At 45.2% G+C, this 144,179-nt stretch overlaps 1 protein-coding gene across 3 annotated transcripts; it reads left to right on the top strand.

The window, feature by feature from the left end:
• The first annotated feature begins 4,347 nt into the window (after positions 1-4,347).
• OCSTAMP (osteoclast stimulatory transmembrane protein) lies at positions 4,348-118,729 on the top strand. 3 transcript variants are annotated; one of them, XM_086929023.1, is made up of 3 exons: positions 4,348-4,427; positions 111,669-112,695; positions 118,297-118,729. In XM_086929023.1, the coding sequence occupies exons 1-3, from the start codon at positions 4,381-4,383 to the stop codon at positions 118,624-118,626; spliced, it is 1,404 nt and encodes a 467-aa protein (XP_086785149.1). In that variant the 5' UTR covers positions 4,348-4,380; the 3' UTR covers positions 118,627-118,729. The 3 variants fall into 3 exon arrangements, with proteins under 3 accessions (XP_086785149.1, XP_086785151.1, XP_086785150.1); XM_086929025.1 differs by lacking the exon at positions 4,348-4,427 and adding an exon at positions 34,852-35,136; XM_086929024.1 differs by lacking the exon at positions 4,348-4,427 and adding an exon at positions 35,094-35,415.
• Positions 118,730-144,179: the final 25,450 nt, after the last annotated feature.

A 144,179-nucleotide genomic window follows, 5' to 3' on the forward strand; every position in this document is an offset into this window, starting at 1 on the left:
CTCCTCAACCAATAAGTAATTTCTTACAACCACGTTAAGGTAAAAAGGCAAATAAGGATCACTGTAAAAATCTATACAAACTAGTGTTATTCACATTTTATTGTTTGGAATATCTGAAGCTTAAAAGTAAATATTGCCTGGTGAATACCTGCAGATCTACAGGTTTTTCAATACAAATTTTGTGGGGCTGACTAGAAACTTTTTGTATTGAAAAATCAATAAAAGTTGGATACTGGATGCATTCTTAAGACTCCTGAGAATTGAATCTCACTTCTTCATCATTGTTATACTTGTTAACATTGGAGTGCCTGAATATGGGCTGGAAACAAAACAATATTGTTGTGGTGTACATTTAATACATGACTATAATGTCGGCTGAATTTGATGAAAACTTTTTCTAGGTATACTGGAAATCCCTTTCTGTTTTTCAGAGTCTATCGTGAGGTGACTGCAGGGTGTGTCTCCTTCATGGATCCTCAAGCTTCCCTTATTGGGGCAAATTTGCCCCTGAAGAGCCCACAGTTTGAAGATCATTGAAAAGTATACTGACAAAGTGAATCATAAGTGCCCCTCTAACGGACTATTTCTAAAGTCCCTGAAATTACATGTGATAATTACCTTCCACCACATTTACCAATACTGGGTGTGCAGGTAACTCTATGGGTACCAAGATACCAGGAATGAAATGCGGAACTCTGATGTTGCCAGAATATATAGAAAAATACGGCAGAAATAAGCAATTTTAGGTCCAATTCCTCTGGTAATTCTCCATTGTTCACCATTGTTCCCACAGAAAAGTGTGGTCGCTTTCAGCAGCCGAAGTTACCATTGTTTGGTGATTTGATTCCAAATTTTTTAATACCTATGTAGCTGGTACCTCCAAAGAAATGTGTGAAAGGGGCTTTAAACAGGGTAAGCCAAGTATAGATCATTTTTTAGCAAGCAGGAGTGATAGAATTGATATATTCAACTCAGAGCTACACTTCCACCCAAAGGCAAAGCTGCTCTTAATCAATCAATCAATCAATCAGACATTTGTAGAGCGCAGCACTACTCACCCGTGAGGGTCTCAAGGCGCTGGGGGGGGGGGGGGGGGGGGAAGCAGCTACTGCTTGAACAAGCAGGTCTTGAGGAGTCTCCTGAAGGTCAGCAGGTCCTGGGTCTTTCGCAGCTGTGTGGGGAGGGTGTTCCATGTCTTGGCCGCGAGGTAGGAGAAGGATCTGCCGCCGCCGGTTCTCCTGTTAATGCGTGGGACGGTGGCGAGGGCGAGGTCGGCAGAACGAAGCTGGCAGTTCGGGGTATAGAAGGTGAGACGTTTGTTGAGGAATGCTAATCCGGCGTTGTGGAGTGCTTTGTGGACGTGGGTGAGGAACTTGAAGGTGATCCTCTTGTTGACAGGGAGCCAGTGCAGGTCTTTCAGGTGGGCAGTGATGTGGGTGTGGTGGGGTATGTTGAGGATGAGGTGTGCAGAGGCGTTCTGTATGGGTTGGAGTCTCTTTTGGAGTTTGACCATGGTCCCTGCGTAGAGGGCGTTTGCGTAGTCCAGTCTGCTACTGAGGAGGGCCTGTGTCACTGTCCTTCTGGTTCCGGTGGGGATCCATCTGTAGATCTTGCGCAGCATGCAAAGGGTGTTGAAGCAGGAGCAGGAGACGGTGTTGACTTGCTGGGTCATTTAGAGCGAAGAGTCCAGGATGAACCCCAGGTTGCATGCGTGGTTGGCGGGTGCGGGTGCTGTTCCCAGGGAGGCTGGCCACCAGGAGTCAATCCAGGTGGAGGGGGTGGTCCGAGGATGAGGACTTCTGTCTTGTCCAAGTTAAGTTTCAGGCGGCTGGTCTGCTTCCAGCTGGCGATGGCCTTCATTCCTTTGTGAAGGTTGGTTTTGAGGGTGGCTGGGGTTTTGGTGAGTGAGAGGATCAGTTGAGTGTCGTTGGCATACTAGACGATGTTGAGGTTGTGCGAGCGGACGATGTTGGCGAGCGGTGCCATGTAGACGTTGAACAGGATGGCGCTGAAGGATGATCCTTGGGGCACCCCGCAGATGATCTTGGTGGATTTGGAATGGAATGGGGCAGGCGGACACTCTGGGTTCTGTCGGTGAGCAAGGAGGTGATCCAGTCCAGGGATTTGCTGTGTATTCTTGCATCATGTAGGCATGTGCGTAGGATGCGCTGGCAGACGGTGTTGAAGGCGGCCGAGCGGTCCAGGAGAATGAGGGCAGTGGTTTTGCCATTGTCCAGTAGGGTCCTGATGTCGTCTGTAGCAGCGATGAGGGTGGTTTCAGTGCTTTGATTGCTGCGGAATACGGATTGGGACGGGTCCAGGATGTTGTTCTCCTCAAGGAAAGGGGTTAGTTGCCTGTTGACGATCTTTTCGATGACTTTCACGGGGAATGGTAGCAGGGAGATGGGTCGGAAGTTCTTGAGGTCTTTTGGGTCCGCTGTGGGCTTTTTGAGTAGGGCGTTGATCTTGGCATGCTTCCAGCTTTCCGGGAAGGTGGCTGTCTCGAAGAAGTGTGGATGAATGTGATCTTGTGGTGAAAGAAGGTGGCTAGGGAGTCGCATAGGTCTTGCAACGGCGGGACGTCGTTGGAGCTGGAGCTGGGGTTGAGAGCTCCTTCACGATGTTGAAGAGCTCTTTGTTGCTGTGTGCGTTGCTGTCAATGCGTTATTTGAAGGAGGTCCTTTTGGTGGCTCGGATGCGTTGGTGGTGCTTGCGGCCGGCATTCTTTTGGGCGTGTGGTTGTCCGGTGTCTGTTCATGGCGCCACTTTTTCTCGAGTCTTTGGCAGGTCCGCTTGGATTCCTGGAGGTCATGGTGAACCAGCTGGCCTTCCTGTCTGTGCGTCTGTTTGAGGGTTTTATAATCGGAGCGAGAGTGTTGGCGCAGTCTTTGATTCATTTCCTGAGGTTGCTGGCTGCTGCGTCGGTGCTAGGGCTGTCTCTTACAGCAGGTATCGGCAATTCCAATATGTATCATCCATGAAACCTATTGTCCTTGCCATAATTCTTCCCTACATGGAGGCGCACATATGCTGTCAAGATGTTTCTGCAGGAGAAGGAAAAATTATTCAAAGAGGGCCACCATATATGTGTGGCAACACAGGGTGACTTTGGTTTTTCTTTTGCTTTGAGAAAGATCATTGCAAGATGGCCGCCATGGATGTGCAGGTAAGCCTCTCAGCCATCTTTGAATATTTTTTCTTAAGCTAAAAGCACCTTCATTCAAACATGGTCCCTGTGCACATTCACTTAAACTGTGTGGCCTTCACTCTGCTTTATGTGTAGTTTAGTGTTCCAATATACCTGATGGCCTGATTTGAATGGAAAATTCAAAAGAATAAATTAGGTTTTGTGCATTGGAGAGATAAGTTAACCAAAAAAGCGGGGAGTAAGAGTGGAAGGTGTTGGTGGAAAGTATGGTGCTGAATCCCAAAAGCAAGCTGCTCGGCATCAGTGTGCAGCTGCCATGCCTTAGCAGAAATAAATACAAAAGAATGTTAAAAAACGGGTTTAGGTTAGGAAAGGACAAACCAACAGGTCCTTGCACAAGTAATATAGCAACAAAATATATAATAAATAACGAAAAAGGGGTGCGAATGGGGCTTGGAAAAATGGACGAATGTTGATGGGGACCGGTTTTGTGACGAGAGAGAGAGAGAGAGAGAAAGAGACGGAGAAAGAGAGAGAGTGGAGAGAGAGTGAGAGAGAGAGAGAGAGAGAGAAGGAGTGAGGGTAAAATGTTGCAACCCCATTGAGCGCTGAAACAAAATGAACAACATATCCCCTTACATCAGCAGTGGAAGGATAGAAACCGTCCGATCTGAATAGTTACAAAGAAAATATGCTTCTGGAGTTGGAAAAACACAAGAATAGGGAGGAAAGCCACAAAGTATTTATGAAGGGCATGAAATTAATAAAAAGCCATCCAATCATAAGCAAGTGGCTGACCCAAACCTCACTATGTATTGTAAAAAATAGATCTTCATCAACAGCCAGCTGAAGCTATCTCTGGGTCTAGACTTAAAAACTACACTGATGGTAAATGTTACTCACAGTCTGATTTGAAGTTTTGTGATTTAGTCTAAATTAGCAGCTGCTGCCGACAAGGACCAAATATGGAACTGGAAAATATTGACTTCTTCCTTTTCTGTCATCTAAAAATGACCAATGAACCCTGACACTGACAATAGTAACCTCAGCTTCTCCTTTTCAGTTCCGCCCACTCTCGTAAAACTATGACAGGGTGGAGCAAGCGCCAAGACCAATTGAAAATGGGAAGCATTTTTTTTGAGGGGGAGCTTATGTTCTGTTAATCGTCTGAGCTCGTCATTTTGCTATGCACTGCCTGACGGTTTTACACAAAAGTATTCCTTACTTCGAGAATGAAGGTCTGTCGCTCTAGAAATGGCTCTCCAACAAAGACCAACTGGTACGTAATATTTGAAATATATATGCAACTTGTAATTTACTTTTTGAACTACACCTGGAACTTCTGTTCTACAAATTGCCTTTGAGGTTACAAGTCATGCTTTTGTCTTAAAATGCCAGAAAATCGGAGATTTAATCTTGGTTTTCTCACCTCATCAAATTGAGTAATCCTCTGAAAATCGATTATTCGCATGTTTCTCAGTTCGTTGTGGAACGAGAGTAAGGTGACTGTCGATGCAAAATCACCATGGGACTGTGTACAAAATGTAACATTTACTCTCTATTACAGTAGAGTGCATTGTTTCTGAAATCAGAAGAACTTTAAATACAGTCAGTTTCAGTTCAGTTTCAAATCACGTTTATTTGGACCATTGGTCCACATACAATACATACTTGTTAAAAATACCTTTAAAAAACACTTCATTAAACACGCTAAAATACATCTCAGTCAGAGACAGAACCAGCGTAATGTGTTTTCTAACTGTGTTCATTATAATTCCGTACTTATTTTCGGGATATTAGGAAGGGTGCAACTTTGGACTTGGTGGGAAAATATTGAGGATTGACAGTTGCACCTATGTACTAGAGGACTCTTGAACTAGCCATACAACAGGACTTGAAACTCCTTGTTGAACCCCAGGCGTAGGGCCCGATTTACAGAATGAACTTAAGACTCAATCCTAAACTTACTACTGTTTTGGTATTCACGGATTGCACTTACTACTTTTGGTATTCACAGAATGAACTTACTACTTTTGGTATTCACAGAATGAACTTACTACTTTTGGCATTCACAGAAGGCACTTACTACTTTTGGTATTCACAGAATGAACTTACTCATTTCGGTATTCACAGAAGTTAGGACTCCTAACTTTACTACTACTAAATTGAGAAAAATCGTAATTTTAGGACTTTCGGTATTCACAGAAGGCATTTAGGAGTCCTAAAGTTAGGAGTCCTAACTTTACTACTACTAAATTGAGAAAAATCCTAATTTTAAGACTTTCGGTATTCTCAGAAGGCATTTAGGAGTCCTAAAGTTAGGAGTCCTAACTTCTGTGAATACCAAAATGAGTAAGTTCATTCTGTGAATACCAAAAGTAGTAAGTGCATTCTGTGAATGCCAAAAGTAGTAAGTTCATTCTGTGAATACCAAAAGTAGTAAGTGCAATCTGTGAATACCAAAACAGTAGTAAGTTTAGGATTGAGTCTTAAATTCATTCTGTGAATCGGGCCCATAGTGTCATATAGAAAAATGTGTAAAAGTACATACACCCAGTCCCCTAGTACCAGCTAGTGCATCCCCCCCACCAAAAAAGTGTTAAAATTGCCAAAGTAGACAATGCTGCTGGAAAATGGCATTTACACCCATTTTGCGCAAGTTTTTGTGTGCTTTTTCTTTTTCCCATCAGCTGAGCACTGGTGGTAAATGTGATTTGAAAAGAAGAGCGGGTACAATTTGTACCCAAGTCAAAAAATATGGTTTTACTGTAAAGGTGCAAAAATTGTTTACTTTTTTTGCATAACCACCAGGTCCTAACTGATATTCATCTATATACATTAGTCAGTCGCAGGACACAGGAGTACAAAGGCAGGCACAAAACAGAAGAGTGGTGCGCCTGTAGCACATGTAAGTAGAGCTGTGGTGTAAGAATTCCACTTGGGGTGTTGATGTCACAGGAAGTGACATTGCGTGATATACGGCACAATGAGGAATTTTTGGATAGATGTAAGTGGGAGTATGGGAACAGGCTAAATTCAGTAGGCTTGTGTGCAAAGAGTGAATGAGCTGGAGCAGGTGTCGATGCATGGAAAGTGGCAGCTCGACTGGGTACTGGGGAGGAGCCAAACGATGGATCTTGTTGTATGTAGGCTGGTCATGGGGTGAATGAGTATTGTGGAAGGATGGCCTGATGCTCTCAAAGGGTTTTGTTACTAGGTGAGGTGGATACACGACTGTGAAAGTTCCTTCCTTCCTTCCTTCCTTCCTTCCTTCCTTCCTTCCTTCCTTCCTTCCTTCCTTCCTTCCTTCCTTCCTTCCTTCCTTCCTTCCTTCCTTCCTTCCTTCCTTCCTTCCTTCCTTCCTTTCCTCCCTCCCTCCCTCCCTCCCTCCCTTCCTTCCTTCCTTCCTTCCTTCCTTCCTTCCTTCCTTCCTTCCTTCCTTCCTTCCTTCCTTCCTTCCTTCCTTCCTTCCTTCCTTCCTTCCTTCCTTCCTTCCTTCCTTTCCTCCCTCCTTCCCTCTCCCTCCCTTTTTGCCCCTCTCCCTTCCTTCCTTCCTTCCCTCTCTCGCTTCCTCCGTTCCTTCCTTTCCTCCCTCCTTCCCTCTCACTCCCTTTTTGCCCCTCTCCCTTCCTTCCTTCCTTCCCTGCCTCTCTTCCTTCCTTCTTTCCCTCTCTCCCTCTCTCCCTCCATTCCTCCCTCTCTCCCTTCCTTCTCTCTCTGCCTTCCTTCCCTCTCCCTTCCTTCCCTCACCCTTCCCCCTTTCTTCCATCTCTCCTTTCCTCTCTTCCTTCCCTCTCTCTCTCCCTTCCTTCCTCCTTTCCTTCCCTTTCCTCTCTCCCCTCGAAGATTTTAACTTGTGATGCATCAGCTGGATAAAACCCATCATTGCTTGTCTTTTTCTGTGTAGTATGATTTGTGTATATTGGACTAATAACCTCTCAGAGCAAACCTTCAAACACCAGAATGAAAAGAAAGAAACCTGAATTGATTCAATGGTGCTGAACCTATTTTTGGAGACGGGGTACTGACGCGTAGCGTAACAACACATTCATTGCTGCTGCCAGAATAATGGCTCCTTTATTGCTCATTTAACATCTGAACTCCTTCAAGGTTTATTTTGGTGCTACAGCACCTCCTGCGGCCGTCGTTATTGTGCCACTGAACTGCATAAGCACTTCAATCAGTGATTATTTTAGATAGTTGTTCCATGCAGCCATATGCCTCTTCCTCACCCTTCTCAATCTGTCATTAGCCCTTCTCCCTCTGTCACTCTCCCAGCCAGGGGTGTGGCAACCGTTGGTGCAGCAGGTGCAGAGACACCAGGGCTCAGAGTCCTGAGGGGCCAATTGAACCCTGATAATTGCTGTATTTACTTCCCCCAAAGCTGTCCAAGGAGTCGTTTTCCTTGTTTGCACAAGAGCCAATGGCCTCTGTGCTATGTTACTGCTCCCAGCCCTTCCTTCACTTCCTACCCGTCTCCGCCTTCTCCCCCAGTGGCGGCCGGCATGGCTCACGGGTGGTGGCGTGGGGGGAGCACAATGTAAAATGTTTTTTAAAAAAATGAACACTCACCTTGTCTCCAGGCCCGCGTCTCTGCTCTTGCTCTCCCCCGTCGGACTCAGTCATAAAGTACATTTTTGACTGACTGACTGACTGACTGACTCCGTCGGACTCGAGGAACAGGGAGCACAGCCAGACTCCCATGACCAATCACAATGCTAGGAACAGGCAGCACAGCCTGGCTCCCCTGACCAATCACAATGCTGCAATGCACCTCAACCCACCAGTTCCTCAATAAACCCAGAAACGGAGGTGAAAAGGGCACACTTTATTAACATTTGACAAACACAAGATTTTGGGGGACATTTACAAGAAAATGCCAGAGCACGGTGTTATGACAAATTTTGAAACGCGGCACTCCAACAGTTATAAAAACGCAGGGATGCGCCATATTCACAAAAATACGACACACCCCTGTGTTTCCCCTAGTGCTATAAAGGCTGCCAAGCTCCAGAGCAGGTACCCTGCCACCATGCTGCAAATGTATCTGCACTGCAGATGTGAACGTTTATGTGCAGGAAGAGACACCTTCCTGCACATAAACAATCAATATTGGTGATTTGCTCTTTTTATGTGTGTTGCAGAATGGAGAACACATAGAAAGGGCAAAAATCAAAGAGAAATTAATCATTTCTACTCGTATCGCCATCCTAAGACCAGGTATTACCTGGCCTTATTTTCTGATGCTGTCCCTGCTTTGTAAATCAGGGGCAGGGTCAAAAAGCAGTGGGTGTTGTGGTGGCATACCCACAGCAATTCCCAATGCCCACCCCTTTGCTACCGCCGGCTGCAGCGGAAAGGGCACATTTACAAGGTAGAGTTAAGTGGCTTAGCACCACCTTGTAAATATAGGTAATGGCCCAACGCCACCAGAGCGCCAAAAAAAGTATTGTTCCGGTGGTGTGAGGGGCTTGTATATATGCCCCTATTATCTTAAATCATCACAAGAGAAATCAGTCATTAATATGTGCTATACATCCTGCATTAAGACAGCCGTAATTCAATCATAAGTCATAAAGCAGAAATTCCAGTCCTAAGCTAATTTGCCATACCATAACTCATATTCCACTGTACCACCCGGCACAAGTTCAGGTCTGTGCACTGGATATGAAGGCCCTTCGGGTTGAATGCTGCAACTTCTAGGATTCCCTTGCTACCGTTTTGTGACATCCAAGACCGCTTACCGACCATGCCCGGCAGTGGCGTAACAAAACTTGAAGTGGCCACCCTGCATAGTGCATAGAGTGGCTCCCTTCCAGATTTACTCAGGAGCTCTCAGGCCAGTGTATTGTGCTGAGGGGGCCCCCAGGAGCTCGCTCCCCCTACACTGTAGGGGTTGTAACTTGTAGGCTCCTTTGAGACACCACAGATGCCTGGGCTGCAACTGCTGTGTCTGCTTTGCAACTATAACTTTTGACCATTGCTCCTCAGTTTCCTTGCTGACAGCATCCCAAGGACACCATTCTGGCAAATCTTGAACATCCAGCTTCCTAACGCCGCCTGTGTTGGTGATGCATGTTAACAGCGCTGCTTCTACCATTCTGCCCTCTCGCATGTTTTGGAACTGATTCTCGCTGTTCTGCTCGTGTGGGTGGGGCAGAACCTTTGGTCAGCGATTGACATTTGACCTGACACCCTCTCTTTTGACCTCACAGGAGGTTACCCTATCCTCCTGGATGTTGGCTCCTTTAAAAAAATCTACCAATGCCATATGCACTTTTTTCCATGCTGCTGTGCTGCTATCCATCCCAGGCTCAGGCAGAAAGAGGGACAGGAGGATAGGGAGGGCGTGTCTGCTGTGCTAAGATTTGACAGTACTATCTGGTACAAGTTCAAGTCCGTACACTGGATGTGAAGGCCCATCGGGTTACTCACCACACCTACTAGACTTCCCCCTTCTACACCGGAAGCTGCTTCCTACTGTGTCCACCTTGCAACTATCTTTTGTGGTTCTTACCTTTGCCCCTCAGTGTTTCTGCCAGCAAGCACCCCTAGGACCGGCATATGGCAACTCTTTAACATCCGGCTGCCTACCAGCTGCCCTCATGTGCTGGTGACAGAAGTTAATGGTGCTGCATCTGCCACGCTGCTGGTGGTTTTTGATCCATTGGCAGCATCCCCATAACTGCTGGTCTCTCATTAGGAGCATTCCACTAGCTTAAGAGCACCTGAAATGTTCAGAAGGAGCTTGTCAATGCCTACCAGCAAAAGGTGCACCCCATCCTTTAAGTAATAGCCCGTACCTTCAGGTTGATGAACCCATGTCATACAAATTCCCAACCCACGCCCCTGCAGAATAGGCTCATGGAGATGTTGAGCTTCCTTCTGGATCTTTCAATTGCCCTGTGGTTTTCTCAGCCTCTCCATTAGAAACAGGCTATGATCTCAGAACACAGAATGTCCGCGGGTCGCGAAAGCCTAGCAGCCTCAGTTATGTGCCTTTTCATAGCCTCCGCCTACCTAATGTTATAAGGTCATTCCCCCCAAATGAATACTTGTGGAGTTTAGCCTCTCTCTTGTTTCAGAGCCTTATTCAATCTTGGCAGCAGCTGTGCTCATTTCATCCAAGACTTTCTCAGCCATATAATTCTTGTGTTTCCTCAGCTACATCCCTTTCTAATGCTTCTGCGACCCTTACCAGCATTGGTCCCTCGACATCTACATGTGACCCAGCAGTCCAAACATCTGCTTATGTTCTGTGACCCCTTTGGAAAGAGAATGACGCTTGATGGACCTTGGCCACGATTTTATCTAGACTAGACTTTGGCAACTCTCTCTACTTAGGCGCCAATGAGTCCAGTATCCGGCGTCTGCAGAGAATACAGAATGCAGCAGCCTGTGATCTTCTGGCGCTCCCGAAATCTTGCTCAGTGTCCAAGCTTCTACCTAAACTACATTGGCTGCCAGTAGAAAAAAAAATTCAGTTTAAAACGGTGGGTGTTGCTCATAAAATTCTGACTCAACAAGCCCCGCCGGTGTTGGCAGATCTGCTAGCTTTCTATGTCCCTCTGCGCACCCTATGTTCAGGTGACCAAGGTTTGGCTGTACTCCCCGAGCCTTAAGAGCCAGAGCTGGAGGCCGCTCCTTTAGAACTCTTGCGGCCAGACTCTGGAACTCTCCCCCAGTCTCCATCAGAGGGTTCCAGAATCACCTAGCTTTTCGCAAAGCCATAAAGTCCTGGCTTTTTCCTGCGTAATTCCTCTTCAGCTTCTATATGTTCTTGGGTTGCGCTGGGACGCCCTGTTACTGGGGCAGCCATGCGCGTTACACATCTCTTATAATAATAATAATAATAAATCATTTCAGGCCTAATATAAGGGTTTAGTGCTGTAAATTGCTATGTACCTCTTTAGGAAAGTTCTGCCATGGTGTATGAACAAGGGGGAAACCCGCTCGGAGGTCTTAGTTGAACATACTCCCGAATCAGGCATTCTGGGTAATGCTCTGTTGCTGGTATGCAATCAATGTGTGTTGCCTCTGTCTAGCCTTAGTCTCTTTTTGTTCGTTTGAGCCTTAGTTTCATGTGACCCTCCCTATAGCTTAGTTATGCAGGCATGGACAGGATGGATCCACCTCCATTGTTGAGGGAGCTACTACCTGGCTGAGCCTGTAAACAACAAAGAATTCTACTGTGAAGGCATCCTTGAGGAACACTGTTTTGGATGTGTTGCTGCATACAGCATGGAGAGTCTGCTGCAGAGCTATTAGTTTGTCAAAGTCAATGGGAAGCCTGTCATCCCTAGTGGTAGCCTGCAAGCACCCCCACCCTTTCGTGGCTACCCTTTAGTAGAGGTGCTGGTCAGGTCGTTCCCTGTTTGGAGTTACGTGATGTATGCTACAGCTGCCAAGTGCGCCGGTGCCCATGCTTTACCCTTCCCTTCAGTAAAGGTTTACAGGATAAACTCCTCTGCAGCGACAGTTACCCACTTGTCTCCGAGTATCATTTCGCACATTACCCTCTGGAAAACCTCCATGTACTTAACAATATTTGCTGCTTGTCTTGGGTGCCAGTGCCCTGTCCACCAGTATTTCTAGGTCAGATCTTCAAGGCCCCACAGCTCACTTGGAAAGCGGTGTCATCTTCTGGTCCAACTGTGGGGCCAAATTAAGCATGGGCGGAAAATCGGTTCCGCTCGCGGATTTTGAGGATTTTCGGTAAATTCGCAATCCGCGAACGCTCGCGAATTTACCGAAAATCCGCAAATTCGCACGCAGCGGATTTTTTTTTCTTGGTGATACAATTTTGCGGCGTGCGGTGTAAGTTCGCAATTGCGAACATGTAGGTGCGGCGGGCAGCAACAATCTCGCACTCGCGAAATTACAAAAATTGCAATTCTTCACAAGAAATCTACTAGCAAGCAGCATAGACCTTCTGAAAATGATGATTTTTATCAGAATAACTCCTCAGGTTGACATTTGCCTGCACTTTTTTGGATTTGAGGCCTTTTGATTTTCTTTGGATAACTTTTGGATTAGAAATCAACTTTCTCATATAAGCTTGTTTGGGACATTACAGTTGCTGTAATGCTGTTCTGCAGAAAAACGAGTTTTGCAATAGTGAAAGCATTCAGCAGGTTCAAAAGTTCAAACTCATCATTAGTAACCATTCCCTGTAGTGCTTCCTGACAAGGGCCCCTCCAGAGTTCAGTTGCTAGTTGCAACAATTGTATGACCCTGCTCTGACCCTCACAGCAGGCTCATAGAATAGCTACAAGTAGGCCACAAAGGTCCTGGAAAAAAAATTGCACTGCAACAGAAAGCAAATTACAGATAAGGAAGCAGGTGCCAGACTGGATTTTAAAGCAGTGACACATTAATAAATCAACCGCAAATTAATTCATGTCAGTTGAAGCAGGCAGGTGTGCTTGCTTTTTCCCCCCATAATCTACAGTGATGATGAACCAGAGGGTGGCATTGATGTACCAGAGGGTGGCATGGGTGAAACAGAGGGTGGCAGGGGTGAAACAGAGGGTGCTGGGAACCTGTGATGATGAACTAGACGTAGAAACAACATAATCGTGACCGTTGTGAGCCGACATGTAAGTTCGCAATTGCGAACTGGTACAAAACCCTCGCGAACTGGCAGAAATCCTTGCGAACTGGCAGAAATCCTTGCGAACACAAAAAAAAATCTGCAAATTCGCGAGAATTCGCGGATTTTGCGGATTGCGAGTTCGCAAATTCGCAGAATTCGTGAACGCCAGATTCGCAAAATTCGCCCATGCTTAGGCCAAATGTCAAAACCTAGAGCACTGTATTCAAGAGAAGGCATCAACAATGGTGTTATGCCTGGTGCATGCCTAGCACTCATGGCTACATTTGTGCTTAGCTGGCAGTTACTAGATGCCACAGCAGGCCAAGGACCCTGAGGCAGAACACAGACCCATAGTTAACCAGTTGCAACAACGTGTGGTTATTCAACCATGAGCCACTTGCTTGTTTGCTAGCCTGTCTTGCCACAATGAGAATGTGACTACTTTGGAGAACAGCTGCATTAGTGTTATGTTCTTTGTGACCTCTTTCTTTTGCCATTTTACAAGCCACTGTGCTGTGCACCTTGCCTGACCCATTATCACTCCAAACCCTTCGCCCCCACTAGCGTCTGTGATCAGATGTAAGTGTGCTGTTGTCAACCAATGTCTCCCTGCAGATCAATATGCTATTAAAATCCAACAGGAAGGCTAGTCACTGCTTTGCGAAAGCTCTGCAGGCTTTTCAGCAGTGCAAAAAAGGAAAAATGATAATAACAATGTTATTATAATTGTATTTTTCCATGCTTCAGCCAGTTTTGGGTTGGGGCTTGACAGTTGTCACAGCAGCGGCATAGCGTAGGTGTAGTATGGCCATAGCGAAGCGTAATTTGTGCCCCCAATTTTGCGCCTGAAGAATTTTGTGCCTGGGGCAACCACCCCTGTGGCCCCACCCTTGCTATACCACTGTATTACAGCCAGCAGGGAAGGAGTGGTTGGTGCAGTTAAGTGCGCATGACGGTTTGGCCGGCTGTCTTGGGCAGGTTAAACTGTCATGCACACTTAGCATGTTCTATATCCAGCTGTATTGCACAGCCTGGGTGGAGAACATTCCCAGGCTCCCATTCCATATCCGAGCGCCAAACCAGGCTGCTCAGAACAATCAACCGGTCCATTGGGGCTGAGGGGCCACGCCTCTCCCCCTTTTGCCCCTCAGGAACAGTGTTGTGAGGCTGAACTAGGGTCAGTTTGACAGACACTGTTCACTTTCAGTTGAGGCAGCTAGGAGACAGACATGCTCTAAATGTGTAGGCTCCTGGCTGCCTGAGCTGAACTTTGCTGGGCGGAGGAAGTCATAGATCTTGTGGGTGTGACTTCCTCAGCTTAGCAAAGGTCCCTGAGGGGTAGTGTTACTGGTTGCCTCACACAAAGGGCACTTTCGTTTTAAGCCCTGAAGCGCCCAGGGTCGAGTGTCAATCAGTGACACTTCATCCCAGAGGGCGGTAGGATCAGCAGTCTCACTGACCCCATCCCACTCTGTCGTGACGTTCGGACTGCTGCCTTCCCTCATTGACTGATCTTAGTCCCAAGCCTCCCGGAACCTCAGAGGCAGAGCTGGCTGCAGGTAAGTGTGGCTTAGTGATTAGAGCGACAGACCCTGATGCAGAGATCTAGCCCGGGACCAGGTTTCAATTCCCCGCCTCGGCGGGTTATGGGCTCCAAATTCCACGGACCTGATAATTCTTGCCTCAGTGCCTATTCCAATCATGGAGTCCCACTCTGCAACTCTGGGCAATAGCTTACTTAATCTCCACAATGGCCCCCACAACGCTAAGGATGCCTAGCCTCCACCTTGGGGGTGCCCAGGAGTGGATGCCTCACAGGGAAAGCCAGGATGGGTTCCACAGCGGTATTCATAAAAGCGCCTTGAGACCCTTGCGGGTGAGTAGTGCGCTATACAAGTATCAATTTACAATTTTGTTTCTTTTAATTTAACGTTTGGTGCATGAGTACATATATGTATGAACGTTTGGTAAAGAGTGTAGTGAATGGATGTTTTTGTGTGTGTGCACGCATGTGTGTTAATGCATGGCTGTGAGTGTTATGGGTGCATGTGTGTGCCCCGTCCACCCTCCTCCATCCAAAACTTACCGGCTGCCACTGGGAGTCTCGGAGCCTGTGTGCTTCTGGTTCACAGAGGTGGCGGCCGGCCGGCTGGTAGGTAAGTGATATTTTGTTTTCTTTTTTTAATCCTCCCTCTCCCCGCAACACCACTACTGCAGTGGAGCAGCCTCCACTGAGTCTCACTATGGTTTATACACTACTACAAAGTTCTCTCTCTCTGGGACAAACAGATCCTCAGGTACTCATGGTGCCACTGCATGCTTATTATAGAGACTTTGGCAACTTCCTGTTTGCACAGGCCAAACAAAAGTGTGGCCATCTAACATTATCACCCCATGGTTCTAACCCACAAATGCCATCACTCATCACATTTCTTTTAAAAAGAGTATACCTGGAATACCATATACTGAGGCTATCCGTAGCTAGAACTTCTTATATACCCATATGAATATGAGAAGCAGGATGTTTGTGTTGCCAGGTGAGAGCTGCCTTCCGCACATTTAGGTTTCATGGGGCATGAAGAAGTGAGCAGTGGTTAGGAATGGTGATAAGAACAATAATAAAAAGGTTCGCCCATGTTCAGGTCAGGGAATCTGGGGAAGCCATGTCCATAGTGTTCAGCCATGGCCATAAAGTTCCCCCAGGTTCTTTGTTTTTTGTATCTCTAAACCTGTGACCTATGATGACTTTTGATGTCTGGTAATCTTGCTTCATCCATTCTCTGCATATGGAAAATGCTGTCTCCATTCACTTTCAGTACCCCTGTCACAACAGACAGTTTTGACACTTTGCCCAGCCACCAGACTGACACTGCACATCATAAATTATCTGTTGTAGTTGATACCAGTTACATACGTGTTGTGATATTTGGCTTTGGAACTGTATAGTATTCCCCGAAGGCAGAAATGTCTCATGTAGCATAATTAAGCTACACAGAAACCTAGCACCACCTGATCAACATTTCTGGGGTGTATAATGTTTGGCCTGAATGGTGACTGCTATTACATACGTTTCTTTTTTTCATAATGTTTTAATTGATTTCAAGAGAAAGAGGCGCATAGTAAATCACAACAGTAGTACAATGTCACGTAGAAGAACATTGAGTAAATATCGGTGTACATGGCCATGCTGTTGAATATGTAGAGTCAGGACCGCTAAATGGAGGTTCAACTGCGGATGTGGCTAGGGCCCATAAAAAGGAGGATATTACACTGCTCGTTTAAGCGATGCAACCACCCGCTGGACACTGGGTGCTGAAGAGTACACTGTGAGCAGATCCAGTGTGTATGTGTGATCAAACAACAAAAGGAAAGAACAATACAGAACAGTGTTTCTCCACCTTAAACCAGAGGTAGTGCATATTACCAGTAACCGTGCAATGAACATAAGAGTGTGTAAGAGCTGACGAGCTGTGCAAGGCGGGGTGACTAAGGGCCATATGTATGAACACATTTTCCCATAGACACAGAATGGGTAAAACCCTTTGATACATCTGGCCCTCAGTGGCATAACGAAATTGCATGAAGCATGACAAAACTGCATAGAGGGGGCTCCCCGTGCTCTGGAACCAGTCAGGAGCTCTCAGGCCCACCTATGCACAGTGCTGGAGAGGCCCCCCTGGAGCTCGGGCCCCCCGCACCGTGGAGGCTGCGAGAGATATTCTTATGCCACTGGGGTGACTCACGCCTAACATGTATGGTGCATTTATGACATTAGGGTCAGCAGGAACGACTCATGGGGGGAGTGGAGCCCATGTGAGGTGATGCGGAAGTGGAATGCTGGGTATGGCAGAGAGCTGTTGCATCCGAGGCATGGGAGATCTGGGACTCCTCGGTTATTGACAACAAATAGTCATATAGAAGTTGCAATATGCCCTCAGTTCTGAACGTTGGGGCTGAAGGAAGGCATACAGCTCGCTGGTAGAATCACAGTATACTTAGTTGTTAGGCCAGTCTTTGGCCATAGGTGGGCATCCTTTACCCACAGTGTAATGCAATGTCATGCTTGGCTAAGAGGAGGGACATTGCAATGAAGCGTCGGATGCTTTTCGGGATATCCAGCACGTAGCCCAGCAGGGTCAAGAGCAAATTCAGGTTTGGGTCAATATGGAGTCATCATGGCCGACTGGGAAAGACCCCACTCCAGTAATGTGCAATGTACCTGCATGTCCATCACATGTGTATAAAGACTGCTCCTGTGACGTGGCATTTCAGGCAGTCGGGCTGTATCCTGTAATTAAATCTATGTTAATCATTGTGAGTAATATAAGCTTGCCATAGAAATTTGAAGTGTATTCGTTTATGACGATGATTGGCTGACACCAATCGAGTTTGTGCACAGCAGGCAGCCCACATCTTGCCCATCCGTGGGTGTCCCAGTTCTTCCTCCAAGGAACCCCTGAGCCTAACATCCTGAGAAGGGAGCATGGCTATGCTTTCGTGATTTAATTTCGATACCAGTTGCCTCCTGCCACTGTCGTTTATCACCAGAGTCAAGGAAGGGAATTTGTCCTGTGCTAGTGGTTATGTTGGAATATTTGCTCGCAGTGCACTGTGCACTCGGTGCATTTTAAATAACAGATGATAATGGTGGCCGTGTTGAAGCGGGCATCTGTAGCATGCATAAGAGTGTGGCCATACAGGAAGAGATCCCTAAAGTGTGAAGACCATAGCGTGACATGGTGATTTTACCCAGGGTTTCACAGGTGATGAGGGTCCAGGGGTTGTCTGACAATATTAGTGAGGGTGAGTAGACCATGGAGTCTCACAATATTCGCTGGAGCTTTCATCAATGGTCAGCATGTGATGGGCAGGGTTTGGATGTCATTAGGATCTAGAGGGATCTCACCGGGAGGATAGAGGCCAAAGGTGTCAGTGCAGCCTGCACTATTTCAGGTTTGGTATAAGGAAGCCTGGCATTCTCATGATACCAATGGTGTGCATACTGGCACTGCGCTACCAGATAGAAGAGGTGCAAATATGGCACTCCAAATTCACCTGGCTCATATAGGAGTACCAGTGTATCCCATCTGGCGCAGTGTCGCCTACCAGCCCAAACGAGCCGAAGGAGTAGGCCATATAGCCATATAGCACAAAAAAGAATGAGTTTGTGAGTGGGATGAAGATATTCCGAAAGAGGTAAAGAAATCGGAGGAGCACCACCATTTTTATGATCGCAATTTGTCCAGCCATTGATAGTAGTAGGGGAATCCATCATGCCACCTGCATATTTATTGTGTCAATTGCTGGGCCATAGTTGAGGCGCACCACCTGCTCCTTATTCTGATGCGGAAAAATGTCTAAGGGCCAGATGTAGGTCACCAAATACTGGTCGGTAATGGGCGATTCCGGCCGTTACCGACCGGTATTTTGTGATTGAGATGTAGGGGGCCTTAAATTTACCGATTCGGTATATTTACAGAATCTGTAAATTTACCGATTCTGTAAATTACGGAATCTGTAAATTTACCGAATCTCAAATTTGTGATGTAGGTGGCACTGAAAACAGTGCCACCGGTCCTTAAGAATTCGTCATTTACCATGACATACTATGTCATGGTAAATAGCGAATTCCTGTGTACATGCACATCTGTGCATGTACACCTGTGCCATGTGGCACACATACATGCCCTAAGGGCATGTATGTGTGCCACATGGCACACAAGCCAGAATCAGGGGTGCAACAGGGTGTCAAAGTGACACCCTGTCCCCCTTGCAAATTCTGTATTATTACCGAATCGGTATTTACCGATTCGGTAATTGACATTGATTCCTATGGGCCTCAAGGCCCATAGGAATCAATGGCAATTACAGAATCGGTAAATACCGATTCATTAATTACCGACTCATACCGATTCGGTAATTAATTTGGTAAAATTACCTACATCCCGATTGCCAGTTCTTAAATACCGAATCGGTATTATTCGGTATTTAAGAATCGGTAATCTGAGATTACCTACATCAGGCCCTTAATACTTAACCGGGCCATCGCACCAGTTCAGAGGGAATTCACAGCGAGAAGGCGTGGTGATTTCAGTAACTGTAATATTTTGCATTTTGACCAATTGATCTGCAGGCCAGAGTGGCCTCCAAAGCGGACCACTTCTCGAAGAACCGGGGCTAAGTTGTCTGCTGGGAGCTGTACAAACAGCAGCACATCATCGGCATAGAGTGATATGAGAAGGGGGCCCACTTTAACCCCTTGCATGCTGCCGCGATTCCGCGCCTGTGCGGCAAAATCACGAGTGGGCGGGTTCATGAAGGCCCCCAGCCGTCATCAGCACACGAGCACCGTAGTGCATGACGGATGGGGGACGTCATCAGCATGCAAGGGGTTAAACTGCAAGTTGCAGTGAATATGATCTTGTAGGAGGTGTCAGACTAGAGGGTCCAAAGCTATTATAAAAAGCAATGGAGACCGGGGACAACCCTGCTTCTTTCCATGCCTGGCAGGTAAGGGGAGGGTCAGGGAGCCATTGCCTTTACGGCTAGTGTGTAAGAGATTACTCAGTGAGTAGAACCCGCAGGGAATACATAATTTATGATGGGTAGCATGAAGAAATGGCCAATCCAGGGAATCAAATGACTTCTCAGCGTCCAGTAAGCATATCCTGGCCGGGATATCGGGGGAAATCTTATTAAGCACAGAGCTGGCACGCAGATTTGAAGATGTGGGTCAGAGTGGAATGAAATCTGATTGTGTGGGTGGTAATATTTGTTCCATTAGGAGGGATAGACAATTGGAGAGCACCTTGGCCAGTATCTTTTTGTCAAAGTTTAGGAACAATAAGGGTCTATGTGGTCTGCAGTATTGCAGATCTTTACCAAGTTTGAGAAGCAATGTTATTGCAGCTTCCTGCATGGCTGGAGAGCGAATGCTGGTCTCTAGGGACTCAGCATACACGGACAATAGTCTTGGTACCAGGAGATTTTCAATTGTTTATAGAATTCCCAGGCGAATCCATCCAGGCCAGGTGCCTGGGAGCCATCCAGGGAGTCTATGGCTTGAACGATTTCCTCGCTGGAGATAGGCTCAATGAGGAATTGTTGCTGACTGGTAGGCAGCCACACTATGGCCACCTCCTTCAAATAAGTCATCTGGGCTGTCAAATCCCCAGAGAGTCGAGTGGCATAGAGGCATGTGTAGTAGTAAAATATAGACAACAGAACAGCCTCATTAGGGGTCACTTTCAATCCACCATCAGAGTATAGCTCGGTAATGTACGAGGAGCCCCTCAGGGGTGCAAAAGATTAGCCAACATTCATCCTGGGAGCTCACCCTCCCCATACATGTGGGCTCTGGCATATCTCCCCAGAAGGAGAATGTCGCATTTAGCTAGCACATTTAAGCAACTATGGATCATCGTGTCGCTGGTTGGTTACTGAGTCCAGCTCAGTCAGTTCCCTCTCAATGCATGCCAGACCCTCACACGTGTTGTGTAGCACTCCAGAATGCTTACAGAAGCAGATACCCCTAATGTAAGCTTTAAATGCCTTCCAATAGGGTGGCTTGCATGTCCACCAAGCCGTCATTAAGTTGGAAATTAAGGCACCACCGCCATCTGCAGTTCAGTGTGGAAGAGCACATCCTGTAGCGCCAATGTAGGGAAAATGCCACTGCCTCTCCAACCACTGCCAAATGGGGCCTCCACGGTGACACGCAATGGCGCATGATCTGAGTGGGTGCGAGTTAAATGTTCGACTGTGCCAGCCACAGGCACAAAGTCACAGACACGATACAATAATCATTGTGGAACCATGTACTGTGAGGGAGGATTTGTGGGTATATTCAAGTGGCAATGCACCTATCAGATGCAGGGCATGCCTAAGTGCATGTGTCACACATGTTGTGCACTATAAAAAGTGATTGTGGTTTGCCAGCCAGGGAGAGGGCTATGGAATCTAGAGATGCATCCATCAACAGGTTGACATCTCCACCAAGAAGTATATGGTCAGAATCCAGTCACCCAATCTGGGTGTGTAATGTCTGGAAAAACCCCAGTGAGTCTACATAAGGGCCATATATATTTCCCAACAATATGGAATGTCCTGACAGAGCCCCTGTGACTGGGGCGTATCTGCTGTGTTCGTCTAGGATAGAACCTGAGGAACAAAGCAGCAGATTCTTGTTAATTTGAATGTATACATCCCGGGAATATGTACTGTAACAGGAGTAGGAGCGATGTGGGCCCAATGTTTATGCAAATGTATGTGAACTCCCAGGAGGAAGGGGCGTTTCTTGTAGCAAGGCAATCTGCATGCCGTGGCATGTTAAATACTGCAAAGCTTGTTTATCTTTCTGCGGGGTATTCAGGCCTCTGATGTTCCAAGTGATTTCAACTGGTCGCAGCTCAAACGATCTTGTGGTTACCATTGGACAGCTTGAGTGTTTCAGTGTAAAAGTGTGTGTAGAGAATACTAATAAAAATTAGCAACTGTGAAGAAACAACAAGGAAAAGTTCAAAACGGACCTTTTCCCCCACACACCCGGCCACAACTAGCCCGGCGAATCCCCAACAATCATTTCCATGAATATGCAAAAGGAAATCAATGATCATAACAATGTATACCAATGGGGGTGGCAACGCCACAGCAGTAGCCCAGTTGTAGTCAGATCCATGTAGACATTTAGTAGACTGACACCCTGGAAATGGAATGTGTAGTAAAGTATAGGGCATGCGGTTAATCTGGGTGCAGGGACCGGAAGGAATTGTCCACAGGACCATTGGTAGGGGGCACATCAGAGTCAATCAGTGGGGGGAGGAGATTACCTTGAGGGAAAAAGGTCTGCACTTGAAATTTGAGTGCGTATCTGGGGGGGACCTGTCAGGAGTGGACCTCAGTGAGGATGTATGGTCTTTTGGGTATTGTTTGCAAACGTTTTGCGCTGCTGCTGGGGTATTAAAGAAGTAAACCATTCCATGCACATCCACCCTGATACATGCAGGAAATAGCATCCCGTATTGGGGGCCCATTTTCTGCAGGGAAGACTTGACATCGGCGAATTTCTGGCAGGCGTCATGCACCACCATGGTGAAGTTAGAATACAGAGAAATCGTGGAGCCCTGCCTCTGCAGTGGACCATTTTCATGGGGCAAGCACAGGGCCACATCGTGGTCCCGAAAGTTAAGCAGTCTGGCAATGATCGGTCTCGGAGGGTGGCCTGGGGTGGGACGGGTACCCAGGGAGCAGTTGGCACATTTGACAACAGATGTGGATGTGAAGTGAAGCATATCGGTCAGCAATTTCTCAACAAACAGATCCAGAAGACTGGTTTTGGCAGATGGGGCTTCCCCCATAATGCTCAGATTATTGCTTCGACCCCACACCTCCAGGTCTTCGTTCTTAATGGTCAAAGATTTCAATATTTTTTCTAGTCTCTCCAACTGCTTGATGGTTTGTGCATCTCCGTCCTCGAGACCAGAGACCGCTTCTCCACTCCATTTAGCCTGGTGTTTTCAGCTTTCAAGTTGTCCGCCCTTGGTGTCAGGTGCCCAGTGAGTGCATCAAACTGACCCAAAAGCCTCCCCCGAGGTCTGCCATTATGGCATCTGCGCCAGTTAGCTGGTCAGGTTACGGACCGTACACAGCCCCCTTTTCAGCCATGAGTGCTGAGTCAGAAGAGTCTGTTTGTTTAGGCTTGTCGAAGGTTAGTTTTCTTTGTTTCGGGTCCCCACGTTCCATTTCTGGGGAGAGGTGTAGGGGGAAGTGCCACACAGGAGCGCATCACCCCAGCAGACCATTGCGGACAGCCTTCTCAAGTTGTCAGTGTAGGAGCTAGGGTGTAAGGTGTTGATGTTGGGTATGAAAAGGTAGGTTGCATATGGGGGTTCACACCCCGGGTTTGGCAAGCACAGGGGTAGAATAGAGCAATAGAGTCCAGCAGGTGTTGCATGCAGCAAGAACACATAGGTATCCCAGGTTCCAGCCAGGTGTAAGTGATTGCTGCTGATGTGTAATCTGCACTGGTCCCTCAAGACTCAAATGTAGTTTGTGTCCGATGCAGGGCAGGGAGGTATGGGCCAGAAGGGCCTCTGGCTATGCTGATTGGGGCGAAGGTATGACATGCAGTAGCATGGAACAGAATAGGATGTGTCGGATTATCCCAGTGTGGTAGACATGGTCCTATCTTCAGGGGCGTATTGGCAATGCAGGCATTCGGGCAACGGCCGAAGGGCCGGTGTCTCTGTGCCCTCTGTGGGCCGTTTTTTTTCTCCCCTTTCCCAGGAACACAGTGAAGCTGCATTCATTTCTATGTCTCTGTCTTCGTGCCCTCTGTGGACTAGGAAAGGGGAGGGAAAAAAAACGGCCCACGGAGGGCACGGAGACAGAGACAGATAAATGAATGCAGCTTCACTATGCGGCCGCAGCGATTATCTGCTGTTGCCTCTCCTTCACCCCCTGCCCTGCAAAGCAATCATGCTGAGGTTTGCTGGGGAGGGGGTGATTGTTTGCAAAAATCGGTCTCCCTGGGGGCTAGGTGTTGCTCAGGCCTTTGAGCCATTTTCACCTCGGCCCCCCTGGGGCCCACGCAGCACATGAACAGTGTTAGTTTTAACACCTCACCCACAGCCCTTCACATTCAGGGCATAGTGGGCGAGGAAGAATGGGTCTCGCTGTGGGGGCCAGGTGATCTTTGCAACTTGCACCATCTTCACCTCAACCTCCCATTGGCTACCATGGATGACCCAGCAGCTGTGTTTTGTGCTCCCCTGCCAGGACATTGCCCTGAGGCCTGGAGGTCTGGGGAGGGCTGATTAATTTACTAATTGCAGGGGCCTTACTGCTATTCATGTGCTCCTGAGCTGAAGGTCTGGGGAGGGCTGAGTAGGTTAGTAATAGCAGGGGCTCTGCTGCTTATTAGGTGCTCCTTCCCTGGAGGGCTCGAATAATTTTGTGACAGAAAGGGGCCTTGCTGTTTTTTTAGTTGCTCAGCATGTAGGCCATTGTCACATTGGCCCTGAGTCCTGCGCAAGAACAGTATCCTCTCACTTTCATTCCTTGTCTGAGCCAAACATCTTAAGTATTTTGGGGGCCCTGGGCCAAACATATTTTTGGGCCCCTGTTCGGAACAGATTTGAATTTATAATCCAATTTCTGCTCTTTGATGGCCTCTTTCAGATGGTCAATGGACAGTGCACTACCATACTTGTCCAAATTCTTAATGTATTTACATCTAATATCCAAGGACATTGACATGTATTTTCAATATTACAACACAGTAAAAGCTCACTAAAATTACTGAAAATAATCTCAGTGACATCCTCCCATTTCTCATATGTGATGGCCTGTTTGATCTCAAAGACATTTTTTTTATGGATGTTGCATAAAACAAACACATTGTTCTGCAAAATCTCTGTAATAGGTTCTTACTCATCGCCCATTTTAAAAATACATTTGAAAAAATGGTATTTAAAACAATCTGTTTAAGGAGTATGCATGGTCATTAGGGCAAGATTCTTGAGTAATCCTCAGTCTCCCCATGGCCAAGACTTAAAGGCAGCAACACTTTTTTCGTCAGTGCCCGGGCCAAATTGTGATCCCAATCCGACCCTGCCTATCTTCACTGCTTTGCTAATTTCACAGCAGTCTGGAAGCACCGGGTCCAGGCCCCTGGCTCCAATGCCAGGTTGTTAGAAATGGGATCCCTGGCTGGCCAGGGCTTGCGCCAAAGTCAGTCAGAGACCACCACTCCTAAGTCAGGGCAAGGGAGTTACACGCCAAGATAACCCCTGCTCACCCTCTAGGTAACGTGGCGCGAGCAGCAAGGCTAAACTTGGAGGCGATATGAGTTAAGTATTTGCGCACGCACCCCAGCAACAACACCCAAGGCCCACCACAAAGGAAACTCCACACAAGGTTATATATAAAAATAGCCTTTGTATTACACCAAAACACATTAGATAAAACACACACTTTACAATGTGCCAGAGGCAAGGGCAGAATTTGCAGGGGATATTTACAAGACAGGGCCACCTGGACCACTGTCAGGAATCAGCACTTTTAGAAGTTAGCACTTTTAGCACATAGAATTAAAACTGTAGTACAAAAATAACATATAGCACACAACCAGTCACTACTAGTACCAGGTGAGCACCACCTATGCAATCCTCACTATCCTAGGAGATCACACAAGGAACCTGGGCCTCGCTAGTACCACCTGTACTAGCAAGAAGGAAACCACCCAAGTATCGCTATACCTGTAGGGGTCTAAGGAAGGAAACACATGATGCATCACAATACATTCAGCGGTGTAAAAGGACAAAGCACATGACGCATAAAAATACCTTCAGAGGTGCAAGGAACAGCAAACACAATAGCGCAAAATCCACATTAGCCACCACCTGTGGCAGTCCCTGTGTCCCAATGTCAGGGCCTAAACGTGGCAGCTGCCCACGAAGTGCTGGGCAGCTGTGTTAAGGTGCTGGGGCCAACGTTGGAGCCTCGCAGGCTCTGAATAAACAAAATGTCCCCCTGAGCCTCTCTGGGCTCTAAGCATGAATGTGGCACCTTTGAGCCTCGCTGGGCTCTGGAATTAAGAATCGCCCCCTCGAGCCTCATGGCTCGCAACCAGAAAATGCCCCTGAGCCTCGCAGCCTCTGAACACCGGAGGGGGGGGGGGCGCGGGCACCGACAATGTGCCCCGACAAGGTAGAGCCTCTCCGGCTCTAAACAACTGCCCCCTGAGCCTCTCTGGGCTCGTTCATCAAACAAATGCTGCCTCTTCGATGGAGCCCCCCTCCTGGGGACTCGAAGCAGCTCTGGCCCCCAAGAGCCTCTGGGCTCGAACAGAATGCAGCCTGAGCCTCTCCGGCTCTGAAGTAGTGCCCCTGCCGTCGGAGTCCTTCCCTGGGACTCGGAAAGGAAATGCCCCCTGAGCCTCCCCTTGCCCGTGACACTCACCGTGCTCTCAGGCGGAGGCTCCTCGGTTCCTCTGGCTCTGCTCCCGTCGGGTGGGGAACTCCTCCCTTTCGTGCTCCGCCCGGGGCACACGTCCAGGCTCCTCGGCGGGACACCCCGGGGCTCTCTCTCTCTCCCTCAGGAGCCCCGGAGGAGACGGCCACTTCCTGCTTCTTGCTGTGGGGGCGGGACTTCCGCTCCTTCTTCCTGGCGCCGCGCAGTGATTGGCCGACGGGCGCTAGCACTTCCGGGTCGTCGCGGGCAGCGCGGCGGCCCGTTTCAGGCACTGCAGGCGGGGGATCAACTTACCGAGGGGTGGGCTCCCTCGAGGCAAATCCGTAAATAGCGGCAAGGTCACTCGACAATAAGCGAGGTGGGCACTCGCCAGGGCAGCAACACAGCACGCAGGCAAAAGATGCCGGGTGGGCACCGGCAAAAGCACCCAGAGCGCTCCCAAGAGCTAAATGAAATTTAAAGCGCTCCCTGCGCTAAAATGGCAAATAAAGCGCTATTAAGCGCTGGGTCACAACAAAGCGCTCTCAAGCGCCAAAAGGCAATCCAAAGCGCTCCCAGGCGCTAGGGGCCAACAAGCCCAGCAAAAGTCCTTCTAGGCAGGTAGGGGGGCAAGGCTGGGCCCAGAGCCAGCTCACTGGGTCTACAGGCAGGGAGACAATCCAAGTGGCGGTCCTCTGGCCCAGCGACAGCAGCAACAGCCCCCTCAGGATCCTGGAAGAGAACAACATCTGTGGGGACACAGCCCCATTTTCATACACCTAAATCCTTTGTTTGGAGGTGCAGGGTGGGGGAGAAACCAGTCGCAGCTGATTTGGGAGTACCCTTAATGGCCCAACCACCCCTTTCTTTCACTGGCAAGGCTAGGGTCATCAGTCACACCACAGGGGGGCGGAGCCAGCATTGTGTGGGGAAAACCCAGCCCATCCAGGACACAGCTACACTCCTCCCACACATCACTCATGCTAATCTCACACTCACCACCGGGCAGACCCACCCAGCCTTCCTGGAGCCAGGCTCACCAGCCTGCTCCAGCCAATCACACGACAGACATATTTTACTCTAATATGCCAAGTCCTAGAAGTGGCACTTCTACATATGACACACTCATGCAACACACACCATTGCGAAGCATTCACTCTCACGAGTTCACACATATCAGATTCGAACCTGTACACCCCACGCATCAGGAACTACCAGGGACACATACATTGCCCATGCATTCCTATGGGAGGGCAGGCCTATCTCATCACATGCACTCAGAGTGCGCACGCACTTTCCACTGGGACACAGTGAAAGTGCGCATAACCCAAAAAACACCATCACCAGGTCACTATTACAAGCAAAAAGTCTAGGGGTGAACCTGCCATAAGGGCCAAGTCCAACACAACCCCCTTCCAGCCAAAACGCAGGGGAGAACAATCACCACCGTGATGGACTTCCCTGCTTCGGGCGATAGAACACGGACGCGGGCCCGCAACTGCAGGGACACCCTCCTGTTCTATGCCACGGTGAACCCATGGGACTCCTTCTCAAACCACTGTCTGGACCAACTGGGCTACCCCACTGGTACTCCCAAGCTGTCCGCGGCCAGGACCAGGCCCTGGGCCACCCAGGTGCCACCGGTCCTTGCCTATTCACAGAGTGGGGGGTAGTAACCCCTGGTACATAGTAGCCATTCTCCACTCTTCCTGTCTGCAAGACAGGACTAGACTGCCACTGGTTCTCCAGCCTAGGGCCTACAACCTCAGGTGGACCAGGAGTCTCGGGGAAGGCTCTCCTCCCCCTACCTCTTCTTCTAGGGTTCCTCCTACTCCTGCGAGGGGTACCCTTACAACACCACTCCAACCCAGGGCTTATCCACTCAGGTTGTACCGGGGTCAGAGGTGGGCTCTCCCACCCTCTGCACCCCCTTCCAGAGGTCTGCCCTCTCCCAACTGGAGAGGTTCCTCTGGAAGAAGAACCGGTCAGGACACTGGTTACAGTTGTCCTACCCTTCAGGTCAGGCTGAACCTGAACCTGGCCTCCCAACCTCCGGTCTAAAACCTTTGGTGGAACAATTGCCTGGCACTCCAGGACTTCTGGGGACTCACACGCAATCCCCCTGAGGCTGACACATGACCCATGTGTCGTGTGACTGTCTGTCTGGCGCAGATCTCCCGTCCCCTGTCCACCTGACAGTGTGCAGAGATCCCCCAGCACAGAAGTGGCGCCACCCGGGTCCCCCCAAGAAGATCTAGCCCAACTGGCTAGTCCCTGGTCCACTGGTGCATCCACTGGGAAACTCATCCCCCAATCACTCCTCACTTCGGACCTCTGTGCACTCCCTCCTGGAGTAGCACTGCCGGACACTGGAACCCCTGGAGCTCTAGTTACAGACGCTCCAGGTTCCCTAGACACTAGGAGATCCTCCTCAAGTGTACTAACCGGACAGCATAGGTCCCTAACCTGGTGTTCCCTCAAGAAACCATCCAAGTCCTGAGGCAGGGCTTCGGGCGTCTGGGGACCCTCGGTCTCCCACTGACTCCTGCTCCACTGAGCCAGGTAGTCAGCCCCTCCACCTCTCTCACTATACTGGGACCTAGCTGGGCTACACTGAGCCTCTTCCACCACGCTGGGCTGGAAGATACCTATACCACTACTGTTGGACTCACTCACTAGGGACTCTAAAGAACCTCTAGCACTCTCCCAGCGGTCTGCTTCATCTGCAAGCTCACATGCGTCAGACAATCCACACCCCACCAGGTGTGTGCGCAACCCTGGAGAACAACAACTGAGCAGGTGCTCTTTGACAATCAGATCAAACAAGACATCAAAATCATCTTTCGTGTGAACCTTTATCCAATCAAACAGTGTATCACAACATTCATCCTCAAACTCCACCCAAGACTGGTGAGACAGTTTCCTACTGTCCCTGAACTTCACCCTTAACTCCTCCTCTGGGGAAACAGGTACCAGACTGGGGGAACTGGGACTGGGATTTCCTACACTGAGATTTAAATAGCTGCCACCACTGGACTCAACCCTCCCCGGGGAATCCAGACAATCAACACTGCGCGCAGGGGATAGTCTACCCTCCAGAGCTACTTTGCCTCTGGTGGAGGCCCTCTCAGCCTCCTCTATCCTTTCCTGCGCTAAGACCCTCTCAGTCTCTAGCTGTTGCTTCTTAACCTCCAGCTGTTGCTTTCTAACGCCCAGCTGTGCCATAGCCTGGGCATGCTCTAACTTGAGCTTCTCTAAAGCCAGCTGGTGCTCCCTTTCTCTCCTCCTATCTTCCAGCTCCTCTGGAGACAGGGAAAGGGATGAGGAGCTGCCTCCTACGCTGGACCCAGCAAGGGACTCCCTATCTATGGGGTCCTCACTATCTGCTGGCGTCCCTGTGCTATCATTTTCTTCCTCCTCCTCTCTTCAGGGCTCCCCACAGACCCACCACCCTCATGGTGTGAGACCCGGGCCCTTTCCTCACTGCGCTCAAGATCCCACTGACCCTTTTGCCATAGGATCAGGCTGCTCCTAAGTTCGGACTGAGTGTCTGACTCATCCACCCCTATGTCTCTCTCTTCACAGAACCTTACCAACTCTTCCATACTGTATCCAAACAGATCACAGAAATCAAAAGCAGGCTCCATTCTGGCGGACGTTCTAGAGAAGAGATTACACAGGGAACCTAGGGGTCTGAGCTTAACACAGGAGTACACAATTCACAAAGGTTCAGCAAGTTCCCTCTCCCAGAGAACTCACACTCACTTGCCTAGTGCCACACACCATTCATTCACACACAACCCCCCCCTCGGACTGGTAAGGCAGTTTCTACCACCCCTGATTCCTCAACCTGACCACATGTGACACAGGTACCAAACTCTGGGCGCGGGGCAGGGGAATAAATGTACTTGACACAATTGCACAATGATACCTTTAGGAGCACCTTCACACAGCTGCCCAGCACTTCGTGGGCAGCTGCCACGTTTAGGCCCTGACATTGGGACACAGGGACTGCCACAGGTGGTGGCTAATGTGGATTTTGCGCTATTGTGTTTGCTGTTCCTTGCACCTCTGAAGGTATTTTTATGCGTCATGTGCTTTGTCCTTTTACACCGCTGAATGCATTGTGATGCATCATGTGTTTCCTTCCTTAGACCCCTACAGGGATAGCGATACTTAGGTGGTTTCCTTCTTGCTAGTACAGGTGGTACTAGCGAGGCCCAGGTTCCTTGTGTGATCTCCTAGGATAGTGAGGATTGCATAGGTGGTGCTCACCTGGTACCAGTAGTGACTGGTTGTGTGCTATATGTTATTTTTGTACTACAGTTTTAATTCTATGTGCTAAAAGTGCTAACTTCTAAAAGTGCTGCTTCCTGACAGTGGTCCAGGTGGCCCTGTCTTGCAAATATCCCCTGTAAATTCTGCCCGTGCCTCTGGCACATTGTAAAGTGTGTTTTTATCTAATGTGTTTTGGTGTAATACAAAGGCTATTTTTATATATAACCTTGTGTGGAGTTTCCTTTGTGGTGAGCCTTGGGTGTTGTTGCTGGGGTGCGTGCGCAAATACTTAACTCATATCACCTCCAAGTTTAGCCTTGCTGCTCGCGCCACGTTACCTAGAGGGTGAGCAGGGGTTATCTTGGCGTGTAACTCCCTTGCCCTGACTTAGGAGTGGTGGTCTCTGACTGACTTTGGCGCAAGCCCTGGCCAGCCAGGGATCCCATTTCTAACATTGGTGGCAGCGGTGGGATAGAAACCAGTCGCAGCTGGTTTGGGAGTACCCTTAATGGCCCAACCACCCCTTTCTTTCACTGGCAGGGCTAGGGTCATCAGTCACACCACAGGGGGGCGGAGCCAGCATTGTGTGGGGAAAACCCAGCCCATCCAGGACACAGGTACACTCCTCCCACACATCACTCATGCTAATCTCACACTCACCACCGGGCAGACCCACCCAGCCTTCCTGGAGCCAGGCTCACCAGCCTGCTCCAGCCAATCACACGACAGACATATTTTACTCTAATATGCCAAGTCCTAGAAGTGGCACTTCTACATATGACACACTCATGCAACACACACCATTGCGAAGCATTCACTCTCACGAGTTCGCACATATCAGATTCGAACCTGTACACCCCACGCATCAGGAACTACCAGGGACACATACATTGTCCATGCATTCCTATGGGAGGGCAGGCCTATCTCATCACATGCACTCAGAGTGCGCACGCACTTTCCACTGGGACACAGTGAAAGTGCGCAGAACCCAAAAATCACCATCACCAGGTCACTATTACAAGCAAAAAGTCTAGGGGTGAACCTGCCATAAGGGCCAAGTCCAACACAGGTCATGTCGAAGATGGGGGCCTATGACGTGATGGAACTCCTCATGCAGGAGGTAGAGATGTGCGCATCATCCTAGTTGTGTGAGCTGCTGCCCAGAACTGGCAGGGCATCCAGCAGCAAGGGCAGAAGCAATGGCCCCCGCCAGAGGCCGCTGATGAATCAGCAATCAGGTAGGCAGAGCGAGGCCCTCCACATGCACTAAGTTAAGGGGAAGCAGCTGGTTCAGAGGGATGGGGCACCCCAATTGTGCCGCTGCAGCCCACCAGGGCTCCGCACAGTGCCCGTAATGGCAGCACGAGGCAGGGACTAGCACAGCAGCCCCTGAGGCCCCCGGGCAATAACATTCTCAGGAGAGGTGCAGTCAGCCACGTGGGCCATGGCAGCCCCAAATGAGCACAGGTTAGGCCAGGCCGCCTGTTACTCCGCAATTCTTGTGGGCGGGGCACTGTGGTTTTCTCCCCACCGATGCCCGCTGCTCCACATGGATGCCGGGGTAATCCAGTATTATGCCCAATTTAAAGTGGATGTGGGCTGGGGGCCTTGCTAGCACTAATTTCGGGCTGAGTCTTCCGGAGCTTCAGTGCCGCGCGAACATCTTAATTGCTGGCTAATCCCTGCCCCTCTGCTATTACATACCTTCCTGATAATTTATGTAACGCACCAAAATCAGAATACAATATTTGTGACAGATGTAAAATATGATACTTTATCCTGCCAAGTTCAATTCCTACTAAGTTTATTTCAGGCCTTTGAAGAGAATCAAATTATAATAGCTTGATACTTTGGCAACAACAGCAACTTCAGATTTACATATAGATAGAAATATATTTCCTTTCTAGATAGGCTATAGAATGCAGGAAGCACGCTGCTGTGAATTCGGTTTTCCAAGCAAACAAAAGGCTTTGTCTATAGTAAGAAAAGGAAACTTGCAATCTTGTTCAGAAGAGGTAAATTTTCTGAAAGTACAACAATATTTTTGGAGGTGCTTAGAAAAAGATTGTATGCAGATCAGAGTATTGCATCCTTCACAGAAGGGAAAAGGTCAAACAAGCAGTCGAATTATTAAATCATTTCTGGGGTAGTGCTTCATGCAGCTTCGAAATGTCCAACAACGGAAAATATTAGAAACAGAAAAATATTTAAATACTGGTATTAAGAAATCCCCCAAGTTAGCTGTAAATTTACAAAAGCTTAAGTCTTTCCTTATGTCAGAATGACATGAGTTTGCAACTCACATACAGATATTGACTAGAACCCGATTTGCTCCCTGTCAAGGGAGGTTGTGGTGAGATGTGAGAGGTTCAGCAGCACCTTTGGAACAGCTGTTTGCAGACAGTGAAGTAAAGGCAATCTCTACCTCCACCGGTAAAGTCCAGTGCTGAAGGACAGTCCACTGAGTAAGGGATTATGTCCGGCACAGTGTTAGAAGCGTCACCAGCCAGTATGCTGATTGGAAGAATTTGAGGCTTATTAAGAGTTAGACAGATGGAATACTCTGTCAAAACAGGACAGAGAATCCGTCTGCCATATAACAAATGTCATAGGCTACAATGCACTTGTTATATAGTTAATAGGACCTCCACCACTTTTGTGCCGGAGCGTCCGGACATGCACCGCATGTTCGACGGGGTATCCCATCCGCCAAACTCTACATAAGGCCCCATGTCTTTTCAGCTCTGGCAATGCCCAAAAGTCCCTGGCGATCAATCCATGCAATAAAATAAAACCTCTCAAGCAAAAGGTATTCTGGAGCACATTATTTGTGTTTAAGTGGTGTTCCTATTGACTTCCTCTGCAAGTGGCATGCGTGGGTATCCTAGGATACATAGGGCCAGGTTGCCTTTTTAATCACACCGTCTGGAGGATGGAATAAAGCACAGCATTCCACCTGGTAGGCATTTTTAATTCACAATAAAACCCCTCCAACTCTTATTTACTGTCATTTGGTGCATACCATTCAGTGTTCCCATGTATCTAACAGGTAGCAGCAAGTACCGTTCTGCAGCGGAATAAGAAGAACCCTATAATGATGCATGCCACCAATGGCTAACCCTATGGCACATTTAATATACTTGTAAATCCCTACTAGAGGGGTACCACATGAACCCAGGGTCTGTAGATTAAATGCTACTGGTGGACCTTCAGCACAGCCCTTGGACTTGGCCCCTTTTGCAGGGTCATCCCTGAACTTTTCACCTTCCTCCTGGTATTTTTTCTGACATGTGTTGGTGGTTTTTGGATTCTGGGCACTTTATCACTGCTGTCCAGTGCAAAGGGCATGTGCTCTCTATGGTAATGCATGGTAAGAATGGTCTTCACCTGTTTGGCTATTTTAATTTACCTATCAGTCCACAGTAATGCAGAATGTCATACACCCGGGGCCAGTAAATTAAATGCTACTAGTGGGCTTGCAGCGCTGATTGCCCCACCCACCGAAGTAGCCTTTCAAACCTGTCTCAGGCCTCTGCCATTGCAGGGCCTGCGCATGCAGTTTACTGCCGCTGTGACATGGCACATAAAATAGGTACCATGTCTGTGACTCCCCTTTACTACATATCAGTCACCCCTAAGATAGGCCCTAGCTAGCCCTCTGGGCAGGGTGCATTGTAGGTAAAAGGTAGGACATGTTCCTTAACTGTGTGGCATGTCCTGGTAGTGACAAACATCCATTTTGGTTTCTCACTACTGTGAGGCTGCCCTCTCATAGGAATGTATTGGGAATTTCCTGATTAATGTTTCCGTGATAATTCCTGATCTGAATGGAGTAGAGTGGTCAAGTTTGGTATGTTTGGAATAGTGGTAATAAATGCTGCACAATGGCGTTCGCAGATTTAGATTTAAGAAATGCAACTTTTAGAAGTGGGCATTTCTGTATGTTATGTGTCTTTGTGCCTGCCTGATGTGTATTGCATGTCTGACTCTGGAGTGACAGGGGCTGGGTGAGTCAGCACTAGGCTGAATAGGCCAATCTGCTTTGAGTGGTGGGAGGAGTAGCCCCTGGGACTGAAGGGGACTGTGCCTGCCTTCCACAATGCTGGCTCTGCTCCCCTGTGGTGTGTCTGGGGCCAGAGCCTACACTGAAAAAGGGGGTGGTGGTACACCTTTAGAGAAAGGTGTGAGTGCCCCTAGAACTGGTTTGGACCGGGTGCAGAACCCTGTGGCAGGGAGAGAACAAAGACACTAAGGGGTATAAGTATTGGGTCTGTGACCCCATGAAAATGGGCCAGTTGAGTGCTTACTGGAATTCTGCGGCTGGCAGGCTGCTGGAACTGATGCAGAGGACTGCTATGTGTGCCAGGAGGAACCGCCTAGGGACTGGACTATTATGGGGGGCTGGGAGGAGGGCTGCCCCCGTGTTCTGATGCCCCTGTTGCTGGCCTGCCTGTCTGCTCCCTGCCTCTGTGTCCCCCTAGCACTCTTCTAGGAGTGCTGTGGTACCCCTGGACTGGGCAGACTCATGTCCTTGGTTGCTTGGGGGTGCTTAGCCCTGGACCTGGGCTTGGAAGTGCTGCAGGAATCCTGTGTACTTGAGCCCCTGGCGTGGGCTTGTATTGTGATAGAGTGTGGTGGGCGCTTTCAACTTGATTTATTTTGAGCCCCCTGAAGTGGTCTCAACCTGCAAGGGTGCGGCGAGCACAAGGTATCCTCGCGCTGTGAGGAGACCAGCTGCAGGAGCCCTGGGGCCAGGGAAGCGTACAGTGGGCACTTCCCAGCTGATCACCGAGAGCCCGAGAAGGGGACTGAAACCTGGTGCAGCAGGTGCCGCCACGCCATGAAGGTAGAAGCCGGAAGCCAGGCAGTAACAGGCTGCATGACCAAGACTGGTTGTGAACGTGGCAAGGAGACCGGAGAAAGTGGATAGGTTCCAGTGCGGAGGAGCAACACCCTCTGAGAGTGAGCCTGGCTGGGAGGTGAGTTCCCCAGAGAAGAAGCCTTGTTGACGGAAACTCCGCTCCGTGTTCGTTGCAGCCGGAAGTCAGGCGGAGGTTGCCTGTCTGTGGGCGGGGCCGCTGCCGCCTTCCAGAGGGGAAGCAGAGACATGGTGTAGCCACCAAGGAGAGAAAGCAGCCACAATCCCCACGAGAAGCCTGGTCGGGTAAGACACAGGCCAGATCGAGCAGCCTCTCTTTCTGTGTTGGTGGTGCACTGGACGTGTGGGTGGATGGAATTAAGGAGCCATCCTTAATAGCGGGGCAGAGTGTGACGCCCTCCCTCCTCTTACTGCATACATACCTTGGGGGCAATCAGGGTTTGGAGAGCAGGACGGGGTGGCGACCCTCGACTGAGGTCCCGTTCCTGAAGTTATCATGAAGCCTTTTACGATACACGTGGGAGTGCAGTGATTTCATGATGGTGACATGCTTCCAAGTATCGGGTGATTATGAGACCTTGAACTGATCAGGTTAATGAGTGTCACCGTCTGGGACTGCTCAATGACGTAATATCATTTCAGAATTTATGCGAACTATTAGAGCGATGTTAAGGTACACTGCTGCTCATGATCAGGGTATAATGTGTGCTGTTAGGAACAGTCTTTATCAGAAGTGACTGCGTTGTGTTAATGATTTGGAAAACTGTTGCTAATTAGGATGTTTGCCTAATACGCAAAGTGTACCTTTACAAGTAGTTACTGGTGGTTTTCCATAACAATGAGCGGTGATGTTTAGTCATGATGTGTTATACCCTGATGTTATGAGGTGGGTTGGTCTGCACACCTCAGAAAGCTGCATCCACGTTTTCTGTAATGGTGGGAGACATACTTGATGGCATGGGATTTCCCTAATATGGGTGTGCTACAAGTGTTTTACTCTAGTGCACCAGGGATAATGTGTTTACATGAGGGTCTATGCTAAGTGCAATGTTAGCAGTAGTTACTGGTTGTTTCCTCTAACTTTGAGATATGTTGGTTATAACAGTGACCTGATTGGCCCTGTAATGTATATAATCCCCTGTAAAGTAATACCTGGTGCCAGGTGGCACAGTGTATATATGTGATTGAATTCTAATGTGTTTTATAAGTAATACAAAGGCTATTTTTATATAACCTTGTGTGGAGTCTCTTTTGTGGTGTGCCTAGTGTGTCGCTGCTGTGTGATTGGGTTGTGCAAATGCTTTACACATTGCCTCTGGGATAAGCCTGCCTGCTCGTGCCAAACTACCAATTGGGTGAGTAGGGGTTATCTTCAGTGCGTAACTCCCTTGCCCTGACTAGAGTGGTGGTTTCTGCCTGGCTTAGGTGCTTGCCCTAGCCAACCAGAAATCCCATTTCTAACACTTTTTAAAAAACATGTCTCAAGCCTAGCCTTGCAGCCTGTGTGTGCAGTTTTTAGTTTTTAAATTGCTATTATTACCATGCAAAATAAACCCTTTGCCAGGCCCAAACATTCGTTTCTTTTAATACATATACGTCACCCCTCTGGGATGCCCTTCACAGCCCAAAGGGCAGGGTGCAGTTCAAAAGTTGGGGATGTACTTTTACATTTTACATGTTCTGGCAGTGAAAAACTCCTAAATTAGTTTTTTTTACTACTGCAAGGCCTACCTATCTCATAGAATAATATTGGAGTTACCTCATTCCATTTAATAAGCTGTAAAGTACATTTGGGAGCAGGTACACATTTCGAGTTTGGTGTCTAAAGAATTATAATTATTAGCCCTATTTAATGGTAAAGTTATATTTTAGGTCACACTTCTTAAAATGCTACTTTTAAAACATTGGGATTTTCTTGTCCCAAATATTTGGTGCCTGCGGTTTGTATCTTGGGTCAGATTCTAAGAATCTGACCCAGGGCACACCAGGATCTGAAACAGATTCTGAGAATCAGGATCTGAAACAGATTCTGAGATTCTAGAACAGATTCTGAGAATCGACCCGTTTGCAAATGGGAAGAGGGCTTGATATCTATGCCCCACAAGTGATGAGTAAATGAGTCACCCTAGAGTAAATTTAGGGGGCTTATTTACAAGCCCCTTGCGCCGCTGGTACTTTACTTTTCCCATAATAAATGTGACGTACTGGCGACACAAGGGGCTTGTAAATAAGCCCCTCAGTTTTGTTGTGTATAATATACAAATATTCATTATTCGTATATGTGGGTTGGAATGATACTTAATTGAACCTATTAAAAGGATTTCTTGTAGAGCTTATTCTGTTAACTAAGTACATTTCGTCCCCCTTTGTCAATTAAGATCAGTGATGGACAGATAGGTACAATGATTTCCTTAGAATCACATAGTTCGATCGAAAACTATTTCAGTCTATGTTTCCTGGTTCAACAGTGTGCAGTCATAGGTTTCATATCTCTCCATTAAGCATACATGTACTGTGTTGTATGTTTTTCTCTTTATAGAGCTATATTTTGTACTTTATATGAGCAATTAATATGAAGCTCGATTTCTGGTGGCTGATTGCATCAAAGAACTATATGCATACTATATGCGAATTTCACATTATTTAAGAAAACTGATATTTCAAAGTTGTAGACGTTTAGGTAAGATTTAAGAAGGGCAAATTTCAGTAACGGTATGTTTATTTTACTATTTTTTCTTTAATGATTTAACCTACTGACAGTAAACTTCCTTGAGAGGCTGTTAGTTTGGTCAAGGACCTTAGTTTAGATCCACAATATACACAATAATACCTCTCAGAACATTCAACAGGCCATCACAAGCAACTTCAAAATATAACAAGAATATAAAGTTTGACATTGTAGAAAGTAAAGCGCTTTCACTGGACACAATACATTTAGGACATTTTGACCAATTACTGCATTTGTTTTAGCCAATTTCTTATTACAATTTCTTTCTTTGCTCTTGTAGGTGAAATAGCTACATTTTGTATTCGTAGATGTCTTACAAACTACTATTATTGTCACTTACCAATGGGCAATGTTATTTGTATGTACAATAACTGCCTGCAAACCAGATAAGGCACTTGGGGCCTGATTCATGAAAGGGTTTTGCCAATTCTGTGTCTATGGGAAAATGTGTTCATGAATATGGCCCTTGATTCACCACATGGCCCCTCTCGTTAAACTAAAGAAACAGAGATTGAATACCCAATCCCTTATGACCTAAAAATGGGATTAGTTTACAGTGTGTTGCAAGCCAATCAATAGAGTGCTCGATTGCATTATTCTGCTGTAAGACTCTCATTGCACACTTCAATTAAGAAATATATTTGCTTTAAAAAAGATGCTATTGGCAGGGTCACTTAATTCACGCTAAGATTTAGGGGGCATTAGAAGATTACAGAAGGATTTGACACACTGATAACTTTCTGGTGGTATTCTGTATTTCAGAAAACAGAATTGTTAACTGCAGCTCGTTTAGTAAGTTGAGCAAAATATAATAGTTTGCATTGAAAATAATTTTCTATATTTTAAAATTAATGGTCGAAATAAAAAAATAAGCCCAATATTGTTTACCTCCTGCAAATTCTTGCACTAAATGAATTTATTTCCCCGCAGTATTTTGTAAATAGTCTATTCCATCAATATTTCTCTTACTAACCTGGTGGCATGTCTTATTTCAAATACTTTAGGGAGTATTGTTGAAAACGTTGCCTATCTCATAGATTAGGGAAGCACAAGGAACTGTGCAGAGGCATCTAGGGCCAAAAAACATAAAAAGTGCACCATGGGCACAACAGAAGTGTGCACCCGAATCTTGCGCCCCTGGGACACTATCGTTTTATAGAAAGCAACTGCGGGCCATATGTATCAAGCCGTTTTTGAATCGCAAAGGCCGAAATTTGCTGAATTTCGGCCTTTGCGACTCGCAAACGGCCGTTTTGCACGTTTTGGAATGTATGAAACATTCCCAAAATAAGGAATTGCAAACTTGTGCGATTCCTTATTTTTCCATAGCATTTAGGGAATCGCAAATTTGCAATTCCTTAAATGCTATGTTTGTAGCAATTTTAGCTTGCAAATTTTGTTTAAGAATTCGCCTATTACCACCAACTTTCAGTTGATGGTAACTTGCAAATTCTTCCAGAAATGCACAAATTGGCATTTTTAAAGTTGGCATATGATGCACACACATGCCCATAGGGCATGTATGTGCGCCATATGCACACACATGTTTCTTTTCAGGGGTGCAGCAGGGTGTCTTTGAGACACCTCTGCACCCTTGCAATAATTCTCAAATTGCTATTAGCAAATTGCGAATTCGCAATTTGAGAATTATTTTGCATTTATTCCTATGGGCCTCCTGGCCCATAGGAACGCATTGGAAATTATTCCTTAATTGCAAATTCGCAAAATGCGAATTCGCAAATAAGGAAGCTTAAGGAATCGCAAATAAAAAGCAATTTTGTTCATACATACCATTTTGCATTTCCTAAATAGCGATTCCTTAAAATTCGCTATTTTGGAAATGCAAAATAGTTTGATGATACATATGGCCCTAAGGCCCTAGTGCAGCCCGTTCAGTGATACAGATTGCATCAGAGCACATTTAGTGCAAGAGTAATCTCAAGGGGGCTTTCCTTGTAATGCTCTGCCTCTTTACTCAACAAATTATAGATGCAGGCACAGAGGCAAAGGAGCTGTCAGGGAGCACACTGAGGGGCATATTTAAAAGCCCCTATCGCCACCACACCATCACTTTTTCTGACGTTGTGGTGGCGACAGCGGCTTCACCTTATTAACAAGGCAGCGTTAAGTCACCTAATGTTGCTTAACGCCATCTTGTAAATAAGGCATACTTTCACACTATGCTTAGCGTGAAAGGGGAGGGCGATGGGTGTTCAGATGGGTGTTCTACCGCAACACCCATTGATTTTGACGTTCCCCCATATTTACAAGGGTAGCGTACATATGAGGCAGCGGCAAATTCACGACCAGGGAAAACCTGGTGTTACCTTGGCGCAATGAGGAGAAATGTTTAATTTCTCCTAGTTTTTGATGTTTCCATGTGTGCTGCATTGTGCAGCACACATACAAATAGCAAATGGCCAGCGATTGTTTATGCACAGGAAGGTGTCCGTCCCTGCACAGAAAGAATAATTTTAAAAAATAACGTTTTGTAACATCTCTGTGTGTTGCATTAAGCAGCACACATTGAAGTTACAAAACTCCATTTCAGATTGTTTATGTGCAGGAAGGGGAACATTCTTTACAACGCAGTAATGAAACCGCAGTGCCATTACAATGCGTGTTTCACAACGCAAGTCGTTACCACAACTTGCCCTGAAGGGCGATCTAAGCTAAGGAATAGTAGATTTACAATTCCAACACCTTCCCTACTGTACGTAGGCTGGTGTTGGAATAGTAAATCTTACTATTCCTAAGTCGAGCACCCTACAGCACAAGTAGTGGTAACGACTTGCATTGAAAAACCTGCGTTGTGATGGTCTGCGGTGTTTTATACCGCGTTGTACCGTCATACATCCGTGCAGGAAGGACCACCTTCCTGCACATGCACAATCTCCCCCTGCAAAGCAAATACCCTTGCACCATCATGCCAGGGTGTCTGTTTTTTTGCGCTAGGCAGTTAAATTAGGGGGAAACGCAGGGCTGCACTGTGTCTTTGTGAATACGGTGCAGCCCTGCTTTTCAGAAGTGGCGGAGCGCGGCGTTAAGCCAAAGAGTCTAACACCACACTCCTTCAATTCCTCATAAATATGCCCCATATTATGCACTCCAAGGAGGTGGTGTACAGTAAGTTCCCCATTCCTCGAAGGCACTGCTTGGAAGGGGGGAAATGGGGTTCTATAGACCCTTAGACATCCCTATGCATGCATAGGGTGCAATCACTCACTTCACAGGCCTGCAATAGTATTTCTGTGCCACTTTTAAATGCAGGCTGAATGCTACCTTAAAGATATTAAACAGCCCATCTACATTTCACTAATGTTCTGCCCTCTAGTTTGGTGCTGCGCTGGGGGCAGTGCATTCATTGTGATAGGGTACACTGTCCCGGTCTGTGCCAAGCACACCCAGTTATAGGTGTGTCAGGCGCAGATAAATCAGTGGGCCCTCTCTGAGATATGTGCCTCAAAGAAACTCACCAAACTTACTCATCTAACCCCCACTCCTTTAACCATATACCTGGGCAGCAGATTAACAATGTGAAAGACTACTATGCACAAAGGATAGCCATGGCCGGACTGGCCGTAGGAGGCACCGGGCATTTCCCAGTTGGGCCAGAGGAGTGGGGGTCGGTTTTGTGTCTGTGGGGGCCGGCTGTGCAGCAGTATTGCAATATCGGCCTCTTTTAACAAAAACAGAAGAGTTGTGTTACGCTAGCAACCCCACCCTCCCCCACGCTCCCAGGGCCAGTCGGGCAGCAATCGTCAGGGCTGATTGCTGTTTCTGGTCCGGCCCTGAGCAAAGCATTTGGTTAGTGGTGTCACTTAAGAAGTACATCTACTTGTGCAAGTAACCCTATGGATGAATTAGCCAGGTGAGCACTCTATCACTCTAAATCAACTCCTTATTATGTTATCTTCATGGAACCAACATCTCTGACAGAGTTACAGCATGTGTTTACCTGGTGAGTAGCAGCATTAGCTAGACTTGCATTGTCCTGAGTAAGCCACGTGTGCATGCGGATTTACACTGATCATTGTAGGGCAGACGTTGATCTACTATGCCACCTTTGTAATGCTGAATGATGAGTTTGAAAAGGTAATATGTGCTACACCTCTTATAGTGATCTCTAAATAGGGAACACACTGTTATCACAGTAACTGTACAATCTGTGACATTTGTCTGAAGTGTCCCGAAGGTGCTCTGCCAGCATGGTTCAAAACACCTGTCATTTGCACCTTTTCTGGTCATCCTCCCACAACACATTAAAAACTTCATCCTCGGTGGTACATTAATAGGTAATAGTGTCCTACCTAGACATTGGAAGAATCTGCATAGCCCACCCGGGCTTGAACCACGATTCCTTGTTTGCGCTGCTGAGCCATCGTATAACGGGTCTGCAAGTTTATTTTTTCCTTCTACAGTGCACACATGAACTCCTGAAAATCTCCAGTTAGTGCATGTGCTGCTGACAGCAGAGCTCAGAAACACAAAGAAGCATTTACAGACCTGTATTTCCAAGCTTTTCTTTCTGCAGCCCAAGAACTAACTCTGAAATTTTTTGAGTTTATAAATGTACCTTACATAGAAAAAGGAACACAAGGAACTCTTCTGTGTAGGCTCAGCGCATAGAAAGTGATAAGTATATTATCCCAAGAGAGGAATGGACCTCAGATGCATGTAAACATATGAATGGAAAAGTAGGGAGACCTAACATGCTCTGGGACACTTTGAAACAAATATACCTATAAATTGTTTTTGATTTTATGGAATGTCCATAATAACTTAACTTCATTCTTGGTATAGGACTTGTCCACTTTTCCCGTTGCCTGCCTGTCTTGTGTATCTATCTTTCCTTTTATTACTATATCCCAAAATGTCTCTTTTCATCCTCAGAAGAGAAATTGTTTTCTTATCATATTAACATCTCAATTTCTGGTGATTTATGCTAGTCTTAGGAAACACCATATGTTCACTGCTGGTGTATTGATGGATCTAAGAAAGCGAATTTATTATTGGGGTGGATGGTAGTCCACCAAAGTAATAAAATCATGAAACTGTTGGGTTATGGCTAAGGTTTCAGTAATTTAAACCTTAGCTCAATCCCTGGTAGCTGTGGCACATATCTGAAAAGGCTTATCTTACAGAAAATGTGTAAAGTATTTAGAAATACTGAGACTGTTAAAAAGCTAAAAACACAGCACAATAAAAACACATTCCAATTTATAAAAAAACAGACTACAAAGTAATAAACAAAATGACACCAAAACAACAAAAATCCAAAAAATGGGAACATGATTTGTTAATTTTAAAAGATTTATATTAAAAACACCATTCGGTAGTCAGTTTTTTATTCAGTGATAGGGACCTAGGTGCAATTTCAGGATGGCCAAAATGTCACCTTAAGACTTAGTGCCTGATTTATTTTTTGCCATAAGTTCCACCCACAAATTTAGAAATGACAACCAAGCGGGCACTTATGTCCAAAGCATTGGCAGGAACTCCTGTCAATGCTGTTTGCAGTGTGGTACACGGCTCCATTAATATGATGGAGCCGTAAACCAAACTGTTTTCATTTTTTTTCAAAAAGTAATTCTCGAACCGGGATTTTCATTTTGAAAAAGACAAGAAAATGCTTTCCAAGCCATGGGAGTCTTCTCACATGGTGAGGGTAGCTTTTAGCACTTTTCACTGCCCCTTACCACCAGGGTTTTCCTGGCGGTGCCAGGCAGTGAAAACTGACCTCTTATTCTACCCATCATAATTAGGTCTGCCTCCAACGGCCCTTACTCCTGAGGGCAGTCAGAGGGTTGTAATCAAGGCAGAGAAAGAGTAGTCTCCACTGTAATTAGAACCTAAGCTCTGCCCGGGGGCGTGGCCGCACCAGCATCCAAGATGGCTGCTCTCATCTGAATCTCCGGCTCCTGGATGCCTCTAAATCAATCATTTCAGCCGCAATTACCCATCTAAAGCCGAAGGAGACTTGGCACGTTTTACAACATTGAAAGAAGCACATATATGCTGAATATCACTTCCCGCATGCATGGTGAGGTTATGATACATGACACTTGGAGTAGCACCTGACCAGGGTCTCGGGGGCCTGCTGGGCACCGCACCGGCTCTCCGGCAGCTGGCTCCTGCCCTCCTTCGTTCTTGAAACCAGCAGAGACTGACTTGGCCCTGCCTGCTTTGGTCGGCTTTGGCTGGCTGCGGGGCAAAATGGCCTCAACAGAGCTGTGCTACTGGATCCCATGAGGTTAGGAACACCACCAGCCCCTGCAACGTGGAGATGAGGCCCAGCGAGTGTGTGGCAGTCGGAGCCTCCTCACGGCTGCTTGTGTGGCTCCTGGGCGCAGTCATACGGAGACTACATGAAGAATAAAGGCTTTCTGGGACCAAGGTGATCAAACAGCAACGGTCATGTGAAGATGCGGTGAGTGTCCCTGCTAACACCTCTACACTGCAGCTATCCCAGATCAAACAGACCCCTTGCCCTCCCTACATTGCCCCATTGCCTGACTTGAGACCAGCGCAGAGGCCTGGTGGCGCATTCAGGGGCCCACCTGTGGCTTGGATTGGGATCATGGACTTCCGTATTCAAATCAACATGCCGTGCTGAGGAGGCTGCTACACTGCAGTACTGCTGTCTTGGGCTAGATGCCGGGCAACTGCCCTTGGAGGGGTACCGGAGTGCGGGCTCCCCATCGGCTGCCCACACCTCGCAACGGTTCACCCTTTTGTTCGACACCTGGGAGTGCTTTCCTGTCAGGTACTACAGACTACTTAGCAGAAACCTTGGTGAAGCGATCACTCAGGGCTGTATTTCATCTGAAAATTTGCCCAACACATAGGCCTCACATATCCCCCTTTCGACCTCCCGGGCCTACCTCTTGGGCTGATACATAATAGGTCACAGAGACCTGAAGCAGAGAAAGCTACAATTTAAACATGCCAGGAATCTGGACAGATCCAAGAACAAAGAAGACTTGGCCGATGGATCGACCAAGGCCCCTGGTCCCGATCGGTCGAACAGTACTGACGCCCTGTTAGCAGAGATCCTCTCTGGCTTCCGAGCCATGGATGCCCAGTTCGACACCCTGACCAGTGGGCTGGATGGCATGAGTTAGGGCCTGGATCGACACCACACCCACTTAGACGGTGCAGGCAAACACCTTACACCCCTAGAGGAAGGAGAGGTGACAGACCAATCGTAGGAGGCTGCAGCATCATCCTGATACTGGAACTCACATTCTGAAATATGCCTTCATATATCCCCTTCTTAACTTTCAGCCCTTTCCTTTCCTCTCATTTCTCATCTCCAACTGCTGTTTCTTCTTACTTTTTGGTGACTGTTGGCCTTAATTTGTTTTTAATCATTACAATCCCCTGTCATGATAGGGACCCAGTTGCCACAATGTTGCCACCCCCATTCGTGTACACTGCACTGTAATTTGACTGGTATTGCAGTGTTCGCATTTTGTGTTATGGGTTTTCACTGAGCAGCTAGGGGCCTAGTGTGGGAGGTGGGTGGGGGTGGCTATGCTTTATTTGTTGGTTATTGTTATCTATTTGACCTCTGATTGGAAGTACTATATCCCTACACCACACACTACATTTCCTGTATATCATTCACATCTTACCAATGAATGTCACGCACCCTATTGACCCAAGGGTCGATATTTCCTATCCTGAAACATCAACGGCTTCAACAACCCTTGTAAAGAAAAACTGGTGTTTCAATTTTTGACCCGTCATGGTATTTAAATAGCATTTTTACAGGAGACACATTCCCCCAGGCACGTCACACACTTTTGCATCATCATGGGGCCCACATAGCTTTTTCTCCACCTACATATTCACACAGGGTTTGCATTTTAATACACCACTCAATCCCCTTCACCCCTAGAGCACATTTTACTGAAGCCGGCAGCCGCTACGTGGCCGGGCTGCTGGTGGGCCACAGTGTATTGTTTCTAAATGTATATACCTATATTGTCAACCATCCAGAATTCTTTCATGAACTGCTCTCCCTTCTGGGGTGAAACAATGCTGATCATGTGATATTGGGGAGTTATCTTAACATGTTCTTTGCTGGGATCCACAGTTACAGCACCCAGTGGCAAACTGCAATCCTTCAAAGTTCTTGGAGACACGTGGCGCTTTCATCACACTGCACTCCCAGGTTACACATTTTGCTCAGCAATCCCATAGCACATGGTCCAGTATTGATTATTGGCTGCTGTCATCCAATGTGCTTCCCTGGTGGTTGACATTCCTCTTCTTTCACACACATTATCGGACCACTTCCCACTTCACATGGTACTGGCTATATTATTTGGTATGAACACAATTGGTGTTTTCCCTGCAATGCTCTCCATGATAACGTTTTCCTTGAGGAGTTGGGTACTGCCATATTAAATTACTTTGAACTGAATGTGGGATCTGTTGCAAAGCAGGCCACCCTTTGGGAGGCTTTTAAGGTCTATATAAGTGGATTTGTATCTCAAAACATCCAGGTGTACTACGCGATATCTAACAAGCCTTGTCCCAAATTTAAACTGCCTTGTACGACTTAGATGATTCAGCGGTGCGGAGGCCTGATCGTTTGCAACTAGTGTGCCACAAGTCCCTCATTGATGAGTTTCGGGAGCTGGCTGATCGGGAGGTGGCACACTTGGGGAAACAAGCTAGGGCCTGGCATTATGGGATGGGGGAATACCCAGGCCGGATACTGGCATGACTGCTTCGCCCGTGGAGTGGGCGGGTGATACATCCCTGAACTGCTGCTTGACAATGGGATGCATACGATCGATAACAGTGCAGTGATCACTGAGCTCCTGCATTATTATGCCTATTTATACTCCTCCCGCTATACGGGCAATGAGAGGGGTGTCACTGAATACCTCTCAGAGATCACTATGGTCTGGCTCACAAATGTGCAACAGCTGTTCCTAAGCGTACCCGTCTCTACTGAGGAAATCATAGCCGCCATTGACTCTCTAGACGGCTCTAAGGCCCTGGGTTTAGATGATCAAATAGGAGTTTTCTATAAGGCCTATAAGCATCTCCTGGCACCACACCTACTTGCCATGTATGCTGAATCGCTAGATGCCGGGGTACTGCCCCCTCACTGTGAGAGGATGGGATTAAACTTCTTCTGAAGCCAGGCAAAGACCCTGTTAACTGTACCTCCTACACACCACTATCTCCCCTCTATTTCAACAATAAAATATTGGCCAAGATTATTGCAACCTGGATGTCACTGTTACTTGAGACAATTCTATCGCCCTTGCAATCAAGCTTGGTTCCCCACCACTCCAAAAGTGAGAACTATTCCCACTCACGCAGGTGATGTCACCTGTGACGTGCAAATTTCCACTGCAGTGGTGTGGTCTGTGGATTCTGTCAAATATTTGGCCATTCACATTCATCACAATAAGGAGAAAGTTCTCCGATCAAACTATGTGCCAGCAATGGACAGATTGACAACACATATTAAGGGCTGGATACGCCTCCTGCTATCGCTAGAGGGTTCTGTCACCATAATAAAAATGGTGGTTCTCCCCTGTTTTTATATCTTTTTCTCAATATCCCTATCTTCCTCATCAATGCCTACTTTGCCACCATGTGGAGTCTGCTCCTATGATTGATCTGATGGGCTGTAGGCCCAGAGTGGGGTGGGATACTTTGGAACTCCCCTATGAGTGGAGAGGGTTCGGTGTGCTATATCTGCAGCTCTACTATCTAGTGGCGCAGTGTTAGTGTTCCCATTACTGGTAACACAGCAATGCTCGGCTACCCTACGATAGACCTGAGTGTGACTAAGCAGAGGGTGCACCATTGCATGCCATCCTCCCATAAGGGATCCCTTGGGATCCCAACGATATCCAGATGCTTACTACTACTTGCTATGCGTAGAGTAAGCACCTTAGAGACTTGGGTGGTGATCTGCTATACTCTCCCCCTTTACCCTTTGTGGATAACCCATACTTGCCTCCTGTGTTGGAAACCTTTGTTAAAAACACATTGGAGCGACATGCACTGAGTATATTCAGGGATCTCTTTCCAGGTGTCCACATATTTTCCCATACGATGATGTACTTTTTGTGTGGCACCCATCAGTATGGACCATTTTGTTCTGCAGCATGTGCATAGTGCATTGCATGCACAGATCCCCTCTTATCCAATCACGCCCGCAGAATTTGCCCCAGTGACTGCAGTAATAGATGACTCTGATAGGTGGCACCTGGTTTCCAACCCCTATTATACCAGCTTGGCCCTCCTCTCAACTCAGGATGGGTGTCTTCAGGAAGTCAAAATCATTCAGTCAGGCAGGGTTGCAGAGGACGTCCTCTCAAATCTGGATAGCCATTGAGCCAGATCCCACTGAAGTTGTTGATTTTGTCAATTTCAAGATGTCTACATTCATCTCTTTTTTTGGAGCTCTGAATCCTCTAACAGGACAAGGCTATAGGCTCTATCTGACAATGAGTTCCACAAGGTCTGATACTTTCCCAGCAAAGTTGTGCCTTGGCAGGGTAGGCTTGAGTGATTGTTCCCTGTTGGCCGAAGGCTGAATGTCTAAACGTTTTCAAAGTCCCAACTTTTCATAGTTTGTAACAGAAGTCCAGTTAGAGACAGCCAAGGGATCAGGACTTCAGGGACAACAGGGACAGTCCAGGACAAGTTGCAATTGCTCAGTTGGACTCTTCACAAAAAAGGCCACCTGCAGCTTGCTGTGTCCCTGTAGCCACATAGGTCATCCAATTGACCCTTGGAGTCCACTTCTATGTCTTTGGTACAAGTGGGAGCAAGCTAACTCACACAGAAGGTGCAGTCCACAGGTCTAAAAAGTGCTCCGAGTATGGTGCCTTCGCCTGCCACATTTATGGTTTACACTAGCTAGTGAGTGGGAGTGACTCCCGGCTCCTCCCTAATCAAAGGGTTATAGTTTTCAGAGGCAACTCTCCCACTTCTGCAGCAGTTTCTGTTTGCCCTACTGTAAACAATCCCACAGAGCACCTTACTCCCACAGTCTGAAATGGGGAAATCCTTCCTCTCTTGTGCAGAGCTTGGGTACCACCCAGAGGTGTGGCCAGGAAAATTAATAGTTTCTTCTTACTGTTTCTGGGGGTAGCTCCCCTCCCACTAGCTGTGGAGCCAGCCTGGCTGGGACAACAATGGTTTTCCTTCTCCAGGTCTCACCTTACATTTACTGATAAAAGTTTAGACCTTTTAACAAGTTAATGAAGTTCCTGGGGCCAATCTACCTGGACTTTCTGCAAGGGGAAGAAAAACATCTCCCCATACCACTGCCATTGTCTCAGCTCTAGGGATGTTTTCACACACCTCGGCAGCTGATGGCAAGCTAATGCAAATTATCCTCCAGGAGCTTCAGGCAGGGAAAATATAACTTTCTAAATGTTACTTTTACTAAGTATTTATAAAACATCTAACTTTACACCATAACTGGGCTTTGAATAAATGATAAAAATAGAGGTTGAACTATCTCTCTAGCTTGTGCTTGTCCCAAAACCGAGCTAATGGAATTATTATTTTCATCTTTACTCTAGGTTTTTCATAGTAAAACAGCGTTTAGGGGCTTAACCCTGCTGGGATATTATAATAATACATTTCTATATGTCCCACTTTTGAATACAATGCACCCTACCTTGTAGGCTGCAGGGCCTGCATAGAGGTGACTACACATGTATTACATTGAGATTTTTCCCCTTTAGAGAGGTAGATCTGCAGCTGTCAGGCTACAATTGTAGGTCTGAAGAAATGTTTTCCCGTGTCACACTAGTGGATGGCACAATATTTCTTGCAGTCCAGAGGGGACATTTAACTTTCCATACCGTGGATGTAGTTTCTAAACCATATATTATGGCCTTATATGAGAGTTAAATATGTCAATCATGGATTAACCAATGTTTACATGGTTTAGCAGTCAGAGCACATACACTGGGGCTGGACAGCAGTGCCCCAGTGTGCAGTCTAAAAAACAGCAATCAAATGCAAAAAGGGGCATTTATTTCACAAAGGAATACTCAATTATTAATGCAATTGGTTCAAAATGCTTTATCTTTTCATTTGTCATTCTTTAAATGTCATAAATAAATAATTAATTATCAGCAACTGGACAGGTGCTTCAAACATGATGACAACAGACAGAAAAATGTCTGGATTCAAACTATACAGTTTTATTGTGTGTGCCTGTCAGCAATGATACTCTTATTCAGAGCTTTATTTAACCTTTGTTGTGTTCCTGCTACACAAGGTGTTTTGATGGGAATGTCTCTTCCATGTTGGATGGCATGTCCGGGAAACATCCTTTACAACAAAACCTTTTCCACCCAGTACCTTTACAAAGCAGGATTTACAACGCAAGTTGTTACAACGACTTGCGCTGGAGGGCGCTGGAGGATAGGGAATAGTTTAATTTACTATCCAAAACCTTCCCTACTATCCACGGGGACTGGAGTTGGAATAGTAAATTAAACTATTCACTATCCAGCGCACCCCAACGCAAGTCGTTGTAACGACTTGCGTTGTAAAACCTGCGTTGTAAAGGCATGCGTGGAAAAAGCATGCGTTGTAACGACATACATCCGCATGTCCTCTTCCCAGAGTGCCGGACTGATTGTGAAAGTAGTGTCTTCATTTTTTATTTGTCCGTAGCATGATCTAATGTAGTATATACTCAGAAATGTAAACTTGTTCCTCTTTAATATTCTCTTGAGAAGTGCAAAGCAAATTCCCTTTTAATTGGCATAGGACTACTGTCCATGCCTATGGAGAGGCACATAAAGTGGTGGTGGTGGCAGCGTAGTAGGTTTTGTGAAGCAGTAGAACTAACAAAACCCTGCACAAGGAGGGAAAAGATAGCACCTGCCTAAAATTAAATAGGCACGAAAAACGCCTCTAAATAAGTCCAGAAAATACATTTCCAAGAAGAGGACTGAGATTGCAAACAAGAAAAAAGTTAACTCTCAAAGTCTAGTGGAATATTTATAAAACATTTTTTTTTATATATTGTATTCTTAATTTTTTTTTATATAGTGTGAAGCAGTAGTGTCAACAAACCTTTTTCCGTCTGTCAGACAGATGGTATTTAACTGAACATTCTCATATAAAGTTCAACTCTTTGTGAACCACAAATCCTTATGCTGGCATTAAGCACATTGAGTGTTTATATGTGCAGTAAGTGTGAAGAACATATACAGTAGTAGGACTCTATGCAGTCACACTCTGAGAACTGGGTCCAGAGGAATCCATAGTGGAATGTCCTTGTTTTAGTGTTGCATAAGACATTGGATAGACACAGGTCCCACAGACAGTAGAAGTATATGGACTGCATTCCTGTGACTGGAGGGTGGAGAGCAAAACACTGAAGTGAAGGAGGGTGGAGACAAGAATCGCCTTGGAAATTCAATGAGGATCTTGTTAGTAAAGGTCTTCTGATTAATTCTTCCAGGGCACTGCCATTTGGTAGATGGTAGGAGTGTGGAGTGGGACAGCAGTTCATCTTCTTAAAGGTGATTAGGTTTCTAGACAGGGCCATCCTTTTGTCCGTCTCTGATCAGAGCTTCTGTAAGACTGATAACAAACAAGTGCAGAGATTTCACACTTCATTGTGCCGTTGCTTTGAAAACACCTGGTTGGAGTAGGGATCACTGTTACCTTTTGTGAGAGCCATCGTTTAGCACAAAGACTGTGTCTGAGGAAAAAATGCAGGAAACCTACCCGTTATGTAGGAAATAGCCAGAGAAAGTAAAAAGTTGCAAGGTAGTGATGGCAGGAGCATCGGAGGTGGAAGGGGCCCACTGTCTCCCTAAATGATTTCTTTTTAAAAAAAATATTTTTATTGGTCAACTGGAAATTAGTAGAAAATCATTCAACAGTGTGTACAAAAGATATCAGAAAAGAAAAAGTAACAAATGTCATATCGACTATATTTACATCCTTCCAACCTAAATCAATTCAACACAGTACTTTAGTCCTTCAAAAAAAATGACCCCCAAATTGTCATTAACTTTACCATTGACTTATGGCCTCTTACTTTAGCCAGCGCCTGCTCCATATCATAAATTTGTCTTACCAACCGCCACCATTCCATAACCGATGGTGGAGAAATCCATTCTCTGGCTATGGTTAGTCTAGCCGAAACTAACGGTATAGAAAATAAGCTATTATTTTTAGGATGCTCGGAGCTGTAACCCAACATGGCCTCCCTCAGTGGTAAAGATGCCCCTATCCCCAAGTTCTGAGATAAAACCCTCCGAACATCTAACCAAAAAATATCCAATTCTGGGCAGGTTACAAACATGTGTGTTATATCGGCAGCATGTAATTTACACTTGGGGCATTTTAAACGTTCGCTGGTTTTAGCATTATCTTTAGAACATCTAGCTATTCTTTCCGGAGTATAATACAGGAGACACAACGTACGATGTTGTTGCAGTCGTAGATTTGTAGAATGAACCGCCTTATCTATTATGCTAAAAGCTTTTGAAATAAGCCTGGCCGCTATTGGCTCCCCTAACACATTGCTCTATTGTTCCGCTAGTCTACCAGCTTCCTCTATTCTATGGCTATTTAGCCACTTGTAAACCCTACTAATCAATTGCTTTATCTCTCCTGTAATTAAAAAGCCCCATACCTCCGAATCTGTTGTATTCAGCAATTTTATGTCTCTTAAGAAATAATCCCATATCTGATAATATTTAAATCGCATATCATCAGGCAGCCTATATACAACCTGCAGCAGACTGCAGTAGCAAGACGAGCGAAGAAGAGGACCTGAAAGAAAACACTCGAGAGGGGCATGTAGCCAACAAGCTAGTGCAGACTGGGAACACCCCACCCAGCACACAAGAACCTCAACAAACAGCCGTTGAGCAGCCATGTAGAGGGTCCTCAGCACCTTGAAGTGGATGGAAAGGCAGGGCTCACAACCGACAGTGCTACACTGGGCAGCCGGGGAAGTGTATCATAGTATTCACAATTATAGCAGAAAGATAGGGGTAGTCAACATGACCGCTGCCAACCAGCCTTGACCTCAGTACCCACTCTTTCATGCACTCAAGATGATTTGATTGCCTATAGGCACCCACATGAGAACCATAGCTGGGGCCCGTAACAAGGGTAATGCAGTGACATAGCAGGGACTGGTATACTGGGAGGGCACCAAGGAATCACACCCCCTCAAGCACACCTGATGGTGCAAAATCCCCTCAGACCAATGCAATGGCAGATAGCTTATCCTCCTAACCTGCCTGTATACCTGACAGCATACCTGCCACTGGCTTCAAGCTACTGGGCTGGTTTATGGGTGAATCCAGCTGCACAGGCCCGAACTGGGCACCCACGACAGGGCCAGTTAGGGGTAACCAGAAACCTAGCAGAACAAGGGCAGACAGCTTGGGAACAGAGCCAGGTGAGCATCTGCCCTGAAAAGGTCCTGAGACTAGGTAGCCAAAGGCAGCAGCAGTACGGCAGGATAGATACGACAGGGTAAAACGCAGGTTTGGCGACCACACAGCAGCAAGTACTAACTGAGCAAACTACTGGGTAGAGGCAGGCAGGCAGTCAAGCGAAACTGCATACACCCAACCGCAGCATGGCTGAGTGGACCGACACAGCACAGAGCAAATGGTAAATCAGCCACTGAATACACATGGACATCACCGGATGACCCTCCCATTACAGCCAGGGAGACAGGACTGGGATGTCTAGTTCTCTTAGCAGTTAAAGAAAGAATATGGAGAAAGGGATTCATTGACATTGTCTCCCTCCTGGAACTTAGGCAGGATGGCCTCGACCTTGTGACCCTTTATAAAAAAAGAGAAGGACAATTAAGACAGGCGCCCAAATCAAATCAGAGCGATCAATATAAAACTGCCTGCATGCATTCAGGACCATTGTTTGCGTCAAAGTGTAGAATTTCATGCAGAGTGCAGCACCGCTATCACTTTACAAGCCAAAAATTCACGCGGCACAGCACATGCACTAAGGTGATGCATGGTTGTAATACGATATAGGCTTTAAGAAAAAATGCTAATTTGTTTTACTATAGTATAGGACCACTAGGACGTTGCGGGTATACGTATGCAATGGTCACGGTTAGAGAGGGTGAAAGTAAAGTGGAATATCCCTTTTGCTCCTCTGGAGGTAAAACAAAACAAGACTGCTTCCATCAAAGCATGAAGTGGAGGTCCTACCTGGGGAGTAATCCTGGCAAAGCGATTGCAGCCATCTGGTGGATATATGATAAGGGTGACTGCAAAGTGGCCAGTGTGTTAGTTCAAGCATACCTGTAGTGACTGCAGGGGGGGAGGACATCCCCCGCAAGGGAAGGCCAGAAAGGGAAGGGCCCCAATAAGGAGATGAACTGGCAAAAAAACAGTAGCAGTGGTGGTACTTGAGGAGGGTGCTGGGAAGGTAAAAAGGATGTACAGGGCACACTCACCCATTGGTACGACTAGATTAGGGCAGCTACTTTTTGGCTATTACAAGAGGGAAGATGCACCGCTATTAGCAAAAGGACTTGAGGAAGGCTTTGTGATACCTTACAGCCGCTCGTGGGGTATGTGCCCCAGTAGAAACCTTAAATAGTTAGTAGGCAATAGCAAGGCTTTGTGATACCTTACAGCCGCTCATGGGGTATGTGCCCCAGTAGAAACCATAAATCGTTAGCAGGCCATAGCAAGATGGCAAGACAAAAGGAAGCCAACAAACTTTGTCTGGCCCGAGTTGCGGCTCATTTCTGAATCTACCCACCAAGCCCTTTGTGGTGTCCCCACTAACGATAGTCCCAAAGAAAGATGTAGGGAATTTGAGCTTGATCCACCATGTAACTCACTCAGAAGGGTCCTCTGTCAATGATGGTTTGCATGAGACTCTTGAAGATGGAATCAACCCTGTGAGGAGTGCAGATTGTAGAAAAGATTTTTTTTTTGGCAGGAAGGAACACTTTCGTGCACAAAAACAATACCGAGAGGCATTTTCCGCTTTCTATGTGTATTTCAGAATGCAGAAGGCATAGAAAGAGAAAAAAGGGGAACAATAAAGATATTTCTCTTCATTGCTCCTCACCTGGGGTGATGTAGCATTTTGACACATTTCCAGGTCTGCCACTAATGATAAATCTGAAAATGCACCAAAACACATGGGTGGATGCTTGGTAACATCTACACTCCACCCATGGAATGCCTTCCTGGGGCAGAGTAATGCAAGGCAGCAATTTGCTTGGCTTGCGTCATTCCAGATTTATCAAGCCGTGCAGGGCCACGCAAGGAGGTCTCCTTGCATGACTTGATAAATCTTACTTAGGTTTTATGTTTCCCTAGCACCCCATTACATGGCACAAGGGCAACACAAACCCTTGATAAATATGCAACCTGATTTTTTCCAGCACGGTGTAGCATCCAGACCATTTGTTATAAAGGTGCCTGCCCTTTATAGGCACTAAAACCCAAATGTCTTGTACCAGTTGGCATTGTGTTGTGATAGTTTTCAGACCTTACAAGTGTAGTTTATAAAAATAGGTTTTACCACACCAAAGGTTAACTGATTTGTGAATGCCGGCTGTTTAATTTGGCTTAAATGTTTGCTCCAGTGAACAAAGCTACCTTGGGTCTTTTTTTATTTGTGAAGTTCCAACATTTCCCAAATGTGAAGATTACATGCTGTGTGGGTTTTTAAAAGTCACAGCGATTTTCCAGGTCACCTCAGAAATAAAGCGCATGGATTAACAAAAACTTTCAAATTATGGACTTTAACATATAGATCTAAACCACTGATGTATGTTGCAAGATTGTTGCCAACTTCTCATGGTCATTCCAAAGCTGCTTGAAAATCAGTTGGGTTCAGCTTGGCATTAAATAAGGAAAATCACTACTGGCATAGCCAATAGGTCTCGCCTTTGGAACCTTATAAGTATTTAGTTATGCAGTACAGTAGCCTTGGTGCAACAACATCAACTGTTGCATGGCTAAACACTTATAAGGTCCCAAAGGTGAGACCTATTGGCTATGCCAATGCTGGTCTTGTTTCTCTATGTTGAGAAAGGGCTATCCAGCACAAGACGTTGGTGGTCACGTAGCTTTGAGGAAAAGGGTTCGGTCCTGAGAACGAGGCATGATCCGCATCTCTGAAGACCCATTTGCCTGTATCCCAGTGACGTCATTGACCAACAACTTTGCACACGGTGCAGTCCATTGGCGGGAATGTCCTTCCTTCTCTAGTTTGGGAGAAGGCATCACCAACACTTGCTTCTTGACAGAAAACCCTCACGGCGGTGAATACACTCTCTGAAAGGCGGGGACAGACAGTTTACACGTCCAATCAGTGGTAATGAGGACAGCATAGCCCTGCTTCTTCACTCTTCGTTAAATATACTTACCAAAAGAATCCCATCTTTTCACTTCAGCTCTCACTCTCCTCAACTTTACAGCAGATAAGCTCTGTGTCCTACTCATGTCTTAGTGCCATCATGTCCATTCTTACCATCATTGACATCGTATCACATTTTGAAAGAAAATGAGCATTGTTCTTTAACCCCTCTACATTCATTCACTCTACTGCTAAGCAACCCAGTATACTCGACTCCTCCTTTCTTCTTGCTCTAATATAACTGATCTCCATTGTCCCATCTACCAACACTTCCTTGCTTCTTCTGAACCATTCTGCCTCATACTATCAACCAACCTGCTCTTGTTTTAACAGTTTTACCCAACCTTTCTACGCAGGGAGGGTGTGTTCGCCGTATATTCTCTTCTGAGTGACTGCGAAGCTGACGAATGCCAGCCGGCAACCTACTGGTCTGTTGTCCAATGGGATTCGTTGCTCACTCAAGGGGGCGCCGCAGTGTTGTGACGGAGGTTGGAGGGGTGGAAAATAAATGTTAAAAAAGCACAGCCACCGAAAAGTCCCCGGAGGTGGAATACGAGCATCAGGGATTTTACCTGCAGGGGTCCATATTATCGACAGATAGGGGAGCCGACCGTGAACGGAGAGCCCTACACTCGCATGCGCCACGGTATGTACAGCCCCTGCTACCCTGCGCTAGCTTATGTGGTACATTTTGTGTGGCTATCAGGCGAAAGAGACAGCTGACGCTTTCCCTGGGCAGAGGAGTATGTACTGTCTTGAGTGGTTTCTACCCTTGCATTTAGTGTTATCCGTAGCCGTAGGTGATTTCTGCGACCGCTGAAACCAGATTCCACGCCCCATCACTCCCAGCCCGAAGTAGCAGGTACGGCTTTTGTCACTGGTGCCAATCTTGGGTGAGCAAGCCCACTGTCAAAACCGGGATCCTTCAACACGGAGGTAAAAAGTAGACCCGTCACCTCTTCTTGCTTTTGGTTCGCTGTTTCCAAAGCAGTGGAAAGACTGGCGAGTGTATCCTGGTGATGGGAGTGCTGGCGACGGTCAGCCACGACCGGAATGCTGTCAGTGATTATGGTGAGGAAACCAGGGAAAAAGGGATTGTTGATGTATGGGCTGATGTTGACAAATATGATTTACTTCTTTCGTGTGAGTGATTCGTAGCTTAGTCGGCATGTATTGCCTCAAGTGACTGAAGTTACGTCGTTCGCAGAGCAAAAGTACTAAACAAGCACATGAGTGGTGCGCGCGCCACAGCGAGTGATCTGCTTTCAATTATCACGCCCGCATCTGGGCACGATAATTCATAACAGATGTAGCCCATGCGGGTAACCGCAAGCAATAGGCAGTGGGCGAAGCAAAGGCGGGACATGCACCCGCCTTTGCCCAATTGCGTGCTATCTTTCTTAGAAAGACGCACGCAAAGCCCAATAGCCTGTAACCAAAAACAAAACACACGGACAACGTGTGGTGAGCTTTCTGAAGCCCCTTACAAAAAGTCTTGCAGAGTAGCGCATGCGCTGCTCTAGGCGCGACCTAACAAGAAGGCTGAGATATCTGTTAGTAAGTAGCCCAACTGTCTTTATTCAACCCCTCTTCTAATTTAAATGGAAGGCCACATAATTAGTAATTAGTGGTTTAAGTGCCCACCTGTCACCCCCCTCCCGCGGTCTATGTGGTTACATTTTCTCACCTTTTAAGTGAGAACCATTGCATCGGTATTCCGTAATCTTTGGGGATAGTGGTCACTGGCCCTTGGCCCATTGATCCGTTAGTTCTACACAGTGAACGCGCTTTGTGTTCCTAATAGGCTTACTATCGAAGCTTCCATTTCCCATAGTTAACTCCATTTTTAAGCGCACAGCTGCCCCAGCTAAGGGGCGTCCCGGCGCTGAGCGTGGAAAGGAACACAACACGAACAAAGCAACAGAAGGGATCAGATAGAAGAAAATTAGCAGCTATTTGGGAAGATATACGTTTTAACAGCTTTTCCTAAATGTCAGATGATCATCAAGGGCACGAACATGGGCAGGAAGAGAGTTCCAAAGTTTGGGGGCAAGCACTCTAAAAGAGCGACCGCCGGACCTACTTCTCAAAAAGCGAGGAACCACGGCTAAATTTTGTCCACAGGATCTCAACTGACGGGAAGCAATGTAAGGGATAATGAGATGCTCTAGTATCTGAGGTGAAGCAAGTTTCAATATCTTAAAAGAAAGACATAAGGTCTTAAATTCTATCCTCTGAAGCACAGGCAGCCAGTGGAGCTTGAAAATAGTACTTCTAGCAGAACAGAATCTGGGGAGACCGACTAGAGCCCTAGCTGCAGCGTTCTGGACGCGCTGCAATCTCGCAATTTCGGCCTGATTGTCTCCAAGCAACAGCGAGCTCGCATAGTCGAGCCTAGACAGTATAACTGCCTGAATTATTAGTTGTCGAGTCGGAGCATCAAAAAATGTCAACACTAGTCTAAGCCCACGTAAGATACCAAAACAGGTCGCAGCTACTTTTTTTGTATGGCAGGAAAAACTAAGCGTAGAGTCCAGCCAAACGACCAGATTTTTCACCTCGACAGCCGAAGTAGGGGTAGGGCCCAGATGAGCTGGCCACCACTTATCACCCCAAAGATTACTCCGTTTGCCCACAATCCATACCTCGGTTTTTTTCACATTGAGCTGCAGGCAATTAGCCGTCATACATCCTGCCATCGCACTGAGGACCTCTCGGAAGTTGGAGGCCTCAGGGTCAGAGTCTCCATAAGTGCAACCGCAAGCTGCGTGTCGTCAGCGTAGGACACCATCGTAAGGTACCAACGCTTGGCGACAGCAGCCAGCGTCCGCACATAAAGATTGAAAAGCGTGGGGCTCAATGCTGATCCCTGCGGGACTCCCTGTCCGCAGGGATCATGGCGTCAAGGGCTTTAGTGACCCAATCAGAAAACGGTATAACCGGACTCAACATCCTCAAACGGGCCCAAAGGAGAGGACTCCAGGAGGTGGTGAAAATCCGCAAGTTTAGATTTTTTCCAAGGACGTCTAAAGATTGTTCTGTCAGATGTTTTAAAAGGATGGTCCTTAGTGGTAACCTGAAACTCGATCAGATGATGATCACTCCAAGCTATAGGTCTGGGCAAACTGACCTTGACCGCACTCAAGTTGGTAAACAATGGGTCCAGAATATGGCCACACTCATGCGTGGGATGGAGGATCAACTGCGAGAGCTGAAGAGCCTCTAGGTCTGCAAGAATGCCACCTATCGCTGGAGTATCAGGGGCATCAAAATGAAGATTTAAATCCCCAATGATGCTAAAATTGGCTGAGGCTACCGCAAGAGAACTGACAAGTTCAGGGAGCGCTTTCCTAAATAGTACATCACTGCCTGGCGGTCTATATATCAACAGTCCGGATAGGGTGAAATGATGGTTGATTGTAACAGCAAAAAACGCACATTCACAACCAGCTATGTCCATAGATTTCCAAATACAGGGATAGCAGGACTTAATAGCCATGGCAATACCTCCTCCTCTGGAGTTGCGATTAAGCGTAAAAATAGTATATTCCGAAGGAAGTGCTAAATTAGGTATGGCCGTGGCCTCGTCCTGCAACCAAGTTTGAGTCATACAAAATATATCAGGAGATTCCTGAGATAACAAGTCATGGATATCCTGATAATGTTTGGGCAAGGACCTGACATTAAGATGCCAGATTTTTAAATGTGAAGATGACCGAGTATTTATAGCGGGAGTGGCCGACAGAGAATCCACTAAGCAATGAGGCGTCATATAAGCTAAAATAGGGGTAGGGGAAGGGAGAGACAACTTACCGCAAGAACAAACATAAGGGCCACAAAGTGGGTATAAAGGGGCGTGCGTACAAGAGGTGGTCAAATTCCGAATCCTAAGAAGATCCTTCCTGGAATACTGGAAAGCCATCTGATTAAAACAACAGAGTCCCGCCACGCCTAACCCCTCCTTAGCGCTGACGAGCGCAGACGGGCAGGACTCTGGCACGACTCAGGCGCAGGGAGGGCACGCCCGCTGCGCGCTGAGAAGAGCGCCTTAAGTAGGCGTATCAAGAGCTGCAAGAGTGCTAGAACGCTCAAAGATGGCGCCCTGAAATGTCTCCTTCGCTCCCAAGATGGCGGGAGTAGTAGCAGATCCCGGGACCGGACCCGCTAAAACAGCGGTGCTTTTACAGTATTATGGTGCGAGTAAGTGGGCAGGAGGCAGCAACCATAAAAACAGGGGAGAAACAAAATAATTCCAACTCAAATACAAAACGGGGAATTAAAAAGCGTAAGGCGCTCTAAATATGCGTGGCAAGCGCTAAAGTTCTCCGTGGCGAGGGTACCTTGTTCAGGCTAGCCCCCAGGTTACAGACGCCTTAAGTAGGCGGATCACGAGCTGCAAGAGCGCTAGAACGCTCAAAGAGGGCGCCCTGAAATGCCCCCTTCGCTCCCAAGATGGCGGGCGTAGTAGCAGATCCCCGGGACCGGACCCTCTAAAACAGCGGTGCTTTTACAGTATTATGGTGCGAGTAAGTGGGCAGGAGGCAGCAACCATAAAAACAGGGGAGAAACAAAATAATTCCAACTCAAATACAAAACGGGGAATTAAAAAGCGTAAGGCGCTCTAAATATGCGCGGCAAGAACTAAAAGTTCTGCGTGGCGAGGGTACCTTGTCCAGGCTAGCCCCCAGGTTAGAGACGCCTTAAGTAGGCGGATCACGAGCTGCAAGAGCGCTAGAACGCTCAAAGATGTGTCACGTATAGTGTCACGTATTTCCCTCTCGGCGCATGGACTCATACACGCGCACCGGTGGGCAACAATTGTGTGTGTCCTTTGTCACGGACACTACGTGAGAGATCAGCAGTACACTGATAATGCTATTGTGTATTACAGTTCAATATACACCTACAGGCGGTGTCACTTAACTTTACAACTAGTTCAGTGTTGTGCACTTGCCAGTCCACATGAGCACAAGTCACAGTATTTACAATTGTAAACTCCAGACAAGAACTAATTGTTTGTTTGTCTTTCTGTGTTTGTCTGTACCATTTGCTTCCATAGGTGCATTTAATTTTTGAAGTCTCTAATCCAGAGACAAGTAGGGTGTGTGCCTCCCGGTTTTTTGTTCGGTGAAGCCCCCTCATCATTGCATTTTCACAGACACATTTTTACTTTCACGTCCCTTGGTAGGGTGGGCCTTAGCGTGTCCATACCGCCGGGGTTTATTCACCATAGGTCCTGACGAATGCCAGGTTAATTACACCAACATTGGCAGAAACATGTTGACCATCACATAATGATATTGGAAACAGACCATTCAATTTAGTTGGCCTTGTTTACCAACACATTTTTTAATATGTCCTTGTTGATCAGTCATTAAATTAATTTTTGATACATTCAAGGCATTTTTAAATTCACCACATCACTCTTTTCACGTAACCTATCACTTAGCCTTCGCATCTTCACATTACCCGCTCCACAGTAAATCTGGCGTTGAAGCACACTGGGGTGACATTCGGTCACACCCAGTGGGGCCCGATGATGAAGCATGTCACCGACCAGGTCGGTGAGTGAGAGCTTTCTAAACAAACCTAATTGGTGTTGTTTCTCTCTTGTGCTCCATTACTTGTGCGTTCTTCAACCAAGTAACACTCTTTTGTTGTTATTTTCCTTGCTGCAAGTAGGCATCCCTACTTCCTAAGGCACACCTTTATGGCTCACGATTGATAGGGTGATGGTAAATTCAAATTATATTTTCCCCGGTAATGGTAAGGGATAGGGATAGTCCTGGTCAGTTGTGGCCACAAGTATATATACTGGCTTTTGAACTGAACAGCTTAATAGAGCATTTTACAACCTTTTATACATTTTGAAGTGTACATGATGTTTCCAAATTGAAATGTGTAGGAAAACATTCTGTACCTCAATGGTTACATATTTTTACAGCACCAGAAGGTGGATTATTGTACCAACTCCATATTGAAGAGTATAAACTTCACAAAACTTGTAACCTTCCTTAGTTTCAGGAATGGGTGGAAATATTTGCGTACAATAATGTTCAAGAACAGTGGGCCTCATTTAGATTTGGGCGGATGGATTACTTCATGTTATGTTATGTTATGTTAATAACTTTTATTCAGCGCACAGCTGCCCCAGCGAAGGGGCGTCCTGGCGCCAGATCAAGTACCACAACACAACAAATTGCCGCTGGGAAGAGAAGAGATCAGTCAACAGAGGTGAACAAATGAGTTTTTATAGCACGTCTGAAGAGAGTCAGGCTGTTAATGGCATAAATATGGACAGGAAGGGAGTTCCATAATCCAGCCGCCAAAACTCGAAACGAACGACCTCCTATCCTACTCAGTCTGAACCTAGGCGTAATCGCCAGATGAAGAGATTCCGACCTGAGAGACCGCGTGGGGACATAAGGGGAAACAAGACCCACAAGGGCAGGAGGAGAAGAGAGTTTCAGAATCTTAAATGTCAGACAGAGAGCCTTGAATTTGATTCTCTGTCTGATCGGCAGCCAGTGAAGGGAGGTCAAAACTGCAGAGACAGAACAACGTCTCGGGAGGCCAACAATGGCCCGCGCAGCGGCATTCTGTACCCTCTGTAGTCTGGTGGCCTCGGCCTGATTTACACCAAGCAGCAGAGCACTCCCATAGTCCAGCCGAGAAAGAATAGAGGCTTGGACCACCAGTTGCCGAGTAGGGGGGTCGAAGAATTTGAGGACTGGTCTCAGTCCTCGCAGAATACCATAGCAGGTAGCTGCAATCTTCTTTGTGTGGCTGGTAAAGGAGAGGTTGGAATCCAGCCAAACTCCCAAGTTCTTCACTTCGGCCGCTGGGATGGGGGTCACCCCCAATTCAGGAGGCCACCACTGATCTCCCCAAAGTTACGCCTGCTTCCCTAGGATCAGGACTTCGGTTTTCTTGGCGTTTAACTGTAAGCAGTTAATACGCATCCAGTTCGCCACGGCTATAAGTCCAGCGCGGAACCTGGGAGCAGTCACCTCAGGGTCCCCACTGAGTGTCACCGCCAGCTGTGTGTCGTCGGCATACGATGTCATGGTTAAGTCACTTTGTCTGACGACAGCAGCCAGCGGTTTCACATACAAGTTGAACAAAGTGGGGCTCAGCGCAGAGCCCTGAGGGACTCCCAGTCCCAAAGGATGGAGAGAGGACTGACCAGGTGGCATGGCCACTTTAAAAAACCGGTCCGAGAGAAAGGAGCGGAACCATTGAAGAGCCTTCCCCTCAATACCCACTTCCTCCAGCCGCTGCACCAAAATGTCATGAGACACCGTGTCGAACGCGGCGCTCATGTCTAACAAGAGGAGCGCCGCTGTCTGCCCCGCATCCAGCACCGAACGTAAGTGTTCGCTCATAAAGAGCAGAGCAGTTTCGGTGCTGTGTTGTGCGCGAAAACCATTCTGGCTCTCGTCAAGAATATTATTGCGGGAAAGATGGGCAGACAAGATGGAGTTCACGTGTGCCTCAGTGACCTTGGCGGTCCAGGGCAGGAGGGAGATGGGGCGGTAGTTCTCAGGTAGCAGAGGGTCAAGATTAGGCTTCTTCAAAATGGGGCTGACCACTGCCTGCTTCCAGGAGGCAGGAACCACGCCCTCAGTGAGTGAGAGATTTATCAAGTCCAATATGGGCTCACGACATAGGGGCGGGAGAAGTGTAATTAGCTCTGGCTTCAACGGATCTAGGGGAGAGCCAGATTTAATTTTAAGGCTCAGAGTATCAAAAGCCTCAACCGACAAAGCAGGCAGGGAGGACAGAGTTTCGCAGACCAAAGCCCTCTCAACACTGGGCTCAGCTCCGGGCACAGATGGCATAAACCCTCGGTAGATTGCCTGCACCTTCTCCACGAAAAAGGATGCCAAGCTTTCACAGTGAGAGTCCGTGCAGATTTCTAGCGAGGTGGCCCGTTTTCCCATCAGATCTTTGAGCACCTTAAATATTAATTTAGATGGGTTAGGGCTGTTTGAAAACTCAGAGGCATAATATGCAGCCCGGGTTTGACAGATAGCTCTGTGATAGATCTTAAGCTGGGTGAAATACAGCGATATTAATGTGGGATCAAAGGATTTCCTCCACGCCCTCTCAGCTTGCCAGCATGTTCTCTTGAGCTCGGCAAGGGTCTCATTATACCAAGGGCTGCGCGTTTTAGCGTGACATTTCGACCAGCGCATTGGTATAAGAGAATCAAGGGCAGTAAGGACCCAGTTACAAAACTGTTCGTATCCCTGATCCACATTCGGCAGGTTGCTCTCAGTGAGAAAGATGAGGTCAGGTGAGTCCCTATCTATCATGTCACGAAGGGACTGATGGTGCTTGACCAATGATCTCACATTGAGGCTCCATATACTAAGTGCTCGCTCAGTGTTGTCAATACGAGTACCTAGGGTAGTCCTTTCAATAGAGCGCACCCCGGTGGGGGAATCCAGAGAGAAACTGCCACAAAGACAGTCATAAGGTCCCGAAAGTGGGAACATCGGATCATGAGTACATGCCAAAAGACCGTCCCTAATGGAGAGGAGATCGGCGCGGTTGTACCTGATCTGCGCGTTATTATACATGGTGGTATGAAGGCAGGAAGCCAGAGTCCAGAGCCCACACCCGCTACCTCGACGCGGACGAGCGCAGACGGGCAGGACTCTGGCACGACTCCGGCTTAGCGACGGCGTCCCACTGCGCGTTCCCGCTGCGCGGGAGAGGACGACTTTAAATGGGCGTCTCAAAGGGCATCTCGAGCGTGGGGACGCTCCAAGATGGCGCCCGCAGGAAGTAATACTCACCCAATCTAAAATGGGGCCCACTGAAATCCACCCCGGGACCCGGACCCGCCAAATAGCGGTGAGCGTTCCAGAAATTATATGCAAGTAAGGGGACTTGAGCCCACACAAAAGCGGTGAGTTAAAAACAGGGGATACAGCAAACTAAAAGAACCAAAATACAATAAAGGCAGAGTAAAAAGTGCAGCGCACTGGCAGCGCGACCTGCGCTAATGCAGCAATGATCACAAAAGGAAGCGCACGAGTCTGCCTTAAATAGGCGTCTCAAAGGGCATCTCGAGCGTGGGGACGCTCCAAGATGGCGCCCGCAGGAAGTAATACTCACCCAATCTAAAATGGCGCCCACTGAAATTCACCCCGGGACCCGGACCCGCCAAATAGCGGTGAGCGTTCCAGAAATTATGTGCAAGTAAGGGGACTTGAGCCCACACAAAAGCGGTGAGTTAAAAACAGGGGATACAGCAAACTAAAAGAACCAAAATACAATAAAGGCAGAGTAAAAAGTGCAGCGCACTGGCAGCGCGACCTGCGCTAATGCAGCAATGATCACAAAAGGAAGCGCACGAGTCCGCCTTAAATAGGCGTCTCAAAGGGCATCTCGAGCGTGGGGACGCTCCAAGATGGCGCCCGCAGGAAGTAATACTCACCCAATCTAAAATGGCGCCCACTGAAATCCACCCCGGGACCCGGACCCGCCAAATAGCGGTGAGCGTTCCAGAAATTATGTGCAAGTAAGGGGACTTGAGCCCACACAAAAGCGGTGAGTTAAAAACAGGGGATACAGCAAACTAAAAGAACCAAAATACAATAAAGGCAGAGTAAAAAGTGCAGCGCACTGGCAGTGCGACCTGCGCTAATGCAGCAATGATCAGCATCATCACAATGGTGACAGATATCCTGTGCACCAAAATCGGAATCCTATAGGAAATAATGGCTTTTAGATTTCAGCGGACAGGATATCCGTCACCGTTGTAACGGATATCCGCTGAGCTCTAAATCAGGCCTAGTATAGGATAGAATGCTTGCCTTTTTGAGAAGTAGTAATGACTGCAATTTTCTGCAAGAGCTGTTGTCCAGCAGAAAAGCTGTGCTTTCCGTTGATGTCTGGACACCAGAGTTAGCTCCATATATGTCTCATACAGGCAATGGTTGTATGTACTCTCAGCCTCACAAATAGATCATCTAAGACGGGTTGAACTTGCTCCTCTGTAGCCACTAGCAGGTGTCCAAAATCTAATATTTGTTCAATTACAGAGTTTGGAGCAATAACCCTGTCTGTAAATTCTAATTGTTCGATTGAATACATCCTTATCAACAATCAGAGAATCCAACTTTATTCAGTTCCAGGCACTCTCACAGTAAGGCTTCCCAATAAGAATGATGCAACCAGGCACAAACAAAAGTTATTTGATATGCTAAAACATCACCCCATCAAAAGTGGAATGGGTCTTGGTTCACCGAAGACCAAATTCGGGCACATATGGAAAATGATCGCTTCTATGGCTTCCCTATGTTTGTAGTTTCCACTGCAATCTGGCACCTCATTCTAACATCCTGGTAGTATCAGGCAATCACTCCCAGCAGCACTTGGCACTCTTCCAAATGGAGTTAGGATACCCGCCTCTACACGCTTATTCAACAAAGTAACCACAACCTTTGCAACTTTACCCTGCCCCTTTAGTGCAGAGGCTAACAGCAATACAATAACACAGTCCTTGGATCTGGAGTCATCAGCTTGCAAGAGGAAAATACCCAGAAGACTTTATAATGCCTCCATATAACGTGCTTGTCGGTAATATCAACTGTGTTGCAAACACACACACTGCTCTCAGGAGAAAGTGCTGATCCTGCTTAAACATTTTTTTTTACCTAATGGAACTTTTTTCATGTGCTGTAACTCGCAGGCAATTAAGCCCCTCCAGCTCTGGAGAACACACTGGGCATTTAATAAATGGAAGAGCACACTACAGCAGTGGCGAATCCTCTACTAAGGCGGAGAAGCGTTGCCCCACTGCGCAAAGAGAAAAAATAAAATGACAATGACCTATTGTTATTGTCATTTTATTTTTCCGATTGCATGCAGTCAGTGGCCTGTGTGCAATGTGCAGCGGTGGGGGCTGTCCAGAGCAGGCGAGGAGTGCTTTGCACTCACAAAGTGAGCCTGAACTGTTTGGCCGGCCCTCTTGGGCAGACCAAACAGTTCATCGCACTTTGCATGCTTCTACCTGGCTGCATCGCACAGCCTGGTGAGGAACATGCACAGGCTCCCTGTTTCAGTCTGAGCGCTGATCCATTACAGAGTTGTGATTGGCTCAGGGGACCTGTGTGTCGGGTGCTTCCTGCTGCCGGCCCGCATGCAGAAAGGAAGAAGGAAGTGGACGCAGGGGAGGTGGCGACTGGCAGTTCCAAGGTAAGTGTGTTTTTGTTTTTGTTAATTAACCCGTGTCCTCCCCCTACTCCACCACCCCCATCCGTTAGCAACCGCTTCTACACGACAGAGCAGTACAATAAGGAGTGGTCCCAGTAGACAATATTTCAGCAAAGAAATATAATACAAATACTTATAATGAGTAAGAAAAAATAAATAGAATAAACAACCAAAGGACTGATCAGTGTTATTTTATCACACCGTCACAATTATACATGTATGCATAATAAATCTAGAATATCTACACATTGTGCCCAGAAGAGAAGAAGGGGGTATTGGAAAAGAGTGGTGATTGTTTGTGAGGGTAAGGTGTTATGGATAGGCAAAGAAATTGGTGAATTAAACAGGTTTGCAGTAAACAACAAAGTAAGGCATATTATTTAGCAACTGCTACATACAAGTCAACATAATCAGAGATAGCCAAGCTCTAAATTCAGACACAGTCAAAAATCTCCGTTGTTTACAAGATCGCTTGAAAAGAAGTGTTGACGTTTCGACCACAGGGACTTGTAGGTAATTGCCCACCTTCAAAGGGGTCTTCCTCAGGACTGTGAAGGGGAAGGGCACCGTAAAAAGCCCTACAGGGTAGGCTGGAGCATGAGAAGATCGGGCGCGCAGGCTCCGGATTTCTAGAGAGCAGAAAAACGGATTATGTTGACTTGTATGTAGCAATGTGTAGATATTCTAGCTTTATTATGCATACATGTGTAATTGTGATGGTGTGATTAAATAACACTGATCAGTCCTTTGATTGTTTATTCTATTTATTTTTTCTTACGTATTATAAGTATTTGTATTATATTTCCTTGCTGAAATTATGCCTACTGGGACAACTCCTTATTGTACTGTATATTACCCAGGTCCCAGTACCATTGGGTCTACCCTCTATGTAACGTCTACACTACAGAGCAGCATCTTACTCCTTGCTCCTGTGCTGCTCAGTTCTCACTGAGCCAGGATTATGTGTCAGAGGAAACACAAAATCAGAATCAAACATGTGGGAAATCAATAGCAGAGGATGTGCCCTTCACTTGGTCTGGGGTGGACCCTCATCACATAATAATGATGTTGATAAAGTAAAGGGATAAGCAGTAATATGTTTGGAGCATTTTTCCAACCCATGGTTGATAAACTCAACCATATGAATATCACTTCTTAAAAATGAAACCAAGGACAGGTGTGTGAACTGATTTTGCTACCACATAGGCGAGTATTAGAAAATAAACGATGCGTCAAAACCCTGCGCCTGCTTGAAGCAGGCGTAAGGTTTGACGCACCACGTTAGAGATAGGGCAAGTTGGAATAGTGCTGGAGTTGCGTGCCGCACGCAACACAACTTCAGCACTGCGCCAACTTTATGCCCTAAATGCGACACGCATCTGTTTATTCCTGCGCCATGGTGCGCCGCATTGTAAATGCGCCGCATCATGGGTGGCACAAGGATAAACTTGCGTGCCGTATCTTTCCTGGCTCATCTCTGGCGATTTGCAGAGATGCGTCAGGCAACATAAATCTGCCCCTTAGTGTTTTGGAAAAGTCTTTCTGAGTCAGAGAATACCTTTTGCGACTCAATCTGAATGACAAAATCAAGGTAGAGTGAAAAATGTGCCTTTGCCCCGGCTCTTTGTGGTGAAGAATGTTAGGTAACTGGTATCGGAAGCCACTGAAGAGATACTGACACCAACTTAGGGTGATACCCAACAGCTTTGGAAACCTTCCACTTTGTCAGTGATGGCATGGAGTCTTGATGAAAGCAGACAGTGGTCCAGTGGACCACCACATGCTTCGCTTAAGTCATTTCCTCAATCTGAATTTTATTTTAAAAACAGGGGGCTTCCAAATGCCTCATACCTCATCAATTTTAATGAGGCCGGATGATTTGTACCCTAGGCTAATGTACATTTTGAAATGTACGTCGCTTGCATTGCAATTTGAAAACCAGGTTGCAGACAAGTAGGTGTGCAAAGAAATTGATTCTTTTGCTGTATTCTGTCACAGAAAATAGAACTGAATTGTTGCCGAACCCAAAGAGATGACAACAATACTAAAAGGGAAATTGGTTTCAGAAAACAATGATCACATCAGACAACTAGCTGCCATTAAATTGTGCCTGCTGAAAGTCATGCTAATTAAAGTATAAAATGATTTGCTTGACTAAAAATACAATTCCCAGAAAGTTATAACATATTACTTGGCTTAACCAAGGAAACTTTCAACAAGGCTCATGTTACATGTAATTTATGTCACACAGCTTCATAAATTATGTATTCCTTTGATTACGGTAAGGTTTTCACATAAAGCAATTAATCTAAAGTATCTATAATTTGCTGATGTGATTACAGTACCAGCACTACCAGGCATTTAGAGCATTTCAGGAAAACACTGGTTCTTTTTAAGTTTTAACTCAATGACTTTCATGGAGCAGCAATTAAAGCTATAACATCATGATATCTGGTTTTGGCGCTAGTGTGAGGAGTAGTATTGCAGTTTTTTGATTGGAGGAGATAGCTTTCGACTTCAGGAACGGATTTTCTTTTCTTTACAATAGTCTTTTAACAGCATAAGTTGTTGCATTGAGTCGATGCAGGTGGCAAATACATTTGCTGGCTCATTTAAAGCCTGCAGGCAGCCTACCAGCCCTTTAAATGTCAAGCCTTGGTTGAGGCGAAGGTGGTGAAGTTTGTCAATAGGTTTTATGCTTGTTGTGCCAGCTTGACCAGGTTTTTTGTTTTCTAGAACCAAACCCCTAAATTAGGGGTTTGTTGCTGCAAATCAATAGACCAATGATCTTTCAAGTTTTTTCCCTGTATGTCAAGACCATTAATTGAGGTAACCACCTAGGTCTGCCATTCCTCATATGGTAGTCCCTTACAGTCAATTCTAGTAATAGTTGCTGTGACTAATATAGGGCCGGGTAACAGTCAAAATGATTTGATGGCCCAGTGAAACATGGGCTGCTATGTCAAGGGTTTCCATCATCAGAGATGACTGAGGTTCCGCTGACAGATTTCCAGCACTTCTAAAATGGGGCAGGGAAACCACAAATTTGGTTGAGTGGGAGCACCGATGATTTATGATGGTGCTCCCCCTCGGCCAAACTTTAGACGACTCTCTTGGTCATCAAAGAAATTATTTGAGCAAGGCAGTAACAAAGTCAACTTAATAACATGTGTTAACTTTCACATGCCTCATTATTTCCTTATTAATTGAATTGGTTTTATAGCACGGGCTTTTGACCAGAAAATACTGTCACAATATCGTGGTAAACAGTATCATTGACAAAAATACAGTGTCAAAAATATCGTTTACCACAATATCTTGCTTCTATACTTAGAATGGTAAGCTAGAAAATATAGGAAAAAAATATTTTTGACACTAATATAATCCGAGTTTAAAGTAGTAAATGATTAATATTTTCTTATATAAATGTAATATATTGTAAAATAAGTACATTCCACTAATATTTAATACTATATATAAATATACACTTATATAAACACACAAACATATATATATATACAAACAAAGTTCCCCTTGTGGTGGAGGCACACTCAGGATCGTATCTCAGGTCTCATGTACATAGCCCCTTATAATTTGCTGCCAGCGCGCTTCAAGCATTACATCCTTCCTCATGGGCAGCCTGTTAACCAAAAGAATGGCGGTCAACAACCAGCGTTTTCCCTCGTTGGTTTTTATTACTCCTTGATTCAACAATGATGGTGCATTCTGGGGCTGGTAGCTGCAATGGGGTATCGCCAAACCATTTCAAGCTTTTAAAAACAATCAATAATCGTGTAACAAAAATCTCACATGAGAAATGCAATTGCAATACCAGGCATGTACCGCTTCGCCTCGCCGCTCGTGCTCCAGCGGCAGCAAACCCACAGCGTTCATGTGGTGGTGCCATATGTGACCCATGGCGGTCACTCAAATATACAAACAATGTTCCCCTTGCGGTGGAGGCACACTCAGGATCGTCGCTCAGGTCTCATGTACACAGCCCCTTATAATTTGCTGCCAACGCGTTTCAAGCATTACACCCTTCCTCATGGGCAGCCTGTGAAGCAATAGAATGGCGGTCAACAACCAGCATTTTCCCTCGTTGGTTTTTATTACTCCTTGATTCAACAATTATGATACCCCATTGCAGCTACCAGCCCCAGAATGCACCATAATTGTTGAATCAAGGAAACTTTTGGACTTCTGAGGGGTTACATTTACTTTTTCCACTCCAGTCTAAGAAATAGTAGGGAAAGTGTTGGACTTTGGATATGTGACATTTACTAATCCTACTCTAGTCTAAACAATAGTAGGGATTAGTGGACTTCAGAGGGGTTACATTTACTAATTCCAATCCAAACAGCACAACAGTAGGGAAAGTGCTGGACTCAGGAGGAGTAAAATGTACTATTCCCACTCCAGTCAAGCAACAGTAGGGAAAACATTTGACTTTGGATAGGTTAAATTTACTATTTCCACGACAAACTGCACAACAGTAGGGAAATTAGAGGAGGGGTACAATTTACTTTAACGGATTAGACTTTGGATAGGTTACATTTATTATTCCCACTCCAAACCGGTCTGCAGTAGGTAAAGTATTGAAATTTGTCAGGGTTAATTTTACTATTCCCACTGCCGTCTAAGCTAGAGTAGGGAAAGTACTTAAATTTAAAAGCATAAAATAGTGATAGTGAAGGGTTTTGTAGAGCGCTCGGCTACTCAAGAGTCTCCCGGCACTACACGGTCATACATGAGTAACCACTTAAACATAGATAAAAGAAAACACTTAATAAAAAAATGCTTATTTATCAAGAAAAAAATCTATATGTATTAAAAAAATAAAAATAATGAATCACTCTACATAATTGCTAAACAATAACTAACTATTTATAAATAATTGTGATCTAATTAATAATAATTAACTTCCCACTCTATACTCCTACAAACCTAGCTTCCTGCACCTAAAATATAACGAAAAAACATATGGGGGCCCATTAGGATCTCGGGATTGCCACCGCCCGCATGGCGTGGCGATCCGAAGGAGATCCGTCCCCGCCCGCCACCAATTTCCCCCGCCATATTATTATGGTGGGGGAGGACCGCGGCGGACAGAAAGACCGTCCGCCGCTTTTCCGCTTTTGACCGAGCGGAAAAGAGTTTAATATGGTGGCGGTGTCTGTTAGACACCACCAGCTATATTACTATGGGGGCGGAAACATGCCTTGCCACGGAAAGGCATGCAGGAATTGCTTGCGGGCCCCCAGGGACTCTGGGGGTGGGGGTGCACATGGGGGGTACCTATGGTACCCCTCTGCAGTGCCATGCACAACATGGCAGGCACCGTACGGTGCCTGCCGTGTTGTGCATGGAAATGCAAAACATGCCTTCCTGGCATTGTGGCGGGCGGTGCTGAGTGAACCGCCCACCACAATGTCAGGAATGGAGGATGCGCCCGCCACTGTGGTAGGCGCATCCTAATGGCCCCAACAGAACCCCCACCTTTATGGCAGGCGGTCCCATTTCACGATAGGATGGCGGCCCACCATCCTAATGACCCCATTAGTGTTCAATAATTTACATATTTAACATTGATTCAATTATTAATTAATAATTATTTGTTAAGAATATTCCTTAATTAACTTCCCACCCTAGACCCCTACAAACCCAGCAGCCACAACTAATATATAATTAAAATAAATAGGTATTCTATCATTTACATATTTAAAATTCAATTAAATAGTTAATTTACACATGATTAATAGTTAATTAATTATTACCTAATTAACTTCCCACTACCCCTACAAACCTAATAGCTCACAAATAACATATAAATAAAAGAAACAAGTATTTAATTATTTACATCATAAATATCAATCATGTAGTTAAATACATTTATTAAATAATTCACAATTAGTTATTACTTAATTAGCTTCCCACACAATCTCTCTAGAAACCTAATAACACACTATGACTCTATAAATGAGTATTAAAAATGAATTAAGAAATTCGAAATCACCGAAAATGACATGCTATATTTGAAAAGAAATAATGTTTATGTAAACTATAGTAACTCATAAAATTATTGTATCAACTGAAACACACTATAATAATATTACTGAACACGATATCAAATACATCTACATTATTTAAAACAACAATACTAACGTCAAAAAACTCTGGGCCTGATTAAGACTTTGATGGTGCTACGCCAGCTTTGCGCCGGCACACCTCTGCCAAAATCGTGCATGGTCCGCCCACTAGATTTATGAGTACAAGTCGTGTCTGGTGGGCTTTCCTTTTGCCTTTCCCACAGCGGTGCCCTCTTAATCGGCACCGCAATGGGAAAGCAACAGAAGTTCAGTCCATGCCGTGCTGGAACTTGAGCTACATGCAAACAGGAGAGCACATGTTGTGCCCTCCTGAATGCATACCCAAGGCAGCATAGGGGCCCTGTAGGGCCCTTTTTGTTTCCCCACTTTCAGTTTTTTCATGGCAGGATCACTGCCATGAAAAGGCTGGCATTGGGGAAATTCAAAATATATGCTCGGTGGACCGCAGCAGTCTGGCCTTGCATGTTAGATACCCCTGTCCAATGTGCCACTGTCAGGGAACAGCGGTTCTCTGGTGAAGCTGGCGCAGTGGTGGCAGTACAGATGGCCCCCTCAGAATAGGGCAGCAGCAGGACCGTTGCTGCCGCCACTGCTGCGCCATCACAAGTCTGGCAGTCAAAGACCGCCAGATTCGTAATCGGCCCCTATATTCTTGTCAATGATATTCTTGCATCATGAGGTATAAGTATCATCATATTTTATTTTTGACATTTCTGTCTCCAGATATTTACAACTCAATATTTTATCCAAACGCCCAATTCAGCTCAGCACTCCCTCTCAGCAGGTTGCTTGATGTTTGTAGATGTGTCAGATGAGAAACGTGTCTCCTTAGAGCTATGCTTTCTTGATAGATGGAAAGCACTGGACTAGATGGCATCATTACAATGATTTATTGCACTAGTTTGCGGCTGGAATGGAAATATTTCACCAGAACACACAAAATGAAAATACTTGAGACTAAAAAAAAGGAAAGAGCACTTTACCATAGCAATGTTGCAGGTCAGAATCCTTTTTAGGTCTCACATAGGCAGCGCATGCTGCCTCTAGGAGGCATCAAGTAATCTGTATTAGAAGTGAAACTCCACCCATTTTGTTTTTCTTTGTGTTGTCACTTGCCATTGGTTAGGTCCAACTGTTCTGCCCGTCCAGCACCTCTGGCCAGATCCCAGAGCGTAGGCAGGCCCTACACAGCTCCCGTCCCCGGAGGAGCACCAATGTCTGCTGTGCCTCTCCCAGGGCAGCCGGTATGCTCTTCACGGCACCACCCGCAGCTCAGTCTGAACCCTGCCCTCAGCCATAAGCAGTACCCTGCAGCCGTGAGCAAACCATGAGAGGACCCAGCTCTCGCCAACAGGCATGAGAAGACCCGCCTCTCAGATAGACAGCTGCAGTGGACCCAGCCCCGCCAGCTCCTGTGCCTGCCTGCCTGGACAGACTACAGCAGAGGACCCAGCCCTGCCAGCTCTTGTGCCCGCTACCTGAGCAGACCGCTGTAGCGACGCAGCCCTGTTGGCTCCTGAGCACGCTGCCTCTCTTGACTTCCCCGGTGCCACCCTCTCAGGGGTGATAGCCCCCGGGCCAGCTATCCCTCTGCTGTCGGCGCTCCTGTTCAGCCTCCCCCGCTCAACAACAGGCCTACCAGCACCCCAGGGTGAATGAATACAGCCTGCACCCTTCCTTACTTCAACCTGGCTGATTCTTTTGTGTCTGTCTTAATGCATCGTTAGCTTTGGCAGGCTGTTCGTTTTTCTGTGGTTGTGCATTCCTTTCTTTGCGGTTTTTGTTCTCGTGTGACAGAGTAATGTTTATTTTGAGCAATAGAAGACTTGTCTCTTTCTTGCCTTTCATATTACTTACTCTTCTCGGACACTCAGAGACGCATGTGCTCACTCACAGACTGACACACACTCGTGGAGATACTCGCAAACCACTCCAGGAAGTGTTGGCAGTCGTCTTGGGACTCAGACTCAGCCAAAAACCAAAAACATAAGAAAGAAAGAGAAGGGGGAAGGGTAGGAATATCCTCACCCCCACAGGCCTGGTACCAGGGTTCCCAAGGGACCTCGTCTGGCCCAAAAAGTATTTTTTGTACATTTTCGGGGCAAAAATCACAACAGAATAACAAATTTGCAGCAAAAAAAAGCATGGTCTCCTGCTCTTGTTTACTGTATAGCCTCCGGGTAGGCCACGTCCTCAGGGCATGTGAGAATATGTTTAAAGAAAGGAGTGGGGGCAGGGGGCGTGGCCGGGGGCATGGCCGGGCAAGATGGGCGAGCAGATGTGACCTGCTTCGGCTCCCGGTCCGCGCATTGTTTGGCGAATCCTACGGGCGCCATATCTACATGGAATCACGCCCAACCAACGTCCCCGGGTGGCGGAAGACCTGAGCTAGCACATCTTGGATCCGGGGTCGCTCGCCACTCCCGGATTCCGCAACTCGGAGCTCCCGTGGCCCCAATCGGTGTAAGAGTGCCTCGCTGGTCCTAGGTCTTCTGAACACCTGGCGTGCCCTTTATCCCCAAACCAGAGACTACACTTTCTTCTCCCACGTCCATCATTCCTACTACCGACTGGACTATATCTTCACCAGCCAGTCCTTACAGGGCAATCTCCAGGAGGCAAAGATATTCCCTCTGTCAGTTTCGGATCATAGTTTATACTCTATATGTCTATCTTGTTTGGGTAATGCCTCATCTTCCCCTCAATGGCATTTCCCAGCGTCATTAGCAAGAGACAAGGAAGCTTGCACCCAACTTCGCGACACCATTAAAGAATTCTTCACTCTCAACAGGCCAGAGGACACGTCAGAATACAACATGTGGGACTCCTTTAAGGCTGTGATGCAGGGCAAATGCATTGCACCCAACTCAGCCCTGAATAAGCAACGAGCCGCTGAAAGGAAAATGCTTGAGGCAGAACTATCGGTCATTGAGCAATCACATAAACTCTCACCAACTAGGCAGATGCTGCGCAAACTCACAGCAATCAGAGGCAAACTCCGGGCCATCTACAATAATAGGGCGGAATTCACCCTGCTTAGGCTGCATAATCTTTCTTACACACAAGGCAATAAAGTAGGGAAACACCTTGCTCGGCAACGCAAGGATAAACGGGAGAGGGAGTATATAGGGGGTATTCAAGATCCCACGGGGTACATAGTCCATAGATACAATGACAAGACGGAGCTGTTTGGGGAATTTTACAGGTCCTTATACTCTGCAAATGCTCTGGCAGCTGACAACCAGCAAGCATTTCTTGAAAAGCTGACTATCCCTCAGGTCCCCTCCATTTGGAATGAGGAGCTTATAGCACCGATCACTCTAGATGAGGTCACCTCAGTTACCAAAGCATTGCAATCCCATAAGGCACCGGGCACTGACGGACACACAGCGATTTTCAATAAGATGTTCTCTCCTGACATCGGTCCTCACCAAGTTAGACTTTTTAATAGAATGGCTACGGATGGAGACACAACTTGCTTCATGTCCAAAGCTGTGATATCAGTAATCCCCAAACCAGGGTAAGACCCCTCGTGTTGCGCCTCCTACAGGCTATCGCCCTCTTGAATATAGACGCTGAACTGTACTCCTCAATTTTGGCTAAGAGACTGAATGCCCTCATACAGCTACTTATTCACCCAGACCAATCTGGTTTTATTGCGGGTCGCCAAACACATGACAATACCGACACATCGTCCACTTAATAGAAAAAGCTCACAAATTCAATATCCCAGCAGTCCTGGTCGGAGTGGACGCCGAAAAAGCGTTCAATCGTGTCGACTGGAACTTCCTATTCTCTACGCTTTCGGCGTTCGGCTTCTCCCCACAATTTATAAACATGATTCGGGCTAACTATCGAAACCCAAGGTCTACAGTCGCAATAAATGGCGTGCGGTCCTCCCCCTTTACGCACTCCAGAGGGACTCGACAGGGGTGCCCTTTATCCTCTCTGTTATTCGCCCTTAGTATAGAGCCGCTAGCTATCGCTGTTAGGGACAATACTGGAATAGAAGGTCTCCTCTTCACGGGGGAATCCCATAAGATCTCTCTCTTTGCTGACGACGTCCTCCTGTCACTTGCGAATCCGACGGTTTCCCTTCCACACCTGCAGAAGGAACTTGGGGCCAGATGTAGGTGGCCATTTACCGACCGGTAAATGGTCATTTCTTATGTAGGGGCCCTATTTTACTGATTCGGTAAATTTACCGATTCGGTAAATTTACCGAATCGGTAAAATACAGAATCGGTATTTTTACCGATTCGGTAACTTGCAGATGAAGGTGGGACTCTTCTGAGTCCCACAGGCCTTACAGAATCGGTATTTTACCACCCAATCCAATTGGGTGGTAAAATACCGAATCCAGGTGTGCATGCACATGTGTGCATGCACACCTATGCCATGTGACAGACAGACATGCCCTTAGGGCATGTCTGTGTGCCACATGGCACACGTGCCTGAATTCGGGGTGCTAGAGGGTGTCAAAGTGGCACCCCCTGCACCCTTGCAACATTCCCATAGGAGTCAATGGGCATTACCGAATCGGTATTTACCGATTCGGTAAATACCGATTCTTACAGAATCGGTAATTCAATTACCGATTCTACCTACATCTCCCCCCTTCTATTTTACCGATTCATAAATACCGAATCGGTAAAATTCGGTATTTATGAATCGGTAAAACAGAATTACCTACATCTGGCCCTTGATCGCTTTGAGAAAGCAGCGGGCTTCATAATTAATTTAGATAAATCTTACATACTCAATCTTACCCTCTCACAGAAGGAGGTCCACCAACTTCGATCCCTCACACCCTTACCGTGGGCTGCTTCTTCTATCCAATATTTGAGGGTCTACCTGACGTCAACTGTAGAGAAACTATATGCAGCCAACTTTCCACCCATTATCACTCGTATTCAAGCAGAGCAGACGAGATGGAAGCCTCTCTTTCTATCTTGGCTGGGGCGAGTCCACGCGATCAAAATGACCCTTCTCCCCAAGCTATTGTACCTATTCCAGGCGCTTCCAATAGAACTAGAAGGGGACTTCTTTAGACGGGTAAAGGCGTTGATCCTACGCTTCATCTGGCAAGGGGGGCGCGCCCGCTTCCCATTCTTTCTGCTGCGCCATGCACAATGGGAGGGGTAGGCATTCCTGATATCCACCTCTACTATAAAGATGCGTAACTCAGGATCCTGGTTGAATGGTCGCAAAAAGAATCGGAGAAGCACTCGCTCCATATGGACCGCAGTGTGGCAGGCAGGACGATATGGGATCTCAACTGGCGGGCAAAACCAGACAGGCCCAGAACTGCCTATCTTAGCACCCCCACGCGTTCCACCTTACAAGTATGGGACTCTGTGTCGAAAGATGAAAGCTGGACTACATTTCCCTCGCCCTTACACCACTACACTTTCATGCGGCGACCCTTTGACGTCTGGCGGGAGGGGGGATGCCTGGTGATGACCCACCTGTTCCACAACTATGACCCCCTCACATTTGAGAACTGTAAGAGAGATTATAGGATAGGAGACTCTGAGCGCTATCACTATACTCAGTTGATGCATTGGGCCTATGGTCCCCAGATCCAAGGAGGGGCTACCCGTCCCCTTACTAAATTTGAGACCCCTCTGGTTAAGTCTTCCTCCATGAAGTGGGCCATATCATGGCTATACAAACTCTTGCTGTCCACTACACTATCCCCCCGCCAAGGTACATCTCAATGTAGGAGTGGCTAGCCCAACGGGAAATACCTGATGAAGAATGGGCTCACTTGTGGTCTGACATTTTTAAATTTAATCAATGTACGGACCTCCGAGAAGCCCACCTCAAGACAATGATGGACTGGTACTTATATCCATCCAAACTAGCCGAATTTTCCCGGGCACGTCAGATAGATGCTGGCGAGGATGTGGCTTACTTTGGGATTTCCGACACATTTGGTGGGACTGCCCGACTATCCGGCCCTTCTGGAAGGAAATTTTGGCACTGGTAAAAGATATGCTGGGATACCCCATCCCGACAACTATGGCCGAAACACTTCTGGGCCTCCGTGATCACATGTTAGAGCACCAGACCAGGGCGGACAAAAGAATCATGTGGCTGTGTATTGAGGGGCCGCCGAGGTTACTATCGCAGCGGCCTGGAAGAAGAGGGAAGCTCCAGCGATATCCCTGTGGAATTCCCGACTCTGGAAACTGTTGAGCTTAGAACGTATGTCTGATATTTTTAAAGAGGACTTCAAGAACTTCGAGCTTAGGTGGGGCCCTCTGGTCTCCTTCCTTTCCCGGGGACTCCCTTCAGCAGTCTGTCCCGCTACAGTTCGGGCTCTCCATCTTTTCCAACTCTAAGTAAACCCCGCAACTTCAGGTACATGCCAGGACTATTGCGGCCATCACCAGAGTAGGGGGGGGCGGAGGGAGGGGAGGGGGGAGGTTTATTGTTTGGTTGTTTGCCTCTTGGTATGATTATTAGTTTAATCTCAAACTGTGCTCTGGGGGAGAGTCTCGCTGTTGTGTTTATATGCGCGTGTCCCTCATGGGACACCTTACCCTGTGCGCTTGTCAGTGTCCCTGCGAGGACACCGTACCAGCAGTGAGGTCACCAGCTGATAACTGTCAGAAGTGACAGTTACCAGCTGATCGCCGAGCTGACTGCTGTTTCGCTCCATGCCTGTAGGAGCACTGCGTGTTGGCTTGAAAATAAAGAAGTTAAGAACTCTTAAATGTTTTGGTGATTCTTAACAATACTGGCGACGAGGGGCCAACACGTACGAACCCACGAGGAAAAAAAAAGCAGTCTAAAGAAGAAAAACAACTCCGTTGATAAATAAAGAAGAAGGCTAACTCAAGCACGCGTATGTAGAGCGACAAGCTGAAGAATAAAATATATGAAGAAAACAAAGGTAAAAGGAGCTGAAATATACTGTGAGTTAACTGACGCGTCGGCAGAGTGTGTGGAAAAACTCGCAGAAGATAAATTTATATGCGGCAACTAGCGGCGAAAATGAATGGGAAACAGAAATAAGACTGGTACTGTGAATGTAAAATAACTGAGCGTTAGAACCAAGCGTGTGAGAGGTAAACGTTCAACTGCCAAGCTGACAGAAAAAACAAACGGCCGTTAGCAGTGAACTGTCAACGAGCAGCTGAGGAGAATCGGAGCCGGCTGCAACGTCATCGCGTCGATACATAATTGACGTTGGCGGCCATTTTGGTGAAGGTAGAAAACATTGAAGGCAGCTATCTAGACTATCGTAAAAAGAAAACGATCGGAAGAAAGGAAACACGACGCGACCAACGCGCATCTCTGCAGTAATGAGAAGAGCACAAGTGCATCGGTAAAGCAAAAGGAACTAGAAGTATAACGGTAAATCCTAAAAAAAATAAAAAATTGAAATTGCACAAAGTGACTTTATAATTAGCGGTTAGGAAAAGCATAAGGACCTCTTTTAAATCGATCTAGCTAAAGTAAAAGAAGGGAAATACTTGTGCAGAAGTGACATTAAACTAAGCAGTTATAATCCTCAGAAGGCATTTCAAATAATAATTAGAATGAGTGATTTAGAAACCGGTTGCATATGGAATCTATCACCTCCAGAGTCATTTCTACGTGCTGGCAGTGTACCAGCTTTAAAGTGGGAAGAGTGGAGGGACTTTTTCCTCAACTACATTTCCACAATTGAAGAAGATGCAGAGTTGAAACCAGAAAAGAAGTACAAGATGTTAATACACAATCTAGGTGCAGGAGGAATAAAAGTTTACAATTACATAAACAAGAAAGCAAGAGGTGTAAATGATGGTGATGTGTTCTCCAATGCTATAGATGACCTGAATGCGTACTATAAACCTACAGTTTGTGTTGGGGTAGACAGATACAAATTTTTCCATAGGAAACAAGGGAAGGAGGAGACAATAGACGACTATGTATCTGCTCTTAAAGACCTAGCAATAAACTGTCAATTTGGAGGACTGCACGATGAACTAATAAGGGATCAAATAGTTATGCAAGGCTCAAATGAAAACATTCAAGATAATCTTTGGGCGAAGGGGGAGTACCCTCTGCAGAATATAATAGATATAGCTAGGAAAGCTGAACTCACTGCACGATGTGCCAAAGCTGCGTTAAAAGACGATAAGGTAAAGAAAGAATGTGACCAGGTCAGCAAAGTGTCCGATCAAAAGAGTTGGAAAGTTAGCAAGCACACTGTAAGAAAGGAAGACACTATCCAACCTGAAAGAAGACAAGAGAAACGAGGGAAAGGATATTGTTACCGATGCCTAAGCACTGCACACATGGCATATGATTTTAGATGCCCCGGCCTTGAAGCAAAGTGCACATTCTGTGGCCTAATTGGACAATTCAACAAGGCATGTAATAGGAAAAAAACACAACATGTAAAAGCAGTGGCAGACAATGAAGATGAGTTGGATGATGACACAGATGAAGACATCAACATGTATATCCTCAACATAGACGATGAACAAGAAGAGGTAAAAGAAACAGGAAAGGGAGCTAAGTCAAGGAAACCGATGTGCACTATGACTATTGGTGGGGTGGTAATAGGCATAGCAGCAGATTTAGGCTCGCCTTACACCATCGTGAACGAGAAGGTATGGGAAGCAAAATTCAAGGAGGAGATCGGTGAGAAACTCTATGAACCAGATATATTTATTAAATCATTCAATGAGAAACCTATTGAAATATTAGGGTACAGAAGTCTCGGGTTCATGTTCAAGAGTAGAGAGGCTCAATGTAAACTTTATGTATCAAAAGTTGGACTATCTGTACTTGGATGGAAGGACCAAGGAAGTCTAGGAATCAAGCTGGATCCTAACAGCCGTGAGCCCGCGCTTAGCATGTCGGACACCGGCGACTACGCAAAATTACAAAGCGGAATGCCTATCAAGACCGACAATGATACTGAAACTGAAGAAGTGGGTGAGTTATGCATGGGAAATAAATGGGAATGTCCCAGCAGAATAACAAGGGATGAATGGATGGAGGAACAAATGAAGGACAAAGACATAGGATTGGTAATCCTATTGGTCAAAGAAGGTTGGTCTAGCGAGAATGAACTAAAAGATGGAATGGAACTCTTCTGGGAAGTGAAGGATGAATTATCCACAGAAAATGGACTACTTATGAGAAGCGGAAGATACGTACCGCCGATGGATCTCCGGAAGAAAATAATGGAAGAATACCACGAAGGACATCTCGGCATCGCCAAAAGTAAAAACAAGGTGGAAAACATGTATTGGTGGCCAGGCATTAGCCGAGACGTTGAAAGTAAGGTGAGAAACTGTAAGTTATGTTTGGAAACAGACAAAACTCAAGTGACTTACAGACCTCCCCTGCAGCCAATACAGTGCCCATCCATGCCTTGGGAAATTATTAGCATTGACATGATAGGACAGATGTCTGATCGAAAGGAACTACAATACATAATTGTCATATTTGACCACTACACGAAATGGCCAGAAGTAAGGGTCACCAGTAAAGCTGACTCTCAACACATAGTCCAATTCTTGGAAGACACTTTTACGCGTGAGGGATTACCAAAAAGAGTTGTAAGTGACAACGGTGTACAATTCACCTCAGATCTATTCAAAGAATACATGAAGAAGCACCACATTGAACACATAACAACGTCTATATACCGCCAAGCAGCCAACGAAGCCGTAGAGAGATTTAAAAAAATACTTGAAGGTATCATTCAGATAGCCACCTCAAACCAACTGGACTGGAAGAAAGAAATGATGAAGACAATGTGGGCTTACAGAATAATGCCGGTTGAGTCTTTAGGCCACAGCCCATTCGAACTCATGCACGGACGAACTCCACTTACGAAGGACAATGTGGGCTGGGTTAAGGCTGCCCGCAGAGTACCCTGATCTTCAGAGGTGGTGAAAGAAGGACTGGCTCAAGCACAATCTAGGAGCAAGAGTTACTACGACAAAAAACATGGGTGCAAGGAGGTGGATACTAAGGCAGCATACGTGGTGAAGACAAGAAGAAGCGGACACGTCGGCAAGGGTCAAGAGAGATACACCAAACCTCTTACCGTTCGTGAAGTGTACTGCAATTCTGCACGCCTTAGTGACGGGAAGGTCTGGCATTTCTCTGCACTGTCAGCTCACAAACATCCCGGGAACAATGCAGTGGACAACACACCGTTTGATGCAACTGTGGAGCCATCCAGTACACTGAGGAGAAGTACGGCAAAACTACATTTCTCTGACACTGAATCTGACATTGAACTCCCTGCAACCCCAGGGTGGAGAAGTGATGATGGTGTGCACAAAGACAATCAACCAGAGGATCGTTCAACCTTTTCGTCCAGACCTGCTGGCGCAAGGCGCAGGCTACCCACCATTCCGGACTGTGACCTGGCGCAACCTGTGGACAGAAGCAGGGCTGGTAGATTGTTGGGACCGCCAGTTAAACTTAAGGACTATATATGTAGATAGCGGAGTCCTATGCTCCTTCCAGTCTTTTGGTTCCAGTTCTCCCCTAAGGAGGGGGATGTGTTGTGTTTATATGCGTGTGTCCCTCATGGGACACCTTACCCTGTGCGCTTGCCAGTGTCCCTGTGAGGACACCGTACCAGCAGTGAGGTCACCAGCTGATAACTGTCAGAAGTGACAGTTACCAGCTGATCGCCGAGCTGACTGCTGTTTCGCTCCATGCCTGTAGGAGCACTGCGTGTTGGCTTGAAAATAAAGAAGTTAAGAACTCTTAAATGTTTTGGTGATTCTTAACACTCGCTCATTCACATCCACTGGGACTTTTCCTTGCAAATGGATCCATGAAGAACACCTTTTCCGGCAGAGATGGATACAGAGGTGCCACGGGCTCTTACTGACGCTCCCGCTCGAACTGGTTGCATCTTGTACCCCTACGTTTTCAGATTCTTTGTCCTTTAATTGAGCTACGAGATGAGAATGGGTACAATATTGTGCATAATAGTGTTCTTCTTTCTATGTATCATTGTTTTTAATATCAACTAAACTCTCCCCTGCGTAGGAAAATGGGCGAATTGTGCCTTGAGGCTATTCTGAAAAACGAATAAAAACATCTTTGACAAAAAAAAATACCTGCAGAACAGTATTCGTAACCTAAACGTTTATTATTGTCAAATTTGAATATTTTTGGAATCTGGCAAATATGGCTGATGTCAAGTTCTTGATACTTTTTCTATATTTGAATGTCCCTTGAATAAATAGAATATTTTTTTTTATATATGCAAAAAAAAAAAAAGGAGTGGGGTGCACAGGGCCCCCCTCCAAAGGCTCTTTTGATCCCTGGGCCCACTACCTCCCAGGAGCTTTTATAATATATTGATGTCCTCTCGTCCTGTATGGGATTGCCTTCCACGGTCACTTGTGAGGACCTCATATCCATACATTATAAGGGATCAACTGATCCACCTTGTAGAGGATTCTTTCCCCAGTTTCCTTGTGTAAGGGATCACTGTGTTTTCCTATGTGAAGCCTTCGCTTTTCGTAAAGGAATTACCTCCCGCTCACCATGCGCATGTACCAGCACACCGCCGCCCCTTCACCATGCAACTTACTCCCCAGCAATGGGCACATGTTGAGTTTTCATGGCATACACCAGTGTAGGAGTTCCTCTGCCAGTGTGGATGTGAGTACTCCATTCATGGAGGCAGATATATACGAGGCTGCTGGAACATGTTTAGCGGCGCTGAACGCAGACACCTCGGGCTGAAGGGAAGTGAGCCGGCTATGTGAGCACATCCAGCCCCGCCACCAAGGGAGCCACCAGCATGGGCCATCACCCGACCCGGACTCCATGCACACTGCGCCACACAGCAGCCTTGTTCAGCCACAGCCTGCCAGCGGCACTAGTGCACCTGCAGCACCTTCAATCTATGCTCCGGGACCTGGGGCCTTATTTATGAAGGCCTTGCGTCAGTTTTGCGCCGCCGGTGCGTCACTTTTTGTGACGCACCAGCGGTGTAAAAAATGCGCCTCGTTGCGCCATATTTAAAAAGTTACGCATCTAGGTAGATGCGTCACTTTTTAAACCCCTGCGCCACATTATACCTGCGTCAGGTATAATGTATACAGAGGGGGCGTTCCCCCGCAAAAAGCCTCGTAATAGTGACGCAGTGAAATCTATGAGATTTCACTGCGTCCCTTTTAGGACGCTGTTGCGTCAAAATCTTGCGCCTGCCTCACAGCAGGCGTAAGACTGACGCAAGCCCTTTCACATGGGGCTTTCCCCATGTGAAAGGACGCATTGCTGGAGTTGCGTCACTTTTGTGACACACTCGAGCAATGCGTCACTTTTGCGCTTACAGATACGTCAGAAATACTAACGTATCTGTAACTCCTTGCGACATGATGCGTCATACATTAAATATGACGCATCAGGAATGTTGTAAGGAGTGTGCAGTGAAAAGTGACGCATCGCTGTTTTCACGCAGCGATGCGTCACTTTTCATAAATGAGGCCCCTGGAACCTGTCTCTTTTCCAGAGCCTCACCCCTGCCATGAACATGGTAATAGACAGTGTCCAGTATCCCAGAAATATGCCCGCAGCCCGCAGGGCACTGCACCCTGGCACCCAGACCCTGCAGCAGCAGCTAAGCAGGACTGGTTCACTGTGCTCCTGGGTACTGAACTGCAGCACCCAATATCTATCATTGCAGGCAGCATTGTACCCACCAGGAATCTGGCAAGATATCCTGTGATCCCTGGTGGTCTGTGCAGAGCCTGTTTGTCCCGCAATCAGCTAGGAAGATGTTCCCTCCACCAGATGCATCTGGGCCCTCTGGAGTCCACTTCTAGGACTTCTAACTGCAATTAATAGTTTACGTGTACTAGTCCAATGTGCAAAAGGATGCTCATATAAAAACCTGCTTCGGAGCTGCAGAATATGTTTGGTAGGTGTGATGAGTTGGTACTTTACCGGACACTGACATAGTGTCCATGTCTCTTTCTCAGAAGCTAGTAGTGACAGTTTCCATCTCCAGTATATCATTGAAAGTGATAATACAGACAGCTGCCAGGGCTGGGGATTGCTAGGTGCACAGGCTGAGGAGCATGCCTGCATGTGACCAGCATTTCCCACTTATGACCTGTTTATCTTTAACACTAAAGAGTGGGGCCTGGTCCAGCCTGAATCAAATGAGATGCTGTTAATTACTTATGTAACACCAGCATTGCTGATGGCTTCTCCAACTTACTCTGAATACATCCTCTCTGCCCAATATGACACACATAAACTAAGAGGGCTGCATACAGCCAGCAGAATGTCAGAATAATGGGGTGTTGCTTTCTTTCACCTCACTATGCGACATTAGTAGTGCTCTGACAATCAAAACAAGTAGCATTATTTTTATATAGCAGTTCATACCACATTGCCTCTAAGTGCTGTAGATAACACACACTTTCTTAATTGAAGGATAATGATGTGACAGAACTTTGAAATATGGAAGGCTGATTCAGCGTTGCCAAGATTTGGACTACTAGCCTACAGATCAGTGCATATTTTAGCAGTGAACTTTTAACTCACTGTGGCCTCCTACCAGCTTTATAAATAACACATCGTCACCTCGTGTCCAACAAAGGGAGAGCAGTCAGGTCCCATTGCCTCATGTAATCCAAATCTAAAGATTACACAGAAAATAAAAATTTCAAACAATGGCATTAGTCTAATGTTATACTAAGATCTGTGGAAGTTTTTTTTGGTGGAGGTATTTTCCACTGCAGGCCTTGTAAACAAGTAAAAGCCAGGAAAAAAGTGATCTTCAGGGAGTAGTTAAGCACCAGTTTAAAGTGCTCTGAATCTGCCAAACAATTGGAAATTAACATGGGAAAGACATGTTTTTGGACCCCACCTTTTTCTCAGCCTCCACTTGATGGATCACCTTGAAACTTCCGAGACAGCAGCGGAAGTGATTGGCAAGCTAGTTGGTAAATTTTCTCACAGGTTCATCAAATGACACCAAAGTTATCGCCAAATGAAAAAATGGTCTACCTGTGAAAAGTACATCCTAACTATAACTGTCTACTGGCGACCACCAGTAGGCTATATATATATATTTTTATATTACCTACTGACGGTCGCCAGTAGGTAGTTATAGTTAGGACCTAGTATCCATAGGAAATCCATTGCATTCTATTTGGAATAATTTTGGCGCCGGTGGACGAATCTCTCCAAGAAAATGGCCTGCTCTGCTCCTTCCCTGAAAGTTGGGGGGTGATTCGTCAAGTGGGGGGCGAGAAAAAAAGGGGGTCCCAAAACGTGTTTTCCCCATGCAATTTTCCATAGGGACCTTTAGCCAGGGCTACAGCCCGAACGGCTGAACGGAATTACACCAAATTTGGCAGAGAGGTAGAGTTCGGTTCGCAGATTGTGCTTTTAGTTAAATGGTGTAAATATGTTCAGTAGTTCCTGAGAAAATCAAAAGTAAAATCATAGTGATATCTAGAGACGAAGTACTGTACGTGTACGGAAATCCGTACAAGCACGAGCTGCATGCTAATTGGCTAAAAACTGTCTGTCAACACTCCAAACCAGGAAGTGTTGGCAGTCATCTTGTGCCTCAGTAGAACCGAGTCACAAGAAAACAGTAAAACAAAGTTGAAAGATAAGGAAAGGGGACAGGGTAGAAACATCCTGACCCTCTAGACCTGCTCAGGGGGTCCAACATGGATCTTTAGGCATAACATTTTTTTTAAAAAGACCGCTTTATTGTTAATTAGGGGGGCAAATATCAGGGGCAATTTTTTTTTCATAAGGGGGGCCAGAGGGGTCCCTCTGTCCCGGGGATCGCCATCCCCTGGGGCTTTAACTATATGTATGCGGGGGGCTCATGGCCCCCTCGGAGCCCCGGGTACGGCCAGTCCCTGGAGCCTCTTTTTATTTAAAAAACTGTGTGGGAGAGGTTTCAAGCCCCCCACACATGCCCCAGGGACCGTCACCTCCCCGGGGCTCTAATATAGAAAATAGGGGGGACGGACCACCCAGCCACTGGGACTACCACCCCTCTGGGCTTTTGAATGTTGGGAGGGGGGACCTGCTGCCCCCTACCTGGAACCTTTGATCGCCTTGGGGACCACCACCTTTCAGGGCCGGCTTCTGCAGTGTCCCGGGGTGCCTACAGTGCCGACTTCTACAGTGCCCGGGGTGACGAAAAGCAATGCCGGCTCCCAAAGGACGCTGGGAGCCGGCTGGGACCATGGGGGCTTTGGGGCTCATAAAAAACAGTTATTTTCAGAACTAACTTTACTGGTCAAAAAAAGAGCTATATTTCTATGGTAGTATGTAAAACTTTCCGGGTTTTTTTCTGCACCAGTTGTACTCTCTACGCATGCGCAGCCTCGTTTCCAAGCCCACGCTTTTTTGTTTTTCTTTAAGTTCGCCAAGCACACTTCTCCTCAATTCAGGTATTACATTTTCTGCTTTCTTCTGCTGGGTCGTGGGCCTCATCCGCTGCTATACTTTTGTAATATATTAATTGTCATATTCTATCTATATTTATTTGAAACGTTTTGACGAGGCGCCAAACGTTAATTGCATTCTCTGTCCTCCGCCATTTTAGTAGTTTTCCTCTGTTATTTTTATTATACCTGCTACTTTCAATTTACCCTCCGCCTATCTTCTCTATGATCCATGAGATTTCTTGCCACAGACACCACAGTATTTGTCCTTGGCCTCCGATCTTATCAGACTTGGTCACACGAATACCTAAAAACTCATTTGAAGCACGTAAGGCACAGCCATTACAACGCGTGACCGTCACCACAAAGCCATTACCGTGCTTATGCCTTTATCATGCTTGGTAAATGAATAGTAGTTGTAACAGCATGCATGGTAAAGCCATATGCGTGCTAATAAATTTGTGGCGAGGGTCACGCGTGGTTATGACCGCGTTGTAATGGCTGTTTCCCCCAGGACACTGCAGGAACCGGGTCTGGGCGTGGCAGACTCCAGGGCATCAGGCGGTGGGCCACGCAGCCTCCCTCACACAATATAGAAATCTCCGGGGGGTGGTCGTTTTCGTGGCTTGAGGGGCTTCATTGAGGCCCACACAGTCAATTTTGTAAGGGGGTAGGTTTGCAAGCGAAAATGTCGCAAGAGGTTTGTAAATGTGGTACACATTGTTTTGTTTTACTTTGATTTCCTTTCTATGCTGTAGTCCATCCAGAGAAAATATAACTTGTTGTACAGCCAGAACTTTTCAATCCTACTGTCAAACATCTTACTATAGTACTTCAAATTATAAATATTATTTTTGTTGTGGACCGTTCCCCCTCCCCCCCCAAAAAAACAAGTATATAGTTTTTTTATTAACTTTTATTAAAACAACAACTGTAAACGTAACTTAAAGATAATATAATAAACTACTAGAAAAATAACTTTAATAAAACAGTATTATAAACAAATTGTGATGTGGACTCCAAAAGACGTTGGGTAGGTAATCTGCAAAACAAAAAAGAAAAAAAGAGTTTAAAGTTATGTAGATGTGACTAAATAAGGTGAAGCATTACAAGTGAAGGTAACACTACGATTTTACGTGTGCAGTGTGCCTAGTACATTTCACTTCTGTTATAGTCCCGCATTCAAGTGGTGTCTATATGGAAGTGCCTACTGCGTTACTGATACAAAAGTGGCACAACGGGATTATAAATACTCCAATTTATTTCTAATGCATTGCAATGGAGGCTTTGTATATCTAGGCCGCTGTGCTTACCTTCTATAAACATTGCGGCCACCAGAGTTCACACCTTCAATTCAACTCTGCTTCTACACGCCAAAATAGACAGCAGTGTCTATAACTTTAAAAGAGAAAGAGAAATGATGTCACAGAGAGTGAAAGAGAGAAAAAGAGAGAAAACAACATTAAAACTGTCTCGCAGGGTCTGGAGTTGAGATTTTTTTCTTGAAAAGTCAGACGCAGATTTACAAGCTCCTTGCGCCACTTTTCCCATGTTAAAAGTGACACAAAAGTGGTGCAATAAGCTTGTAGATCTGTTTTTCAGAATGTTGTAACCTATCTGTTGTCACTGCTCAGAGGTAATTATACATTTCTACACAGTCAAGCTGCTGCACACTACCTACTCTCTCCTTTCACAAATTGTTTGTTGCTGTTTTGGAAACAAAATTCTCTGCTCACCTAGTGCCATTGGCGTTATTGAAAGAGGGTGCATTACATGTCGAAGAAGCCTTCAGTGTAACCAAGAGAGTTTACCACTTCAACTCAGATAAGGTTATATACTGCAGACTGGAGATAGCAGGGTCCAAAACTTTAAAAAAGAAAGAGAAACGATGTGAGAGAGTAAAAAAGAGAAAGAGAGAAAAAAGGAAATTAAAACATGGGAGAGACACACACAACGGGGGGGGGTGCCCTAAGCCAGAGGCGCAACCACAGTCAAAAATATCGGGGAAGCTACAATTTTTTTTCGGGGGGGGGGGGGGGCTTAACTTCAAGCAAAAAGAAGAGTGGAGCTGCAGGGGCTGTAAGTTTGGGGGGACATCAAAGCCTCTTTAACTCATTAACAAGCAAAATGTCTTTAAAAGACCTGTGAAGTGCTCAGGTGCGACTGTGTGTGGGCCCAGGAAGCTATCTCATCCTAGCTGAAGCCCCGTTAGCCCAATGTGTGTTTTGCGCAACTGCTGCATACTACACATTCTCTCCTTTCATAGATAACTTGTCGTTCTTTCGGAAACAAGCTTCTTTGCTCACCTTGTGCCATTGCCGTCGTCCTTGTTACATAATCCATCCTGAAGCTCCACATCTAAAAGATATTAAAAGAAAGATGTTATGATTGGTAATTGTTACTATATTAATTTGGAGTTAGATAACATCGCCCTTTTATACACGTACTTTCTCACATTTCTTTTTTTTATTTATTTCAAATCGTTTTTATTGAGGTAAGAAACCAAAAGTAAAAGACAGTACAGTAAATCTTCCGTTACAAGTGATTCGATACAGGAATTGTCAGACAAGTACAGGAACTACAAATAATAAGAAAGAAAGAGAAAAATCCATTCTTGCTTGTCTCATTGATATAGATTAACATGCCGAACACTCAACGTGTGGATGTAGCGGGTATGACTCTAACATATGGACGCAGATGTACACTCATATATCACAAGTTACTATAACAAGAACAAGAACGCACTGCATCAAGGTGGATCAAAATGGAAGGAAGACATGTCTAACGATTTCCACAACTTCTTATTGGATGGACACCACGTAGAAGACTGTAATGCCTGATTAGTAGCACCTCTTAGGAAAGACAGCCATTCCTGCCAGATCTTGAAATTTACCTCATTGGCACATTTCCACTTGCATAAAACTACCTTACAAGCCAATGTTAACATTAAATCCAAAAGCTGGCGATCTTGCTCATTTGATAATCGTGGTTCCAGCCCCCCTAGAATGACATACACAAAGTCCTGTACAGGTTTTATCTTAAATACGTGATGAATGCACACAAATATTTTCTCCCAGTATTCTCTTAGTAAGGGACAGCTGAATAACATGTGAGCAAGATCACCAGACCCCGATTGGCAATTCCAGCACGCCGGAGAGTCACGTAATTTACATTTAAATAGCTTTTCCGGAGTCCAGAACGACCTATTTATGAGCATATACTTCGTCTGGAATAGGATGGGTGATACTTTGTGGGCAAGTGCTGACTTATGAATCAAGTCCCAGTCAAAATCTATTCCTGTGGAATTCGGTTCCGCTTCCCATCTCGCTTCTACAGTTTTGTGAGATTTCCTGGGCAACGGTAGCAACAGTTTATACACCTTCGAAACGAAGTGACCTGCGTACATAATGCGTGGGAGATGCGTTGTCAGCCATGGAGTGTAGGGTGAGAAGTTGCGGCTAGTTAGTGTCGCTTTGATTTTTAGGAAATTATAGAAATCTATTGGAGGTAGATCAAACTTCTGCTGTAAGCTTGAGAACGGGATCGGGTCTCTATTGTCATACAAATCTCCCGCCAGGTTAATACCCTTTTCGGACGATGACTCCCAGAAGAGTTCCATACCCGCATGTTTAAGGTAGGGATTTCTCCATAGTGACATACATGATGATTTAGAAAACGTCAATTTGGTTTTGTGCGTTTGGTCAAGTCTAAGTAGGGCCCTTCTGGTATTTAGCATTATATATCTGGAGTGTGGCAGGTGCGACAGATCCATGGTGAGTAAGGACTCAAGAGGAGCGTGGCCCACTATTGATCTTTCAATGTCAATCCACACAGGAGTATAGCTTGGTGATTTTATTAACCATTGAGCACCTTGCTTACAAAGAAAGGCTGTCTGATAGTTCCTGAACGAAGGCAGACCCAGGCCGCCTTTATCTTTTGCCAATTGTAGCTTCTTTAGAGATATCCTGGCTTTCTTGCCCCGCCACAGGAAGTTACCAAACAGCTGGTCTATTTTAGAAACAAAATTATTCGAGAACGTCATAGGGAGCATACTGGCCAGGTAGTTAACTAAGGGAGTCGACATCATTTTGAGAGTTTCAGCCCTGCCCCACCAAGAGAGGAATTTTGGGGACCAACTTTCTAGTAGAGTAGATATTTTTTTCAAAGTCAATTCTTCATTTATTTTCTGAGTGGAGACTAAATCTTTATCGAAGTCCAACCCCAGGTACTTAAAGCATTTGGGCTGCCATGTAAGACCAGAGTCCCCTAAGATCCCCTTATCACCTATATTGTTTAGGAGTTTGACCTCCGTTTTGTCTTTATTGAGCTTGTAGCCCTAGACCGTAGAGAAATCTTCAATGTCCGACATGAGTGCAGATATTGCCTCCTCTGCTCGTTCAGAAAGAACAAGCACATCATCTGCATATGCTGTTAATTTGACCGTGCAGTCTCCAAATGGTATGCCTGCGATTTTAGGGTCTTTCCTTATATGGTATAAGAACGGTTCAATTGCCAATAAAAATAACGAGGGCGATAGAGGGCACCCCTGCCTCGTACCTTGCTTTAAGCAAAATGAGGACGAAAACGATCCACCCGCCCTAACTCTTGCCGAGGGGCAGCAATATAGGGACATTACCAGCCGTGTAAAGGTTTCCCCCAAGTTAAATTTGTTAAGGACTGCTTCAAGGAAGGACCAATCGACCTTGCCGAAGGCCTTTTCGGCATCTAAAGTTATTGCCACTGTAGGGGTATCTAGAAGTTTAGCTTTTTCTAGCACATGTGCCAAAATCCTTGTGTTATCACTGGACAACCTATTCTTAAGAAAGCCCGCTTGAGATGGATGGACTAGCTGCGGGAGTACCTTCTGAAGACGGGCGGAAAGTATCATAGCCAGGATCTTACAGTCAATATTAATTAGCGAAATAGGCCTGTAATTTTTTGGGAGCGACGGGTCTTTCCCTTCCTTAGGAAGTACTGCGATTGTTGCCTCTGCTAGAGTACCTCTGACTTCACCAGAGCTATTTATCTCCTGGAATAGATTTAGTAAGGGTCCAGTTAATATAGTGGGGAATGTTTTGTAGAATTTTGCTGTAAAGCCATCCGGGCCTGGTGCCTTCCCTGATTTCAATTTTTTAATTGCGCTTTCCACTTCTAGAGCACTAATCGGGCCATTTAGACCAACCTGATCCTCGGCAGACAACCGTGGAAGATCACACTCACCCAAATAATTCTTAATCTTATCCTCCTCCACCTTTGCATTTTTTGCATAAAGGTCTTCATAGAATACCCTGAACACCTCAGCTATCTTATCTGGCTCAGAGTGTGAGTTCCCAAAGGCGTCCTTAAGGATGCTAATAGAATTCTTTTGAACCTTAAATTTCAAATATGAAGCAAGGCTTTTACCAGCTTTATTGGATTCACAAATTTTAAATCTCCGTCCTTTGTCAAGCCAAACTCCCGCCCTTTCACTTATTAATTTTATTGTGTTCATATTTTTTATTTGCCAAAGCATAATGAGTCATATCATCTCTAAGCCTTAGATGCTTACTTTCAAGATCTAAAATTTCACACTCCAGGGATTCCAACTTCGCATTATAATTTTTATTCATGGCTGACCTAATCTTGATACATACCCCCCGTATGGTACTTTTCATGGCATCCCATCTAATAAGATCAGATGTGTCCCCTTCTTTAAAAATCTGCAAGTAAGAAGCAATCGCAGCTTGTATTGTGGATCTGTGTTGAGCATCGCTTAGTATCTCGTCGTTCAGGCGCCAAGACGTCTGACGAGGGGAGGATTTGGCATTTGCGATGGATAAGGAGATGCAAGAGTGATCAGACATCACACGAGGCTCTATGGTGGTAGACTCTATTCTGGGAACCCCGTTCTGTGTTATGAGGATGTAGTCGATCCGGGAGTACGAGTCGTGTGGTGTAGAATAAAAAGTATAATCCCTCTCTGTAGGGTTCTGAAGCCTCCATGCATCCACTAAATGAAAGCGTTGACACAGATTGATGAAGGCTCTATGAGATTTGCTTGATTTGAAAGGACAGTGGGAGTCCCTATCTAACGTTGCGTCCATCGGAAGATTGAAATCACCACCCACTATGTGAATAGCACTATCTGGGACATTTTCCATATGCTTATTTAGATCCTCCCAAAACTTGATGCCATTGGCGTTAGGGGCATATATGTTTGTAACATAAAACTCTGTATTGTCCTTACTTAGCTTGGCCGTAACCCACCTCCCGTCCACACTCGCCTCGGAAGACAAAACCTCCACCTTTGATTTCTTCGCAACAAGTATTAAAACACCATTCTTTTTATGTACAGACTCGGCTCCCACAACCTCACTGTAAAACTTATTCCTCAGGTGATAAAACTGCTTAGCTTCCAGCTTTGTCTCCTGTAACAATACAATATCGCCTTTTAATCTTCGTACATAGTCTAAAAAATTTTGTCTTTTGATTGGTTGGTTCAACCCTTTAACATTGAGAGATAATATCTTCATTTTGTCCATAATCCATACTCCCATTGGAGTATTCACCGTGTTATGTGTGAACAGTTAAGGGATGCTTCATCCGGAGAAAGACATTCGTCACAAGGGACCAACAACAGTATGATAATCTATCAACCCCCCGAGACTCAGAAAGGACATATGAGCGAACATAGAGTCTATGACCCTCACCACCATCAAGTGCTAGTGCAATAACGAAAATGCAAGCAAGAAGAAGAAGAATAATCAAAACTAAAAGACATGTAACACATACCTGAACCCCCAATCCCCTCAACCCCCCAACCTCCCCACCCCACCTGTATTTAGTAGGCATGGTGATTGGAGAGAGAGTGCGATGCAACCTCCCCGTGCTTAAACATATCCATAGGAGTTTGGAACATACGAACCTATGGACAGTCTCTGCATTCTCGTGATTTGTTGCTAACTAATGTAACTACGTTAAACCATACCTTAACCTAGTGCATATGATGGAATTCAAAGACTGCAAGAGAAAAGATAAATGAAACATGGCATTTCTTCAGTGTGTGTGAGTTACAGAACCAACAGCATTACCAACTGGTATAGGCTTATGTAACGAGGCATGCTAAAACGTATTAACTCGAGATACAAGGATACAAAAGTGGAGACATGGACTCCGTAACCAAAAGACCGATAGGAGCGCCAGTGCGCTCTTAACCTGGGCCTTAACCTGGACATTCAAAAGTACAATAGTTTGAGCAACACAAGAGTTTGAGCAGATTCTTGTGCTTACTGCATCCTTCCACAACAAAGAAGAGAAAACCATTGGAAGATGTGTGAAGCATGATGACCTTCATTTATAACCTGAGGCTGAAGCTTGGCCAGATGAACTTTCGGGATTGTTTGTCTCCATGTCCAAGTCCTCAGGGCCATCTAGCATACGTTTCAATTTCAGGGGATCGGAAAAAATGTGCGGAGAGCCATGAATAATCACTCAATACTTTGCCGGACCAGCAAATCCATATTGGAAGCCCCTTTTCTTCAACAGCGGTCGGAGCGCCAAGAATGCCTTCCTGACGTCAACCGTCTCTTTACTATAGTCCTGCGAGATATAGACCTTAGCAGATTTCCACAAAATGTGATCGTTTTTTCGCATGAAGGTAAGAATCTGTTCTACATGCTGGTACCGTAGCGGTTTACAAACAATAGCTCTGGGACCTTTTTGATCCTTAGATATCCTGGCCGGGACTCTATGGGCTCTATCAAATTCCAGTGGGTGTAGAAAAGTCATGTTAGTAGCTTGGGTAAACCAGGACTCAAGAAAGGCCACCCAGCTCCCTAGTTGATCCTCTGAACCTTCCGGAATACCAAAAATGCGTAGATTCCCCCTTCTATTCCTGTCTTCCAAATCAGCGAGTTTCCGTGTCGTTTGATCTGCCGCTATGCATACGCGTTTTACAGTGTTGCAGGTCTTGACTTCCATATCCTCTAGTCTGCTAATCCTCGTTTCTGCCTCTAGTAATTTTGCATTGGTGTCGCGGTTATCTTGTCTGATCGCTGCTACCTCTTCTTTGGTCGCTTTCGCCAGATCTCTGACTTCATCAAGTCTATTAAGTATTAAGTCTATCGGATCCGGGTTATCTTTCCTTCCTTTGCCAGGTGAGGGCAGATCAGACTTAAGTCTCTTTAGGCTTTTTGCCAGCTCTTTATCTGCCATGACTGCTCGTGGCGTAGACTGACTGATCGTTGACAGTGGTCCTCCTGTCTTTGTGCCTGATCGTTATGGTGCACTCTTCTTCGCCGGCCTCCGGTACTCTGTTCCTGGCCTGACGCCAGCAAATGACCAATGGTAAATCAGGGCCACCTAGGAGCCGGAGCGATAATCAACCTATCTGTCCGTTTCCTGACTGAGATCGGGCACCGTGATGAAATGTGCGTTCCTCACCTTAGGGTGGAAGCCTGCGTCGCCATTTTGAAAGCCACCACGTGCACCATTCGCACGTAAATCCTGCATCAGTAGGGCCACCTTGTCAGCCTAACTTTTGCTTCAACCTCAATAGTAGCGTTTAGTAGGAGCCAGTCCCAGAAACCTGCATCCAAGCATTCACTGAAATTCTTTTTTTCTCTTTTCTTGTTTACTGGTGTAATACATGGATCAGTTGCGGTTCAGAAAATTGCTTTCTTCACATTTATCCAGCACACAGACTTTGTAATATGCGAGGTGTGGAAGTCACAGTCATTTAGCATTGCAATGATTAAGCACAGCGTGTAGTAGGCGCAAGCTCCAGAAACCTACATCCAAGCATTCACATAAATTCCTTTACCAGCCTCCTGGTCTGGCACATAGCTTATTTGCCCATCATAAGTCACCAAACATCGCTTTCCTCGCATTTAGCCAGCACTCAGACATCACAATATGCGAGTTGCAGTAATTCTAGAGCCTTAGCAATACCTTGTTTAATTTGAGACCATGACCTGCCTTCTCATGTAAGTTCGTAATAAAGCCTCAGAATTCGAAAATCGCCAAAATTCACATTTCCGCTTGTTACTAATTTTATGGAAGAACGTCTTCACTCCTTTTCCCCGTGGTACATGTTGGTAACAGCAGAGCCTGATCCGATGTGTAGATCCTTAAAAGTACGTTAGGCCGCCATCTTGTGTGAGCGCGAGCGGTGATCACCCCCTGAGCAGCTCTTGTTGTGCCCCAAAGCGCTGGTATTACTCACGGTTTCCTTCGCACTTATTTTCAAAGTCCGGTTCACCACCGGAGTCCTCAGCTGTCCGCCCTTACATCGAGCGGGATCCTCGCCTTTCGTCCGCCGGCATCCTGGGCGGTCACGCGGTCCTTCGCCCGCCGTAGTTCACTGCAGCCCGGCAGCAACCGGAGCGGAACTACGGAGTAGCCAAAACCCGACTTCTCCCTCGCAGAACTCGCCGATCGAGCCCTCTATGTGTTCCTCTCACATTCCGGCGTCCGATTCTTCCGTTTTTGTCGGCGCTGGAGAGGTTTTACACGCTCCAGATCTGTATTACGGCCTCAGCACGGGCAGAGAGACTCACAGAGCCGCCATCTCTCTCGGCGTCCAAACCACATTCTAATCACATTTCTACGAACTGTTTGTATTGGTAATATTCCGGACATTTCCGCGATTATAAAAACGTTCCTGCTATTGGGAAAAAAATGTATACATGTAAATTAATACACTATATAGGAGTGAGTTTGTCTGAAATACTAAGTCGCGTTTTTGTATCTAGTCTGCTACAACCCTGACTCCCTCCTATGTGTACTCAAGCCTCACTGCTCACCTTTTCGTGGATAAGACACCTTCTGCATGATGTAGTCCCAATCTTCAACAAAGAAGTCTCATATATGGTGCAGAGTCTTGCTATCTCTATGGCTAACGACATACTCGTGCTCCCATTATCATCATCGCAGGTACTTTACTCTAAAATGGCATACAACACGTGCGCTCTGTCCTTTTTATACATAGGGTCACGTGTGTAGTGACGAATGTGCTGGATGGGTGTGGTGTGGGTGTATACTAGCCATGAGGGAGTGTGTGTGTCGATCTGACAACTAGATCTGCAACTAAGAAATCACTACGATGGAAATCTGGGCCTTGTACTGTTGTTGTGTTTTCCTGGTAGCGTAAGCACAGTAGGCTGTACTAACGTATTCAGTCTCAATTAATTTACCACCTCCCCCAGGGGCTTTTAAATGTTGGGAGAGGGGTCAATAATTGTGCTGACTTTTCTCCTTTAACGTGCAGTACTATATTGTTTTCCTAAAATGTATAACTCTTCAAACCATCTTTGCTCTTACGACGTACAGCTGCAATTTCCGTAATTGCTTTTAAAAGTAATATACGCTTATTTAAAGTTTTAAAAAACGATTTTCATGATTATCCCAGATAATGTCTTCCTTAATACGTACATTAAATAATTGTTTTCGAACAATTAGAAACTTACGCGCCGTATGCGTACGGGCCCCCCGGAGTTCCCCGGGGCCTCTTTTTGTTAAAATAAACTGTGCCAGGGGGTTGTAAATGTGGTATTTTGCTTTCCTTTCGGTCTTGTAGAGGATCCAGGGTAAATATACCGTTTTTTTGTACAGCCAGTACCTTTCTGCCTGTTACCATAGTAACAGTTCGTAGATCACTTGCGTGAGTACAGAGGTTAGAAGTTCACCACAATATGTTGCTAATTAAAATTGTTACTGTGCTGGAGATTTATATTTATTTTTTTCATAGGAACCGTTAATCGTAGAAGAAGTCAGTGGAAACGTTTTGTAAGCGATTCCTTCCTGTTCCAGGAGTATTAGGGTAACGTGCTCCTAGCGGGACTTAACAAAGCTTAATGTTCATTGGCTGTGAAGTAATAAAAGTAAAAGGTTTGGCAGTCATTCCTTGCTTGTCTGTGGAACAACATGGACATTTTATTGGCTAAAGTGTTCTGAGCACAAGTTTGCTCCTTATTGGGTGGGAATGGTTCACTGTTGTCAGTGATATTGTGATGCATTTTCCAAAGGAGTATGGGGAAAGAAAGTAGTAGAGGGCAGGTTAGGAACACTATTAACTCTGTACAGTGCCCATAAGGTGGTGGAGAGGGATTATGAGGGAAACAATTTTTTTTATATGTTTCAAGGGCCATTTATATAATTGCCATGTGGTGTATAAATCACGGCAGAAAAATGACAGTGTCTTGCACTGTTTTTTTTATCAAGTTTGTAGGTGACATACTTCTTAGGAGTACTATTTACTTATAATGTGGTGTTTTCTTTCTTGATGTGGAGAGGTGGTTGCGCTGCAAAAAAATCAGTCTAGGTTTGAAACAGTTTTTATTAAGCAAATACAAATAACTTTCTTCAGAAACTGTTCCTGTATATCTGAAAGGGGGGGCAATTAAAAATGGAATTTCATAAAATATCAGTTAAGCGTGGCTATATACTTCTTTTTTGTGCTACAGTTTGTTAAAGTGTTGCCCCACATTCTTGATGATGTAAGAGGGCATCAGTTACTTTTAGATAAAGTAGAATAGAAGTGCTACAACAAACACGCCTATACTACATTATCTAAGATCAAGAGAACAAGTAAAAAACTGTTATATACAAATTATTTCATATTACATAGAAATGCATGCATTATTATTTTTCAAATTTGTATTCTGTACAATTCAGGAATGTGCTGTCGTAGTGCTTAGAGGTTGCAGACTGCCCGCTAATAAATCACATACTCATTAAAGAATATATAGGATGGTACTCATAATATAAAGTACAGGTCCTATATATTCTTTAGGGAGAAGATGAATAGGAACCGCAAATAAGAATAGAAATTAGAAAATAACATTCAGAAATGTAGGGTTTAGTAAATATTTAAAGTAACAAAGTATGCATGATAGCTATATTTTTTTGTTCTGCTGTTTCTTAAAATATGTTTCTTGAAAAAAATATCTGATCAAGTACTTTTTAATATTTGAAAGGTATATTATAGATGGCACTGAAAAATCTCCCATTCCTCTTCTGTAGCAATAGGACAATCTATTATAATATAACGATTGATACCATTGTTACAGTAAAAAGAAAAGGAAAATAAAATTATGTATTTAAAAGAACATAAATAATGAAATACTTTCGAGCGGTAATTATTTACCGAACTTCTTTTCTCCGGGAGGTGAAAAAGTTTGATCTTCGTGGTGACGGGTCCTAAACTTCTCTGAGATCATGACAGTGAGAATAATAATATGTATATATTCTCACAGCACATGATCACAAGAGGAAAATATACAGAAAACCGCAAGCCGGTATCGTTGCTTACTTATCGTTACTCTTTGTGACAACGGATCATTAAGTCCACTATTATCACCAAGACTGGTAATGTTATAATATACATATTAACAGTATGTGATCTCTAGGGGAAAACACAATAGGAAGTGGAAGATGGTGACGTTTATTGTAAACGTTTAGGGTTTGCGTCGACGGGTCGCCAACACCTCTCAAGCTAAGTATAGTGTCAATATTATAATATAAAAACTCACTATATAATAGGGTGAAAGGAGCCAGAAAAGGAGCAATGTTTGTTATAATCTATCCGTTTCTAAAAACAAGCTGCTGACGTTACAGAGAAAAAGCAAAAAACATGCAATAACATTTTTTTCTACATATAAATGTTTAAATATTGATAAAAAGCCACAAATTATAACTAAGTACTATGCCTATGCCATATTGAAACAACTTACATCTCCGGGATATGTTTGTTGATGCAAAAAAATGAATCCGGTGCTAGAAAAAGGAACCTGCATCTCAGATTGGCGACTCAGAAATAATTCGCGAAAACTAATTGCACAGAAGGTGTGGTTTATATAGTTTTTGGTTGTTTGGTAGTCTATGGAAGGAAGATGTGAGTCCGCCTATTTAGAGGTCACGTTTTACAGTTAACACGTGCTCACGTTTTAACTGCTTTACTTCTGCACGTGTTGGGAAAATTTACAAACTGTGAAGCTGTAAAGGTTTCGATTTCCATAGTAACACGTATAAGGTCATTATTATCTACATACTTTGGAGAGTTTAAAAAGTGTTACTCGTAAACTATATTCTTAGCATTTTCATGATTAAAAACATCTAAATAGAGGACATAAAAAATATATTGTTAACATTAGAAGAAATAAACTGATTAATATTTGTTATTATTATGCTTCTTAATTGAAAAAAAGCTAGCATTTGTAAATAGTAAACCTACCCTCGAAAAGGTGTGGTGGTGCTTGGGGCATTGGGATGATTAAGCAAGCTATTACTGGGATAGTGGTGGGCTAAGATGTTGATGGACTATGGAATTGAACTGTGAACGGTGTTGTTGAAAGTCAGGTATTATAGGTGCTGTGTCATACTTTTACCACACTTATATGTTAATTACTGCTAATTAAGTTGAAAATATTCTTAAATTATAAGTAGGGCTGCTTGATTTATGTTTTTACTGATGTTTACAGATAAATACAAACAGACAAGTATTTATTTTCCTCTTTGTATTTATTTTAAACTGTGCATGAACACTGAAATTGGGTTATTTTTTAGGCGTTTTAATGCTGTCAATGATGAGTAGTAGTGCAATAGGTCTGTTGTTCTAAAAGTAAAAGGGTCAAAACAATAAAAGACTTTTAGAAAAGACCCTTAAAGAGCAATATATATCCTCGTATAATAAAAGTTGCACATTTTAATATGATGATTGTGTAGTTTATCATCCAAGAGTGTTTACATGAATGAAAACGGTCAGTCTTTCAGCCAGGAGTGCATATTTATCAGTAAAATATATGTGGAAATATACTAATTTCAGATTTGTTTTACAAAATCCGAAATATATATGTGTAAATAGATATACAATTATTTAAAAAAAATATGGAAAAATATAGATGGTTCGGAATTAGCATTTAAAAAACCTTTGAAATTCACCTAAAAAACATAGGTTTCACACACGTTATAGTTAGGAATTAGCATTTAAAAAACCTTAGAAATTCACTGAAAAAACCATAGGTTTCACACATGTTATGGTTAGCTGGACATTTCACTCATACAAAACCATTGAAATTCCCCCGTTATAGTTAGTTCAGCTAACTATAACTCGCGTGCCCGCAATACACTGCTGATGACGTCACATATTACATCACTCATGACATGGTCAGTGACATCACTCATGACATCACTGATGATATCTCAAATGACATCACTGATGACATCATCCTTGTGAAAGAGTGGCAGACCTCCTCTCAGTGTAATATAACCTTTGATACACACATTCAAAAATAGAAACGAAAATTTTCAAAAAAATGGAGATACCAATACGAGTTAGAAGAAACTATTCAGTAATTCCGAAATCTACATACACATCCACTCATTCACCAACAGCCACGGCCTGTGGAGGGAGTTTCGGTGGGACAGAGAGGCTGTGCGGGGGAGGGGCAGGGTGGGGGGTGCTAAAAACTGGAGTATGGATAATTGAAGGTAAGTAAACAATTTAATTAATAAAACGAATTTCGTAGCGCGCCCTGCATCGCAAAATGCCACCCCAGAGGAGGATGGACCGTCCGCAGGGGCAGGGGCGGTACCTCCGTGCTGATTAGGATTTGACCGCCACCCTGGCGGTCACATCCTGTATATTTAACATTGCGGCGGGTGCTGCTTGAAGCAGTACCCGCCGCAATGTTAAAAAACGATGTTTTCCTTTGCGTGCACAAAGCTCCAGGCACCGCGTGGTGCCTGCCGCTTTATGCACGCAAAGGCAGGGGGGTACCATAGGTACCGCCCATGTGCACCCCCCACCCCCCCTTCACCCCTGGGGGCCCGCAACGGGCCCCCAAAGAAAAGTCTGTATGCCTTTCCACGGCGGAAATGCTACAGTCGAAAGGCATTGGACCGCCAACATCCTAATATGGCTGGCGGTGTCTGATAGACACCGCCAGCCATGTTAGAGCTTTTCCGTCGTGGTCGGAAGGCGACCGCGGCGGAAAAGCGGCGGACGGAAAATAGATCACGCAGCCATCCTATTCTGACAGGGGGTCTTTTTTCAGTCCGCAGCGGTTAATCCGCATCCTCCGGGCCGGCGGTGGCTTCCGCCGGCCCGGAGGATGCGGATTAACCGCAATCCTAATGAGCCCCTAAATTAGCCCACACTTTTCCATGTTAGAAGTTGGGCGTAAAAATCATCTTGGTTACTTTTCATTTTTTAAATGAGCTTTTATTGTAGCATTCAACGTCACTGAGCTGTGATAGTGCTTCCTCCACGTAATCATCAAGTGGCCACAGGACGATATTACCTCCTTTATAAGAGTTTCTGACGACCACTTGTTTTTCCTTTTGGAGTTTCTCAATTAATTGATAATTCTTTCTTTCAGGATTTTTAAGTTTCTTCTATGTCTTGTGAAGATTGGTGTTCAGTTTTTTGATTTGTGCTACCACCTGTTCATAAAAAATGTCCAAGGAGTCCCGAGGCATAAATGGAGTACATTTGTATTTAGTTTTAAAGGAGGTATCGGGATTAGCAGATATTTTATATGTTGGTATATTAGAATTATCAGATCTTGGTTGTTGTTCACACGCAACTTCCCCACTAAGTGAGACTGCAATATCCTTTTGCAGGTCTTGAAGATCTTGAAGTAGGGCTTTGTGCACAACTGTTAAGTTAGATAAACACATGGATGATGTCTTGGTTGTATTGGTATCATCCTTTTGTGGAGTCCTTTGGAGTAGATAATATTTCTTTAACTTACATTTTTTTAATGAATTTTTGAACGTCCGTTCTTTTTTGCATGTAATTGAAGTTGCTTTCAGGACAATACGACAATCCTAATGCGAGTAGTTGGCGTTCGGCTGCATTGAGGTCCACATGAGCTAAATTGTTTATGGTGTTAGTGCTAGGATTGCTACTGGAGTGTTGTTGACCTTCCAGTACTTGCGTTTTCTGCCCACGAGCTGGCTTCCTGTTTCCTACGCTTTCGACAGGCTTTCCTTTGTTTCTGTCTTCTTTTGTTTTTCCATTTTTTGCGGCCCTTCTATTTCTCGGGCGTAGGGTCTCTCTTCTGCTTTGCTTTAAAAAACTAGTTCCTCTCCCAAGGATAATTTAATAGAGCTCTGACCTGATCTTGTAGCATTAGTTTCAGGTTCCAATTCGCTTTCCAGCATCCAACTAAGATCAGAGGCTGATGTAATATCGGCTTGACCATGATTATGGTCTGTTTGATGTGCCATTTGTATGTATTTGTTGGTCCTGGCATTCCTCAGTGAGTCATTTTTTCATGAAAACGTAAAGATGTGGCCATTTTCATAATCTTCTTGGTCTCGTTTGAATTTATAGGATTTCCTTGACTAAGGGGCTTATTAGGATTTTCCGCATCCTCTGGGCCGGCGGAAGCCACCGCCGGCCCGGAGGATGCGGAAAATCCGCAGCGGACCCACCAAAGACCCACCGCCACATCAGGATGGGTGGTGGGTCCTGGTTTCCGTCCGCAGCTTTTCCGCCGCGGTTGGCTTACAACCGCGTCGGAAAAGCACTAATATGGTGACGGTGTCTCTCAGACACCGTCAGCCAGATTAGGATGGGCTCTGATACATGCTTTTCCGCGGCGGCTTTTCCGCCGTGGAAAATCATGTGTAACTTCACTGCGGGGGCCCGTTGCGGGCCCCCTAGGTGAAGGGGGTCTGGGGGGTGCACATGGGGGGTACCTATGGTACCCCCTGCATTTGTATGCAGAAAGCGGCAGGCACCGCGTGGTGCCTGCCGCTTTCTACATGCAAATGCAATGCGTGCATTTTTAACATTGCTGCGGGTGCAGCTTGAAGCCGCACCCGTTGCAATGTTAAAAATAGAGGATGTGACCGCCACATGCCATGCGGAGGTTCCCTCCTACTCTGGGGTCCGTCCGCGATCCTAAACGGACCCTTAATCTTGTCCTCCTCTTTGTGCAGTCTCATCATCGTCTCTTCATTCCGTTTTTACAGTTGCTGGGTATCTCCTAATGCCTTGATTTCATCATTTATGGCATCTATTTTCATTTGTAATTCCCGTCTATCACTCTCAGCATACTTAACTAGTATTTGTACTAGTTTGCGTGATGACTCCCAATTGCACACTGCCCATTCTGCCATCATTTGGGGGTTTGGCATTTCGTAGCTGGGGGCTATCATTATTCTCACCCGCCTGGGGATCCTACCAATATCAGGGTATCTTTGGAGAGACTTAAACTCCTACCATTTTGACTGTTCCTGCTTCAAGGCTTTTTCCAATTTTCGAAATATTTCCTTAGTATTACTGGCGCCCCACCAGTTCCTCCTGTTGCTTGTCTGCCCTGTTCTGTTTGATCTGTAGGAGTATCTGAAAACATCTCCTCTGCAGCTGCCTCCCGATCAGGCAGCATGCCAGCAGACATTGTAACTCTATAAATATATGTTTGTTTGATCCAGGGAAGCCTGCGGATAATGAATAAAATCTGTGTTGTGTTCCGTGGAAGCACACCTCCCCACCAGATGTTAAATGCACAGTTGTTCACCTACTTCGTTTCCGTAAATCCAGTGCTTTAAATGGGCCGGTACTCACCGGTACTGAGTACCGGCACTTCCTAAATTTATCACTTTGAGTACCGGCACTTCTCTACTGCCCGAGGAGAGTACCGGTACTCATGAAAAGGTCTGCTCGTGGCTGTGCTTGTGAGCCGGAGTGGGACATGTCACTGGCATCCGAGTCGCCGCTTCTGCAGCCCCCTCCCGCCCATCAGAGCCCCAGCTGAGCTATTCAGCAGGGCTCTTTTAGATAATGTCCGGTGCTCGCCGTCATGCTGTGCTTGACAGAGCTGGGTGGAGATTCATTTTACCTGCTAGTGTGCGCACGTGTGATTTTCAAAGCGCAGCACTTCAGGTAGTGAAAAGTGAAAAGTAAGTGCAGGGTTACACTTTGAACATAGAAATGTTATCAGACAAAAGGGCGGCGGAATTTCACACGTCCTTTCTCTTGATCTGAGGGTTAATGCCCAGACAATGCGATCGAAGAGGCCCCTGGAGCGTGTTTTCTGCACTGAGGCGCCCACCTTCCTAACAAATGCCTCAAGGTCTGTTTTTTATATGCCCAGGCTGTGGCAGGATGTTGCCTTTCCTGCCTGCCAGCCGGCCCCAGTGCACCCATGAAATTCCCCTGCTGCATGGAGCCGGTGTTCGAGAATCCATCACCTGCACACCTCCTCCTGACCGCTGCCCCAGGCTCACCACGCCATTGTGAGTCTCATGGTGGCAGCAGAGGGCACAGGCAGAGACACTGCAGCAGGGCTCGCTGTCTGACTCCCTGAAGAAGAGACAGGCTAGAGATCCACGCGGTGCCAGGCCAGCAGCTCCTCTCGGTGGATCGTTCTGACAGCTGTAAAGAGATAATTTAATATTCTCCTGCTGCTGACATTTAAAATGTTTGTTATGAAAATGATTATGGGGCTCCAGCACGGCAAGGGGCCTTGCAAATGGGCACACTAGAGTTGTCTGTCTGGGCTGAATATGCGCTACGTTTTGCCTAAACTAGCAGTTTTGCTGATGTAGTGTCAATTAAAAAAGCCATACTGAAGAGTATAACATGTCTTTTAACATACCGAAATCTTTTGTGTGTCTGCTTATGTTTGTCTGTTTGCCTGCATTTGTAAGCCTGTTTTTTTAAAGAAAAAAGTGAAAGAGAAAGAATCAAGAAACTCTCAGGAGGTATTTGAAAGAAAATGGGTGGTCCTTTGTGTGTACATGACTGCTCAGCGACAAAGGTTCATAAATAACGTGGTAGGGGGGTTGGTGAGTGAGTGAGTGAGTGGATGGGTGGATGAGTGAGCAAGGGTGGATGTGCAGATGAATGGATGGATGAATGGATGAATGAGTGAATGGATGAGTGAATGGATGGGTGAAAGAGGGTGGATGATTGGATATAAGGGCTGATGGTGGGTGGATGAATGAATGGTAGAGAGGATGGATGAAAGGGTGGATGATGGATGAGTGAAAGGAGGGATTAAGTGAAAGGGTGGATGGAATGAAAGGGCGGATGGTATTAAGGAGTGAAAGGGTTGATGGATAGATGAGCGAAAGGATTGATGGATGAGTGAAAAGGTGGATAAAGAGATGGATGAGTGAAAAGATTAATGGACAGGTTTAAGGAGGGGTGGAAAGGTTTGGATATGGAGGGTGAACAGACGGAATGGTGAAAATCAACTGAATGATAGATGAAAAACTGAATAGACAACAGAATGTAAATGGTAAATGGTGAACATCAGCAGGTAAATGGTTGGATGAAAGGATGAATGGATAGATCGATGGAAGAGACAAGAGATATCTTCTGGGGAGGGTCATGATGATTTGCTTGGTGCCATAAGAGCTTTGGTTCGAAGTGGGGATATTTTCAGTTTCTTCCTACTCACTTGCTCAAAAATATATAGTATTGTGCTAAACAACAGCAACTTAACAGTATGGCATTAAGAAGGTGCAACTATTGCAAAAAAAAGGAAATAACATATTATTGCATTTCTCTTTCATTTTGTGTAATGAGTTAAACTGCTTTGTTTCTATAAACACATTTCTCATGTGTGTTGGTGTGTGCTGCAACTATTATAGAAGAAGTTAAGTATCATCATGTCCTGCCTTGAGCCCCGCCCCTAGCCCCGCCCACTCACTACACCTCTTGCGCATTTTAATGAGTACCTGCACTTATTTTTTCCCATTTAAAGCACTGCGTAAATCGACGTTGCAAACGCGATCTCTGGTCAGCCAACACAATCAGCCACACAGGTCTCGTTGTGCGCCACAAAGATTAACCAAGGTACGCTGTTATTCGTGCCTTCAGAGAATTCTGTGATTTTCTGTTGCCCGGAATACTGAATTTCTCTTCCGGTTCACAACAGCAGCAGCAGCTGCAAATGCTGGCGCCACATGCCGTGTGTGCTTGAAATCTTGTCTTGTCGTTCACAGAGCCATCTTGTGGAGAGGTGGTCTGCAAGTACCTGAGGAAGTAAATCTGGTATCGATATCCATAATTCTCATCGCATATGCCTTCTTCATGAGAGAACGAGTGCAGTCCACCATTAAGTGCAAACATTTTTTAATGAGTTTCGTCCGCCATTAAGCATTCCTGCCATTACCGGCCTTTATCACGTGATGCTACAATTAATGATCAGCTCTTTTAAAGTGACAAGTGCTCAACATGTGATTAGTAGATACAGCAGCCTTTCGGACTGTGCATTTAAGACATATTGTTTATATTAATACTCATTTTGCTATACCAAATTGATGGTCCCACATTCGTCTTTAACGTTTATGCAGTATGGATCCCTCAATTAATCATTGGAGTTTTTTTACTACATATCACAGTACAATTTCGTTGCTGTTAGTTTTGCTCACATATCACTAACTTTAGTTGCAAATTACACTAACTGAAAACTTTTACTACATTTTCACAAATCCTTCCCAGCCAGGATATGTTTTCTAATGAACTCTTTTAAAGTGACAAGTGCTTAATAAATATTAGATATGATCAACATAATGCGCTTGTTTTTGACATATCATAATACTTGTATAAATACTGTTTTTCTGTTTGTGGCCTCCTACCACAACGAATTTATCCAACATTTATAAAATATGAATATAATGGTCATTCGATATCTATAGCAGAGGCAGCAATAGCGCTTCTGTATTTATGGCTGGGTCATATTTTCAATTGAAAAGACATTTTCTGTTGTGCAGTTCATAACTTTCCAAAAAAGTACATCTGCCCTATGTACCACATGGCAAGTTTTGAGGTGATGCGTTGGGGGGGGGTCAATGGGTCTCTAAATAGGGGGCATACCTTAGAGGATGTTGCACAATTTAACTCTCATACGATTATTAGCCTCTTGATACTGAAAAAATGGCTGCACTGAATTACGCCAAACTTGGTATATAAACCAAACTTCACTTAAGAAAGTGCCCATGCTTGTTTTTTTTTAAATCCATTGCTATGTTTTTTTTTTTAATTAGCATTTAAAATATGTTCTGGTCTTGGCATGAAGTGGTTACATTTCAGAGATAAAAGTTCCAATAATCCATCCTCTGTGGATTTGTGAATCTACTGAAATTTCATAACTCCATTTGAAAATTTGAAAAATTAAAGGCACCCTATTTGTTGCGAGAGACTATTTCAACTGTCATTCGTTGCAAATCTGCCATGTTCGGATTGACTTACCATCATAGAGAACATTTCTGTTGCAGCTGTCATTCCTTAACAATGTGCATCGAGCACCGTGTAGGGAAAAGAAAAAGAGCATAAGAAGTCAGGGTGAACCTACCCCATCACCAGACCCATGTTGGCTTTTACAGAATTCCACATGTGGCTGGTTGAGAGCAGGGCATGGATAAAGTCCAGTTCCTGCCGCCAACCCCACTGCACATGGCTGAAGGCTATGTTCAGTAGTAGTTGGCCACTCAGAGTACAATGTGCCCCGTGGACAACCCTTGCTACACACAGCATTTGGCCTTGTGCAGCTGAGATTGGCTAAATATTGCAAGAAGACAATGGGACTGGCTGCCTGCAGCTAACCCTCATTGTGCCTGGCCAGATCTTGCTGAAGGCTGAGTGTTGCAGCCCACCCCTATGCATGACTGAAATGCCATGTGCAGTGGGAGTTGACCACATACAGATGTGATGGCTTTTAATGATGGAAGTCATTTTTGTTTCCCCATAGGATGCTTCAGAAACCTGATATCTTATCTAGCTTACTTGTTTACAGGGATAAGAGTCTTTGATGTACATTGCTCTTTTAAATAATAACCTCACCCCAGAATGGTCCTCAATCTGGTGGCACAAACAACTGGGCTCTCCACCCGTCCCAGTGGTAAAGGCGAGGAACTTGGAGTCATCTTCGACAGCAAACTAACCTTCAACCTTCATGTTAACAAGGTTGTCTCCTCTGCTTTCTTCACGCTAAAGCAAATAAAGAAATTGCTGCCTTACCTCCCCTCCTCTGCTGGGAAGACTTTAGTTACCACTCTGGTATTCTCCAAAATAGATTATGGAAATGCCCTCTTCCTCAACACCCAGAAATCTGTGCTGTCAAAATTACAGTCGGTACAGAACGCGGCTGCCAGAATTCTCTTAAACATCCCTCGCCGCCAGCCCACTACCCTTGCCATCCGCCAGCTTCACTGGCTCAGAGTAGAGAGCCGTATTAAGTTCAAGGCTCTCTGCATTGCCTACAAGGCAGTGCATGGCACAGGACCCAAATTCCTGACTGAGGCACTTCAGCTGTACACCCCCAAAAGACTGTTGAGATCTGCTAACACTTGCCTTCTTCCTGTACCTCGCACTAGAACGGCAACTTGGGGAGACCGTCGCTTTTTAGTGGCTACACCAAAACTCTGGAACCTTCTTCCTCTAAATATAAAAAATGCCCCCAACCTGATGAGCTTCCGGAGGCTCGTAAAGACATGGCTGTTTGACCAGTGAACTCTGCTATTATGGTCCTGCTAGCTCACACATGCGCCGAGACACCCCAGGGTATTTGTTTGCGCAATAAAAATCTCAAAAATAAATAAATAAATAAATATAATACAATAACATATTACAATTATGTGTTAACATTTGTAGTACAAAACAAAGTAAACAATCTAGTGATCTTGCCTTTTTGTCCATTAGCTTTAAATTCTTTACTCACTTTGAAAAACATGGAATAACGTTTAAGGTTACATTGCAGTGAATGGCATTAAATTGAATGTCTACAAGACACCATCCATAATAAAGATAGTAATACTTCTGGTTGGGTATCATTCTACTACTTATACATTCATGAATGAAGAATGACATCTTATATTTGTGTACATCTTCTACTAGTTTTATGATTTTTACTTTGCATCAGATATTGTTAATGCATCAAATGATTTTACATATTTCAAAATGTTTTATTTGTTGCATAGTAATCCAAAAACTGATTTTTATTTTTACAGGTTGACAGCATGGACCCAATTTCAAACCGTTCACTCCAAAATAAAGGGCTATTTACTGGACATGTGGAGTGTGTATTCAAAGCCAGTTCCTGAAAACTACAAAGATGTATGTTTGTTGCTGTCAATATGCCTGTGCATCACAATATTATCTGGCAGCCTTTTGTACAACTGGATGTGTTCCTCATTGAGATACAGTTTTCGACTGTCACTTGCAACATCTACAGTATTCAGCTTCTTATTTCTTCTTCTGCTTGTCTTTGTTCATCCTGTCCGTTGCGTTATGACCATCAGCATCCCAACATTGGGCACCAAACAGGGTAGGCGACTCCTTTTGTCAACCTGTTCACTTATTATAACATTCCACATCTTTCCAAATATTGCTGAAAACATTTGTACGATGTTGGAGTTTTTAAAATGTATCTCACAGACTTCTTCAGAAAGTCTCTTAAACTCAACAACCATATTGGAGCAATCAGCCAAGGAATTTGGTCAAGAGGTGACAAAAGTTACTCTCGAGCAGAATGGTGGGGGCTTGACATTCTTTTCCAGTTTTGATAAGTCTACAGTCAGAAATCAAATGCTTAATTTCAGTGAGAAGATAAAGACCGATTTCTCCAACATTGAATCTGTTGTGGCAGAAACAATTGTGGGGAGCAACAGAATTATAGCCTGCTTTTTTGTGGTGTGTCTACTTTCGCAGTCTGTTTGGTACTTGAAAAGTTACTTGACCAACCTTAAGTTCAACAATATATACATCACTAAGAAGTTGGAGGATTTGGCACAAAGGAACAACAAAAAGGATATCATTACTACCAGTTCCCTAAAATTAATAAAATCAACAGGATGGAAGTTGTCGAAAGAAGAATGTTTTTCTTGTCTATTTCGCATCTTGAGCCTATCCTTATACTTTACAATGATAGCTGTGATCATCGTGATGGACCATCTTGTATTTTTTCTTGCTGTGTCCATTAGGGAGTGGGCTGACAACTTCCCCACTGTACCGCTGAATCTTGAAATACTGTATAATGTAAGTCTAATATTACATCTGACATATCCACTTAGCAACTGTGTCTAATATGCATGTCTCTGTACATACTGTATGCATTTACCTTCTTCCTAAGACTGTTTCCTTCCCTTTTTATCCTCAACTAGAATGAATCTCAACTTCAGGGTTTCCAGGAAATCGATTCTTTCGATATAGTATTGTGATTCTTGCTCTCCCTAGCTTGGCTTCTTCTTATCTTTTAATGCTACTACTACTTATCTCAAACCCTGCTGTTCTGACATGTGGTACAGATCCTTGTACTTTCAAGACCACTGCATTTTAAAATCACCAGCACTAAACCTGGCTTCGTTCTCAAATAAGCTTCTTAGAGACCCTCATCCAGCTATCCAACCACCACTGAATGGGCAAGGGAGGTACACAATTTTAGCAGCTATCCATTGTGTTAATGTTCAAAGCCACTTAACATTTAAAAAGAGTGGTCCAGTATTGCTGCATTATGGCATTCTTCTTTAATAGGACTTTCCATGTCAGCACCTTGCACTAAAAGCGAGACTCTTCAAAAGTGAGCTCAATAGGATTACTAGCCTCTTAGGAGAGAGAGAGAGAAGTCACAGTCTTTATGCGAGCTGTGCTTGACCACTTACAAAGGCCTAACAATCTCCCACCTTAAAAATGTGTGTGATAGCAGCTTTGGAATTTACGGTCCCTCACAGAGTGGATTATGAAAGACAGACATGTTGTACTTTGTAGAACTAGAAACATGACTATTTACATTTTTATCTGGGTTCATTCTTCTGATTGATAATTATCTGAAAAGAGTTTACCGGTGCTTACCTTGTCCCAATTCTCTCTGTATAACACATGATTCTCTTATACAGATGTAGAATAGGACCTAGGCACCCTTTGTGGTTGACTTGTGATGGCCTGCAGGAATGAAAATGTGTGATCTCAATGAAACATTCACCTTTTAGTTCAAAACTCACCTTTGGAGGTTAGATAAAGTAGTTTAGCAGTTCCTCTGTTATCTTAAATGTTGTACCAAAATGCTCATCCCAGAAATGGCCATACATATGTAGCCAGAGAGGCTACAACTTGGTCCCAACATTTATAAAAAGTTAATTAAAATTTAAGGGGCATACTTACAAGCCCCTATTGCCACCACAGTGTCTCTTTTCTAGACATTGTGGTGGCGATAGGAGCTTCCCCTTATCCACAAGGCGGCATTAATTCACTTTAACATGGCTGAACGAAGCCTCGTGAATAAGGCACCCTTTCACCCTATACTTAGCGTGAAAGGGGTGGGCAATAGGTGTTGGGGTGAGAGTTCCACCGCAACACCCATTGATGTTGATACTGTCCCATATTTACAAGGGTGGCGTAAATATGAGACAGCGCCAAAATTAAGACCAGGGAAAACCTGTTCTTACTCTGGCGCAATGAGGAGAAATGTTTAATTTCCCCTTGTTTGTGCTGTTTCCATGTGTTTCCATGTGTCCAGCACACATAGAAACAGGAAAACTCCATTGATTGTTTATGTGCAGGAAGGTGTCCCTTCCTGAACATAAACAATCATTAAAAAGAAAATTAGGTTTTGCAACTTCTATGTGAGCTGCATTAAGCAGCACACATAGAAGTTTCAAAACACCATTTCAGATTGATTATGTGCAGGAAGGGACACTTTCCTGCACATAAACAAACATCCCCTCAACGCAGGCACCCTTGCTGCAAGGGTGCCTGGGTTGGCGATAGGCAGCTAAATTAGCGCCAGCGCCGGGAGAAACGCAAGGCTTAACTGCATTCTAGTAAATACGGTGCAGCCCTGCATTTCAGAAGTGGCGGAGCATGGCGTTAAGCCAAGGAGGCTAACGCCACGCTCCACCACTTCCTTGTGAATATGCCCCCTAGTGTCACCAAATATTCATGACTAGTTTGCAGAAGCACATCAGTGGGTTTTAACTACAGAAGTGCTCCTGAGAACTGCAGGCACACAACAAAATGTAAATTATTATGAATTTCTCTTTAGCAGCCCCACCTATTTTCCAGAGATGAATTTCTGCATTCCACATTTACAGCATAGGAATTTGTGCACGCTTCTTGTGAAATAGTAGCTGCTGATTTTTCGATTCCACATTCCAAGTTATAGAATAAGACAAAGAAGGTGAAACACCCAATTGTCCTGATTGATAGAATCTATCATTACCTCCACAATAGTAGTTATACTATTCTGGTGATTCTCAAAGGCAATAAAAAGCACCCAAACCAGGTAACTTGGTACTGTCAATCAATCAGAGATTTATAAAGCTCGCAATGTCACCCGTGAGGGTCTCAAGGCGCAGGAGATGCTAACTGCATTTTGGTGATCTGTTCATTCAAATAGCAAAGTTTTGAGTCTACTTGGGCATACAAGTCTATCCTCTCTTACCACATACACAAACTTAATGAGTGAGCTCACCTCTGAAACATGTTACACTGCATCCTCGGTGTGCTAAGACTTGATAGGCTGGAGCAAACCTTAAAGGTGCAGAGACATTAGTGTGAGCAGGAGTAGGTGACTGTCCTGGCATAGAGGCATAGAGGTGAATTCTCTGAAGGAGTGGGATCAAGGAGAGAATGATTCAGAGGAGGGATAGAAGTCTGACACCAGGTATAAATAGTGGACCTTCGGAACCAGTCCTCAATACACTCCTGGACCTGTGGACATTACAGAAAAAGCCTTTTCCCTCAGAGGACTACCCTTCTGCTTTAGTGCTGACCTTTTCTCTGAAAAGGAACACTGAACCTGCTCCCTTCATCCCAGGCTAAACTGAGTGATTACAAGGGCCAGCTGGCTGACTTCCTGTTCTGAGCTACAGGGACACAACAAACTCCAGAGGCCTTCCTGCAAATGCCCAGCTGACCTGCTGCAACTGGACCTGCTTGGACCTGTAACTGGATCTACCTGAGCCATGCTGGCCTCTTGTAGGGTGAGCCCTGAACCCCATAAGGTGCCTTCCCAGGTCCTGGACCAGTGGCTGACATCAGAGTCCACTCCTCTACAAGAAAAGGAGTCATTCTAAAGGTGTGGGCTCTTCTGTGAACTGGCCCGTTTGTGCTGAGACTCTACTGCCCGTAATGACCGCCAATGTGAAGCTCTGGTGAACCCGACTCTTTGCTCTACAGCAACTGCCAGCGACAACTGGCAATGCAAGATCTTCATTTTGTACTATAGCAGTGATGGCCCACGATGGCCACCAATATGAAGCTGTAGCAACAACTACCTGTGACGCCTGAACAGCGTTTGTGCTACTGCACATATGCGGTACAAAAGAGGGTGGTGATGGACGGAGTATCTGAATCAATCAAACAATCACACCCAGTCAAAAGATCTGGGTTTAATCCATCACCGTTCTTTAGCCCACTCTGCCACCCCAGTTCAGACATGGCTATATGCAAATCAGTCTGACCCTGTGCCTCATGGGAACAGTCCAGCCCGAACTGCCAAGCCATGTCTTCCCTGGACCGGAAACAAGCTTACGAGGACTGGTTTCTGGCATTCCAGCCGTCTTCAGCCCGGTTTGCTTGAATCTAGTGGCAAAGTGAGCAAGGGACTCACGTCTGACCTAAAAACAGTGAAGTGAAGCATTACTTTGATGTATCTTCTTGAATTAAGAGGCTGTTCTCCATGAGGCTCCTGCTGCCTCTAACCTTTTTGGATGTTATAATTGCGGAACATGTTAGCTAAATACTGTTACTGTGAAAAGAAGAGAATCTCCATTATAGTTTTGCAAATATTTAGGTTATGTTTAGACATAGGACAAGAAGTACGTACCTATGGCAGTAATGCAAACATTCTGATTTGGAATTCGCAACAGCAAAATAGGATATTCAGTATGTATAAGGCTCACTTTGTGAGTCAAAAAACATTTGCCGAATTCTAAAATGGGATTGTGATCTCCATACCAATATGCTGTTTGGAAGGGCACAAAGGCAAAGAGATTTCCCCATTTGCATGTGCCATGCCCCCCATGCAAATGAGAAAATGCTCTCTTGAGAGAGGGTTGGCGCTACATATGCCCCAGTGCTATCATTATTATTATTATTATAATTATTATAATTGCATTTATTGAGCGCGCAGCTACCCGGAGGTTTCCCGGCGCTAGTGAGCAAACAAAAGGTAAGGTAAGCTGAGAGGGATTACGCACACATTTTTAAGAATTAAAAAGCCAGGTCTTAATTCCCTTGCGGAATTTAAGATAGCAGATTTCGGATCGCAGGGGTTGAGGCATGGAGTTCCATAGAGTAGGTGCTAGCAGCGCAAACGAGCGACCGCCCATTTTGGCTCTGTTAAAGCGCCGGATCTGAAACTTATTTTGCGTAGAGGATCTCAAAGTGCGGGTAGGGACATAATATTGTACCAGAGAGGACAAGTATTTTGGAGCTTTGCCAGTTTTGATATGATGCATTATGCAGAGAGCTTTAAATTTCACTCGGCTCTCAATGTGCAGCCAGTGCAGCTTGCGCAGATGGACGGCGACCGAGGACCTGGCAGGCAGATTACAGATGAGGCGAGCTGCCATGTTCTGAACCACCTGTAATTTCTTGGTGACCTCCTTACAGGCACCCAGAAGAAGAATGTTCCCGTAGTCCATCCGTGAAGTAACAAGGGCCTGGACTACAGTCCTCAGGGTGTCAGCTGGAAGCAGCCACGTGATCTTTCTCAGCCACCTTACGATGGTGATGCAGGTGGCTGAGACTTTTACCACATGTTGCTTCATTGACAACTGGTTGTCAAAGAGGACCCCAAGGTTACGAGCTGTAGCTGAAGGGGTAGGAATAGGGCCCATCTGCTGAGGCCAGTGTTGCGGGCCCCAGAGCGATGGATTTGGACCAAATAGGAGCAACTCCGTTTTGTCTCCGTTTAGTTTTAATTTATGTCTATGCATCCAATTGGAGATTTGTTCCAGACCAGACTGCAGGGAAGACGTGGGCAGATGCTTATTAGTTGATAGAGAGTAGACGATTTGAGTATCGTCTGCATAAGACTAAATCGTGAGACCTGCTTGCTCAGCCAGGAAAGCTAGAGGTCTCACATAAAGATTAAAGAAAAGGGGGCTGAGGATAGAACCCTGGGGAACACCAGAAGGTGCAGCAAAAGCGTCTGCATCCCCTTCAGTGATACCAAAGTGCCCTGAAGGTGCACAACGCAGTTGCACACACCTATTGCGCCCTCAGGGCACTTTGTGTAACACGGTCCCTGGCCCGCAGACCACTAGAAGGTTCTAAATCTGACACACTTCATTACCTGGATACTTAATTGCATGTAAGACTGAGGGCTGCAAAACTGTCTTAAGCCCCACTGTTCCAAGTGAGCTGTGCATTGGTTGCTTACGGAGACTAAAAGCACTAATGCATCCACTACACAAATTTGTGGTTAACCTCCTGGTCACAGTTTCAAATGTTGTGGTCCACTAAGCCTGTCATCCTCAGAGGTCGATAAAAATTGAGTAGCAATCAGCATCTATTATTCAGTGCCAAGATGACTTACTGGGTTAGAATATGGCTTATAAAAACACTTTTGCGTTATGCTAATCAATTTTGAAACATAATATATATCTTTTTACAATAACTTACTTTTTATTGCAGGTACAAATATCCATAATGCCATTATTTTTTGGAGCCGGCAAGATATCAAATCACTTGTTTGATAAGAAGTACCAAACAGAGCTGTCATTTGTTTCGAGTCACTGTGTACTGCAGCCACGCGCCCCACAAAGCTCTGCGATTTTCACAGTGGTTCTCATCTACTGCCTCGCGTGCGCACTGACATTTTTACAAACTTACGCTCACCGTCTATGCAGAAAAATCTCTGCTTCCTTTTTTGAGAAACAAGAAGAGGCCCGGATTCAATATCTCTTTCAAAAAATCTTACGGAAACATCGCAAAAAGCAAGAAGTGGTTTTTTTAACAAAATGAAGCTATTTTTTTGTTGATATTTGTTAAACTGAAATGGAAATACTTCTTTGGACCCTTTGCCTAAAGTGTACAATACTGTTAATAAAAAAATACTGTATTTTCTCATCATGGGCATTTGTTTACCTACACTGGTTCCTGGCCTTATATGGAGAAGTTCCAATTTAAATCGGTGATTTTGCAGAAGTTAGAAACAGGACTAAAGGTAATCGGTGTAATCATAAATAGACTGTGTTCTTCTTATAGAGAAGGTTGTGACTTAAGCTGCAGGTAAAGCCCTGCCTAAGGATAGATGACATCAAAAATTGCAACATTTAATGCAGAATACATCAGTGACGCCACTTGAATTTGCAACTGCTGAAGAATAGATTTGAAACATGTTATGGTGTTGTAGCAATGTTTGTACATGAAACGTGTGCTGCTCGTGTACCCCCCCCCCCCAAACTAATTTGGATAGTCTGAACATTGCATTGGGATTGTGCCCTTGCACTTTGTAATGGTTGGTCTGATGCCTATGAAGAGAGAATACAAGTAATCACACATCACCCCCAATACAGAAGTCTTGTCTGGATTAAATAAAGGCATTTGGGTACCCAGTGGGAGAAAGATAACAAAGGCAATACTCTTAGAAGTTTTCGAAGGTAAACGATTTCTAGAGACCAATGCTAATTGAGTTTTCAGTGGCAAATTAGCATCTCAGTGGGCAAATAGAGTCCTCACAGCAGTGCCAGTCTAAGGTAGGGGCAGTGGTGCAGGAACAATTTTCAGAGTGGGGAGCTGCCATCAATGTTACAACATTGAAGTCATAGGGATTATGAACAATCCAAGTCTCACACAAAGAAGTGTAGCAAATGAGCAAGAGACTGACAAAGGTGTACTATGGTGTCAGTGGTACATTTTTAGGTTATCCTGTTTTAGGTTTAAACCTATAATAACTGATAAAATCTCACAGAAAGGGAAATAGCCCTCACCAGTGTAAACATTTAAACACTGAAAAAACACCTGTGCTACCATTTAAAGAAAGGAAAAAGAGAGTGAAAGAGCCATTTTTATTTCTTCCTGAAGGGGCCAATACATGTAACTTTTTTATACAAGGAAGCAGCAAGAAAGACTGGGCTAATATTTTTCTGCTTTAGCTTTGCTGTTTAGGGATGTCACTAAAATATTGTTTCCTCTTCCTTTTTATTTTTTCATTTGTGTGTTCTTTTGTCTAAAGATGCAGGTTTTAGATGCAGGTCTTGTTTATTTATTTTAGAAACTGTAGAGACTCAGAAAATATCAAAATCGTGTTTGATATTTTAGCTATGTTTGATTCTTTCACTGATAAGTAAAATAGCTGGTTTCATAAGCAATTTTCCCAATATGATATGATATGATATGATAAATGGAACTTGTAAAGCGCACGTTCACCTACAGTTTCTTGGGGTGGGAAGGCTATCCAGTACAGATCGGGTGAGCTAGTTGTAAGCTAAAGAAAAAAGCCAGGTTTTCAAGGATTTTCCAAAATGGACGTAGGATGGGAGGAGGCGGAGTGCGGGGGGGAGGGAGTTCCAAAAGAGAGGGGCCTAAATGGAGAATTGCAGGCCTCCATGTTTTTTAAGCCTGAAGGAACAGGGGGTGAGAAGATTGTGGTTGGAGGAGCAAAAATCACGCTGGGGAACATAGTGGTGAAAGAGAGAGGAAATAATAGAAGGTCTCTGGGAGGAAAGAGCTTTGTGAATCAGGCAGCAGAGTTTGAAGAGGCTGCGCTGAGCAACTGGGAGCCAATTAAGATTCTTTGAAAGGGGCTTGGTGTCGGTAGATCTTGGCAGACCATGGACCAACTTGGCTGCCTGATTCTGGATAAGTTGAAGGCGTTTGGATTGATATGCTGGTATGCCCACATAGTTCGCATAATCAATGCCAGAAATGACAAGCCCCAGGATGACCTGTACAAGAGCTTCGTGAGAGAAGAGTCTACTGATTTTACGGATATGGCGCAGGTGGTAGAAACAGGTGGATATTACTGAGTTAATTTGTGCCCTCATAGAGAGGTCCTTGCGGATGGTAATACCTAGGCTCTTAACAGTGTCAACAGGGGAAGGAGAGGGGCCAAGTGAGGGTGGCCAAAAGGAAGAATTCCAGGGGTTACCAAGGGGACCGGCGAGAACTAACTCAGTTTTATTAGGATTAAGTTTAAGCTGATTGAGGTTCATCCAAGAGCTAATGAAGTTCATGACAGAGTGGACATTTTGTATAGAGGAGGGGGAGGGGTCGATGCTGAAGATAAGCTGAAGGTCGTCCGCGTATCTGGAGATAGTGACAGATTTTTGTTGGAGCTCCGAGATGAGGGGGCGGATGTGAAGATTAAAGAGAAGTGGTGAAAGTAAAGAGCCCTGTGGGACTCCACAGGAAAGATGTTTTCCCACTGAGGAGAAAGGTGGGAGGGACACTGCCTGAGTACGGTCCTGAAGAAAGGAGGTAATCCACTTCAGGGGTAGCCCCCGGGTGCCGGCGTGCTTGACATGTTCGAGTAGGATGGTGTGGTCTACAGTGTTGAACGCCGCTGACAAATCCAGGAGCACCAAAGCTTGGGAGATGTTCTGGTCGGAGTGCTGAGGCCTAAAGCCAGCCTGATGAGGGTCAAGGAAGTGGGTAGATTCAATGAAAGTGCTCAGGCCGTTGACCACATAGGCTTCCAGAATTTTGCCCAAATTGGGGAGGAGGGAAATTGGGACGAGATTGGAAAGAGTATAGGGGTCTGCTCCAGGTTTTTTCAGAATGGGTGAGACCACCGCTGTTTTGAAGGGGAGGGGAACCACCCCTGAGGAAAGGGAGTTGTTTAACAGGGAGAGAGGGGTGTGGGAATATTAGTGTAGATTTCACGACTGATGTGGGAAGGGCAACTATCCTAAGGGGAGCCCGACTTATCTTTCCCTAAGAGAGACAAGAAGGTGTCTTCCGTAAGTGTGGGGAACATGAGATAATGGACGGGGTTGGGGGGCCATGGTAGAATGCGATATAGTAGCAGCAATGGGGATAGTGGTTTTGATTGTTGTGATTTTTTCAATAAAATAGCTATTGAGGGAGTCGCAGAGGGATTGCGATGGCGGCGATTTAACAGTGACACAGTCAGGTTTGACCAGCTCAACCACGATGGAAAAAATAGTTTTTGATTTGCAGCTGGAGCTAAGTATTTTTGCAGAAAAATGTGCGGATTTAGCTGTCACGATAGCCACTTTATACTCATGTAGGGCCTTCAAGAGCAAGGTTTTTTTTTGAGGGGGCAGTAGTGAAGCCTCTACTTGCGCTCCAATTGGCGCAAAGCGAGCTTCCTGTCCCTAAGATCTTTAGTAAACCAGATTTGAGCATCGTGGGGTCTCTTAGTTTTTAAAGCCTTGAGAGGGGCAAAATTGTCTTTCGCCTGGGTCATCCAGTAGGAGAGAGCTTCAGCCTGTGTGTGAGGTGAAAATTGAGGGTCCAAGAGGTCAGGAAAAGTGGGAAGGGTGGAGATGAGGTTCGTACAAATGGAGGGGATGTCTACATGCTTCCAGTTTCTGACCATGGTGGGGACTGCTGTATATGTAGTGGTGGTGATCGGTAGGCTGATGGAGAGGGAAACAAGATAGTGGTCGGACCAGGCGCAGGGGGATACCCTGAGGTTGAGGATGTCCAGATTAAGACTCCAAAGTATGCCCTTTAATGTGGGTGGCTACTTTGATGTGTTCTAAAAAGTTTTGCCCAGAGAGTAAATCCGTAAATTGTTTTGAGTGGGGGTTCTCAAGTGGGTCATGTGGCCGGTAATTAAAATCGCCTATGATAAGGAGCCTGGCGTGGTTGATCACCAGCTCTGCAACCAGGTTGCTGAAGAATTGAACAAAGTTTGAGGAAGGGTTAGGTGGGCGGTAGCCAGTGGGAAATGTTTAGAGTGTAAAGTAACTGCAAGGATATCAGCCAAGGGAGTGAGGGGAATTGTAATGGAGGTGGAAATGTGAAGGTGGGCAATGATAGCAGCAACTCCCCCCCCCCCCCCCCCCCCCCAGTCTTCCCATCTGGCCAGTTGGCCTGGAGAATGTAGTAATTGCCAGGGAGAGCAGCCAGAATGTCTGGCATGGTCTTAGACGAGAGCCATCTTTCGGAAAGAAACAGTATATCAGGGCTGAGGGTGTCGAGCAAGTGGAAAATCTCGATCTGGTGTCTGGCTAGTGAGTGGGTGTTTAGGTACCAGATGGAAAGTTTGGCGGGAGTAATTTTAAGGTGGGTAGTAGCGGTAGAGGGGGTCTGAGGGGCACTCAAAAGTGCGGGGATAGTGGGGGGGGGTTGGCTCAAAGAGAACAACAGGAGGGGCCTCGGAGGGCAGGGAAAGAATCCCAGTGATGCCTAGTCTGTTACGAAGTTCACTGCTAATGGGCCAGGTGCCCTGGTGAGTCCTTAGCTCTGCAGAGGTATAGGCGATAGGCGGGGGCAAAATGAGCAGGGGTTGGGCCCTAGGCCCCGGTCGACCACGAACGGGCGCAGACGGGCTTGCCTTTGGCGCGCCCGCTGTGAGACTTGTATAGCATCTGTTTAATAGTGGCTGAGCAGCCAGTGGGTGTATCAGATAGGAGTGTCTGGTTGGTGGATGGGCCCAGAAGTAGTGAATCACTTCCGGGGCCCGAAATCTTCTCCCTTGTCCCTCCACAACAATCCAAATGCTTGGCGGTTGACCGGGGACTGTGGAGCCAATAGTAGCAGTGCAAATGCGCAATTAATACAAAGCAAGGTAAGAGTGACAGTGATAGCAGGGTTTACAATTAAAAACAAAAGAGTTCCCGTTTTTAAAAAAATACAATGGCACCCTAATTCGGCGTTCATCTAAGCCCGGTGCAATTCCTGATGACAAGCACGTCCGCAGAGAATGGGTAAAATGGGTAAAATCCCTTGATACATCAGACCGCTTTTCTATCGAGTCAATATTGATAGTAGGTGAATTGCCAAACACCCCAGGCTTTAAACATTCAATGTAAGGTGTAGTAACATGTGCATGTGAAAAGAGTGCTGTCACCAAGCATCTGGGGTAGTGGTGAAAACATGCCACCAGAGATTTGGAACACATGCAAAGCAATGTCACTTGGAATGCTGCTGCAAAAAGTTCTTACCAAGTTCAACAAAGATTAGGGAGATATTGTTTGTATTACAGTGATTCCGTTTTGTATGCAAAAAAGTTGTGTGATGACTTGTCAAAATCAATACTAGAGCTGAAGAATGCTATTGACTTTTTCGTCCTTTCTGGTGCACTGATTTGTTGTGCACCGGAACTAAAATTGACTCATTTTGTACTTTGTGTGGCATCAAAGACAGAGTTATCCCAATTGTGTCATTTGGCTGGTGGTTCTCAATCCTAGAGGCCTTGGATGCTATCTTATCCAAGTGGCAACGGTTTACAGAATTTTTGCTGAGTGATAATCCTCTTAGACCTCAGCGCGGCGTTCGACACTGTTGCACACTCCATCTTGCTACAGTGTCTGAACAAAGGCGGGGTGAGAGGGGCAGCGCTGAAATGGATCTATTCATTTCTCACAGGCCGAGGTTTCCAAGTGAGGCAAGGTGATCATTATTCAGAGCGAATCTCTTTGGATCAGGGGGTGCCGCAGGGCTCGTCCCTGAGTCCGACACTTTTTAATCTTTATGTTGCCCCGATTGCCACCTTAGTAGAGAGTTACGGCCTCCGAATGGTGTCTTATGCCGACGACACGCAGTTGGTCATCTCCCTGTCGCGTGCGCCCGGTCCTTCGGCGGACATCTTCAGAGCTTGCATGCAAGATCTTGCTGCCTGGATGTCTGCCAATTGCCTCAAGCTCAACGGAGGCAAGACCGAGGTGCTGGTAGTGGGGGGAGGCCAATCGGCGTGGACGTCGGCATGGTGGCCGCCTTGCTTAGGTCCAACACCCATCCCTTGCCAGAAAGCAAAGAACTTGGGCATTTGGTTTGATTCCGACCTTACCTTTGGCCCCCAGATCAATCAGGTGGTTGGATCATGCTTCGGGACTCTCAAAAGTCTTAGGAAGGTATTGAAGTTCTTACCTATCAGAGCCCATCAAACCCTGGTACATGCACTAGTCACGTCAAAGATGGACTACGGCAATCTTCTCTACTTAGGGACCCTGGAGAAGAATCTGAGCCGCCTACAGGTTTTACAGAATGCCGCTGCCCGACTAGTGCTCAGACTACCCAGAAGAGCTGCATCCATAGCGGCCCTCCGGTCTTTGCACTGGCTCCCGATTAGAAGCAGGGTAGAATTCAAGGCACTATGTACGTGTCACCGGATTATCTATGGGAGGTCTCCTCTCCCGCTGAAAGGACTGCTGACATCCTACGAGCCGTCCCGCTCCCTGAGATCTTCCGGCTCAGGACTCCTAGTCGTTCCTAAGGTGTCCAGAGCTCGGATGGGCGGAAGATCCTTTAGGCACCTTGCAGCTGCTAGATGGAATAAGCTACCCACGGCGTTGCGATTGGAATCATCAGAACCACTCTTTAGAGCAAGCTCAAAACTGCATTATTCGCACAGTAAGGTGTTCCGCATGTGTAAGTTCCAGTAAATTCAGCTCCTCAGCGCGGGGACACGCCGCTGTGCGTCACCAAGCGCTTTATAAAACCCCCTACATAGAAATAAAATAGAAATGATGCCAAAGGCAAGAGAAGTGAGGATCTTTGGTTGAATAATGATAGTGATGTGAAAAAAGTACACTCTATGGCATTCTTAAATTATTACAGGAAAACATGACTGCTGTAGGGGACATATTAAACTAGAGTCTGAAAACACCATTGTCTACCATAATTGGTGTAGATGTGAAACCTCTCCTTGAAAGTAGCCTGGGCAACACTTTTAGTGATTTTGACCCTGCAACATGTTCCATGTTAGAGTGCTTGCCACTTGGTAAGCAATGTAATGTTGAGGGGCAATTCAGGATATTTTATTTTACAATGTATGAGAAATGGCTTGCAATAATTCATAGAAATGTCCCTTCACCAACCATGCTTTTTGAAGTCAATGAAGCCTCACAGTGGTACTCGGCACAAGTTCTATATCCATTCTATAAAGGGGAATTTTCTCTGAACTTTTAAAAGGGCTGCTTTATTTTTGACCGCTTCAATTACTCTAATGGCATAAGTGCTGCGTTCAATGCATTTGATGCAAAACCTGTCACAATCTTCATGTGCACCAGTATTGTCATGGAAAGATATGTCAGTGGCCAGAGTTAGCAAATTGTGTACTGCCTCTTTTGACATTGCCCGTCTCAAGTGCCAATGTTGAGAGGGCCTTTACACTGATAAAAGTTTATATAAGAAGGAAAGAGCAAGCGCGTATGACCAAACATTCACTGGAGAAGTATTGTATGGTGTACTACAATTAGTTTTATTTGTAAAAATAAATGTGGACCTTATATACACTGTACGTACACTGTTTATATACCATGTACTATCAGTGCAGAATGCAATAATAAAAGAAAAACGTTCCATAAACACTCGATAAACACTGTTTCTGTTGGTATTAAACACTCGCAAATTTGTTGCCACTGATAACCACTACTTTTTTTTCCCCACAAATTTTTATTGAGGACGGCGGATGATATATATGTATACATAATCTAGATCAGACATTTTGTTTACAATTTTCTATAACAAGATGTATTAGCCATATATATATATATTCTGAGTTATAATATCTATTATACTGATCCATTCAGTACTAAGTGCGATAGCATTATGAATTATAATTGTGCATACTTTATAAGTGCATATAATGTAGAATCATGAATATGGACGAAAATCGCAGTACTCAGTAACCCCCACCCAATGAAACCCAAAGAGAATGGGGGTGAGGGAGGAAGAGGGGGGAGGTAGGGAATGGAAGTGCAGGGGAAAGGTGAGGAATAAGGAACCACTACTTTTTAAGGTATTTAAATCACAACAAAGTGTTGATGGTTTTACTAGAGTATAGGTTAGTCAATTTTCCTATCTGATAAGTTGTATAATTAACTCTGCTCCTCAGCTCTCTCTGCAGCTAAGGATAGATTATCTAGAGAAGTTTAGATTTACTATTCCTAACTCCAAAAATATGTACCTTGAAGATATATGTACCACATAGTCACATTTATGTGGAGTTAGGCATAGAAAATCTAGACATAGCTGTTGATATTTAATTGATCAATATTCTGTCCTTGATAATGTAAGTAAGTAAATTGATACTTGTATAGCGCACTACTCACCCTCCAAGGTTCTCAAGGCGCTTGTACGAATACCGCTGTGGAACCCATCCAGGCTTTCCCTGTGAGGGGTCCACTCCTGGGCACCCCCAAGGTGAAGCCTGGCATCCTTAGCGTTGTGGGGGCCGTTGTGGAGATTAAGCAAGCTATTGCCCAGAGTTGCAGAGTGGGACTCCATGATTGGAATAGGCACCGAGGCGAGAATTATCAGGTCCGTGGAATTTTGAGCCCAAGACCCGCCGAGGCAGGGAATTACCAAAGCTGAGGATAGATTGGAAATGGTGGAGAGTTGTTGAAAGCTGAATCCACCAAAATTGTGTTGTGGTAATTAGGTTGAGCATGGTGGGTTAATTATAGAACCTCCAGGTCACGTCATTTGGTATGGTCTAGAATGGGATCTCACTTCCAAGACCAGGGAGTGGGTATACCTTGATCATAGCAAATTACCGCAGGACAATACCTATGTTTACTGACAGGCAGTGCAGATGTTAACATCTGACTCAGTAAGGAAGCAGGACTGTTTGTAGCTCACACCCGATCACACAGCCACATCCCTGCCTGACTGAATTTTTTTTTAACCGAAGTGAGCCAGAAAGAACCGGCTAGGTCAAACTAGCCTAGGAGAGAGAATCCCTAAAATCTGCTTGGATATCAATCTACTGCAGTTCTGAAACAAAGCAGATCTAAATTTAACATAATGGCCAGCACTGGATGTACATGGATAATGTACAGAAAGCTGTTACTAGGTGGAATTTTGCAGCCTTCTACCATTGTTGAAATACATGTGTGCATTACAAACGGTTGCTACTAAGGTGTGTTTTGAATAGAAATGTTGCTGAATTTTAAGGGTGCATAACTAAATGTCATTAATAAGAAACTTTTAGCAGCCTGGAGTCATTGTTCAGTTATAATATTTTAGTAACACTGGCTTCAGATTAGGATTTTTTGGAAAGGAAAAGCATTGCAAATAGGTAAAAAGGGTGATAAATGGAATTCAGTCAACAAATGTGCGATACATTTTACTTTTTCACATAGTCAAAATTAGTTTATGAGTTTGCATATGACTTAAGGTCCAAATTAAAAGTAGAAAACACAATGTAATGTTTGTTATTCCCCCACAGGACACTCTGAGACAGGTAGGAGTGTGGAACTCACGTTTATTAAATCATACAAGTAAGTTCAGAGCCAAGGGCGCCGAGCGTCTAACTATATCGCGCTCCGGTCGCCAACTGCCGTTTCCTGGCGTTCGCGCCTTTCCTTTCACTCTCTTGCGCATGCGCGCCTATCCGCTCTAGCCTACGGCGCAGCGCGTCATCGCGTATACCCGCGTAGACTAGAGCGCATACCACATATCTCCCCCCTTTAATGAAAACAAAGTTATAACATTCCCCCCAACGGTTAAGTGTCCTCCAGCTGTGAAAAGTGTCTATGTGGGGCACCTTGGGAGGCGACACCAAGCTAGTGTCCATCCATCACAAAGTCACTATAACGAGAGGGCACTACAACTGCCCTTCCGCTGCGGGTGTGTCTTACCGGCATGTTCTCTCCCGCCTCTGTCTCTCCTTGGGACATCCCAGCTTCTCTCACATCTGTTCTCAGCTCTGCATTCGCCTGTACTCCCCCTCCGTCGGTCGGCCTGGCTCCCAGGACAACCGCTTCACTGTCATCGCTTGCACCTTCCCCTTGGTTGCCTATGCCGTGCTCAGAAAGGGGTCTAACCTCCGGGTGATCCATGCATCTTTCGATTTCCTCGGCCTTGGGCCAGACTAATATTTTGTTGACTCTGGCCATGCGATCTTGTGACCAGACCTTGCCGTCACTGAGGAGAGCCGCCCTGCCACGCACCTCCTTAACTTGTAGCGGCTGGCTGAATTTACTTTCGCCCTTCTTTTGTAGGGTGGGGAGTTTGATCCTAACCCACTCCCCTTCTTCCAGCGCCGTTTCCTTCGTGCTGCGTCGCTTGTCATATTGTGCTGCATAGATCTTCTGGGCCTTCTCCAGATTGTGCTGCACCACCGCTGGGGACCACTTGCTGGTGATGGTCTTCTCCCTCCATGCTACGTTGTCCCGGGTGAAGGGATGCCGTCCTCTTAGCACTTGGAACGGACTATACCCCACTACAGAGGGCGTTATCCGGTAGGCCCATAGCATGTTCATTACTTCCACCTCCCAGTCTTTTCCTTGCGATATGGCTGCCTGGATGGAGCCCATGAGCACCCTGTTGAACCTTTCGACCTGGCCGTTGCAAGCTGGATGGTACACGGCAGTGTGTTTCACCTCGATCCCATTCCTCTTCATGTATCTCTCCCACTTGTCCGACACAAATTGCGGTCCATTGTCGCTGAGAATGGTTTTGGGTATTCCCTCTCTGAGGAACACCAAGGTTAGGAACTTCAAGATCGTGTCCGTGTCCATCGACTCTTGTATGTCCACTTCTGGCCACTTGGAATACTTGTCTATTATCACACAGATGTACTTATTCACACCTCTACTGTCCAAAACGGGCCCCAGAATGTCTATGGCCACATCCTCCCAGGGGCCATGCGGGGTGTCGAACTTCCCCAGTGCTGGTCGGAGTGGGCGGAGCACCTTGTCCGCTCCTTGGCACTGCCCGCACTCCCGCACTTGTCTCTCGATGTGGGCATCCATTCCTGGCCACCAATACATCTGTTTGACCAACGCCTTGGTTTTCACTATGCCCAAATGCCCCTCGTGGAGCAATTTCAGCAGCCGGGGTATCAGTGTCACTGGGGGCACAACTCTCTCTCCTCTGTACAAGAATATCCCCGAGTCACTCAGGGACAATTCTTCTCTCATTTCGTAGAAACGTCGCACACCCTCCGTTAGCTTCTTCTTGTCCGGCCACCCCAACGTGAGGTGTTTCCTTACTTCCATTTTTTCCTCATCGAGCTCGTAAGCCGCCTGCCATTCCTGCGCACTGATCGACATCTCGTGATCCTCCATGCCGGCGACCATCTCCTCTGTGTCCGGGGTCTCTCCCGGCGCCTCTTCCTTGGCTGCTGCCCGGCTGAGGTAATCAGCTACCTTGTTCTGCGTTCCTGGAAGATATTCTACATCATATGTATAATCTAGCAACTTCAAGGTCATTTTCGCTATTCTCGGGGTGGCAGTGTCATGGCCCGATGACGTCAACACTTTGATGAGTGGCTTGTGATCCGTTTGGAGCCTGAATCTCGTGCCCCATATGAACTGACGAAACTTGTTCAACGCCCACGTGACCGCCAGCATCTCCTTTTCAATTACGCTGTACCTTTGTTCCGTCGGGGACAGCGCCCGGGATGCAAAACTGATTGTTTCTTTGGTTCCGTGCTCCCTTTCCTGCGCCAAGACAGCCCCCAAGCCCTTGTCGCTTGCGTCTGTTGTTACAATAGTCTTGCCCGTGGGGACATACCCCTGCAATGGGATGGCATGGCTGATACAGTCTTTAATGGACTCAAATTCAGATTGGGCCTCCATGTCCCATTCGAATTTTGTATTGTGCCTGATTAGTTGTCTCATCCTGTACGTTCTCGTGGCAAAATGTCTGACAAACTTGCTGTAATACTCGGCCATTCCAAGGAATGACCGCACTTCCTCTTTGGTTGTTGGGGCTTTGGCGTCCTTTATTGCCTTCACATTTTGCTCCTTCGGCGAGATGCCATGCGTTCCTATCTCGTGCCCTAGGTAGGTCACTGAGCGAGACCCAATTCTGCACTTGCTCCATTCCGCCATCAACCCTTTGCCTTGCAGCACTCCCAGCACTTGATGTAGTTTCTTATCGTGCTCACCTTTGTCGGAGCCCATCACTAGGATGTTGTCTTGGAAATATTGCACTCCCGAGATGTCCTTAAACAACCTGTGCATCAACTTCTGGAAAACGGCCGCAGCGGATGCTAGGCCGAAAGGCATTCTCCTGAATTGGTAGCATCCAAAGGGCGTTATGAAGGCTGTGTACTTCCTGCTCGACGGGTGCAGTTCTATCTGGTAATATGCAGACGTGAGGTCTATGGTGGAAAAGTGGGTGATGCCTTTTGTCCTTGCGAGCATCTCCTCTATTCTGGGGAGCGGGAACCTCTCCACTATGAGGTTTTTGTTGAGCTCCCTTAGGTCCACGCAGAGCCTGACCTTGCCATTGGGTTTCTTAACTACTACCAAGGGCGATAGCCATTCCGCACTGTCCACTGGCTCGATGATGTCTTGCTCTTCCAACTTCAGTAGTTCCTGGCGCACCGCCTCACTCGTGGATATCGGTATGTTCCGGACCTTATGCACCACTGGTACTGCTCCCTCCTTAAGGACCATTTTGTGCACGAATTTGTCCAGTTTGCCAACCGTGCCCTCGAAGACCTTAGGGTATGCTGCCTTCCAGTCTTCCTCCTTCGAGAGGGGCCATTCGTCTGTTAGCAAAATCTGTTCTTTCCCTCCAGGATTGAGTATGATGCCGAGGTCACCTGCGTCTCTCCATCCCAGTACCGATGGGCCCTTCTCCGCTACATACAGGGTGCACGTGGCCGACCGTCCTCTGAATTCGAACTCCAGGTCCCTGCACCCTACCAGGGGAATGGAATTCTCGGTATACGAGATGGGTCTGATGTCCGGCGGCATTAGGTCGGGTCCTATGACTGGCGCGAAGTCCTCTTCCCATATCGACCTTTGCACGATGGTCCAGGGGGACCCTGAATCCACGGCCACATGTACCTTGACGCCCCCGATGAGCATGTCGGTGCGGGGCTTATCCCTTCGCTTCCCGGATACGTCCAGCACTTGATCCTCTATGCACAGCACCAGATCATCCTCTTCCAGGTCGTCTTCCTCACTTACGTTGGCCGTGGCCGCGTCGATGCACTTGACCGTGGACTTCATCCCTTTCTTTCGACAGACCTTTTCGAAGTGACCGGTCAACCCACAGAATGAGCACCTGGCGCGAAATGCGGGACAACGCCTGTCCTGGGCCGCGTGCGCTGCACTGCCACATCTGTAGCACGCGAATTTTGTCCCCTGGCTGGAGCGAGCCATCTGCTTCCCAGACCCTCTTGTATCCTTCCTCGGGTCTCCGTAAGCGCTTTTGGGCTTGCTGGATTGTGGTGCCTCATCAATCTTGTTGATCATCTGTCTCGGCCCACTTTCCCTTTTCGCCGCGTCTGCGCCTCTCTTCGACATTTCCGCCTTCTTGACCATCACCACCACTTCTTTCAGGGTTGTCTCATTCATCGCCCATAGCTTGTCTTGGACTGCTCTGCTGGTGGTGTGCATTACAATTTGGTCTTTGATGTATTCGTCCTGCAGATTCCCATACCGACACGTGATTGCTAGCCGGCGGAGAGCTGCCACATAGTCATCAATGGATTCTCCCGCCTCTTGTTTTCTCTGTTGGAAGTTATAGCGGTCTATTGAGACGCAAACTGCTGGGCGGTAATGGCTGTCCAGGTCGTCCAATGCATTCACAAAGACATCCGTCTCCGCTGCACCCCTCTCTTTGGGCACCAGGTTCTTAAACACCCTTACCCCTTCTGGGCCTAAGTTGTGGAGCAACAGTCTCTTTTTCCTTTCCGGCGTGTATTCACCTTCACTTTCATCTCCAAGAGCCTCAATGTAATTGAGGAAATATTCTTTCCAGTCTTACCATTTTAGTTGGGGTTCACCTGGTCTGGGTAGGAACGGGACGGGTGCCATTAGGGCTGACGCTTGATTCGCCATTCTGGCTTCGCCTCTAGGTTCTCCTTCCTGGGCCCTTCGGGTAGGCTCACCGGACGCTCCTGCGCTCTCTGCCGTGTCACCTTGGCCCCTTGGGCTACCTGGGGTATTATCCCTCGTACTGTGCGCAGTCTGTACTATCTTCCCCCCTTCCTCTGGCTTGGGGGTGTCTCCCTTGGTTGCCAGGTTGCTGCCTGAGGGCTCCTGGAGTCTTGGGCCACACTAACCTGACTTGTAAGGCTGGTGTTTGGTTCCTTGCCGTGCTGCTGCGCTGCTGCCACGCCCTTTGCTCTTCCTTGCAGGTGACCTGCCTTGCTGGCTCGTGGGTGTGGGCTGTGGGGGTGCTTGCCGTCGTCCACTGCACCAGGTGGTGTCCGGATCTCAGCCTCGTCGCCACTGTAATGTTTGTTATTCCCCCACAGGACACTCTGAGACAGGTAGGAGTGTGGAACTCACGTTTATTAAATCATACAAGTAAGTTCAGAGCCAAGGGCGCCGAGCGTCTAACTATATCGCGCTCCGGTCGCCAACTGCCGTTTCCTGGCGTTCGCGCCTTTCCTTTCACTCTCTTGCGCATGCGCGCCTATCCGCTCTAGCCTACGGCGCAGCGCGTCATCGCGTATACGCGCGTAGACTAGAGCGCATACCACACACAAGACATCTAAAATTAATGAAAGTTCCGATGAAAGGTTACTTGTTGGCATTCACACAGCGTGCTTGTGTTGCTGAGTTGATTCAGCACAGATCAATACTTAAATATAGCTCGTAATCTACATTTTCCAGTTCACGATAAATATTTTTTATCAGAGTCAAAAGGGCATGGCTTAATATTAATAATTGTGCGATGAACGAAACGACCCACTGTTTTTCCTAATTAAAGTTTCCTTCGAAACCTCCGCAGCTGCGTCTTTCACACTTTGACCACTGACTAGAATATACCGGATGTTATCCAACAGGAAAGAAATCAAAAGGCCATATTCGTTTTATATTCTGAGGTCATGGTCACTCTCTTCTGAGTTTTATGTGATAAAAGATATACCCCTCCCCCAATCTTTCAGCCCAATAAAAGCATAGCCAATCGTGTGCCAGCTTTCACAGGATTTGCATCTTTTGTTTCTGGCACCATCACTTGATGAAAATAGATGGAGTACCCTAATCGCTCACTGGGTGGTGCTCTGTAGCCTGCCATGATTATTGCATTACTGGGTTGCACTCCAGTGGCAGTGTTTCTTAGCAAACATGAGTATTTTTTATTTACAGATGTTGTTGCATCATTACTGCTTGATGCATAATTGGTGAACTAGATAAAAGGACAAACATTCAACATTAATTGTGACGTTTTAACCTTGATTCTTGTAGCTCCTCTGTACCCAAGCTGTATTACTGTTCCAAAATGACCTTCTGTTACTGTCACGGTATGTGCTATTAACTGCCAGTAGTATCGAAGTATTGTTAGGTATTAATCAGAGTTGTATCAACAAGGCTTCAGGCCCAGATGGTGTCCCCATGAAATTACTGACATGTGTTGTAATGTGCACTTGCTTGTAGCAGTGATTGTTCCCTTTCCCACCAGTGTTTCATCTTATCGTATAAGTGGGAACAGCCATACCTATGTTTACGAGTGTCACTACTACAAACTGCTACCCTGGGCACCATTATTGGCGACTGTGTTTAACCAGTCAAGTGGGGACAAGGACCCTCCTTCCTGGGTCTTCTTGAGTTATTATTACTGCTTTTAAAAAAGGAAATAGACTTAACCCGGCTTGCTGTAGAAATATATCCCTCATTCATTCTTCAATTAAAATCTTAGGCAAATTTGTATTTAATAGGTTGAGAAATTGGGCGTATGACAGATGGATTTTTCACATTTGTCAATATGGTTTCTGGGAACATTTGGGCCCCATCAAACAGTGTTTAAATTTAACATCAATTATAGCTAAATATATTTTGTGTAAAAAAAAAGTCTGATATATTTGGATTTTATGCACTTGTCCAGTGCGTTTCACTTGGTAATCTAATCAAAACTGTGGGAAAAATTAGCAAAATTGGGTTTAAATGATACAGTTATTTTATTCCTGTCTGCTTTGCCTAATGATCTTGTTGCAGGGATAAGGTTCGGTGATGGGGAGAAACAAATCAATTATATATCACAACTAAAGTATCCACAGGTCTATTCAAATCCAGAAGAACACTTGGTTTTACGGAACGTGACTATATTCATGATGACCAGTACACAGACCTGGGCAATCCTTTCAGGAGGACGGATTCCCATCACTCACCAAGGTGACATGCTTCATCATCTGGGTCTCCTCCTAGCGACACACTAGTTGCGCCAAGGGCTTCAAACCTTACAATAAGAAGGGGAGCTCACAGATGTTTTTCCCTAACACTAATTGCGCGATAGCAGGCTCTTTCCAGATCCACTAGATGTGAAGAGGTGTTTTGTTAAGGAGTGATGGACGCAATGCACATATGTGAAAAGAGTGAATTAAAAATGAACATAAGGAGAAAAAATATTTAATAGGTATCTCCTAATCAGCGCTTCGTTTGATGATGTTTTTATACTTGTATGGAGCAATGTTTATTTGTGACATGGTTTTTAATCTGTTATGCTACTTAGAACCTAGTATGGTCAAACCGAAGGGGGATATAAGTATGATGGGACTTAGAGCATTTTTTGCTCTTTGTTTTATTTTCTCTACAGAGTGGGGCCTAATTTTCCTGAGCCGTTGCCAGGTGAGGTGTCTACTTCACTGTATACGGGTAATACACACTAGATTTTTCCTAGTAACTAGATGATAACTGGGTTGTCACTAGTATATGAGATATATCCAGGGTATGCAGACAAAATATCGAATCAAAAATATAGAATAGCACTAATATCGAAGTGAAAATATAGAATGGACAAAATATGGAATGGACAGAATATAGTCAATAAAAATATCGAATTTAAGGTAAGTAATTTAATATCGATTTTCATAAATATAGAAAGTCAAAATATCAAAGTATATAATATAGGTATTAAATACATCGAATTTTTAATAATATCGATTTTTTTTAAGTGTTTTGTATGTTAGTATATGTGTGAAAAGTGTATATTTATTTTATATTTTATTTTAAGTAATGACTTTTATGTTATTTAATTTTTGCGTAATTTATTTCGGTAGCGGGTTGTGGGTTTATGGGGGAATAGGGTGTGAAGTAATTTAATTATAATTAATTAAATATTGAAATTTATTTATTGGTATTTTGAATACATTGTTAATTAATTTTTAATTGGTAATTAATACAATTTTAATTGGCAATTAATTTTACTTAAATGATTAATTGATAATTATGTTAATTTTATTCATTTATTTTCCGTACCGGGTTGTGGGTTTATAGGGGAATAGGGTGGGAAGTAATTTAATTATAATTAATTAAATATTTTATTTATTTATTGGTATTTATCTTGAATTAATTGTTAAATCATTTTTAATTGGTAATTAATATCATTTTAATTGGTAATTAATTTTACTTAATTGATTAATTGATAATTATGTTAATTTTATAAATGTATTTCCCGTAGCGGGTTGTGGGTTTATAGGGGAATAGGGTGGGAAGTAATTTAATGGTACTTAATTAAATATTTTAATTTATGTATTGGTATTTATTTTGAATTAATTGTTCATTCATTTTTAATTGCTAATTAATTATTTGTTAATTGGTAATTAATTTGTATTAATAGGTAATGAATTTTAATAATACATTTTTATTTGCATTTTTAATTGATTAATGATTATATTATATTAATTTAGTAATTACTGTTAATTAATGTTTTATTGGTATTAATATTTAATTAATTTTTATTAATATATGAAGTATTTACTTTCCCTACTTTTGCACTCACTGGAGTGGGAATAGTAATTTTTACCGCTATGCTATCCAACGCTTTCCCTACTGTTGCACTCTCTGGAGTGGGATTAGTAATTTGTACCCCTACGCTATCCACGGCTTTCCCTACTGTTGCACTCTCTGGAGTGGGAATTGTAATTTCCCCCCCTACGCTATCCAACGCTTTCCCTACTGTTGCACTCACTGGAGTGGGAATAGTAATTTTTACCCCTACGCTATACAATGCTTTCCCAACTGTTGCAACCTCTGGAGTGGGAATAGTAATTTTTACCCCTACGCTATCCAACGCTTTCCCTACTGTTGCACTTTCTAGAGTGGGAATAGTAATTTTTACCCCTACGCTATCCAACGCTTTCCCTACTGTTGCACTCTCTGGAGTGGGAATAGTCATGTTTACCCTCCCGTTATCCAACGCTTTCCCTACTGTTGCACTCTCAGGAGTGGGAATAGTAATTTTTACCCTTACGCTATCCAACGCTTTCCCTACTGTTGCACTCTCTGGAGTGGGAATAGTAATTGTTACCCCTACGCTATCCATTGCTTTCCCTACTGTTGCACTCTCTGGAGTGGGAATAGTAATATTTACCCCTACGCTATCCAATGCTTTCCCTACTGTAAACTGTCTGGAGTGGAAATAGTAACTTTTAGCCCTACGTTATCCAATGATTTCCCTACTGTAAACTGTCTGGAGTCAAAATAGTAATTTTTACCCCTACGCTATCCAACGCTTTCCCTACTGTTGCACTCTCTGGAGTGGGAATAGTAATTTTTACCCCTACGCTATCCAATGCTTTCCCTACTGTTGCACTAACTGGAGTGAGAATAGTAATTTTTACCCCAAAGCTACCCAATGTTTACCCTACTGTTGCAGTTGCTGGAGTGGTTATAGTACATTTTACCCTCCTGCTATCCTACAGTAAAAATATTGTATATTATTAATTAATATTATGTTAATATATATATGTGTTAAAAAATTAAATTGTATGTTTATTTTTTTTTACTTAAATTAATTATATAATACTTTTAAAGTTATTTAAGTATTTTTAAATATGTTTTAGTTAATTATAGTTATTATTTCATTAATTTTAAATTACTTTTAAGACATTTAAAAAAATTAGATATTTTGACTAACTATATATTTTTTTTCGATATTTTTGATTCAATATTTTTGTACTTACCTGTTTGTAGATAGGACTTCGATATTTTTGCTTTCTATATTTTTACTTCCATATTTTTAGTATTCTATATTTTTGTATTCTATATTTTGTCAGTGATCCAGAGGAGGACATGAAAACCCACTGATATAGGTTACATTGTTGTATTTGTTCCAACCCTTTTCTTACTACTTACTATTTGTCTTTTCACTTTTGGCACATTTTACGCAGTAGCAATACACTTTGGTATGGTCCTCAAGAAAGCCTAGGATTCATCTAATCCAAGTGGCTGAAACATGTAGACCTATATCTTAATATGAACAGTTAATATGTTAAAACTGTTGTTGCACTGTTTTTAATCTGGGCATTAGGAGATACCTATTAAAGCTTTTTTTCCTCTTCTGTTCATTATTAATTCACTCTTTTCACTTATGTGAACTGCGTCCATCACTCCTTAACAAAACACCTCTTCACATCTAGTGGATCTAATAAGAGTGTGCTATCACACAATTAGTGTTAGTGAAAAACATCCATGAGCTCCCCTTCTTATTGTAAGGGTTACAGCCCTTGGCGCCACTAGCGTGGCGCTAGGAGTAGACCCAGATGATGAAGCATGTCACCTTGGTGAGTGCTGGGAATCCGTTCTCCTGAAAGGATTGGCCCGGTCTGTGTACTGGTCATTCTGAATATAGTCACGTTTAGTAAAGCCTAGCGTTGTTCTGGATTTGAATAGATCCGTGGATACTTTAGTAGTGATATATAATTGATTTGGGGAATATATTCACGCTAGGTCTCAAAATGTTCCCTAGGACCCTCTTTTTCTCCTCTTTGGTATTGCGAAACAAACCAAACCATTTAAGTTGGCTTGAGGTGTCCGCAAGGCTGCATTTTAGCTCCTTTGCTTTTAATTTTGTACAGAAGTGATATTTATTCACATTCATTAAGCTGCAACACTCACGCTCCAATAGTGGATAGAATGGGGATCCCAGTTCTCCTACATGCTGATGACCCTGTAAATATAGCCCAAACCCCAAGAGCCCTGAGACTATTAATTGACACTTCATCAAATTTATGAAAAGACTGAAATTAAATACCAACTACTCGAAAGTCCCAAGTAATGACATGTGAAGCGGGGAGTTCAACTATGCATTGTTTTAATTTACCAGAACTGAGCTTAGTTAAGGTACTGACATACTCCTATCTGGGTCTGGTATTTAATGGCAGTTGATCCTTGAAATATGATTCTGTGCCACCTTATAAAAAATTCACACAGGCCATTGGGGTCTTGTTTAGCCTTTCTTCTAAACTGGGAGGAAAACCAATAGTTCCTATACTAGATATTTATCAATTACAATGTCTTTTAACAGCGATATATGGGGCTGGGGTAAGGGGATATTCTAATGCTGATGCATTGCAAATAGAGGAAAACTTTTTTTGACATTGTCTGCTCTCAGTACCTCATAGTACTCCTAGTCAGGGGTGGCTCCGCTGTTATGGCGGAGGAGCGTCACCCCCCAGCTGAAAGCCAGCAGTGGCAAGCACAAATAAAATGAAAATAAAACGTTTTTATTATGATTTTATTTGGCGTCCTGCCAGCCAACCCGAGGGAGGGGCGGGGACAGCCACAGTGACGCTGCAGCTGCAGCACCAGGGAAGAGGGGGAGCGTAGAAGACACTGTTAAATCTCATGATGGTTTAGCTGGCCCCAGAGGGCCGACCAAACCATCATGCAAACTTAGCCTTTCTCCACCTAGCTCTGTTGTACAGCTGGGTGGAGAAACCACCACAGGCTCCCAGTCCAAGTCTGAGCCCCGAACTGAGGTGCTCAGACAAATCTCAGCTATTCCTAACATGTGAGCAGCACTGGGATTGGGAGCTGGGAGCCTGCGCAGTGTGCACCCGGGTCCTGACATGGACACGAAGATTGGAAGGAAGGGGGCGGCTGTCCGAGCAGGTAAGTGCCGTTTTATTTATCTTTTGTGTTATCCTCTCCGGCCCCACCACTTAACAGTACCAGCTTCCGATCCTGCTACTGGTATTCCCTGCACAGAAGATGTAGGGCTGAGACATATCGAGGACATCATCAAAAAAGCCCACTTCTTATATGGATTGTGATTTGGATGAATCCACATGCTCTGTTAAACTGCAGGATTATAATAGACTGCCTTAAATGTGTTGGAGTAATGACTATCCATGGCTTAAATATATAAACGCGAATTTTACTTTACTTGGTTGCCAGCACTTATTTGTCAACCAGGGATCCGCAGTTAAAGCACACAAAACACAAGTAAAATTTTTATTTTTAAACCATTTTGCTTTATGGAGAGGATCCATTGAACTTTCAAACCCTACTTTGAGGCAATGGGCTATATTGAAAAGTCATAATGTCATAGAGCCATACTTAATATATGGGAATAACCAGAAGTATCATGAGTTGCTATTTGCTTTTAGAACTGTCTTAGACCTGGTATCCTTGGTGTGGGGTTTTCTCCCTATCCTTTTGCCTTCAGACCTCCTGCTTTGCTGACTTTGTATTTGCTGGCCTTAGGACTCTGAACACTTTACCACAGCTAACCAGTGCAAATGTATTTGTGTTCTCTTCTTAAAGCATGCTAGTTTGACCTATACCCAATTGGTATATTTAAAGTACTTGTAATTTCCTAGTAAAGTGGCACTACCTGTGCCCATGGCCTATAAATTAAATGCTATTAGTGGGCATTCACTCAAGTAGTGCTTTAAACTTGTTTCAGGCCTGTAATTGAAGCCTGCATATATGCGCAGCTTTAAACTGTGATGTCGACCTGGCAAAGTAAACCCTTTTAAAATCATTTTTAATACAGATAATTCACACCTAGGATAGGCCCTGGATAGCACACAGGGCAGGGGGTAATGTATTTGAAAAGGAGAACCTCTACTTTCACATTTTTCATAGCCTGGTAGAGGAAAACTCTTACATTTGTTTTTCACTAGTGCAAAGCCTACCTCTCCCATAGGATAACATTGGAGTTACCTTATTAAATTTTATAAATGTAATTTCCAAATTGGAATAGGTCAGCAGTTCATGTTTGGTGTCTCTAGTATGGGAATTTAAAATCCTAATTGATGGTAAAGTCGGATTTTACATTACAGTTCTGAAAATGCTGCTTTTAGAAAGTTGTCATTTTCTTGCCTTAGCCATTTGGTGCCTGCAGTCTATCTCTAGGTCACATGACTGGGTGTGGGTCACAGTTGGGCTTTGTGTATTCCTTCTAGACAGCCACACACAATGGGGAGCTTAGGTGTAGGCTGGTCCATCACTGGCAGGATGGGAGGGAGTAGCTGAACCCTGCCCTACTGACACTTTATAGGATGTGTAATGTTTCCACACACACTACTACATAGCTCCTGTGGTTAGTCTGGAGCCAGAGCCAGGAAGGCAGGGCACCTGCACACTTCAAAGGTGTACCTCTAGAAGCATCTTCCCACTTCAAAGACACAACTGAATATAAATAGTTGACCTCAGACAACAACTCTTCAGTACACTTCTGACCTGTGGATACTCTGCCACTAAGAAGGACTGCTGTGCTGCTGAAATGACTGCCACTCTGCTGGGCTGTTGCCCTGCTGTGCAGACCTTCAGCCTGCTACACTCTTGCCTGGTTGAGAAGAACTGGACTTGCATCACTTGAACCCTGAACCTAAAGTGCCCTCAAGGGATGGCCTCCTGATCTGAAGCCCCAGGGACAACACAGGCTTCCAACAACCTTGCACCTGCATCTGGACTCTGCCATCTGTGAGTCTATCCTGCCAAGTGGTACCATCCCAGTTCTGGACCATTGGAAGGGGGCTTAAGGTGCTCTGCCAGCCCCTGTGGGTCTAGTGGGACTGACACAACTCCTTTGCTACACGGCACAGCAGCGTGGATTGGACCTGTCACAAAAAAACACATCACTGCTGCAACCTGCAACGCCTTCAGAACCGCTACATTGGGCTGCATCCTCAGTGCAGGCCCTCACATCCCTCTTCGACGGCAACCTGAGCAATAACACTGAAACATCCCCCGACCGCACGCCCCATCCTTGATGCAAGACTTTGCATCGCAACCCCCACCAATGGAATCTTTGATGAAGACACAGGCACTCACATCGCAGCCTCACCACATATCAGAACTGATTAATCACTTTGGCTGAGTGATGCATCTTCAACGCAGAATGTTTTGTAAACCAGGATTTAAGGTACTTTATTCAGTGGGCCAGGCTTAGTCCCTGTAGCCCACCTGTGTTCAATTGCGGTTGGCCTGAACTAGTGACTGTGTGTCAGTCTGGCGCGACCAAATATCCACAGTGCAGCTTTGTGCTTTCCTATGCTACTTCCAGTAAAACCTTTCAAATTGCAAATCTCAGGTTCTACTGGTTGGATTTTTGTCATTTTGGTCTTGTATTATCTATAAAGGAAAGTTCTATTTTTCTAACTTGGTGTGGGATCCTATTTTGTGTGGTGTTTTCCTTTTATTATTGTTTGAAGTGTTGCTCAAATACTTTACACATTGCCTCCAAGTTAAGCCTGACTGCTCTGTGCCAAGCTACCAGAGGGTTGAGCACAAGTTAATTTAGGGTTCACTTGTGCCTCACCCTGACAAGGATTGTGGTTGCTGCTTGACCAGGGCTCACACCCCCACCAACAACCCCATTTCTCACAAACCGGTTCTATAAAAAGTTTGTTAAGTTTTCCCTAGGGCTATTCTGAGCTAGTGAATGTGTCCCTGTGACAATGCTTCGCAGCAGAGTTGCTTCCCTTTTATGTTTTTTGTAAGTATTATGATATTTTTACTAATTTTCACATAAAAGAAATTTGCCTCAATGTTGTATATCCTTGTCTTATTTACAAATACTCACTGATAAATCTAGCTGTTGTAGTGCTGGTCTATTTTTAAGGTCTACTGTTTGATGCTGCAAATCTGTGATTGATTAATTGTATGGTGTACTTTTATGATGTATCTGTACTTTTCATGTGTGTCTATGAAAATGCAAAAGAAGGTTTCTTTTGGGTTAAATTAGATTAGGTTAACTAGAGAAAAGGACTAACGTTCAACATTCAATGTGAAGTTTTAACCATGCTTCTCAGCACTTCACTCTTAGGCTTTCCTACAGTCTGCCGATTTTCAATTTCCAGACAGTGCTATATTACTTCCAGAGATGCAATGGCATGTGCCAATACAAGATTCTTCCTCGTCTGGCCACTGACTATTCACTGTCTCCTAGCTGCCCCAGCCATTAACTCCAGTACAGTCATTTTTCACTTTGAGCACTTCCAAGAGCATTCTGGTAAGCCGATCACCCTAGCAAATCTACCATCATTTTTTATAAGCATCACTGAATGAGCAGGGATGGAATACCACATGCCATCACTAAGTGGAGTTTTACAGCCTGTCACCCTTGCTGAATTGCTTGCGTTCATTACAACAGGCTGTCACTAGCTTGTGATCTGATTGGCAACATTACTGCTTTTAAGGGACCCTGTATTGTATCCTTTTAATTGGAAAGCATGGGCTAAAAATACAGGGGCATATTATCAAGGGGGTTTATCTCCGCTTTATTGGCTTTAAAAGCCAAGTAAGCGGAGATAATGTTATCTCCCTATTACCTAGCTGTCGCTAACACCAGTTAGCGACAGCTAGTAGGAGATAGCGACCATCTTGGGACCCGCTTTGCATGTCAGTGATATTTATCACTAATGACATGCAAAGTGGGCGTGCCAAGATGTTAGCGACTGGAAACAGTCACTAACATCGCTATCTCCTATTACCAACTTTTGGAAATATTCGCGCTAAGCGCCTGCCCTGAGCAGTTCTTAGCCATGTTATCCAATGGTAGGTGGATAACATGGCTAAGATAATTTGCTCGATAATGCATGAATATCGCTGACTTTACAGCGATATTCATGCATTTCGGCAGATTTTTATCGCTTAGGAGATAAACCTTGATAATATCAAGGCTCCTGAGGGATAAAAATCGGCGATGGTCGGCGATATAATTTCGGCCGCTAACCAAGCTGAGCGATATTTTTCGCTCATGCTTGGTAATATGCCCCACATTTTTACAGAAAAGAATAATAAGAAGGAAGACAGTCCTCAAAATGTGCTGTTTGATGTGCTTGTCATTGGTCCCTGTCTGCAGCAGGACAGTGCGAAAAAGTGGACTGGAATGTGACTCAGAATAAGTACTACTGGCTGAGGTTAATTCAATAATTTGCTCACCTTCTTGTTTTTCAGGTGTAGATTTTTCTTATGATGGATGGTGTAATCTATCTGTAAAACAGGTAGCACTTATATTAACAACAAAAATGTTATGGCCATCCCCACACATCAACTGTATTAGAACAAGATAAATGTACAGGCAGATAGGTGTATTTGTTCATGCTACCTAAAACTGAAACTGCCTCTAACTATACTATAAACAGATATTAATAAAATATTAATTTGTTTAATTATGGAGCAATTTCAATGATAATTTAGATCAATACACAATTATTCTTATGTCCAAGTATAAACCACACTGAAATACCCCCCCATTGCATTACCTGCTCACCGGAGAAACCATAACAATATGTG

This window comes from Lissotriton vulgaris, chromosome 7, assembly GCF_964263255.1.
Source record: "Lissotriton vulgaris chromosome 7, aLisVul1.2, whole genome shotgun sequence".
Taxonomy (NCBI): domain Eukaryota; kingdom Metazoa; phylum Chordata; class Amphibia; order Caudata; family Salamandridae; genus Lissotriton; species Lissotriton vulgaris.

Coding starts and splice junctions, on each gene's coding strand:
- OCSTAMP (XM_086929023.1), top strand. CDS start 4,381: ATGAAGGTCTGTCGCTCTAGAAATGGCTCTCCAACAAAGACCAACTG. Junction 4,428..111,668: donor TCTCCAACAAAGACCAACTG/GTACGTAATATT, acceptor TTATTTTTACAG/GTTGACAGCATGGACCCAAT. Junction 112,696..118,296: donor ATCTTGAAATACTGTATAAT/GTAAGTCTAATA, acceptor TTTTTATTGCAG/GTACAAATATCCATAATGCC.